The sequence below is a fragment of the Corvus moneduloides genome, chromosome 21, assembly GCF_009650955.1.
Source record: "Corvus moneduloides isolate bCorMon1 chromosome 21, bCorMon1.pri, whole genome shotgun sequence".
Lineage (NCBI taxonomy): Eukaryota > Metazoa > Chordata > Aves > Passeriformes > Corvidae > Corvus > Corvus moneduloides.
The window spans coordinates 3,476,706-3,617,815 of record NC_045496.1 but is presented as its reverse complement, the minus strand read 5'-3'; the positions used below and the strand labels follow the sequence as shown (position 1 = coordinate 3,617,815).

General features: G+C 49.6%; 4 protein-coding genes, 1 long non-coding RNA gene and 1 other non-coding gene across 14 annotated transcripts in view; 2 read left to right on the top strand and 4 right to left on the bottom strand.

The window, feature by feature from the left end:
• VAV2 (vav guanine nucleotide exchange factor 2) overlaps positions 1-45,210 on the bottom strand; it is a 124,768-nt gene extending 79,558 nt beyond the window's left edge. For 3 of the 8 annotated variants that reach the window (XM_032130436.1, XM_032130435.1, XM_032130441.1), the window contains exons 1-2: positions 44,534-45,208; positions 16,668-16,784 (exon numbers count right to left, since the gene is read on the bottom strand). In XM_032130436.1, the coding sequence (XP_031986327.1) occupies positions 16,668-16,784; positions 44,534-44,737 (321 nt within the window). In that variant the 5' untranslated portion in view covers positions 44,738-45,208. Of the gene's footprint in view, positions 1-16,667; positions 16,785-44,533 lie in introns of all 8 variants that reach the window. The other 5 variants (XM_032130438.1, XM_032130437.1, XM_032130434.1 and 2 more) reach the window with 4 other exon arrangements.
• A 5,006-nt stretch (positions 45,211-50,216) lies between these two features.
• BRD3OS (BRD3 opposite strand) lies at positions 50,217-52,894 on the top strand. The gene is made up of 2 exons (XM_032130422.1): positions 50,217-50,278; positions 50,517-52,894. The coding sequence occupies exon 2, from the start codon at positions 51,093-51,095 to the stop codon at positions 51,360-51,362; it is 270 nt and encodes an 89-aa protein (XP_031986313.1). The 5' UTR covers positions 50,217-50,278; positions 50,517-51,092; the 3' UTR covers positions 51,363-52,894.
• A 2,636-nt stretch (positions 52,895-55,530) lies between these two features.
• BRD3 (bromodomain containing 3) lies at positions 55,531-99,816 on the bottom strand. 2 transcript variants are annotated; one of them, XM_032130420.1, is made up of 13 exons: positions 99,745-99,816; positions 97,170-97,307; positions 74,804-75,130; positions 74,033-74,170; positions 72,958-73,105; positions 71,241-71,455; positions 69,355-69,726; positions 64,925-65,053; positions 64,364-64,555; positions 63,794-64,029; positions 62,993-63,285; positions 61,080-61,208; positions 55,531-60,515 (listed from the first exon to the last, which is right to left on the bottom strand). In XM_032130420.1, exons 3-13 carry the CDS (start codon positions 75,002-75,004, stop codon positions 60,400-60,402), a joined length of 2,169 nt encoding a protein of 722 aa, XP_031986311.1. In that variant the 5' UTR covers positions 75,005-75,130; positions 97,170-97,307; positions 99,745-99,816; the 3' UTR covers positions 55,531-60,399. The 2 variants fall into 2 exon arrangements, with proteins under 2 accessions (XP_031986311.1, XP_031986310.1); XM_032130419.1 differs by lacking the exons at positions 97,170-97,307; positions 99,745-99,816 and adding an exon at positions 91,143-91,282.
• WDR5 (WD repeat domain 5) lies at positions 99,644-111,046 on the top strand. The gene is made up of 14 exons (XM_032130421.1): positions 99,644-99,735; positions 101,300-101,490; positions 102,314-102,422; positions 103,705-103,778; positions 104,702-104,791; positions 105,366-105,455; positions 106,135-106,218; positions 107,005-107,060; positions 107,215-107,261; positions 107,412-107,487; positions 107,830-107,863; positions 108,581-108,655; positions 108,932-109,019; positions 109,935-111,046. The coding sequence occupies exons 2-14, from the start codon at positions 101,410-101,412 to the stop codon at positions 110,033-110,035; spliced, it is 1,005 nt and encodes a 334-aa protein (XP_031986312.1). The 5' UTR covers positions 99,644-99,735; positions 101,300-101,409; the 3' UTR covers positions 110,036-111,046.
• Positions 111,047-112,382: 1,336 nt separating this feature from the next.
• Positions 112,383-112,510, bottom strand: LOC116454556. Its single transcript, XR_004244138.1, has one exon. It is a non-coding gene; the product is annotated as a U6atac minor spliceosomal RNA (small nuclear RNA).
• An 8,646-nt stretch (positions 112,511-121,156) lies between these two features.
• LOC116454462 lies at positions 121,157-130,535 on the bottom strand. Its single transcript, XR_004244106.1, has 3 exons — positions 130,215-130,535; positions 124,673-124,843; positions 121,157-121,303 (listed from the first exon to the last, which is right to left on the bottom strand). It is a non-coding gene; the product is annotated as an uncharacterized LOC116454462 (long non-coding RNA).
• Between the last annotated feature and the right edge of the window lie 10,575 nt (positions 130,536-141,110).

Here is a 141,110-nt window from a genome sequence, read left to right as displayed (position 1 = left end):
GCTTTGCCTGTGAGTAATGACTTGGGACAGGGGGAAAAGAGACACCCACGCCTGGTTAATGACATGGCTGCGAGACCAGCTCGCATCTGTGATCTGTCTGCGCCGCTCCTCATCTCCCCGAGAAGTTCATACATATTTAAAAAGGCCAAGAGCTCCATTACTCCTCGCTTCTTATAATATCAGAAGATTAGGGTCCATCAGGGAGAGAAAGGCAAAGAAAGCATCACGAGGGAAACGTGGCTCAGTGATTTAAAGGAGTTTATTTTTTAGGCCAGGTGGGATGGGACATCCGGCTTGGGGTGCGTGAGGAAAAGGGATTCGGAGCAGGCACGGGGCTCAGGCTCTCTCTGTGAGGCCAGCAGGGATCTGCTCTCAATGTCCTCATTGTTCTCCCTGCAGAATCAGCCTGGAAAACTATTAATTATGAACCAGAGCTCCCTCCAACAGGGAGGAAAAGTTCTGCTGGTTTGGGTCTGCCCCAGTAGTGGAGATGGTGGGTGGCACTTTGGGGGTTTTCTGGGGGGTTCTTCCTTTTTGCTTTTGCTGACAACCACATTTTTGGGGCAGTTTTGCCTTTTTTTTTTCCTCTTAAGAGCAAAGGGGGGGGGAATTGAATTTTCAGTTAATTTGTGACTCAGAAGGGCAGGCACTGAGTTTCGGTAAGTCCCCCTGTGAGGGCAGAGCTGTAATGGCTTTGTGCTCATAGTTACCCTCCAGGAGGGCTGCACTTCCCTCTCTAACCCTGAACCCAGAGCCAGCACAAATCCCACACTCAGACTTTGATCCCACCAGGAGCATTTTATCACCGTCCCAAAGTCCGCTCAGGCACCCCAAGTCAGCTCCTGGGGGATGGAGCAGCCTCCTGGTGATGTCACAGAGCAGGATGGGCCTCAAGGATCCCTCTGGAATGGAGTCCAGTCCTTGGAAGTGGCTGTGGGGCAGGAGAGACCCACTGGGAATGCAAAACCAGCAGTGCCAAAAATCCTTCCTGAGCAGCAGCAGCACCACCACGGATTCATGGGGGTTGGGGAAATGAAATTACTGAAACACCCCACAGGTTACCAACCCTGCCAAGGTGAGCATCATTTCTGTGGAGCACAGAACCCCCAAAACCTCATGATTTGCATCTAAATTTGTGAAGGAAAAGCTCTGATCCTGCTGCCCTGGCTCCATCCTCCCCACTGCAAACCACCAGCTCTTTCCCAAGTTTTCACCCCTCATCTCCCCCCAGCCCTCAGCTCCATATCCTTGATTACCAACTCGTTTGCCTCCTATTTATGCAGGAAGCAAAAAGAAACTTCACAGCACAGAGACTAAAACATGAAAGCAATAAATATCTGGCTGTTTATATAAATCATCACATAAATATCTTGGCCGCAAATTGAATTGATTTTTTTCCCCCTGCTTTGTGCCTCACTGAGGCAATACTGATGGGGTGATGGCTTTGTGCATTACAGGAGTGGTTTTTCCCTCTCACAAGGAAATGGATGAAGAAAGTCAGCCCCAGCCACACCATGAATACAGAGCTCTTCCAAAGGCTGAAAAATCATGGAATGTTTGAGTTGGAAGGGATCTTAAAGCTCATCTCATTCCAATTCCCTGGGCAGGGATGGTTTCCACTATTCCAGTTGCTCCAAGGCCACTTGTCCATGCTCAGGTGATGCAAAGGACTCCCACATGACCAGTACCAAAGTCATCAACCCCAGTTCGTGCTGGAAACCTCATGTATAAACCTTGTTTTTGGGATTTCTGCTAGATGGGTGGATGAAAGGACAAGGCTTGAGGACAGTTTGAGGCTCATGATGCCGAAAACCAGGAAAAATAATGGCACTGTCCTGCAGGTTGGGGAGATCCTCTGTGGAGCTTCATCCTTCCAGGTGGGCACGAGGTAACAAAGGCAGCACTGCCAAAGAGCTCATCATATCCAACTTCCGAGCAAAAAGCAGGAATTAAGGCAAAGCACAACCACGGCTCCAGAGGGGCAAGCCCAGCCCCAGTGTTTCCACCCCACAGGGGGGCCCGGACATTGAATTTCTCTGTGTCAGCTCTTTTTTTAACCAGGAAAAAGCCAGCTGGAGCAGGAAGGGACAAAACCACCGAGTCTCCGTTCATTTCAAAGCTGTTCAAAAACTTATTGCTCCACACTTGTGCATCCACACGCAGCATGTGCAGCTCTTTTCTCTCTGCCACGCTCCAGCAGCTCCTGTCTCTTTAGGGGCCGGGGTCCCACCACTGCTAACAGGGATTTAATTCGCTCTCGCTAATATTTTATCCGTGGTATTAGGTCATGTTTCCCTTTCCACTTGAAAGGCATCTCCAGCTTATTGGCAGCAGTGAAATTAATAGAGAAATCATTAGAAAGCATAAGGCTGAGGCCGTGCAAATCGCACACCGCACGAGATTATTTCCAAACAATAAAATTAATTGGTGTCATCAGCCGCGAGCGGCAACGCCGGGAGAGCTCGCATTAAAAAACATGGAAGATTATTGACAGCCCCGTGCCTCCTCATACATAAAACATTTGATGGCATCATTTTATTTGATTATTTCCTATGCATGAAGGCTCTCCCCTGCACGGGGGATCGGAGCAGACAGGGAGGCGCATCTGGGACGGCGATGCCGCACCCAGGAATCGTCTGGAAGCCGGGGTGTTCGGTCCTGAGGCTCGAGGCAGAATTAAGCAGGCTGGTTTTCAGGGAAAGTGGCTTCTTTCGGACACCTGGGCCACAGGGACTTGCCTGTTGCAGGCACTTCCAAGGAGGAAATCCCACAGCGAACTACCCAGTACTGGCACAACTCATGTTCAGCTGAACCCTGAACCAAATATCCCCCCCAATCCTCCAAATTTCAGGTTTCCATCTCCCTGGGCTCTCCCATCCCACCCTGGAAACCAGACAACCAAGAGCAGAGGATTTGGAACCTGAAAGTGGAGGATTTTGGCCCTGGCTACACTATTTCTCCCTCAATATTCAAAAATTGCTGAAATTTTTGTAAACCCCACCCACCTGAGAGAGGCAGATGAGGTGTGATCATCCGAGCAAAGCAGAGTGAATACATAGTGGTCAAAAAAATTAAAACAATTAATTCCAAGTCTTGAGAAGGCATGTGTGAATGTGTTTTGTTTGGGGAGAAAAAGAATAAATAGTTGCCTCAAGTCAGGATAATATTTATCCACACACTTCACTTTGAAGTTGAGCCCTTGCTGACTTCACGTGGCACGTGCACACACTAAGTCTCCTCGAGAAGAGGCTTTTCCAAAAGCCCAGCCTTGAGCAAGGAGAAGAAAGGAAACTGTTCAAAACCAGGTACTAATGGAGAAAAATAAACCTCATCACCAGGGGAATTACCACTGGCCCTCCAAAATCCAGAAGGGGATTTAAACAGTTTTATCACAGCACCTTCTGCAGATCCTTGGAGCAACCTCTGAGCTCACAGGACTGAATTTCGTGGCAGGAAAAGCAAACTGACAAGAGCAGCACAGTTAATCTCCAAGATAAATCCCCATTCTCTTGGTTGCTGCCATAAAGAGGAATTTCTCTGCCCTGCCTTTTCTTCCTGACATCACTTGGATGCATTTCCACACTTGGCAGGAGTACCTGGGGAGCTCTGGGCAGGGAAACGGGCAGGAGCAGGGACACTGACAGGCAGCAACGTGCTGGGGCTGGTGGCAGCAGAGCCCTGGAAAACACCTCCACATCCAACAGCCCTGCAGGAAACTCCTTCCCAGTCCCACGGAGCAGGGAGTTCGTCTCCTGTCTCCAACTTATTTCTGTTTTCTGAAGCAACTCCGTGTATTTCCCTTCATTATTCCTCCAGCAGAAACCACCAGTGATGGGTGGCAGTTTCTGCCCCAGCCTGGGCACCCCAAATCCAAATTTCAGCATCCAAACTACACCTTCTTGCAGTTCTCACAGGTTTCAGCCCAGCTTTGCTCAGCACATACCCAGGGGCAGGAAATCAAAGAGCCCTACCCTCCCCCAGACAGGAGCACCACGAGGGCCACGCTGCCATCGCTCAGCTCCTTCCCTTCCCCCCTCAGATGTTTTTCTTCCCCCAAAATTCCAAGATAACCACGCACCACAGATAATCATCGGTATCAAAACCCCTCTTTCACTTCACCCTCTGCAAACAACAGGAAGGAAAAAAGTTTCCCTCTCCATATCTTGCATCTCTTATCTTTCTCTCCATGGGTCCTCCAGCAGGTTCCTCAATCCTAAAGCAGGATTCTGAATTACAGCCTGGCACCCTTAATGAACACAACTGGGTAATGTCTCTTATCTGACCTTCCTTCCAGCTGGGTCACTCGTATTTATGGTCATGCTTCATTTTTCCTTAAGTGTGCCCTTGTTACCTCATTTACTCATTTATGTTTCAGAGGAGAACAGGGTAAAATACGGATTTAATGGACCTAGAAATAGAATGGAGGAAAACCACAAGAATCTAAAGATCTGCTTGTTCTCCAGACAGCTCCCACCACCAGGAACTTGCTGTCATTAGTTTTCATCGATTCTTCCCTCTTTACAAGCCTTTCTGTGGCAAGGCAGAGCTGGAAAAGCATCTGGGAGGAGCCAAGTGCCTGGAGTCAAACAGGTTTTGGGCCATTTTACACCCTTTTAGACCAGGCTGCAAACAGAAGTGTCTGCTGCAGCTCCTGCTGAGCCTTCACACAACCCCACAGCTCCCAGCACAGAGCTCTGCTTCCAAAAACCTTTCTCCAGCATCACCTGCCAGCCCAAGGGGCTTCATCCCATTTCAGCTGCTTCCAGGTTTTCCAGCACTGCCCTCTCCCTGCATTTTGAAGGTCCCTGGCACTGTGGAAACACAAATCCCAAAGATGAGCATCCCTGGCCACAGACCATCCCTCCCCTGGTCACTCTCTCCTTCCCTCCATCCAACCTTCCCTTGCTTTTTCAGCTCTCCCCCTTACCAAGGTGAAAACTGATGAGCTGCCAGGGCAGGGGGATGAGGTGGTGCAGGTTCAGGCTCTGTTGCTCCTCTGAAGGATAACTGCTCTTCTGTGAGCCATCGAGTGAGGAGAGGCACATTAAAATCACCGACCTGTGGAATCATTTAGCTTGGAAAAGACCTCCAGGATCATCCAGCCCAACCATTAACCCAGCGCTGCCAAGCCCACCACTAAAAGAATAAGGCAGGGGATGTGCCCAGAGCTCCTGCAAGGGACAGTGAAACCCCTTTATGTCCCCAAAGCAGCTGTGGAGGTGGGAGAGGTGCCCCCAGCACATTCCCAGTGGGAGACTGAGGCTGGGGCACCCCTCTGCCAGGTCCCACAGTGGGTACGGCTGTCACCACACCACGACTGTCCCCTCCCCTGGCCACCAGTCCTTGTCCCACACAGGGCAGAGTCATGGGGATGAATTTTGGCTCCCTCTCAGAGACACTGATCCAGCAAAATCAACTAGGATCCAGCCAAATGCCTCTGTAGTCCATAATCCACCCTTCAAGGAGGGTTCCTGGGGGGTTTTATCCTAAAGGAGGAGACTTCACTGTAGCCAAAGCCACTGTGCTTCAGGCCAGCCCAGTCCTTTTTGCATCCCAAGGGAAAACCACCTCTCCATCTCATCCCTGCTCCCCTGTCCAGCTCCCAGGCTGCAAACTGAGGGGTGAGGGGAACCCAGACAGGAGCAATCTGTAATTTTCCTGCACAAGTCTGCTTAGTGGATCCACCACAAGGGCTCTGGAATCAGGACCTGGTCCAAAGCTCCCCACTCTCCACCATTATGAATAAAACCTAATTTCTGGCATTTTAATCCAAGCCTCAGTCCCGCAAACTTTGTAATTCCTCACTGACTGAGTTTTCAGCGTCATTTTTCAAGTTTTTATGCCCTTGGAAATGCAGAAAAAAGCCTGAAGCATTGCACAAGTTACTTGTGCTCCTTACTCACTTGAAAAAAAAAAAAAACAAACCAACCCTCCAGAAACAGCCCTACAGTAGTGCTGGTTTTAAAGTATCTCACTTTGAAAGCACCTAAACCACAGCCCCTGAATCCTCTGCAAGCCCATGCCCCAGCCAGGCAGCAGAAGGTCCAGAAGAGCCAGGAACTCCCTTCCTTAAGGGACAACCATGGTGAGAAGGCAAAGGATGTGACCCCAAAGAACCACCACAAAAATCCCTTTTCCCTGCAGGGTTCAGGGCTGGACATCCCCAAAACCCCCAGCCCCACAACTTTCCTACAAACCTCTTTCCTGAGCTACCACCTGAGCTTCTTCTCAGAGCTTTGCACCCACAGCTGTCCCAGCCTGTCCCAGCTTACCCCCAAAAAAACCACATCTGGCAGATCCCCAGGAGAAACAGCCCTGTGAAAACACAGCCCAGCAGGACGCCAGCAAACAAGTGTTAACCCTTTTCCCTCCCCCAAATCCCTCCTTTTCTTCTCCCTTTTCCATCTCCCGTTGGCATTTAGGATCCCCAGCCAATGGAACAACCACCGTGTCCCAGTCTGGCCGGGACGGACGGGGAAGTTGCGATTGCAGGACGGGCTGGACATTTCATCAATGCACAACTGGAATTTGCCAAGAGGCGTTTTAAGAGTCAATTCTTCACACTCCAGTAATTAGAACAATATTATGAAAGAAAAGGGCGGAGGGGGAGGGCAAGCAGCAGGGCTCTCACAGGGACTTGGCTGGAGGAGGAATGGGGCTGAGCAAACACCCAAAGTCAAGTGAGGCCCCAAGGCAAGAGTCCTTCGCAGGATCCCTGCAGGTTGGACTTCAACCAAAAGCTTCTCCACTTCCCAGCTCTCCATTTTTCCATGCAGGCATGGTTTTAAATGAAATTTCTTATTTCAAGATCAAATATGGGGCTGATGAGCCAGACCCAGCTGCCTTCTGTACCTCAAACACACCATCAAGGTCAATGGGGCTTTTCTGCTTCCAGGCCAACACATTCAAGATCCTGCTACAGACTCTCCTAGTGAGTAATAAATCTCTGAGACATCATTAAAGTCTAATCTCATTGAGCACTTAGTCCCAAAAAATCAGGTTCTCACAGAAGAGCTGTCACCCAGGTCTACAAAAATCAGAACCACCTCCCCCAAATTGTTACATCATCTGAATATGCTTAAAATTATCTCTGTTGAAACAGGATGGAACATCCCAGCTGAAAAAGGAAACAAAACCAGACAAACCCACATGCTAGTGGATCCCTCTCTAACACCTCCCTGGCCACTGAAGCATCCTCTCCAGGGAACTAGAGGGCTCTGGTTGCCCTCGAGCATCCCACACTGGAGTGCCCAGTGCAGAGCCCGCACAGCCAGCTTCACTGGGGCATTTCCAGGGGCCAGAAAACTCAGTTTTGAAGGAAAACTCACTTGCTGTGCCAGTCTGGCCTGTGTGAGGACAGCCTGGGAGCAGGGCTGGTGTGTGGGGTTCAGGACACTGCACAATGGTTACTCAGAGCTGCTGAAAGTGGGACTCAGTCAGTTCAACTCACATCTGCGGCGAGCTGTGATCTCAGCCCTGCTGCTGGAGCACAGAGATCCCTTTGATAAATCTCTCTGTACAGGGACTGCAGCACCATTTCCGCATGAAAGAAATATATTCAATTGTTTTCAATAATCTTTGCAGTCCACTGGCTCGGAAGAGCGAGTTTCTCTCTCCTGCCAGAGAGCTGCTGCACTCCATCAGGCTCAGGTACGGGCAGGGGAGCTGCTGTCTCACACCCTGGCTCTCCAAGCGCTCATTTCAATCATTCCCTCAGCACCATCTCCAGTTGTTTTGTCTCTGGTGCGTGCCCTGAGCCGTTTGTCACACGGACACCCCTGAGATCACACTGCGCTCCAAATCCTCCCACTTTAATTCTCCGTGCACTCTGAAAGGTCTGTGTAAAGCCTGTGTAAGGGGAAGAAAATATCCTTTTTTTTTTTTTTCCTTGAGAGAACTCCACAAAGCTCCACTTTTGCATCCCTCCTCTGCAGAGATGTGCGTGTTTTCAATCACATGCACGAAATCCAGAGTGTTCACCTGCATGGGAACCCCTGCCCCGTGTGGGGGTGACATCCACCCCACCTCCAAGGAATGCACAACACCAGCAGCTCTGGAGCTGTCTCCCTGCTCCCACGAGGTGTGGGATAGCAGCAGCTCTGCCACTGCTTCTCACCACTGGCTGGCATCAAAATTATGCCCAAAAAATGAAGCCTTGCCCCAGGATTAGGAAGGGAAACTCCACGAGGACACGCACGCCGCTGGCTCCACCTTCCAGCCCGTTTGCACATCGCTCCTTCCCGAGGTACTGAACCCCTTTTTAACCAAAAACTTCAGTCCCAGGCTGTGAAATCCCCACTGTCAGCCAGGGAGGTGAAATCCCCACCACAGCTCCCTCAGCCTCTCCCACACAAGCCTCACTTATCTCAAGGAACGACTGCAAACATCACTCAAGTCCATGCTGGCTCAGGAATTCCTAAAATTACAAACAAGAGAGGCCTGGAAGGAGAAATAAGAATCCCTGACAAAGGCCACAAAGTGCAATGCCACATCATTAGCTTCACGCAGGCTGCGTGGTGGCTGCTGTCCTGCTACCATGATTATGCTCTAATCCCTAATTAGCAGGAAGAAAACGATGTGGAAGAGGGGAACTCTTGCTTCCACACCATTAACACTCAGTGTAAATGAACTTTCTGCAGCAGCACCATCTGAGGCTCATTAAGTGGAGCAGCCAAGCACTGAGGGTGAGTCAGGGATGTTGTCCTGCTCCAGATGGGAAAGGATGTCCAACCATCACCTCCCTGGTTTGGAACCAGGCAAGGAAAAGCTGGAAAACAAGGGGAGATCGATATTTAAGATGTTCTTGCAGGTGTCTTGCTCATTCCAGCCTCCCCTGGGATGTTTAGAGAGAAGCTTTTCACATCAAATTGCTCCTGACCAGCCCTGGGATCCTGTGCTATCACCTGGCACCTTGTGTGCTGCACCCAGCACAGAAAGAGCATCCCAATACCCTGCAGCTCCAGGATATTCCTGGAATTTTCCACCCTTTTCACCCTCACCATCCTCTCCGCCCCCCCGTGAGTGCACCTCAATGTGCACACCCATCCTGCAGCGGGCAGGTGGGAGGAATCACAAAACCTACAGGGAGTTCTTGAAGAAATATTTTAATTTCTGAAGGAAAAAGAGGGAGAAAAAAAAAATCCCCTATCTGGAAACCCTCCAAGAACAAACAGGCAGCCCATTCTGACAGCCAGTGGAACAAAACAGTCCAAGATGGTTTTTTGTTTCCCCTTCAGCTTTCTCCCATGAGGAAGCGTGGGAGGGAGATGAGGAGCCTCCCCACCATCCCTGGTTTCTAAAGCTGTCCCTGCCTGGCACAGTCCCCACACCTTGAAGTCTCTCCAAATACAGGAGAATCAGAGGAGAATTCAGTGAGAAGTCAGGGTGCAAACAGCAAACCTCACCAAGCCCACACTCTGCTGACACAGGTTTCAACACATTTGTGTCTGCACTGCTTACTTACTGTGAACCATGAACACCTCCCTTCCAGTGAGGGACTTTCCAAGGTAAAACATGGATCTGGCAGGAGCATGGCAGGGCCCAGCCTCACCAGCCACAGCCCATCTCCATCTCCCTCAGAGCACCCGGTCCCGGGATATCCTGGGGATGGGACATGGGACACCCAGGCTCCTCCTGGCATCAGGATGTTCATGTTCAGGTGTGATATTTCACTGTATTACCTTGCACCAAGTCATCTCTGCCCCAAGAAAAATCACAATTTCCTACAGAAGCTTTTCCCCCCTCGTTTTTCTTTGCCCCATTTCACAGGGTGATGCTGTGCTCTGAGCACTGGGGATTGTGGGGTTCAGCCACTCCAGAACTTCCAGCCTGATGGTTTCACTTTTTACTAAACTGCATTTACACCCACATGTTAATCTGTTTCAAGAAATGATTATTATTATTTGCAAATAATAATTATAATTATTTTAAAACAATTATATAAAAATACATTAGATATAATAATTACATAAAAGAAATAATTATTTTGTTTACAAAAACCAAAGCGTTTGGTATTTGTAACCTTGGGACAGTCTCACCATCGCTGCTGCAAGAGGCTGAAGGTTTTAATGAAGAAAGAGAAGAGCTCATTACAGAATAAAAAAATTCCTTTTATTCCAAGAGTCCCTGAAGTGATATTAGCTGGGATGTATTTCCTTCCTCTCCCGGAGCACATGATGCTGAACAGTTCAGCTCAAGTGATGAGAGATGCACTCACAGCACCAAGGCACACAAAGCCTGGCTTTGCCTGTTGGCATCTTGCACCCATAATGATGTTCACTGTATCATTAAGCCTCAAATACCCCATGACATAATCAAGGAGGTTCAAACGAAATCAGACAATAGCCAGAAGTTGTTGGATCACCCAAAAAAAAAGCCTGGCATCTTCCCTCCCCACTTTATGGAGACACACTTGTAGCTGTTTTAACACTCAGTTTTTTGCAAAGTTAAAAAAAAAAGTCCTTCTCTCCCTGATATTGTCTAAAAGGAGAACTCAAGACAAATCATGAAGGTACAAGAAAATCAATTTCATACACATTAAGGATATGCATTTATCCATGTCCTGATCAATACTTCGGATTCCTCGCACGTTAAAGCGCTTCCATCACTGCTCGAGGCCCAACAGCAGAATTCTCCCATCAAGGCTGTGAGAGTTACAGAAGATCCTGCCCACACTTGTTTGATCTGAAACATAACACCCCGTAGTGTGACCCCTTGGAAAAATACTGGGGAAAGCAGCCAAGAAGGGGGGGGGGAAAGGCAAAACTTCCCAGAATGAACATTTTGAACATTTCTGGCTCTTTCAGTTGCGCTGAGAAGCTGCACATCTATAAACAGTCTGGAGTTTCAAGTAGGGGAGAAAGGGAGGGGGAAAAGCAGAGAATTTGCCACAACTAAAAGCTGCTCCTGCAGGGAATCTCAGAGGGCCACCAGCTGCTGGGATGTGGCATTTCCATCTGCTCCAGCGTGACCACCAGAAGGTGACACCAGGGCCACAGGTTGGTGGCTCAGCTCCCAGCTGCCCCCCTGGGCACAGCCCAGGAGTGTCACAGAGGTTCTGGCCTCAGGGTGCAGTGAAAGATTAACTGGCTTTTATCAGCAGTTTGTTGCCTAAGCAAGGTTTGAGGCTGTGGTGCTGTTTCTGAAGCCCTGAACACCCCAAAACACACCAGACCCAGCCCTTACAACACCAACTGCCCCAAGCAACTGGGAAGATCCAGTCCCTACCATGGCAATGCTCAGAGCAGGGAGAAATTACCAGGATTTGGAGCCTAAAAATGTCCATTACTGGAGGAGTGGCTGCACCACCACATCCCTCACAGCAAACATCACCCCGCGAATGGCCTTGGCACAGCACAGCCAAAGGCACTGTCTGGTTCAGGCTTGACTGGCCCAAGAAATCTGTAATCCTGTTCAGCATCGGGATTTCCTGCACACATTTGTGGTGTTCCATCTGGGAACAGCTGCTGGACACACTGCACCTGCCAGCACAGCCCCACCAATGTCCTCAGGGTGACCAGGAGCAGGAGGGTCCCTGCAGCACCCCGATTCCAAACCATGAGCTCCCAAGCCCAAATGAACCCTCAAGCTGGTAAAAAAGAGGGAAGAATAAAGCCAACCCGTGCTGCACTCATCCCAATGTCCAAATCTCCAGAACAACTCCAGCAAGGTCATCAAAACACAGGTGGCCAAACACTTGATGACGAAACATCACCCACAGCTCCTGCAATGGGGGGTTAATTATCAACCCTGCACAGTCACAGCCCTGCACAGGCACCCAGGGCTGCCTTCCCCACCCCAGAGCTGGGCATTCTCCCTCAGCCAAGAACTGCAACCCCAAAGGCTCTGGGAAAAACCCTGGCGTGGGCACAGAATGCACCCGTGGCTCCTTCTTCAGTGGGGACAAAGTGACAGCAAGCACTGGGCAGGCAAGGGGTTAAAGTGGGTTTCTTCCAGGCAATGACACACACAAAAATCTCTCTGCAAGTCAGTGACTCCACTGCTCCCTCGGGAATTTGAAAAAAAAAATACATAGAATATACACGCCCTTCTTTTGGAGAGTTCTCCTCACTTCCCTCCCCACCTGCTGCAGTGACACAGCTATCCCAGAGATGTTCCCAGCTGCCACAGGATCCCCCTGGGCACACGGCCAGTGCCACAGAGCCATCTGAGGAGCTGGCACAGCGGGCCACAACATGGGAAGCCCCATCCGGCTGCCTGGGCCTCCGGGGATTTGTCAAAATAAGGGACAGGGCTGGGATGGGACGTCCAGCGTGGCTGCCAAGTGCTGCTCGCCGCTCCCAGACACTATAGCTTCATGCACTCTGCGGTTCTTGGCTCCAGGAGGTCAGAAAAAAAACCCTAAAAGTCAAAATGGGAAAAGAGGAGCTGCTGCCACCACCAGCAGGTCACAGCTGGCCCTGGGTTTGCTGCATTACAGCAGCTGTTCATTCGAAAGCTCTGCAGTTTTCACCTACCTATATTAATTCATATAAATCTCCCCCTTCTCTCTGCCCAAACTGTGTTAAAAAGGCACCCTTAAAAATACTGCTGCAGGGCTAGTGGCTTGTACATGACGTTAGAGATGCTGGAGGGAGGAGAATTCTCAGCAGAGAAACAGAAACACCAGCCACCAACTCTCAGTTATGAATCCCCTAAATGATTCTGACAGTGCTCCCCACCCTCCTGACTGAAACCGAGCAGAAAACGGAGTTTTCTGTCTCTCTGGCAGCAGGGTGGGGTGTGACAGAAAGGGATGGGGGGGGACTGTGGCAGCTGAGCCCCTCCAGAGCTGTCCTGACCCACCCAAATGGATGGCAAGGCGGGATCCCTCACTTGGAAGATTCTCCAGCCCCGGTGCTGGGGATGGAACTAGGGACAAACAAAGCATCCAGTGAGGACAGGCTGGATCCCCCCAGAGCTCTCCAAGAGGGATCCACACCAGCCCATCAGCAGGAGGAAGGGGACACCCTTACACTAAAAAACACCCTGAATACAATTTCTTTGCATTTAGAAAGGGCACCCATCACTTCAACTCTGATTTCACTCCCACCTCCAAGGCAGCTCTTGGCACAGCCACCGGAGCGTGCCAGGCTCGCAGCCACCTCCCCACCACCCACATCCCCTCCCTGGCACTTCAGACACACGAGATCAGCCATGCCAAGCCCTGCCCCAGCTGCACACCAGCAAAATCTTGGTGGGTTTAGCTGAGAGGGAGGATTGATCCAGACCCTGCTCCAGACCCTGCTCCAGCTGTGAGGTGGGTGCAACACTCTCTCCCCAACCTCTGGACCAGAACCAGAGTGGAAAACACAACTTTAATCTCAGTACCAGCATCTCCTCCTCTTTCAGCTGACCTGTGAATCGCTTCCCTTTTTCATTTTTAGAACAGCATCGTTTTGTATCCGTGGGGCAGGGGAGGGAAGACCCTCTTCTTGCAAAAAAAAAAAGCCTTTTTCAAGCAGAGCAAGAACTTCAAAAGGAATTCAGGACGATTAAATTCACATCAGGAGGGCAGAGAGGAGCGGGAGGCCAATAAATGGCACGCTCCACAGGTTTATGAATATTTGAACTATATTTCTTTAAAAAAAATAGTACATTACTGCAAGTTATTTAAAATGAGTAACTCCTTTTAATGAACCTGGCTACCATCACGCTGACTAATAGAGTAATAAAGAGTTTAATCCATATTTATGTACATTTTATGTCATTACAGTTGGTGCCAATAAATTAGCAAGTCCAATAAGAGTTTGATTTTATACCATCACTGCTACTAAATGTGTAACAACACACAGTACACGAGCACCAGCTTTTTATTTCATTTCTTTTTTTAAGAGCCAGGCTGTACTAACAGAGACTGGGCACAGCAGCCCTGCAGAATCAGACCCTAATTAGGGATGAGGAAATATGAACTGGGGTTTTACTTCTGCATTCTGCAGCCACGGAGAAAACACTTCTGCAGATGCCACTGGTGACTTATGGAGAGCTCTGAGCCACTTTAAAGGGATCAAATTTTCAAAAATATTTAAGAGCCAATTGGTAGAAAGCAATACAACCACATTTTTTTAAAGGGGCATGGGTAGATATACAGGTACCAGCATCTGGGATCACTTCTGGAAACCTCTGTTATGAAACACAGCACGGCCCCCACCACAACAGGATTGCTTAATAACTGGACATGGGGAAAAAGAGCTGGCTGTGAGCAATTTCAACTGGCCATGAGCAACTGGAAGTGGCCTTTGGGCTCCCCTGGGGAGCTGGGAGACACTGCAGATTGCGGGGAAGGTGACGCATGCATTTGGCAGGAGCCCATTCCCAGCGTCCCACGGAGCCAGAGACGGAGCTTTCGCGCTCCAGTGGGATTTGGGCTGGAGAAGCCCACATGGTTCACGATCCCATTTCACCAGCTGTTACCCTGCTGACAGCAAAAAGTAGCTTCCCAAGCTTAAAACTCAAGGAAGAAGCAAACCCCACACGTTCCTGGACTCCAGGAGCCCCCAGGCACAGTCGCTCCAGTGGGAGGGGCTCCATCGATCCCACGGCAGCTCCTCCTTGCAGAAGCCCTGGCTCAGGAGCCAAAAGGAGTGATGGAAACATGGAAACCTCTCTCAGAATAACAGCTGGGCAAGGCAAGACTGAGGCATCTGATTTTTCATCCTTTTTTAAAGCACCAGTGGTTTTCTAACACTAAAAAAACCCCGAAGATCCAAGGCCCTTTACGCAGAGGTTGGCACCACAAAAACGCCAGTCCCCGCCTTTCTCCTCGGTAATTACCCTCCAGCCATCCCAAAAGCTGCTGGTAATTGCTGTCCCAGTGGCCTTTTGGTTTGGAGGCGAGGAATAATTATCCCAGTGGCATCCAGAGGGGAAACACCCAACACCACTCCACCAAAGCCTCCCTGCAATTAATCGCTCGGCTGTTACTGTGCTCTGTCAGAAACTCCTTCTACATGGTGTAAGTGTCTTGTACCCAAAAAAATACTATTGATCTGAGGAGTGAATAGCTCCTGGAAGAATTTTTTGTGTGTGAAGTCTGTGTTTGGCCAGTGGGGACGTGGATTTGAGACTCCTTTTGCTCTCGCCGTGACTCAAAACGGAAAAGGAGCTCTGGTCAACAGCAGATTTTTCCCTGTTTATTTGCTTTGCCACTGCTGAACACAGATCTGAGGATAATGTGGGAATGAAAGGTGGTGAAGACAATGGGATTGTTTTGACAGGCTTCCAGAGGGATTTAGGGTGGTGCAGAGCTGGACAGCTGATACCTTCACCAAGCTGATAAAAAAAAAAAGAGCTTTTTATATAGAGAGTCTGTGCTTCCCACATTTTCTATGGTTGGTTGAGGATGACGACAACATTGAAACAAGCACGATGCAGGCAATAAAGCACATTTGGGTCTCTTGGAAGTTTATGACACATTTCTTTCCCAAGTCTCCAAAAAAAACCAGATTGCCATGAGGAAAGAGGGAGTGGCCAATCACCTCCCCAGGTCACAAAGCTGAATGCACCCCCAAAAAGTGAACAGGGGGAGGGAAGAGCTGTTCCCTAAGCAGACCAGAAAGGAAATCAAACTCTGCTTGTCAGCTGATGTGCTCCAGCAGTGTTTAACACCAGGCCCTACTAACAGGCATCAGAGGCAATCTGAAACTGCACAAAGCAAGAGACAATGTGACAAGAAAGCAGCATTTTAATTAGCAGCAGTTCCTTCCCCAGCCCAAAAGGTTCCTTCTGTGCATTCATATTCCCAGAACAACAACTGCCTCCTTGTATTCCATAAATCAAAAAAAATCTCATAAAACAAGGCACTGCAATTGCACATTCCACATAATGGTCCAGAAATAAATTAGGCAATAAATATCAAATAATATATCCCCATCAGCAGTGAAAATCTACTCCTTGGATAATCAGAAGGGAAGATGCCTTCCAGCAGCTTATGTCTGGCAGCTCGAAACACGTAAAACAATACAGAGCTTTAATAAATCTTTTATCACCTTTTCTGCTGAAGAATATAGCAATTGTCCTGGGTAATGGCTTCCCTGAGCCCTTTATCCATCAGCCCTGATGCAGTTGGTGTCAAAGTCAGGGGATCAGAACAAGAGCCACTTGTCAAAACCAGGCAGAGTTATCCTTGTTCAGTGTTTGGTGCCAACTATCACCTACAGCAACACGTTTTTGGGAAGCTCAGGGCACTCATTTCACCCTGCCCTGAAACTCCCTGACCCCACAGACACTCACTGGCCACGTGACGAAAATCAGAGGTGATTTCAGCAAAGTTATTTTGCTCTGCAGAGGTGGCAGCAGATGGGGAAGGACTGTGCGAGGTGTGGACCCTGTGCAAGGTTTGATTCCAATCAAAAACACATCCTTTAGAGATTGATCCCGGAGACTTCTCAATCTAAAGCAGAAAGCCTGAAGGCTTGGTCTCCCTCCCTTGAGGACACAGCAGAACCAACCCCCAAATATACCAAATCAACCCCTAAATACACTGAGGACACAGCAGAATCCTAAACACACCACGAGCACAGGGGAACAGGATCCAGGTTAAGGATGCAGAAGCTGCTCAGAAAACCACAAAACCTTTGTATTTTCACCCAAAACCTAGAGCACAAGCCCAGGGAACAGCCCCGGTGCCAGACTCATCCCTTCCCAGGAGCTCCGGAGTTAAGCCTTACCTTTCCGAAATCCCGCACATCGAAGAGGTCGAAGGGATCAAAGAGGTCGCTGTTCCTTAACCCAAACTTGTCGTGACACACTTTTAGGAAGGTTCGGATGTTCTTCAAGCAGAGAAACTGAGGGAGAATAAAAAAGAGAAAAGGAGGGGAAAAGTGAGCGAGACAGGCACAAATTGTAACTGAGATTTACCCAGTTAGACGCAAGACAAGTTAGCAGGGACTGAGAAACTCGCACTGCAAAGCCAGGCAGGAGTTTATTTGTTGTTTCTGAGGATGTCAGGCTCTGGCTGCCCTGCGAGGGCTCCTGTGTTCTCAGCTGCACACCAGGAGCACAACGCCCCTTTGACAAACAAGTTTCTCCCAAGGTAGCGCCGCAGAAGGGCTGCAAAACTCAAGCCAGGACGTTTCCCTTTCAAGGTCAAAGGCAAAGATAAATTACAGCTGATGTTCCACAGAAGCCCAGTGTGGAACGTTTTACCATTTCCAGCATGATCCCATTTGGTTCCCTACAGAAGGGGCACGTGTTACAGCAACAGGACAAGGGGGGATGGCTTCAAACTGCCAGAGGGCAGGGTTCGATGGGATATTGGGAAGGAATTCCTGGCTGTGGGAGGCCCTGGCACAGGGTGCCCAGAGAAGCTGTGGCTGCCCCTGGATCCCTGGAATTGTCCAAGGCCAGGCTGGATGGGGCTTGGAGCAACCTGGGACAGTGGAAAGTGTCCCTGCCCAGGGGTCAAACTGGATGACCTGCAATATCCCTTCCAAACCAAACCCTTGGTTATCCAGCGTGGTCGACTGGCAGAGCAACATTAAGTTTCTCTTTTTAAAAATCCTGTCTTTGGCTATAGCAATAGAAGGTTGTTTATCCACAATCATCAGGGATTCTGAAGCCTGAGGACTCCAGAGGGTCTCACTCCAACGGTGCTGCCTGGCAGCACAGGGGCTAAAGAAGAGAGAAATAAAAATCTGCTTCTTTTTTGCAGCTGCGTCACCTACACCCCTCATCTGCTGAGCCGGCCAATGAACTTCCCTTCCTTCTGCCTCCTCACTGCAAAATCCCTTCAATTTATCACTGTATCTTTAGGCAACTCTTCACTTTTTCAGCAAATTCCTTACAAATACCTAACAAACATGTTAGAATCCTAAGGAAATCAATCCATTAAAGGGGTGGATCACCCCCATGGGATCAACAGGCAGAGGAGCCAAGCTGCCTTTGGGTGGATTTCCTTGGCCTGGTTTTGTCACACGGCACAATCTCGGCTCCCCGAGCTGTCATCAAACACACCCCATGTAAAGACACCACTTGCAAACTTCACCTAGGGTTCAAAGCAAAAGAAAATAGCTTAATTTTCTTTTAATTAAAAGCATCAAAGCAGAGTCTTTGGGGCTGTGGTATCTCCGGAGCCGTGGCCCAGGCGCAGCTCGTTATCGCTGCTTTGGGGATTAGGCACGAGGTTTCCAGCCATGAATTAGCAAAACCACCTCATTAACAACTGGCTGCTTCACCTACACAAAGCAAGAAATAACCTTTTACCCTTCTCCCCCACGCCACGGGGCCAGCGAGTGACAGCAGAGCTTCCCCAGCATGGGAGGGTGGCACAGGACAGTCCCATCGCATCAGAGCCTTCTCATGAGACAAGCTCGTGCCAGAGGCAGGAATTGCAAACAAATCTGGTCTTCTAGGGCATTCCTCTATCTCACATAAACACTGCAGTAAATGTAAGTGTCTAGGCTGTGAGGTTTTGTTGGTTTTTTTTTTTTTTTGGAATTGCTTTACAACCTCTCTTGCTGACACAGGTTATTTCATAACTTTATCTCCTGGGTCTCTGCAAGAATTTACACCCCGGGCTGTGTGTGTGCTGCTTCACTGCAGTCCCGCTGATCCCAAAGTTCCAGCATGTGCTTATTTTAAATCCTTTTTAAGCCTCCAGTTTTGAAAGTTAACAGCACAGGGTGCAGCCACAATTACACACAGCAGGATGCAAACTCCCTCTGCAGAACCGCCCTGCACGTCTGCAGCATTCCCTCCCCAGCTCCCGCTCATCCCAGCACCGAATCACACACTCAGAATCACAGAATGCTTTGGGCTGGAAGGGACATGCAGGATTATCCAGTCCCACTACTCCAGGCTGCTCCAAGCTGGCCCTGGACACTTCCAAGGATGAGGCAGCCACAGCTTCTCTGGGCACCCTGGGCCAGTGAAGGAGCCAAAGCTGATTTTGCTCATCCAATTCAGATGTGGAAACCACCTCGCCACAGCTGGTAAATGAGTAGGAGGCACCTGCCACAGTGGCAGTGCCCTCCTGCAACCCCAGGTGACATCAGCAAGGAGCCACCACACCGCCAGCCAGGCCCTGAGCGCCAGCAGGTGACAAACACCGAGGAAAAAGCATTCTATTAAATATTCTATTTAAAGAGCTGCTGAAAAAGGCCTGATGGAAAACACAACAAACACAACTAACCAGAGTCCTCCTCCACCAGCGAGGAGCTGGCAGCAGAGCAAGGCCACCACACTGCCCACAAGAAATGCCACCACTCAGGATGACAACTGCAGGGGGGTTTCACCCTCTTTGAGCACCAGAAGTCCACGTGGGGACACCCAGTGTGGGTGTTGGTGGCACAGTTCACCCCCGGCACTATTTCTGTGGCCAATCTGCAAAGTGTCATCTTGTGCTTTTGATTTTTTCTGGCATTTCAGGGTCGCTGCTGATGGGAGACGATGAATTCTTGGCTCAAGACTGTTACTCAATGGCCACATGTTAATATTAGCTCCAATTTAATATGGGCTGTGCCGAGGCCACTTTACTCACCAGTCAATCACACCTTTGGACAAGCAAATGTTTCGCAGGAGAAAAAAAGAGAGAGAAATCGATGTTCTCCATGGGGCTCATTCAGCACCTGTCAGGCCCAAAATCAATGGTGTCATTTATCTGCTTGGAGCGAGGCTGGCGCTGAGCAGGGCCCTGAGATCTCCCCTGGTGCAACACCAATTCCAAGTCGTGCCGCCACCCTCCTGTGCATCCAAAACAACCTTGGGAGCCACCAGCCATGGCTTTTGGGCACAGACACCATGCTCAGCTCTGGAAATAGACCTGAGAGCCCAGCAAATTCCATGGATGCCAACATTTCCAGGCTCCAAAACAGCCACGGCATGAGTCCTCGGGTGGGGAGAACATCCTGGGCACTGCAAAGCTCATCAGAGAGGGAAGAGGCGATTGGAACAGGGATGGGATTGTGCCAAACGGAGCGAGAAACTCGTCTGGTAAAACCAAACGCCTTGAAGCCTGATAATAGATGAGAAAAGCGTGGTCAGCTCTGCCCCAGCCCTTGGAAGGTTGTGAAGAACCAGCACTAGAGAGAGGCAGCAGAAGGTCCCCATCACCTGCGCTCAGCCAGTTTCACAAGAGCTCCATTTATTTTTAACCACTCTGCAAAGTCATACAGTGAATAAACTGCTCTAAACTCCCACTGGGAGCCCTCGGCCACCCTGCTGGCTGCACAGGGGGTGGCAACAGCCCCAAAGCCTGGGACGCACTGGGACCTCCTCAGCAGCTTCTGGGATGCTGCTTTTTAAAGAAAGTTTTCACGATTTTGTCTCTTTTACTGGATTCAGTGAGTTCAGAGACTCCTCAGACGATCACGGCGCATCCGAAGGGTTGTGCCGCTGAGTATTTTGTGCCACTCAAACTCAGAAATGCACTGGAGATGCCTTCAGGGGAAGTCAAAAAAGGGATGATTTGGCACTTGGGATAACTCCACGTTGCACAGGGACACTGGGATCCCAGCAGGGCCATGCCCAGCCACCCCACAGCAGGAAGGGCAGGTCAGATGTTTCTGCAAGTGGAAACTCCAGCTCCGGGGGTGGGAGAGGAGTCTGTGGGAAGGTGTGGGTGACTCAGCCCCTCACCCCTCCTCACACCCCGACTTCAGACCCCTCCCTGCAGTCCCCGAATGACTGGGCACCCGTGGCACCTGCGCTGCTGAGACAGGAGCCATTTCCAATGCAAATTCATCAGAAAAGAGCCAACTACTCGAGCTCCTCGTGGTGGGTTGGAAACACTCCCCAGCCCCACAGGCTTGAAGGCCACACATGCTGCTGACACCCACCAAAACTGCTTTGTTAAAGGAAAAAACACAACCATTTTGGTTGGAAAAGGCCTCTAAGATCGAGTCCAGCACTGCCGAGCTCTTCACTAAGCCACGTCCCCAAATGCCACGTCCACACCCCACTAAATCCCACTAGGGGTGGGGACTCCATCACTTTCACTGACAAAAAGCTGCAGAATGCAGCAGCAGTTGCTCAACAACCAAACTGGGATCCCAGGTGGGGTCTGGAGGAGCCTCAAAGCAGCCTCTGCTCCTTACACCTGCGATGGCAAAAGGGAGGGACGTGCAAGGCTTGGGAATCTCCAGGAGACTTTTTAAAAAATGCCATAAAGCACAAGAAAAGGAAAGAAATGAGGAGGATGATTTTGCCTGGAAGGGCAGGAACATCCAGCAGCTCACAGCATTTTGGAAAGGTCCTTTTGGAGAGGGGCTGGGGCTGTGGGGGGAGCACACAGTGGCACACGGGGTGACCGGGCACGCGGCCACGCGCTGAGCGTGGCCAAAGCCGTGGGCTTGGAATGTGTCCTGCAGCGTGCAAGGAATGCTGCAGCTCTGCTGGGGGAGATAACCCCACTGATGAATGACGAAAAGGACTTTCTTTAGCACTTCCTGGCTGTGATGTCAGATTTCCTCTTATCTCACTGCCGGCACCGCTCGAAAGCACCGAAAGCACCGGGCGAGAAGTGAGTCCTCAACGGGGAGCTGGGAGCAGCTGCTGATCACAGGCTCTGCAAACGGGCAAGAGAGGCTCTCTCCTTGGGAAAACACATCGTTTACAACGGGAAAACAGGTGCCCCATGGCACAAACCTCTGCAGAAAGCCAAAGGATGCATCTCTGAGCCACGGCGGCGAGTCCCCCTGTGCTACTCTGACATTGCAAAGGGGCATCGAAACTCCCTTGGCTTCCTCCAACATCAGGAGTGGGGAGAAAGTCCAAGAGCATCCAGTGGGAGCTGCAGGGCTGCAGCATCATATGGCAGGGGTTGGGATGAGGTGGTCTTTAAAGTCCCTTCAAACCCAAACCATTCTCTGATCTACAACTGAAAATCACGACCTGTATCTGATCTCTCCAAATGACTCTGCCTCATCCAGCTCCCCTCCACATCAAGGGCTCACCAGGACAGTTTTGGGACCAGCAATGAGTCAAAAGCACCAGAGGAGCTCGTATTACCGCCCCCAGCAGCACCAAATCTCCTGTGCCTTTGTTCCTCCCGGCTTTGTTCCTCCCCAGCTTCGCCCCATTGTCTCTGGTGCAGAGACAGCACAAAACCTCTCTGCAGAGAATTCCCCTCCACATTTGGATTCAAGTCGCAGCTCATCAATTACTTCAGATGGACAGATTAAATTTCAGGTTGTTTGGACAGCAGATTTATCTATTGAGAAGTGAAGAATGAAATTATTTCTCAAACAGTTTAGCACTATTATTCCCACCCCCCCCTCCTTCCAAAGCCATTCTCATTGCTGAGCACTCCAGGGCTGGGCAAATTCCACTTAGGAAGGCTGATTAATGAGCCTGAAACACTGATGAGGGCTGACCTCTCCACAGCTTCTCCCTCTCACATCCATTCACAAGCACGATTTATCCCTAGGAAAGCACCTCAGGGAAAGCAACCGTGTATTTTAGCAAACACCCACAGCTGGGCACTGGGAAGACTGGGGAAAACAAAACCTACAGCAAGCAAAGGTCCTTCCCAGGGAGGAGAATCAGCCAGAGCTCCGGGGGGATGCAAAACGCCTGCACAAGCTCACCAGAAGCTTCCACCTTGCTCAAGAGAAGCACACAGGCATCCAGCAGCAGACCAGGACAGGCTGCCAAGCCCTGCTCTGGTCCTCACACCTTCGCTCATCATCGCCCTGGCACGGCTCAAAGGGACAAAGATCCCCCAGTTACCCCATAGGAACTTCCCATCACGGCCTGTGGGCTCTCAAAGGGAAGAGGTCTCTCAGTAAACAGTATTAAACTCATCAACTGGAAACCAGAATGTACAAAGAATTGTGAAAATAATTTAAAACTACAAAATAAAATTAAGAAAAACAACAAAGAGAGGCTCTGGAGTAACCTGTTAAATACCCAGAGGTCCCAAACCTCAGCCCCAGAGGCAGAGGACGCTCTGAATGGGCTGCTGTCACCCTGCCAAGCCCAGCGCTCCAGGAGCTCATCCTATTTTATCCAAGGGAGGTTTTCCTGACTCCTGAACTCCTCCTGAGGACTGCCAGGTTCGTTTCCTCCATTAAATATGGAAAAAAAATGAAAAAAAAAGGGCTGTAAGTGTGGCTAAACCCCCATCAGGCAGCTGACGAGTCCAAGATAACTCAGGGCTGGAGGAGGGGTCAAGGATCCGGTGACATCCGTGAGCCTGGAGGAGGGAAAAGACGTCACAGGCAAGCCCAGATGTTTGTGTGCTCTGAGGAGAACTCCCACCAGCAGTGATGACCTCCCCAAAGCCCAAAACCACTCCCTGGTGGCAGGAGAGGCTCTGAGAGCCCGTGCCAGGAGCCAGCAGATCCCACATTCCCGGGGGAGCGCTGGGCTCCGTCCGTCTGTCCATCCAGGGGTCACCCCACGGCACGCGGGGGCTCTAAATGAGAGGAAGGAAGCTGCAACTTCCCGAAGAAAACGCTGGACCTGCTGCTGCTGACAGTACTTCCCTCCTTTGTGGAGCCCTCCCGGGCCTGCAAACGCTGGGAAAGCCGGAATTGTCGAGGTCTTAAGGCTTTAACTGCAATGCCTGGGAGCGTTTCACCCATGGCGCTTCCAAGGGCTGAAATTCCCCCAACCACCCCAAATCCGGCGGGTCCAACAGGTTGAGCACTGCTGCAACCCCCAGCCACAGGTCTGAGGTGTGTGGAACCCAAACCCTTCTCACTGAGGTTTTAGAAAACCCTGGTCAAAGCCCTGCGTCGCTGATCGTATGCAGAGGTCGATTTTTTAGGGTGTCCCTGAGAGATCTGCAGAGCCAATCCTGGGAACAGCAAGAACTTCTGGCAAAATCAGGTGGGCACAAGCCCTCTCTGACAGCCCTGGTCTGGCAGCAGCTCCTGGGGGACGGATGGCAAGGCAGGGAGCAGAGGTTTTGCATCCCTGAGCGTGGGAGGAGCGCCAAGGGTCACCAGCCTGCTCCAGAGGAGAGACCCAGAAACTTCCAAGGTTCATCAGTACCACAGCAAATCCATCCAAGGTGGTTCTTTTGGGCTTTCTCACGGAATCCAGGAATCTCAGACTCCTGCATCCCAGATCTGGGTGTCTCCACAGCACACTGACAAATCCAGGCTGGGCTTTCCTGAGCAATCGGATCCGAGGCTGCAGAAAGCCTGGGAGCAGGAGAGCTCGGAGGCATTGCTCAATCTGCCCACATGTGGCACCCTGAATGGAGATTTCCCTTCCACACTCCTCAAACCCAGCCTTTCTCTCTTCTTGCTGGAAGAAATGCAGCTCCCTCAGGGGAGCTCAGTTAAAATAGGAGGGGGAAAAAGAAAAAAATGAAAAAAGAGATGTCGTAGCTCATACTGTTGTTGTGAAGTCCTAACTGAGGATCACACTTCACTCTGAAAACACAACCGCAGATAAGAGATGGGATATGTGAAAAATAAATCCCGATGAGAGGATTTTATTCTCAATCAAGAAATGAGATAACTCCGTGCGTGGGAAGGCTCCTGCAAAGAAAACTCAAAACATTTTGGCCAAGCCAAAGCTTTGAGACAGGACTTGACCTGAACCATGACAATCAAATTATAACAGACCACTCAGCTGCTCTTGAGGAAAAGGAGGAATTGCGTAAGCCCAGATAGAGTTACACTGCAGTGCTGCACTTCCAGGGAACTTTCCAGGCAGGCATTGTCCTCCTGCTCCTCAGGCTGGCGCAGCGAATGGAACCGTGATGAACTTCTGACAGGGCAGCGATGAGAAAAGCTCTGGTGCAGCTCTGAGATGAGTCAATAGCAGCCAAGTCAGCAAATCGAGCCCTGTCACGTCAGGCATTCAGGGCAGGCAGCAGCCTGCAAGCCTGGGCTCATTCGAGACATTCACACAACTCATTTTTGTCTCCTGAAAACCAAGCTGCCCCGTGAAAGTGCTGAAGAGCCAAGCTCTGAAATGTCTGTGAACCACAGAGTGGGACTGGAGGGTGCCTGCAACAGGAGACCCCATTGTCATTCATGCAAAATTGTCAAAACAGTTAAATAATAACCAAATGTGTAAGGTGAATTAAAAACCTTTGTATCAGTTACAGAGGAGCCCCATCTGAGCAGATTTTAAGTACTGGATGTGTTCAAGGCCAGGTTGGATGGGGCTTGGAGCAACCTGGTCTAGAGGAAGGCGTCCCTGCCCATGGCAGGGGCTGGAATCCGATGAGCTTTAAGATCCCTTCCATAAAATCTGCGATTTTATGATCCCCAAACACCCCTGAGCTGGCATTAGACAGAGGCACATCCTCACTGCAGGGCACACTGCAGCCCCACTGCAGACTCTGCTTTCTTAAAACATCCCCAAAATCTGATTTTAGAAATTCTGCCACCAGACCAACAGCGTGGAATCTTCCAGCATCCCAAAGGCTTTTCTGGGAAGAGCTTGTATGGCTGCCATGGCATTATTCATCCGTTGTGGGGAAATGCAATTTTTCTGCACACAGTCACGCTGAGGGGTGACTCCCTTCCAATTAGCCTCGCTTCACTTTCACAAAGCCTCCACAACTACAAATAGTGTGTTGTTTTCCTCACTGCAAGCAGTGCCAGGGTACCTGCCAGGAGGCAGAACAAACAAACTCCTGCCACATCCATCCCACAGAGCACAAGCAGGGCATCGCCCACAGGGAAATCACCACTGCAAAGCAAACACTCAGCCAGGAAAAACATTTGTAATGCCAAGTTTTTTACCTTTTAAATGGGTGGTGGAGGAAATAAAAGCCTGGGAAAACCTGCAGATGTCTGTTGTGGTGAGATTTGCAGGGCCTTGTCCCACCACACAAGACGTGGAGGGAACAGTTCAGCTCCCAGATCACCGGAGCAGCCAAAGCTGGAGCTGGCAGAGGAGTTCTGCAGCCCAGGAGATGGAAACAACCCGCTCCCAGTGACAGGCACTGGGCTGTGTGACACCTCCTGGACTGCTGCCCAGGCTGCCAGCCACCCCCAGAGCCCTGCTGAAAACCAGGCCAGTGGGTTTGGAGAGAAACAGCCCCGAAATGTCACCCCAGGGGCCAGGATGGCGTTTCTAGAAGCAGACAACAAACATGCAGAACATTCTCTTAATGGCACCAGGTAATGATGCTGAAAGACACCCCCCAGCTCCTGCCTAGAGAAGGAATTAAAACCACAACACTTCTCACATGCTGGAGAACTGCTGCAGACCTGCACATGAAATCAAGCTGCATTTTCATGAGATTGAGCCCAAAATGTGCTTTTTAACAGGTCCCTGGATGCTCGTGGCTCCACACCAGGGCTCTGCGCTGCCATCAGCTCCTCAGGGCAGAGATGGGGCTGGCTCGAACAGCTCAGCACCTTCTTCACCCCAAAAAGCAGCAGAAATGGGGTCGTGGGGTGCCCCTGGGCCAACCAAGCTGTGCATTGCTCCCCCAGAATGAAAAACTCTCCCGTATCCCAGCACCCACAAGCCAGACCTCGCTTGGGGAGGGAGCAACCACTGCCCAGCAGCTCCTCTGAGCCTCCTGCGTGATGGGCAAGAGTTGAGCACCAATCTCCAGCTCTGGGCAGTAGCAGGAGCTGAAGCAGAGGCTGGCAGAGCTGGGGAAAGCAGGCGGGGGTGCCTGGGGACCGAGGATGGACAGGCAGCCCCGGGGTCGCTCAGGGCTTCTTCCTCTCCTCAGCTTTAAATAATGAATGTTTCTGTTGCATTTCAGTCTTGGGAAGAACCAGTGCTGGGAACAGACAGTGGGAGCTGGGCAACAGGAAGGGTTTTTGGGAATGCCCACAGTTTAACTGAGGCTGGGATGAACCCCCTGCATGGCACCTTCCTGCCAGGAACAGGAAAATGTCAGAGTTTCACACGATAAACCCACAACTGGGTGCTCAGAACTCCCCTGGCAGCAGGAGAAGCCCCCCATGAGTCTCCAGCAGACTCCAGAACGCTTCAGACCATGTCCCAAAATCCCACTTGTCCAAATACATCAGCCCCAAATCCATTCCTGTGCACCAGGAAAGGAAAACCCACCCACAAACCCAGACACGAACACTCATTTTTCTTCCTCCCTAAAGCACTTGTGCTGCCCTGGGCAATTTGCATTCAGGGTATCAGTTCCTCTCCCTTTCAGCACTGCAAGGAAATTAATTAACTGAAGAGTAACTGTAAGTATCACAAAGCTTGGGAGGCCAAAACAGGAAATCTGAAGGTTAACCATCACATTTGATGTAGGCACGAGATAAAAATCAGACTGAACTTTGATCAGAGGTTGCTTGGTTGGGGTTTTTTTTAAAGATTAGAGGCTGTTATTTCATCAGTAAGATTTCAATTAAACATTTTCAGCCCTCGTGGAGGAAAGAGAGAGGTTTAATTCCTTACTAGAGAGTATCAAGCATCATTGCAATCACTCTGCCACTTCGGTGAAAGCCAGGTGAAAAGCACAAGAGCCATCACTCCTTGATCCTGGCACGGTATTTTAAAGGAAACCCTAATTCTGGCAAGGATGCTGTGAGCCCCAGCAGGGGCAGGGCTGTCCCAACCTGCTCCACGAGTGGTTCTGCCCACGGAGCCTCCCCCTGCAGGTGCCCAGCACAGCTCAATTATCCCAATTCGCGCCACAGGAAGAAAACAGGCAGCAAAAAGGAAATCACTTCCCATTTCGAGTTATTTTTGCAAGGCGGAATTTAACGAGAGACTCTGGCCAGAATTGAGTCTGGTTCTGTGAAGTTTCCTGAAGCATCGAGAGATTTGTTATCACGATGAATTAAAGATCTTTCTGCAGTGGGCAGTGCTTCAGTTTTGGCCACAGACTCCAAGCCTGCCTGGATTTGGGCACAACCCCATCCCTGACCTCCCCTGAATTAAACCAAGGGGAGCTCCATTTCTGACCCAATTTATTTCAATCTCTCCTTGAGGATGTGACTATTTTACCGTACCTGGAAGATTTTTCCCTCCCTTCCCAAGCTCCAAAAGTTGAATTTATTGCCACAGCAATGCAGAACAGTTCCTGCTCTGCGTGATGAAAACAGGCTACAGAAAATTAATCTACTGGCTACTTAATTTGTAAAGCTGCTTAAAAAGGTCAGGTCCCCAGCTCATAAAAACCACCACTGAGAACAGATCCCAGCGATTACAGGAAACAAGGCTCTGGATATTTCTATAAATTAATACTTGGGAAGGATAACAAGATAACAGGACCCTCTAATTTAACACCCACATCCCATTCCTGGCAGCTCCTAGCACTCATTTATTATAGCAACGCATCAGGGGTGCACCCAAAGCTGGCACCTGGGGCTAGAGGGGGTTAGAAATCCTCCCAAAATCTCCTGGATGCTTTGACTGAACCGTTTCCAGATCTGGTTTCAGATTTCTATAAGGCAAGTCTTCCTTTCTGAGCCAGTCTAACAGGGGCTAAACACACACAACCAGAGAAATATTTTTTGTATTTTTTTATCCTTTTTTTATTTTTTACCTCTACTAAAAATACGGAAGAGCATTGTTTTGTATTTTGTGAGGGGGTTCTATATTTTTTCAAACAAAAAGAAATTATTAAATTATTTAATGGGAAGTAAATTGTTTAATGGGAAGTTTGGTGTGGGGATTAATCACAAGCATCAACACCCCTGTGGTTCTGCACTGATTTACACTCACCTAAGCAGGAAAACTCCACTGGAAAGTCTCCCTGAGAGACAATGGGAATATCCAGGTGTCTCTGGGAGCCAACTCTGCCTCCCTCCATCCCCTGCATCGATTTGGGTCCTGTCAAACACAGCTATTTCCCCAGGACATCATTTCCTCTGGAACAACCTGCTCCGGTGCAAGGTGTCCCTGCCCAGGGCAGGAGGTTGGAACTGGAGGGGCTTTCAGGTCCCTTCCAACCCAAACCAGTCTGGGATCCCATGGAACAGGATTTAATGAGGTATTCACCAGCCAGACAGGAGCAGCTCCGCCAGACAGTGCACAAGCAAAGCTGACTGTTAATTGGAATATCTCAAATAAACTCTGGTACCAGGGTAATTGCATTTGCAGAGCGTTAGGGAAGGTTGGGTTGCTTTTGCTGTGCCGGGCTAATTAATTTGGTACAATTTGAGGATGCAGATAAGGCCCCAGGGACATGTTGGGCTGGACCATTAATGCTGTATTTCAGCCAGAGGGGTGAAGAGGGGAACTGGCAGCAGCATCTGATTCCTTCTCGGCTGCTCCACTCCATCTCCTTCCAAAGCCACCCACTCTGCTGGAGTGGGCTGAGAACTGTCTGGACAGGAAAGGACAATATTTGGAGCTTAATGGGAGAGGATCAATAAGTCTAAACAGGCAGCAGCCCTAAAGGAGCTCACTGACCCACGAATTAAAGTGACTTTATTGACACAGTTAAGACCGAATCAACACGCAGTCAAACGCAGACTCTTCATTTCCCCTTTTTTTCTGGCAGCATCCCTACTCTAATTTCCCAAGTACCACCCAACTGAAGTTAATTTTTAGTACAGCTGCATGTATGACTTCCTCCTGCTTTAAATTATCCCTTCTCTTAGCAACTGCCTCCACCAACACATACACAGTGCAGAACTCGGGCAGGGATTTTTTGAGCACAGAATTAAGGTGCGAGAACAAGCACGGAGGTTTTCGTCAGACTTTTGTACACTCAGCCCCAAGCAGGAGTTATTAAAAACTCTGCCTTAGGAGCCAGCACGATGCATTTAAAAAGCCATACAGCAAGCATTAAGGCAGGTCTGGCTCCTGTGGAAATGGCTGTGGCACGCATTAGGCTGAGCTGTTAGGAAGAAATTGCTCCTCTGCATAATGCAAGGGAGACCACGCAAAGAGGGAGAATGAAGGCTCCACGGTCTTTTACAGGGCTATAAACAGCCAGGGAAATAAAACATCTCTCCTAAGGTGTAGCTTCCAATGCAAAAAGCTCTTATTCAAAGCGGTGCTGCCTGCAGCTCCGTGGGGGAAAGGCTTTCCAGCTGCTGAGTGCCTTGGGGAGGGGAGCAGAAATAACATGTCATGTAAAGTCATCGTGAGCCGTCACTTCTGCTTACGCTCACCGAGCAGATGGAGGGTTCTCCTGGAGCACACTCCACCAGGAACAGCATTCCCTGGCCAGGGCTCCAGCAGTGACCAACATCTGTCTGATGGACCTCTGGCAAAGGGCTCCCATCCCGGGAGAGGGTGAGGGAGCCAAGGCACTGCGCAGCCTCTGCTGCTGGGATGGATAATGGAGCTTTCCAGGGAACAGAGCCTTTCCACCTCTGGGTTTGGGACCTGAAGGCACAGGTAGAGCACCTCAGGGCAGCCTGTGGTGGCTCTTCCCAGATCCCACATCACTGGGTGTGTGCTAAGGGGCACAGACAGGCCCCAGGGACAGCTGACCCTGCAGTGAGCCTGGCCCTGCACACCCCGGGAGGTGCTCACGCTTCTGATCTGTCATTCCCCAGCTTGGCAGAAGGGACCAAAGGGGTTTCATTGAGGTTTTGATCCTCCTTCACTTCCAAATACCTCCTTCAACCCCAGGAAGCTTTCTTCACATTGCACTGAATAATCCAGGGAACATGCAGTAAAAGTGATGCAACGATCTGCAAAGCAACTGCGGCTCCAGTTTTGGTTTCCAGCCGTGTCAGCTCTTCCCTGGTATCGAGGGAAGATACTCAGACACTCAACTTTTGAACTTTTGTCCCTCCTCCAGCACATGGAATGAGCTCCCAGCTGCTCCGTGCCCAGCCAGAGTCTGGTCAACCACAGATCTGAATCCTCAGGGAAGGACTCCACGGTTACACAATCACCAGGATGGAATCCTCCTTCCCCACCTCCCCAGCCCACGTCAGGCAGATCCCACAACCTGAGAGCAGCACTGCTCCCATTTAGCCCAAGCTCCCAGGAAAGCAGCAGAGGTCCCTCTGGTCAGCATCCAGGCAGGAGGGACAGTCACAGCACCTGCAAATTGCTGGGGTTACCTTGGACCACTTCATTCCTTACCCAGCCCATTTCCCCTACAAGAAGCTCCAAGGTCTCACACCAAACCAGCCCCAAATCTGCTCCCAAACCCTTTGGAGGGTTTGGAAATCCAGCTCAGCTCCCTTCCAGCAGCCACAACCTCCTCCCCAGCTGCCAGCTCTCTTCAGGCTGGGCTTTGGGAGCGCCCACTGGGAAGCGTGGAGAAGGGACAGCATCCATGGAATGGTGTGGAGCAACAGTGGGACTGTCCCACAGCTCTCCCCAAGCTTCCTGGAGCTGGAAGAGGATCCTTAGCAGCACCCAGGCCTAGCCCAGGAGGAGGAAGAGGAGGAGGAGAGGAGGAACACACACTTCTGTCCCCTTCCCTTCACGCAGCGACACACAAACTGCACAGCTATAACCCAGCAACTGAGTCCTTTCTGACAAAAACAAATACTTGATTACAAAATCCAGCCCAGCTGCGTCTCCCCTCAGGCCCCAGGAAGGCAGAGGGACAACAAATCACTCTGCCCAGTGGTTCTGCTGAGGCAGAATGAGATCTCGGTGCTCTGCATTCCCAGATTATCTGGATAACCTTTGCCCAGGATCAGGGCCTCTGTTTGCAAAGGGCCTGGTACCAAGTGGAGCTTGGACCTGGGAATCTACGAGTAATGCAAAAAGAATCCAAAAAGCAGTGCAAATAACCCAAAGCAGTGCAAATAACCCAAAGCAGTGCAAACAGCAACATCTAAGGGGCTTTTTTGAGTATTCACATCCACTGCTAAAGGAGATTCCTAAAGAACCAGGGTGTGGAAGCAGCCCACAGCACCCTCCCCACAGCTGGTTTCTTACAGTTGCCTTAAACCCATTTAACTGTAAAAATCCAGCACTTGTTGGGTTTTTTTTCCCAGAGATAGCAGGAATAACGATGCCAAAACACCCAGGGACAGCGTGTGGAGCCCCAGGCTGGGCATCAGCTCCATCAGCCCCGTTATCCTGGGATCCCAGGGAGCAAAACATGAGGATGTCTGAGCTGAGGAGAGCAGGGTGGGAGGCTGAAGATCCATTTCAGTTGAAATGTCAAACCCCAAAGACCTGAGCCAGCTCCGGGCGGGATGATCAGCCAGTGCCAAGAGGATTTTTGTCCAATTTTTGAACAAAACCCTCAGTGGGTGGAGGAAGGAGAAGCTCCACGTTGATCCTTCAGCTCTCAAAGCCTGGCTGCTGACGTGCCAAAGACAAACCCAAGCAGTTATTAAGGCACCTTGAGCACAGACAGGTTAAACATCTCTTTTTGTGTGCGGGTTCCTGCCGTGCTCGGTGGGAGCAGCTCCTCCTGCCTCAGCAGCACCAGCACCGGGTAATGACAGCCCTGCTCGGCCGAATAACGGGTTTGTAGGGAGCCAGGTGCCTCATCTGTGCCACACAGGATCCTCACGCCATAACACTGCTGTTAGAAGAGCTGCCTCTCAAAGAAAAACCCAAATCAGAGCAGAAAAAAACCTGGGTTTTTTTTTTTTTCAGATTTTCCTGTGAAGAAACCCTGCAAAACCTGGTGGCTACAGGGGGTTATTCCTTCCCTCCCCCCTGGCTCAGGGGGTTGAAAATCCATGCACACACAGAGCCCCATCTTTGGAAGGTTCCTCTCTGCCCCTCTAGATTTATGAGGCTGCTTTCTACCTCTTGAAGTTTTACTCTCACTCCTTTCATTCCCATCCAGTTAAATCAGGTGTTTAAGATCATTTTTCTCCCCACATAAACCAGGTAATTCAGTTCACTCAGTTCTTGCTGGTGGAGCCCAAAGCTCAACGTGGGTTGGTTTCAGTTTAATTTTTTTTATCATTTTACAAGGAGGGGAATTCAGGATATCACCAGTCATCATTCTGGGTTTATAAATTTTAAAACCTGGGCATTTTAAATTCGCTTTCAAGTCTGCGAGGCTTCAGAGAACGTTTCAATCACGTTCTTCTGCGTCTCCCCAAAGCAATGAAAGCAGCGCCTGTTTGTCTGCCTCCCCTCAAGGAAAAATGAAACTGCCTCGTCACAGGACCCCAGGAAAAACACCAGGGGAGGAAGAGTCATAGAAATATTTAACCTCAGTGCTGGTGGTGCAGAGCTGTGGGTCAGACATGTGGCCAGGGCGAGCAGCATCCTGATCCCTGAGGGTGATGAGGGATGGAGAGGGACCAGAGCACAGGGAACACATCCTGGAAGTGCCAACACAAACCAGCAGCTCCTGGTGACCACAGCAAGAGCCAAAGGGCAAGAAAAAGAGACTTTTATGAGCACAATGTGCAGGGATGCCACCCACGGGATCAGGTCGCCGGGCAAGCAGAGTTATTTCAGGGATATTAAATATTCCCCCACACACAGCCAGCCCAGCCCCACGCAGGCAGGAGGACTCATCAGGCAGATTGAACCTTCAAAAAGAGCCTAAAGCCAGCAAAAAGTGCTCTTGGCTGTGGGTGAAATGACGAAACAAAGGACACTCAAACACACATCAGAGCCCCACATGCCAGCCCCGTCCTTTCCCACTGCAAAGGAACAGATTTTGCCCACGGTGCCAAAATTACCAGGAACTATGAAAACGCAGTGAGGCTTCATCTTCCGTCAATAAATTCATTTATTTTTCTATAGAGGCTCTCCCCCACCCTGGCAGCTGTATGCTAATTCCCCCTCAGCACTGCTTTATTATCACTTGGAACAGATGTTGCAGCCACTCCAAAATCTGGAGGTTACAAAAACTATTAACCTAAGCTGGGCGCTCGGCTGAGCCTGGGAGGGGGTGAGGAGGAGGGAACAGCTCAGCCCTGTCCTTCTGCCACTGGTTCCAGCCAGGCTTTGCTCTCCCTGCTCCACCTCAGCATCCACAGCAACGATGGGATCCAAAACTAATTGACAAAAACACCCCCAAATCTCGTAAAACAAATACGGAGAGATCAAGGGAGATGCTGTGATTTGCAGACTTGCTCCAAAATCCTGGGGAAATTAGCTACAAGATCCCCTTGGGTTTTCAGCTGGGCACAAATGTGGATGCAATCAGCTATTTGGGGGTTTTTTTGGAGGTGTCTCTGTTGGGGGGGGGGGAGGGGGGGGGTGTGTGCAAACAAAGTCATTCCAACCACAGATAAATCCAACTGCGAAAGGTTTAGCATTCCCCATGGAGTTGCTTTCTCCAGAGCAGCCCAGTGTGACTCCTGGAGTAATTAATGCCAGAATCTATTTATGACCTTTGAATAAATTGTTCTTTTCTGAAGGGAAAGCTGTTAAACACGTTAGCAAATATAATTAAGCGGGAAGGGGGGGGGGTGATGACAAAAATCTGGAATTAAATCTCTCCTAATTAGAAATGCTTCTTGCAACAACCTGGCTGAAACCCCACTCCCAGGCAGATACTGGAGCTTCATTAAAGCCTCCTCATTACCCTTCCCGAGATAACCAAGCTATCAATACAAGGAAAATTCACTTCTAACTTTTGTCACCTCTAAGAAAAAAATATTTAGGTGTTCTCCATGTGGGGACGTGCAGCTGAGCACGCCGAGGGTGGAAAATGCAGGGAGGGAGAAGCAAAAGGTTTGTCTGACCTCTCACCCTCTCACCAGAGGAACAGGTTTGGCAGCTCAGGATATCTGGCCACGTTTTCTGCATCTCAGGTGAAGTTCTCACCAGTGAGACACTGATTGCATCATGCTCGAAGTGGCCAAAGCTGCGGGGAGCGGCAGCAATTAAAGCTGGAAAATCCTTTGGAAGTGTCCTCACTCCATCAGTGTGAGCATCCCTGTCCCTGGAGAACCCAAAATCGATGAATGAGGAAGGGTTAAAGCGAGGTAACAAATCTGTGATGCCACCCAGGAGCTTGCCCTCAGCACTGTGACCTGGAAACCCACTCAGGGATGATTCACATCTGGCAGGATTCTAGATTGAACTTGAAATGATTTCAGAAAACCCTTCAGCCATGGGGAGGGATGGGCAGGGATACCTGCCTGGGAATGTCCACTCCCAGCACAGACCAGTGTGGACAGGTCAGCAAAGGTCACATTTCATGTCCTGCAACTTCACCCTGAAAAATCCACCTTTTTAGAGGGAGCCCCACACTTCCAGCCTTCCTCCTGGGATGGTTCCTGCTGGGCTGGCTCCACGCTCCCAATCCCTTGGCAATCCTTAGGCCTATTTTGCACCTTGAAAACTTAAAATTTTGCACCAGGAGCAGCCACCCCACTGGTCCTGCAGGCATCACCCCAGAGCTGGAAGCTGCCTCAGCACCACAATAATGTCCTGTCCCCAAAATACAGAGCTCTGCCATCACCTGGGCTCTGCCCAGCACCAGCTCATCTGGTGCCAGGCACCAGAATAAAGCCATTTACACCCTGCAGATGCAGCATCTGCTGCCAGAGGGGCACTGAAGGGAGCCCCAGTTCAGCCACCCAGGGCCACGCTGTGCTGAACAGCTGCTGCTCCAGCAGCAATTCCCAGAAAACAGCCCCAAACCCTTCAGCAGCAGCAGGAAAATAAAGATCTAGAAGCTGGTCTATAAAGGGGAAAAAAAAATCATAAACTCTTCTGCTGGGTTTGCTAGGAAAATTCTGGTTTATTTTCTGTTTAAAGCCTCAATTCTCCCACAGCTATGGGAGGAAAAGCCTTGTCTCCTTCTTTTTTTGTCTCCTCCCCTCTCCAAGACTCACCAGTGATTTTCTTGGAAGATCACTCACATGAGAAAGTGCTTCCCATAAACACAAAGGCTCTCCATGTGCACACAAGCCTGTCCCAATGCTGTGCACATTTCCTGTCCTGGGGCCATGCCACTCAGCCTGGGATTTCCAGGGCTTAACACACTCCAGCTCTTAAAGAAATACAATTTTATTTATATATAAATATATTCCTCTCTTTCACACACCTACCTCTATCCCATATTTTATATATAAAACATATTTACACCGTCACAGATCCATCTCCCATTCTCGCTGCTTCTACCACAAAGCCCAACCTCTCAGGAGCACGGCTCTGCTTTAGGAAAATCCTGCATCCCCCAATGAACCTGAGAGCTCCAGGAGCATTCCAAGCACCTGACAGACCCAGAGGAGCCAAACAACTCATCCTGGAGAGCAGAACCAGCGGGTGCAGCACATCCCCCTGCGGGGCAGGTGCTCGGTGAGGACCCGGTGACAGATCCTGCCATGGGGTTTTCCCACAGGGATGGAGGAGCACATCCCTGCTGCCACAGCTTTGCCACGGAGCACAGGGAGCTCCCAGCCTGGCTGGACATTTGTTTTCCAGGCGCTGAGTGCCCCCGAGTTGCGCGGATTTCACAGCTAATTCTGTGTTCACGGCGCTGAACACAAATCACTCCTCCCCTTCGCCGGCCACAAACCTCCTCTGTTCCCTCCTCGGCCCTCTTCAAATACCAGATGTTCCATTTAGCTGTAAACCACTATAAAGCACAACAAAAGATATGAATGCTGTAAAAGGGCCAATTTACTCCCCCCTCTCCATCAGCATTAAGGCATTGAATGCTGGGAGAGAGAAAGAGTAAATTTCCTTTATGGGAACCTTTTAACCTTCCCCATCTCCTCATTTACTAAATCCTGGTGGTTTGGGGGCCAAAGCAAGGCCTCAGTGGGGGCAGGCACAGGGAGCTGCTCATGGAGCACCAAGGGACACCCCAGAGAGGCACGAACCCCTCCCAACCTCCCCACTCCCATCACATCCAAAGGGAGCTGGCAGCATCTCCCTGTGCCAAACCACCTTCATCACCTGGAGCACGGTCTGGGAGAGGGCACTGCACAAGATGGGAGATGCTTCCCAGGTCCAGCAAGCCCGGAAAATCCAATCCTGAGAAGCCAAGAGGGCAACAGAGTGAATAAAATCTGATTTACTGGTGGGTCTGTACCACGGGCAACGCCACAGAGTCCATTGACTGCAGAGTTCACCAGACCCACGAGGAGCAAGTCAGGATGTGAGTCAGGCTGGTGGCTTTCCAAGGAGGCAAAGGAGGATCTTCCAGCTGAATCCTGGCTGTCCAGACAGGGCAGGCCCACGGGTTACAAAACAGGAATAGATTCCACATCACCTCCTCCAAGCAACGGGTGTTGGGCAGAAGAGGGATGAGGGGCAGGCACATCCTTTGTCCTGTGACAGGAAGGGCTGGCATCAGGGTGAAACAACTGCTTGGGGAACTTCAGAAAAGGGATCCAAAAACTGTCCAAGGAAGATCCAAAGAGGTGTCCAAAAACTTGTTCTGCAGGACTTGTGAGACAAGGCTGGGAAATCTGATTGCTCTGCAGTGACCTCCCTGAGGATAACTGATTTTTGTTCAGTCTCCACAGACCAGTAAATTGATCCATCAACACCTGAATTTTTACAATTCCTTCTACTTTTGGCAGAGCACAAACACCCTCTGACACAGGAGGAGGGGACTGAGTCCAAACACCCATCACAGCTGTAAACCCTAAAAAACCCCTTCAGGTTAGGGCACCTTGGCTAAACCTTACTGTTAACATAGACTGGACTCCAGGGCTGGGCTAGGCCAGAATGGGATCACAGTCAAACACTCCCAGAAGCACAAAATCCCCATGTATTTGGAATTAGCAGCTCATAGCCACAGGGCTCAGCAGCTGCAAAGTCACAAACCCCTGGTCTGAGACACCTGGAGAGCAGCAGGGATTTGGTCTATACAAAGTTCTGTACCCTGTTTGCAGCCTCCACCTGCCCCAAACAGAGCCCAGCCCTGCCTGACCATCCCCCAGACACCTGGGAGGCTCCAGAGGGTGGAGGGCAGGGAATGCTTGACCAGAGTTGTATCAGAGGGTGAAGCACAGCCCTGAGCTGCAACCAAGGAAAACACAAAGCAGGGAGGAAAAGTCGCTTTTATTAGGAACAGACCTTTCTCCAGGGGAGATACAAAAGTAATTTCATCAACGCCGAGTTTGAAGTTGTCAAAGGCAGACTTGGACGAAATTACCCTGAGAAGGAAGGTCCTTCCCCTCCTGTAAAAGGAGCATCGAGGTTCAGAATCAGCAGGACACATGGCAGGGCTGGCAGGTGAACCTGGGGGGCCACTCGTGGGTAACACAGGAGTCACCCTGTGCCTGAATTCCAGCCCTGGAGCTCATCCTGACAGGAGAGCTGAGGGTGACACTGCAGGCTGGCAGCAGGGACAGTGCCTGTGGCCAGCACTCACCAAGGAGCCCCAGGGGTGTCAGGATGCTGCAGGGACAGCTGGGCAGACAGATGGACTCAGCATTAACAGGACGGGGTCACCCTGATGGGCACTGAGCAAGCCTTGGGGTGGGAGCAGAGCTCTGGGAAGCTGGAGGAGCAGACACAAGATCGTTTTAGGATCACTGGATGTCCAAAGGAAAAAACTGATGTTGAGAGTGGTGTGAGGAAATAATTTTTTTTTTTTTTAGAAAGCTGCTGCACAGCTCAAAGAAGGTGGATCCATGCTTTAAAAATCAAGGACAATCTTCAGCTCCCAGAGGCGTGGCCAAGCTCACTGCATTTACCAAGCTCACTGCATTTGCCAAGCTCCACCATCCCTCCATCACCCCAACACAGGCACCTCATAGCCCTGCACCCAACTCATTCACACTGCACCCTAAATCAGTGGCATCCTGATCTCCCAGCCCAGCTCTGCCCCAAAAAGGCCCGGTCCAGGCTGCTGGGATTTTTGGGATGAGCACATTTGATCCGTTTCTCAATACAGCTTGAGGGGAGTCAAATGGAGAAGGGAAACAGCTCAAACACTGGGAAAAGGCTTTGTCTCTTTAAGAAACGACAAAGAAATGGATCAAAAATTTGCCCTCGGGTCAGTCTGAAGCAACATTTCTGTCCCTGCCAAAAATCAGGTCCCTTCTGGGTCCAGAGGAGCTGAAGAAAAAGTCTGGGGCTCCCACACCCACAAGTGGGGGGTGGTGATGGTGGGTCCTATCCCACCAGGCTGAGGTGGGGATGCTCAGCCCTCCCTCACAACCCACCCCACATTCCCTAATTCCCTGATTCCTCACCCAACAGCCCCCTCAGACCCAGCCACAGCAGCTGGGCATCGCCAGGGCCACTGCCACAAATCCTCCTGTTCCTGCCTGCAGGGACCCAGCACCGAGGCACCCCCTGCTCCTGGCGGGGCACCCAGATCACCACCGAGCAGCAAGGACCAGCCAAACATTTTTTACAGCTCATCAACAGGCTGCTGGGACAGGAGGCAGCTTCCAAGCCCGGTCCCAGCTTGAAAACCCACCAAAGCGCCTTTTTTTTGTTTGTTTGTTTGCTTTGGCCTTGTGCTTTTAAAGGCATCTTTTCATTCAAGAGCCCAGTTGCTGGTAGGTGTTTAATGCAGGTATTTAACTCTCATCAATCATTCAAGGGGTGAGGGGGGAAAAAAAAAACCCCCAACGTTTTCACTGCTTTTCATGCTGCTTGGCACAGCCCACAGCATCCATCCAACACTTTCCACCTTCTCCTGCCCCACTAGAATACTTATGAGCCTTCAGCTGCACGTTCAGTTGGATCCTGCACCCTCAGACAGCCACAAAAAGGGTCCACCCTCTGGCTAACACAAGGTTTTAGGGTTCTGCTTGACATGCAGGAGGCACCCAGTGGGGCTGGGCAGGAAGAGTGGGAGCAGCTCCTGTTTTGCAAGGAGCTCCCGAGCCTGGCTGAGCACACAGAGCACCTTTTTTCCCCTTTGTGAGGCTCAGCACATCCAAACGGGAAGTCAGTGAGACACAGTAAACAGGGATATGTAATGAGGCCATTTTTTTACAGCCCTTTTTTTGGAACAGAACTCAGTTTCAAGAAGCAGAGAGTAAATAAAAAGCTGGAGGACCTGAGCAGGGTAAATCAGAGTGGCTACGCAGACCTTGCTCAAAGAACCCAGGCAGCTCCGATGACACTGAATTAAATTTAACTACTATCGTGACACGTGGAAGCAATTACAAGCACTGGAGCTATAAAGCCTTCAAGTGGCACATTAAAAACCCCAAAGCCTTGTGAATAATTACCTGCACCAAACACTCCAGCATGCCCTCATCTCCCCCACACCTGGGGGAGGCCCCAAACCACCTGCTCCCAGCTGTCACAGCACCTACATCACCAATAAACAGGGTTTTGATAGCAAATGAGTGCCACCTTCGAGGAAAAACAACAGGCACGGAGCCACCTGACAGCTCAGCCAGGCGTGGGGCGGTGCAGCCATCAATCCTGGCAGTCAGTTGTCTGCGTGGCTCCTTGGTAAGAGCAAAGCAGAGCAGTGGGCAGCCCAGCTGTCGCTCCAATGACATTTGCTGCGTCTCATCAGCCTCCAGAGCCCCAGCCGAACCTCCAGGCACTGCAGAGCGGGGTGGATTCCCTCTGGAGAGACGTGGAGATGCTTCAAAATGAGAAGCCTTAACGAGCTGCCCATTGCTGCTGACTTGGAGTCTGTGCACACGCAGACACTTAAAAGCTGTGGCTGCTTCACTTCCAGAATCCAGCGGGTTCTGGAGCAGGGAAAATATAAAGATGTTTAGCAGTGTCCAGATCAGCCTTAGAGGAGGGCTGGAAACAATGTGGTATCCATGGGAGTCTTGATGTTCAATCACATCTCAACAGCTTTGTGTAGGCACCAATTTCCACCTCTCAATACACCGAGGAACATTGGGATTGCAGCAGGTGCCCAGACAACCAGGACAGGGCAATGGGGCAGGATTTGGAGGGTTATTGCTTCTTCCTCCCCTTGAATTAACCCATTTTCCTTCAGCTGCAGAGATTGGGAGCAGAAATGCCCTTCACAACATCCCCACAAGGCTGAGCTCAGACACCAGGGGACTGAACCACCAGAGGAAGGACAGGGACCTGGAACTCTGCAAGGAGCTCCCAGATCCTCCAGTTTTCCTGGATAATTCCTGATCAACCCCACCCACTTGCAAAGGTGTCTGGAAGGATTAATTTTATCTAAGACAAACGCCAAAAAAAAAAAAAAGAAAGGAAAAGGAAAACCTCACAGAACACACACCACCAAACATCAACCTCGCCCAAACATGCAGGTGTTTTGTTGCACGTATTTTTTATGCTGAAACACATGTGGAGAGTCATTTAATTTGTATTTGACCAGAGACTTAACAAAATTAAGATTCAAACCTAATTACTGATGAAAATGCAAAGCTCAAAGATCTCCATCTCCCTCACCAGAGCAGCTGTACCACAAAATGACAGAGGACTGGAATTAGGAAGGGGAATGGGGAGAGGAGTGAGGTTCTGGGGCAGGGGGGGGGACAGGGAATGCAAACCAGAGGGCTCCTACCTCTGTTCCCACGTGCAAATTCAAATGTCCTTTGCATCACACTCTCCCAGCTGGCTGGAAAATCACCCTGAATGACACCCCCAAAAATCCAACCACAATAACACAATAATGATCAATAACCACTGAGGGCAATCGCCTTCATGCCACTTCCCAACTCTCCAGAAACAGCCCCAACAGCAAAAGCAACGAGCAGAACTGAAGTTTTACTCCAGGCTCATTGAAACTGGCCTCACATCCACGCACTCTCAGAAGAGAGCTGGGGTTCAAGATTGTTTTTCCTGTTTATTTTGTTGGCCACTCTGGAAGTTCAGTAGCTTTGGGTCATCCCATCCTCCCAGGCACCACCAAACACCAGATTTGGGTCTCTGGAACTGAACATGAAAACGAAGCAAACGTCAGACTGCAACCTAACGGGGTGATTTGCCTCGTTTATTTAATTAAGCATCACGTATTAAACTACTGCTGTGTGGCCAGTCTGGCCTCTCTACTGAACAAGCACAGGGAGGTTTTATGAGGCTGGGGAAGCTTTTAGGAGGACAGGGACACCAGTTCATCTCTCCACAGCAGGAGCACCAGTCCCTGCAGCCTCCCTGCGCTGCCAGCGCTCCCACCTCGCCTCGCAGCACACCTCCAACAGCTGCAAGGAAGAACAAATCAGCATGGAAAGGGATTCAAAAAATAACACACCAGTGTCTGGATCTTAAAGCTCTTCTCTGCAGAGATGTGATTTCACCTCTGGCCTTTGAAACGCTGCTCACCTTGGGCAAAAATGTGTTTATTAAAATTACACACCTGCACAGCCCCACTTAATTCGGCAGGAAAGGTGGATGACAGAGTGTTACTGGGTGTTTCAAGTCTAGCACAAGTGTCTTGTCCCCTGGCACTTCACCTGATTAATAACAAAATAAGCTCTGCAGTGAGGCAGACAGCTGGTTAGCCAGTCCAGCCAGCCAGGCAAAATGTGCATTTATCATCAAAAACAACCTCTGAAGTTCCTCGGCGTGCTCTGTCTTGCACATCCCTACCCCGTGTCTGAGCACATCACAGCTGGGTGACAGAGATGGATTCCTGCATTATCCCTCTGAAATCCGGCCTGGAGACACAGAACTGCTCACCCAGAGCCACAGCAGGGCTGGGGCATCCCAGGGGTGTTTGTCCCCTCTGTGGCTGGGCTCAGCCCCTTCCTCCCCTCTCACCTCACCTGGCTGCCAGTGCAGTAGAAGGTGCCTTTAACCACCATGGGAAGAAGCCAGATTCCCAAATCTAGGCATTGCCAGAGAAGCACCAAACACATCACGTATAAAGGCTCACTCCAGAGTGGTCTGGGTCCCATCCTGGCTGAGGACAAGCATCAGCTGAGCCTCATCAGAGCATCCACTCCCACACCAGGTGATGCTCTGCACGTCCTTCGGGCTCAGCCTTGTGCTGGTCCCCTCTAATGACCTGGTTTTCAGACAGAGAGCCACCAAACCCATCCCAATCAGTCCCCTCACACATCTCCTAAAGCTGTGAAAGCAGCCGGGTGGTGAAAGCAGAAAGCAGTTTTATTAAAGACAGCAGCGCTGTAAACTCTCCCCTCCAACCAGCAACACCTGCCTCGGCAAGGGCAGCAAGAGCCTCCTCTCCAAAACACCCCTGGGATCCTCCCTGATCACAGGTGCCACAGAACCAGAGCTGAGGTTGGAAAAGCCCTCTAAGATCGAGTCCAACTGATAACCCAGCACTGCCAAATCTGCCTCTAAACCACATCCCCAAGTGCCACATCTTTAAACCCATTCTCAACTCCCCACAGGGCAAATACCCCACCAAAATTAGCTTGGTAGGATTGCAGTATTTCCTTACCAAAAAAAAAAAAAAAAAAAAAAAAAAAAAAAAAAAAAAATCAAACAACCCCAAAACACAGTGTGCCATTCTCAGCACGTTCTAGGAAAGCTCCAGCCCTCCCCGTGCACAGCTCCTGCACGGCAGTTTATATTTGGAAACATCAGCGGAAAACAGTTTGATCAGTTCATAGCCTGGAAAGCCAAGAGGAAATCTCGCAGCATTGTTCCACCCTGGGCAGAGGCATCAGGACGTGTTGTTATTTACTCTGGGCCAGCACTCGGCCTGGTTTCACCACGGGGCTGGGGATTCCCATTCCGGTGTTTTGTAGGGTCAAGGACATCCTCATAGCAAAGCGCCCTTTGCTCCCCAAAGAGGGGCTCCACGTTTGGGAGCTCCTGGCTGTCCTCAACCACAGCAGCCACCCCAGCACACCTGGTTGTGCCTCGCTGGGTGACAAACAGCTCGAAAAAGCCATTGTCCTGGAACGAAACTTCGGTGGAAAAAGGGAAAGGGACTTGCTGGACGAGCAGCGTGCTCGCACAGCACAGGAACAGAGCTCATGTGGGCACTGGAGGTTATTTATCTCTGAAGGCTTCAGCGAAGTTAAACAGAGAAAAGTTTCCCTTCAGTTCCACCACTAGAACCTGTTGTTGTTCAAAAATAAAAGCCCACACTCTAAAGCGAGCTTGTCAACACAGAGGCTGCCGGCGGGCAGGGCACAAACCCCATTTAGCTTGTTTCTAATCGATTTCACTTCCCGATTCCCATGCAAATACCTGCAGCTCAGCTTGCAAAAACATCAGCAGCGCATTTAGACCCAAAACAACCTGAGCTGATTTTACTTCTTTTTTTTTTTTTTTTTTTCCGTTTGTCTAAGCCTCCTTCCACCAAACCAACCAGAAACTGGAAACACTTCCAAGGATGGAGTCCTTTTAAAGTACCCAAAGGGGAGAGCCACGATGAGAGCAGGGCACAGGACAGGGCAGGGGAGCCGGGGTGCAACTGGGGTCCCTGAGCCGAGCCCCCCATCACCCCCCGCCCCAGAGCAGCTGCGGGGATGCAGCACCAGGGCTCGGGCACGGCTTCGCTCCCTGCCCAGCCGGGCTTGGGGCAGGCTCGCAGAGCATCAGAGTTCGGGTGTTTTCATAAATTTATTCATTTATTTTGCTTTGAGTCTTCCCAGCCAAAGTTTTGTCCCGGCGCCCGCTCCTCCCGCACATCTCAGACGAACCAGCGCCTCCATAAAAGCCCCGAACAATCCCATCTCCTGCTCTCAGCCCTGTTATTTGCTTTTGTTTCGCCACGACTGTAAACACAAGGGGGATGTTTCCCTCCTTCCTGGGGTGTTCTCTCCCCGCCCCGGAGCTTTTCCCGTGCGGCCGCGGCTCCCCCGGCGCTGGACCGGCGAGAAACCGGGGGATCAAGCCTGGGAGGGGCTGCCGGGCATCCGGGGGGGCTGAAACAGAGGGTCTCCCACTCATCCCATCCCCTCATCCCACCAAGTTTTGCGAGAGCAACAGCCGCATCCAGGCACGGGCGTGCTCCTGGAGGTTCCCCACGCAGCCACCCCTCCATCCATCGCTGCCCTCCTACCTGGGACATCTGCGGCCTGAAGTTGATGTCCTTGAGGTCGATGGAGCCGGGGGAGAGGTTGTGGAGCAGCTGGCACAGCAGCACCCCGTCCCGCAGCGCCTGCGCCAGGTCGAAGACCACCGCCGATGGCCAGACCACCCGGTGGTTCGGGGGCAAAACTTTGCAGTCGATGAGCCAGCGGCCGCACTGCCGCCACTCCTCCATGGCCGCGCTCTGCTCGCTCGCCCGGCCTTCCTCTTCCTCCTCCTCCTCCTCCTGCCAGCGCTCAGGGGCCGCGGGCAGCTGCCCGAGGGGCCGCTCTGCTCGGCGCCTCCGCGCTACCGCCCCGCTCCATCGCCGCCCGCCGCCCCCGAGAGCATCGCTCCGCGCCGGGGCTCCGAGCAGGAGGAGGAGGAGGAAGAGGAGGAGGAGGAGGAAGGAGGGCGGCGCGGAGTTTTCCGGCGGAGGGCTGCCCCTGCCCCCGCTGCGGCCCCACCGCCTCGGCCGGGGTTAGGCGCGCCGCATCCTCCGGGAACAAAGCGGCGGACGGACGGACGGACGGACGGACGGACGGACGGACACCGGGTACGGCGGGGCCACCCCCGCGCAACTCTGTCGCCCTACCCCACGGGAACGTGTGCCGCCGAGGGACCCCACCTGCGCGGCCGAGCCAGGGAGCCGCCGTGGGTGCGAGTTTTCTCCCCGCCCCGGGCAGCGGGAGCAGCCCCCGGCCCGCCCCCGGTCCGCCCCGCCGCCCCTTTGTCTGCGGGAGCCCGGGGGCGGGGGGTGCTTCGTGATGCCTTGGCTCGGAGCCCGCTTCCCCCCCCCTTTATATTTTTCCTTTGCCCCTCCCCATTTTTATTTTTCCTCCTTTTTTTTTTTTTTCCCTTCCTTTTCCCCCCTCCCTTGTCGTATCCCTCCCTCCCGCCGCTGCCGCTCCTCTCCCTGTTCCGGTAAAGCCGTCCGGAGCCCCGGTGCTGCTTCGCTGTCCCCGCTGGCAGAGCTTCCCCCGCACTTTGTGGGGTCCCCCCGCCCCAGGGCTCCCCCTGGCCCCGCTGCCCCCGGCCCCAGCCCTGCGGGCAGCGGCAGGAGCGGTGCCGGGGCTCCTCCGCCTCCCCCCACACACACAGACCCCGCTTTGTCTGACCGCTCGCTGCCACTCGTCATCCCGTGTTTGGGTTGCAAATACTGCAGGGGAGATGTTTAACCCAAACAAGCGATCGCGTTCCTTGACTTTCAAACGGGAGGACAACTCCTATAATTAATTACCAGTGTATTTATTAAAAACCTCAACTCTCACGCATTAACTCCTTGGCAGCAAACTCTTGAAAAATCTCTAATTTTCACCGGTGGCTTCCATCCAAATCAGCGCGGCTTAGAACAGCCTCTTTTCAAATCTGTTCTGAGTTTTCTTCCGAGATCCTCTCCCCAGAGTTTGCCGATTAATTTCCAGCCCGCCTTTCCAGATAGCCAAAACCGGAAGCCGGGACTGGGACGAAGGGAAGCTATTAACCTGGATGTCAAACAAATGCAACACTAATCTCTTCCAAATGGAGCCGAGCGGAGATAAAGGAGAAGGAGCAACTCTACAGCCATGAGCCTTCATTTTCAATCTAGGAAGGAGGATCTCTCCGAAGAACAGAAAATAATTGTTTAATACTCCAAGGAAGTTTGGGGTTTTTTTTTTAAAGAAGAAATGCTTTCATGCCGAGGTGCTGGCTGTCCACAGCTCAGCCCGGCTGTGCCCCTGGGCCAGGGCAGGGTACGAACAGTGCGATCCAAGAGGGAGCAGCATCCACACGCTCCTGTCTCACCATCAGAGCTACGCCCTGCCCCGGGTGAATCCAGATCTCAGCCCACACTCCCCATACCCCGAGGAGGTGCTTTCTCAGAGTGATTTTCTCGATCTTTTAGTTCTTCACGAAGCGTTTCTGCCCTCCAACAGCACCCATAGGCAGGAATCACGAGGCTACTGAAGGTGGTGGAGTCGTGCCAGGGATAATTTTGGTTGACTCAGTACCAGCCTGCCGTGTGAGGTCAGGTCTGTAGGTAGACGACAACAGAGGAGTTTATTATATGTGCATAATTAAAGCTGCGAGCCACAGCCTGGCTTTTTTACTGAGTAATAAAAAGCGTTCTTGGCCCCTGGACACTTGGGAACAATCCCTGCAGCTGCAGAGCCAGGCTCTGCGTGGGAGGTGTTGGAGCAAGTACTCTCCTCGCCTACCTCTGCAGCAACCCAAAGGGCTGATGGCAGAAGTATTTCTGAGAGCAGGAAAAATCAAAACAACCAAAACCTGTGCAGCCAGGCTCGGGAAGAGCTTGACTCCAGCACACGCTGGTGAGCTGTGAGCTCCAGATTGTACAAACTGTCCTGCAAGAGGATGGAGGGGTGTGGAGAGGACTCAGATGCTGTTTTCAGGATGGACCTAAAGCTAAAAGGGACCTTGAATACATTAAAGAGGTTGGATTTTGTGCTGGAGCTGGTGCTCCCCTCTCCTGCCTCTTGGCACTGCTGGGAATGGCACCCAGGGAATGACGGGCACCCAGGGAATGACGGGCACCCAGGGAATGACAGCCAGCCAGGGAATGACAGGGAATGACAGCCGGGCAGGGCAGAGGCTGACACCACCCTCTGCTGGGGACCCAGCGTGGAGCTTCTCTCCGCTCGCAGACTTTGCTCCGTGTGCTTTTGTTTGAGTTCCTTGCAGGAGAGAAGCCCGAGAGGTGGCTGGATGCACCGAGAAGATGCTGCCAGAGGGAACATTGTGCTTTTTCAGCCCCAAATGTCTCAGGGTGTACAGACGAGGAGCCTGGCAGGCAGCGGGTCCCAATGCAGAGGGGGTGTGAGGGGGACCTGGCTGGTGAAGTGGTGGCAGTTTGGGAACGTAACAGAGCAGGGTGGGGACATCCCAGTCCAGCGTGGAATAGGGAAAACTAGTGGAAGGAGGGGAGGAGGGAAAGAGAGAATGAAGGAAGGTGAGAAGGAAGAAAATTAAATGCACTAACATGTGTGAGGACACCATACCTTACACATCAACCCAAACATACCTGAGATGTGGCCACGTTTCCCAGTAATGTGCATTTTCTGCAATGCGTGGTGTCACTCCTGGGAGAAGAGCTGACTCCCCGCGTGCACAGAAGCAGCCACGGGGCAGCCCCTCTGAAAATATCCCTTAAACAGCAGAGCCACACCGCCAGGAAATCCTCTTTTTCCCAGCCAGCCAGTGTCTGTGGATTGCCATTGCCACCTTCTGGATTAGTCCAAGCGTGCACCAGCCTGTCCCGGAGCCGTGCTGGCTGCCAGGGGACACAGACGTGTCTCCAGCCGGAGCCAGGGTCCCCAGAGCAGGAGCCGGCCCGGCTGCTGGCACGGCAGCTGTCACACAGCCTACGTGCCATTTGCAACACACCCTTAGATTTTGTGATCTCCTTTCACCAACTATTTTAGGAAAGCTGTGCGAGCCCCAGCTCGGCAAACCCGCTGCTCGATTATCAGCGAGGGGGAAATCACAGGGCCACCAAAGAGTTCAGCTACAGGGTACAGACAAGAATCCTCTGTCTGGCTCATCACACACCTGCTCCACCTGCCCCCTGCCACACTCCCTGCAATTATCCTCCTGCTAAGGGCCTGCAGTGCTGCCAGCACAGCTCGTGTCCCTGCCCTTCCCGCAGGAGCCACCTCCTGGAGCTGCCCACGGAGGTGACTGCCTGTCACCATGGGAAGGAGCAGGAAAATTAACCTGGCACAGCTCAGTGCAAGGCAGAAGGGATGAACTGGATTCTCCTCTTGTGCTGGAGCAACGAGAGCGTTCAGCCACGGGTGCTCTTTGTTTAGCCTGAGAGTACAACTCCACTGGAAAAGGACTCTGACCCCAGGCACTTCCCTGGGCGTTTCTCTGTGGAACAGCCTCATTTTGGGATGCCCCAGCTGTGCTGAATACCAGCAACCACCAGTTAACAGCTCCCAATGCCATCACTGCGCTGCTGGGACACCCTCACTGATTAAGGATCCTCCACCGGGCTCCATCCCAACCGGTTTCCCATCAAAATCACACAGACACAGCGTTCACAGCCCCAGGAACTGGGCAAGGGGAAAAGCGCCCAGCCCCTCACTGCAGCCATGGCACAGCAGAGGAACAGCCTGAGGCAGCTCAGGGACAGCAAAGCAGAGATTTCCTCGGAGGAAGGAGGAGAGGAACAAACCATTGACTGAGTAGCACCTGGATTTCACCTGATCCATTCCACTGCTGCTGCCTCCATGGTTTATTTGGGAAGGGTCCTGTTGGCAGGTAACTCAGGGACTCACAGCGAAGGGTCGAGTGGAGGGGTCAGAGCAGTTGGAGCTCGGCAGATTCCAACCCTTCTCCTTGCCCCACCTCGGCAGTGCACCCACCCCCTTCCCAACTTCTGTTACTTTGGTGATAACAGAGCCAGTAATTTTACAGAAAATACCAAGACAACCTTAAAAAAACCCCTAAATCTTGTTCATTGAAGGATTTTGCACTTTGTTCCATGACTGGGTCAGGGCTGGCTTCTCTGCACTAGCAGGAAGCAGATTAAGCAGCAGTCAGGATATTTCTGACAATAAACAGTTTAATAGTGTGGTCATTCCTCTTTTTTTTTCCCTTTTTTTGCTTCCCTCTTCTTTGCGTTTGGCCTAAATCTCCTGGGAACAGGGAATTGCACCATGCCTTCCCTCTGACGAAGTAAACCACAGCCTCTTGTTTGTGTCCGTGAGGGCCGAGCGGAACAACGGGAGCAGCGCCTGGGGCAGCTCTGCTCGGATAAGTGCATCGGGTCCTTCGCGGGAGATTAGATGGCGCTGCCTTCACAGGAGATAAGAAGATTGAGAGCTTAAATTTAGCATCATCAGGAAAAGAATAAGCCCTGCAGCTCTCTTCAAAACATATTTCGTACTGTGCTGGCCGGAGGACAGGCGGGATAAGGAGAGGCGCCGGGGTAGAGAGAGATGGCGAGCGGAGGTCAAGGAGGGGCTGCTCGGTCACGCTCCTGTCCCACGCAGAGCACGGTGACGGTGGCATGAGGCTGGCAGCACACAGGGGTGTCCCCTGCCTGTCCTCACCCCATGGATGGGCGGTCACTGGGGAGCCCAAAGGGGCACAAAGGGTCCCTGCACCCCCCCATCACACACGGCTGCCCCCCAGTCACCCACCAAAAAGGAGAGTGGGCTGTAAATCCCAGGGCTGGGACCCCCCAGCACCTCTGGCAGCCAGGACAGCCCCTCTCCCAAGGACAGCACTTGGGGGCACTCCCCCAGTTCAGCGCCAGTGCTCCCAGTATGGGCTCCCAGTATGGGCTCCTTTAAAACACTCCGCACATCCAGTGCTGGGGGGCACCCGTGGGACCCTCGTACCCACTGGGGGGGCTTCAATGCCATAGTCCGGACCCATAAATCCACCTTGGGGAGCCCCGCTGCCATGCCCGGACCCACTCACCCCACTCGGGGTGACCCCACTGCCGTAGTCCAGACCTGCGCATCCGAAGTGGGGAGCCCAGTATCGTGCCCCATATCCACGCACCCACTCGGGGAGCCCCACTGCTCCCACATACCCGGACCCACGCACACACTCGAGGTCCCCCCCGCCGTGTCCCATCCCCTCGGCCCCGCCGCTGCCGCCCTCCCCCGGTGCCCCCGCCCCGGCTGTGGCTCCTCCCGAGCGCATCACGGCGGGCGGAGCCTCCGCGGCCGCTCCGCCGAGCCCAGCGGCGCCGGGGCCGGGCCGGGCCGGGCAGCGCAGCACGGTGGGGCCTGGGCAGCGGGCGGGGGGCGCGGGGGACCCTCGGGGGAAGGCGTGGGGAGGGCGGTGTGGGACCCCCGCGCGGGGCGCGCAGGGCCGGGGGGTGCGGGGCGGCCGCGGACGGGGCGCGGTGCCGCTGGAAGGGCGCTGGGGGCGGGCGGGAGGGGAGGCACGGAAAGGGAGGCTGGCAGGGCGGGGATCCCCGCTGCCAGCCCGTGGGGTGACCCCGCTGTGTCCCGCAGGTGCCGTCGGGAGGTGCCGGGGGCCCCCCAGCTCGGGTACCACAGCAGGGCCGAGCAGCATCTTCTCCTGCATCCCTGAGCACGTGACGTGCCGGGCTCCCGGCCATCGGCGGGGGAGAGGCCATGCACGGGCCTGGGCACCGCTGACCTCTGAGCTCTGACCTCCCCACGGCTTCGGGATCCGTTCTGCAGGGAATAGAGCTCATCCCGACCCGCTCAGCCTGTCCTGCCTGGCTGCAGAGCCGCCGCCGCTCGCACCTCTGGAGATGCTTCATGGACTGTCGACAAACAGCACGTGTGGGCCCTTCGCAGCATGAAACACGCAGCGGTGTCACCACTGGATAAGCTCTCCGAAGTCCTGGCGTGGTTTTTAAGCAAGGCCAGGCTGCCTGCTGTGATTTTGGGGCCTTGCTCCCTCTCCTGAGTGGTGCCAGCAGCTCGTGGATCCCAAGAGCCATCCCCTGGGATGTTCTGCCTTGAGCTCCAAGCAGCAGCCATCGACCTGGACCCAGCCAGCGGGGTTCATTTCGGAGCTGTTGGGAAGGAGCTCCTGTTTGTGGAGCTCTCCTCGGGCAGATGACTGACACGGTGATGAACGGGAGGGTGCCCCTGCCCGAGAAAGCCTTGTCCGAGGGCTATGCCCGGCTGAGGTACAGGGACACCTCCCTGCTCATCTGGCAGCAGCAGCAGCAGAAACTGGAGTCAGCTCCCCCCAACACCTACCTGAGCCGCAGCAGGAGCATGTGGTACTCGCAGTACGGCAATGAAGCCATCCTGGTGCGGGACAAAAACAAGCTGGATGTCTCCAGGGACACGGGGCAGTCCAAGTTTTGTGCTATTATGTAATTTCCCATAGGAACCCACATGTGGAGAGGAAGCATCGAGCTGGGGGAGGTGGGTGTGCACCATCCTCTCACAGCCCTGCGGAGGAAGCAGCGTTTCCAGGAGAGGCCGGGAAGGCTGAAGTTTGATTGTTTCTGTTTGAGTTTGCTGTTTATAGACTCACATTCTGCATGTCACTGAGTGTGTACAACAACCCCAGTCTCGCTGGGGAGCTCCCAAGCCTGTTGCTGCCCGGCATCTTGGCAGGGGCCGTGCTGGGCCATGTGTTGCTTGTAAGTGGCTCGTGTGCCCTGAGAAACACCCGCTGGCACTTGGGCACCATCCCCAGCCACCCTTACTGGCCAGTCCTGGTGCTTTTCCAGAGCTCTGGGAATGCTGGTGGGACAGAGGTGAGCACAGATCCGTTCCCATCGAGGCTGTGGTCTTAGGAAGTTCATCTCTAAACCCACCTGGCCATTACTTGTTCTGTTTGCTCTGTCTCCCTTTGGTCTCTTCCAGCCCAGGAATGGAGTGGTTTATTGTGGGAATAGGGAGAGAATGTGTTCAGGATTTAATCAGAGCCTTCCAAACACCTGGTAGGAGAGGTGTGCTGGAGTTTCATGCAAAGCAAAGGGCCCTCTCTGATCCCACAGTGTGGGATCGTGGAAATAACAGGAGTTCTGGAGTCAGGGGAGCTGACTCCTTTCATGCAGATCCCTGGCCCAGCTTCAGGAGCAGATCCCCCCAGGGAACAACCAGAAAGGGAGGGACAGGCCCAGGAAAGCAAGGAAGAAACTCCTGTAAATACTCACGATGTCCTAAGGGACATGAGGAAACTCCTACGCAGCACAGACCCACTCCAGAGGTGGGTTACAGAAGGAGAGAGGCCACTGGAGTTTGCTTTGCACTCAAGTTTTAATGCATGCAGTAGCTTGGAGGGGTTTAACTTCTAGTTCAGGTTGGATTGTAGGTTTGGTGCATGTATTTTAAAAGTTGTGTCTGGGATTGTTTCGATGAACTGAAGGGTTTTAGGAGGGAGAAGCATGGCCCTGCTTGGGCACAGAGGCTGCTGCTTTCAGGTTTAAGTTTCTGCTGAATCCTGACTTGCTCAAGGCAAGATCACACTGAGAAACTCAGCCCAGCAAGCACCTGAATTTTGTTAAAAACAAAATTGCCACTTCCAGGGGTGTGAATTACATGCCCAGGGTTCAGCATGAAAGTTCTTCATCAGGGTTCTGCCCTTTCTGTCCTGCCTAGGACATGTGTCCAACCCAGCAGTGCCTGGGCACAGCTTAACTCCAGGCAAATCAGTATTTGATGTCAGCTTCAGGATGGATTATTTACCTGCCTATTATCAGGCACAGTCATTACTTCTATTTATCTAAAACCTCCTTTGCATTTTTCAAGCACTTTATTTATTTATTTTTTGTTTTGTTTTTAAATACAGTAAAGAATCTCTTCCACCTCTCCCGTGCAGGTGAAACACTACAACAAACACACAGACACTCAACCTTGCTGAATCCATGCACTGAGCAGAACACACCTGTTCTAGAGTGAAATCGTAGAGGTTTGGTGTACTCAGCCCTGCTCCGTAGCCCTGCAAACAGTAGGCAGCTCGTTGTTTTTTAAAAGCACTATTTCTGCATGTGTTGGTGTTTGATACCTTGTGTGTGTGCCCATAGATTTAAACCTACTGCTGGACCTCGCTGCTTTGCAGACCCGTGCATTGCTCTGCACACAAATAACCCTCTTGGTTTTGTCAGGAGTAGCTCTGGAAGAGAAATATTCCAGTGAATAAATGTTTTTCAACCGGGTGCAAGCGTTCAATGAGATTCACAAACCCAGCGAGGCTCGGCGAGGTGCCGGGGGAGCAGTGCCAGGGATGTGTGACCCACCTGGGCCTCCAGTTCTTGGCTGAGTGAACAGGAGATTATTTGCTCAAGCAGGCAGGAGGCTGGGCCCAGAGCTCCCCTGGGAACTGCAGGTGGAGTCACCTGGAGAAGCAGGAGAGGTGGGTTCCAGGCCAGCCCTGGGGAGCATGTGAACTCTGGGAGTTTGAGGAACAGCACATCCCCCAAACCAGCTGTTCATTTTCTTTTCTTATAGAAAAAGAAATGCAACACTTACTTTCTTTTTCATTTCAGTGAGGAAGATGCTTATTTTGGGTATCATCAGTCTCTTTTTGTTAATGTGGCTGGTAAACCAAAATCGAGTTATTTTGCAGAGTGTTAATTGGACTATACAAGACTAAACCCGTAAGAATGTGCATAAATTCTTCCAGGATGGAGGCTGGATGTGACAGTACAGGAAGAAGAGGATGAGTTGTCCTTCCATCTCCATGAATGTGACTGTAGTTTTCCATTTCTGTGTGCCACTGGTCACAGCAGGGTTGGGGAGTGGCTGCTGTGGCCGTTTCTGTGAGCCAGTTGTGTGGTGGTGATGCACTTGTTTCAAACACTGTTGTAGCCTCTTTGATAAAGTGCATTAAAATGATTTGAATGCAGCTTTGTGAGCGGCTGGTTTTCCCCTGCATGCCCACGGCTCTGGCACAGGTGACAGCTTTTGGCATTCCCCACCTGCGAGGGAGGAATTCCCTCAGTTACTGGTGGGGCTCCCAAGCCCCAGACCCTGGACCAGGAGCTGCAGGGGAGGCTTCTCCAGCTCCCCAAGGCCAGCAGCTCTGAAGTCTCAGCAGTGCATTCAGGGTGAGGAAAGCCTCTGGATGTCACACTGAATCAGGGAATCAAGGCTGGAAAAGACCTTGGAGATTGTCACATCCAGCCTGTGACCAATCCTCCCACCTTGTCACCAGCCCAGAGCTCTGAGTGCCACCTCCAGGGATGGGGACTCCAAACCTCCCTGGGCAGCCCCTGCCAAGGCCTGGCAACCCTTTCCCCTTGAAGGAATTTCTCCTGATGTCCAACCTGAACCTCACCTGGTGCAGCTTGAGGCTGTTCCCTCTTGTCCTGTCACTGGTTGCCCAGGAGAGGCCAAACCCCACCTCACATCCTTGTTTTAGGCAGCTGTAGAGAGCAAGGTCTTCCCTGAGCCTCCTTTTCCTCCAGGCTGAGTCCCCTCAGCTGCTCCTCATAAAACAGGCTCTCCAGACCCTTTTCTTCCCTTCTCTGGACTCATTCCAGCCCCTCACTGTCCATCTTGCAGTGAGGGGCCCAGACCTGGCCCCAGGATTCAAGGCATGACCAGTGAGAGCTGAACCTCAATCATGTCCTGCCTGTCCTCAACCCCTTCCCAGCCTGCAAGGAACAGCTCTGCTTGCCACCCCTAGAAATAACTCACCTGTAAATGCTACAGAAACATCCTCAGCTGCCTCACAGGAGGTTGTTCAGAGGACAGGTTGAACAAACAGCCCCTGTGGGAGTGTCCCTGATACAAGAGCAGAGTGAAACAGGTTTGCTGAAACCTTGGAGATGCTGGCTTGGAAAGGCAGTGAGCAGGAACAGGGTTAGAGAAAGATTAACCACCCTGGGGCAGCCTGGCTGTGGTAACCCCACCTTGCACACAAACCAAACAGCAAAACCAACCGCAAGCCTCTCCAGTGACCAAAATAGATCCTGGCCCCACACAGCAATGCTGGGACTCTACTGGGACTGGGCCCAGCTGCTCCAGCCCCCCCTTTTCAAGCTGTGCCTTCCAGGTCACCCTGAGCTCACAGAGCCAGCCCTGGCTGCTGCAGCAGGTGACAAAGTCCCTCTGCTTCCTGCAGGTCCTGGTGGCTTCAGAGAAGCCAGTGGCAAACCTGGGGGAAGTTTGATCTCCTTTCAGCCCAACTTACCTCAGCCAGGAGCAATTCTCACAGAACTTTAAGACCCTGCAGACTGTAGGATCCTGGGAGGAGTCCAAGCGCTTCCTTGGCTGCCCTGGGATACGGGAACAGCTGAACTCCCCTCACCAAAAAAAGGGGGATTTAAAGTAAAGCAGTTTTATTCCAGGTACTCAGCTGTGATTCAGACACCCCGGCGCTGCCCCCACTCTGAGGGCAGTGAGCCCCTGAGTGTGGCACTCCACAAAACTTACAAAATGACCTCAAAATTATCCCACAGGACTCGTGTGGCACCAGGACTCAATAGATTTTTGTTTGGCTCCTGGCACTGCTCAGTGCAGGTTTGGACTGGGACGAGTGCCACACCTGGAAAAGATCAGGAGAGGGGAAAATACGGGATCAAACTGCACACACAAAACAATTTTTCTTTTTATTATGAAAACAAAACGAATGCCCCAGGACCAGGGTCCGTGATTACCAGTAACATCAAAGATTACTTTCTAACTCTTTTTTTTTTTTTTTTAAGTCTGTTTTGTTTGAGGCCAGCAATTTGCAATAAACAAGCTAAACTACTTACATTGACTCTTTTGAATAACTGACATTTACAGGAATATACTAGAAATGGCACTAAAAAGTTTTAAGAAAAAGAGTTACGGTAAATTTGCATGCACATCATACAGAAAAGTAACAATTTCTTTTTTTTTCTTTAAATATTAAAAAAAAACCCCAAAATAACAAAACAAAAATACAACAACAAATCTTTCTGGATTGGTTATGCCAGTATCAGGGCTGTGTTCTAAGTGGCCTGTGTCAAATCCTAGCTGGTGGTTTAATTTATTTTTTAAAAATGACATTTTAAAAAGATATGTAAATACCATTTTCTTTACAAAATGCAGCTCGAGCAAGATAATGCTGCTGTGTAAGGAATCCTAAATTTCTCTTTAGTGATGCAGAGCCTGCCCACAGTTAGCCCTAGTGGTAACTGCTCAGGGTTGAGAAGAGACTGAGAATTTAAAATTCAGTACTAAAAAGGTTGTGGTTTGTCTTTGTCATGCCCCGATCCCTGCCCCTCAGCTTCAACCCCAGCTTTAAAAAAAAACATCATTCCTTTCAAAACAAGGAAAAAAAAATTAAAAACTGGTCTAAAAGTCCCCAAAGCAGAGAAAGAACTAGATCAGGTAACTGCAGTCTGCTTCTACCACATGGAGAACAGGGAAGAGACCTCAGGGGGAACTCGGCTGTGCATTTCCACACACACAGTGCTGGGTGTGTTTGGGGGATCACCACCCTCCCAGCAGTGCCACAGTCCTGAAACATCACTCCTACAGTTACAAACCCTGGGGGTAGGCAAGGTTCAAACCACATCAGTACAAAAATTGCAGTGATTTTTGTGTGTAGACGACACATTTGGTGTGCAGAGAGCTGTTGGAGCCGAGAGATTCCTTCGGTCGATGGGTCAGGGCCTGAGCCCCCAGGATGGGGATCTCCCTCTGGTCCCACTGAGCCACGAGACAGGCTGAGTTTACAATCAGAGAAAAAGTTCACAAAGTTTTTAAAAGGTGCAGTAATGCTGGTTGATTGAGAAAGGTCTGGTCAGATATTTTGTTAAAACAGGAATTCGTCCGAAAAAGCAGTTTCAATAAAACTCTGTGTGTGTGCATACATATGAAATCATACTGATTTCAGTAAAGTTTCCCCTGGAAAACAAAGTTAAACTTTGTTCATTCAAGAAAAATTCTACCATAAAAATTTTTTTTTCCTTTTTTTTTTTTTTTTTTTTTAATTCTTAAGTTTAAAAATGTTCTTTCAAACGTTGTGTGTTTGATCGTTTCAAAGTTATTTCGTGACATCTGGACTGACGTGTCATGCAATAAAACCCAGTTAAATAAATGCTCTGTTGGTTCAGTTCCCAACTCATTTAGGGCTGCTGCTACTTACTCTGGACTGGAAACATCTCTCCTGGAGAAACCTGGGTTGTACAAGAGGCACCCCCATGGACATGGTGGGGATAAGGAGCACTACGAACGATCTGAGAATGGAAAAGTGTAAGGACAACGTTTGGAAGTGAAGAGTCATCAATGGATTCCCTGGGTCATGCCAAAATGGATTTCTCCTTGCTCCATTTTGTTGGGAACACCTCACTTCCCATGAAAAGTTTCCCAGTAAGTGGAAGCCCAAGTTGCAGCTGGTGGATCAAAGCTGTGCAGGTGGTTCTTCCCATTCCGTGGTGGCCTTGGCAGGTTGTTTTCCTTGAAAATCCCCAGGCTGGGATGGTTTTCCAGCTCAAACAGGGATCCTCCTCCAGCGCTGAGCCGGTCTCAGGCCGGGCCTTTTCCCATCACTTCACACATGGTTCTCAACCCTCTGGCTCCAACTGATTTTGGTGGGACAGCCCCGTGGCTCCTTGAGGGATGTCTGTGTGTTCCAGGGGTTGTTCCTGACATCAGAGGACGGTGACAGAGCCGCATTCCCAGTTTTTTTGTGGCAGTGATGCTGTTGCCTCCGACGCCAGCTCCGGTTTGTCCCCACCACAGAAGCCGCCACCACAGCTCAGGGTCAAGCATGCAGGAAAAGGTCCCAGGAAGGGAAAACTGGGAGTTTGTTTATCCAAATGCCGTGGCAGTGAATTGGTTGCAATTATTCATTAAAATATTCCTTGGTTTTGATCGTTTGAGTCGCAGGCAACAGGAGAAACACAGGTGAAACCCAACCCCGTTAAAAAGAAACCCAAGCTCTTAATTAGGTGAATATTACATTTCCTCAAAGTAAATTCTGAAAATATATTACCAGGGATCTGTCTGGGGGAAGGATTTATAAGGGCAGAACTTAAAAAAAAAATATCAGAACTGAACTCCATTGTTAATGGGAAAGAAAAATCATGAATTTCAGTAAAAACATTTTTCTTTCAAATGCTCTGGGAAACAATCTCTGGTCACCAGCAGATTTTGAGAGGCAGATGCCCAAGTATCCAGCAAATCACCCTTGGCTGCTGGGCAGTGGGTGACTGGCACTGAGCATGGATGCAGCTGGAAGTGCAAACCTTGGAATGCTAAAACAGGCAGTGATTCCCAGATTCCCAGCACATGGACATCCACCAGAGCCCACAGCCCAGCACAGCATCTCCTGTCCCAGCTCCTGGAGGCTGAGTGTGCAAAGGAAATCTTGTGCTGGCCTTGAGGGTGCTCCAGGGCCACTCACCTGTGGGGAAAATAAAATCTGGAGCAATTTGCACCGCTGGGAGAGCACAGGAAGGTGAATTTTAGGGCTACCCCACAGGAGAGAGGCAGCCTTAGGGGCTGGTGCTGGAGAAGGAAAGGCAGAATTTTCTGTCAAACTCTGTATATTTTTTTTCTTTACAATAAAAAGAATTTACAATAAAACTTCTGCCCCTCTGATTACAAATGTTGTATCTTTATAGAACTGGTGTTTTCCTAACATTGGATTAGAAAAGGATAAAACCCCCATTGTTCCACAAAAAAAAAAAAAGGGGGGGGGGGAGGAAGACCACCGAGAAAATAAAATTGTATCAAAATTGTATGTCTCCAAAATCTGTACAAAATGGGGAAAAAAGGGGACTAGGGTGAAAAGAAGAGGGAAAAAGTATATAAAAATGAACAGACCAAACATGTCAGAGCACCAGACACACAAGAGACTGGACTGTAGCACCTGTAGGTATAAAGTCCAAGGTATATAAATAAATTCATGGATTTTTATTTGCTTTGTTGTTGTTTGTTTGTTTGTTTTAAATCTGGTTCAAACCTCATTAAAAGTCTGCCTGTCTGCTGGCCTGCAGAACCCCAGCTTGGCTTTTGTTAGGTTTTATTACCTTTTAAATGACTGATGGTGTTTAATAAATAAAGTCATGGTATATACATGAAATTAGGGACACTGAAACCAGGGTGTATTGCAGCAGTGCAGGTCAAAAAAATAGCAAGCTTTAAAAAATTAGCTTTTTTTTTTTTCTTCTTCTCCCTCCCCTCTTTTTCCTTTTCATTGAGGTAAAACATTTCAGTGCCTGGAACCTGCACCCTGCCTGACACAGGAGGAGCATCCCCTGTCGAGGAGCTCACTACCAGAACGATGAGGAGAAGGGAGAAAAACAAAGCAAACTCAAAAGCAAGAAGCCCGAACGCACACAAAATCCCTCTCTCCACTTCCCCTGCCAGCTCAGCCTCAGCTGGAGCTCAAGTGCTGCTTTATTTTAAGCCCAGACTGAAGTGTTTGTCATGAAGAAAATCCCGAAGTTGTGCCCAGTAATGGACACATGACTTGTCCTGCTCACTGCAGGGATCACTCCAGGCTCCAGCTGACAACTTCCAGCCAAAAAACTCCTTTCAATTCCATGAAAACTTTCATAGAGAGCGTCCATTTCCTGGAAATTATCTATTTAATGTTAAAAATACCATTCCCAAGAAACTTGAGTGTGTCCCTTGCTCCCTTCTTCCCAATGAATCCCCAGGAAAAGTGAAGCTTTTGAGTGGAAAACCAAGAAATGCAACCACTTCTATTGCTCGTGTGCTTAAAAGTTAAATTCATGCTTCAAGACCTTCCTGAACAGGTGCCTATGCTTCTACCAAGATTTAAAAAAAAAAGCATGTTAGCAATCCACAGTACATGAGAATTTTTTTGGATTTTTTTGTTGTTGTTTTTATGTAAAAAGATGATAGCATCTGACATTTTCATCACACTGTAGACTTGGAGATTAAGAATACTAGTGCTAATAACAAATACACCAACTAGTTCAAAAGCTAACATCTTTCAGATACAGTACCATTTTACAGAGATTTCTTTAAAAAAAGATGGTTTTTACCTTGTGTGAGCCAGGCAGGCTTATTAAAAGAGAATATTCTGGGGAGAGGGAAAGGGCTGGGAGGGAAATGTACTACAAACCTTGCAGAATTTTCTATTTATCTCCTGCTAAGAGCTCAAAGTTCTTCCATTTTCGACCAATTTTCTCCAGATAAAATGTAAATTTTAGAGACTTTATGCAAAGGGAACTATTTGTCATAAAGTCTAGTCACACACACACACTCAAAGATCTTTGACCTATTAAAAGAGAGCCCCTCCCCCCCCACCAACAACAAAAAAAAAAAAAAATGGAAGAGACCTTTTGTAACACTGAGTTAAAAAATAAAATAAAAAACAAGTCAGAGAAAGAGAGAGGGGATAAAACCTGACCACCGTGGCCCGAGAGCAGGGGTTTAAGGAGGGGAAGGGACACTGCAGAGCATGGGGAGGGAGGGGGTGTCCCTTTGGGGTTTGTGTCCGAGTGTCCCCAGCTCATTCCGAGTCGCTGCTGTCCGAGCTGGAGCCGCTGGAGCTGCTGCTCCCGGACTCGGAGGAGCTGCTGCTGCTGAGCCGGGAAGGGCCTCCAGAGGGAGTGGAGCCGGATTTCTCTGCAGGGGAACAAAGCAGGGATGTGGTTACTTGCAAGGAACTGAAACACAGAAGGGTTGCCCACAGCCTTCGTTCCCAATTTGACCCGCAGGGTGACAGGGCTCCTTCGACTGCCAGTGACCATGGAAGTGTGGGATCCACACAGGAGCTCTGCTGTGGGGCAGTGTCCATCTCTGAGCACAGCAAAACCCCCTTGGGAAAGCTGGCAGCAGCTTTGTTTGCTCTGAGGGAACCTTCTGGAGCATCTTGAGCTACGTGGGGGTTTGGGATTTTTGTGACCCCACGTGTGTTAGATGCTCTGTGGTGTGGGCTGCACACCAGGCTAACACAGGGAAGATCCTCCTCCCTCTGAAGGAGGAATTGCCTCCAACACAGCTCCCATTTGCCACCCAGCAGTTTCCACCTGGACATGGACCAAAGCAGTCCCACACAGTAGCTCAGTGCCCAGCAGGAACCCTCTGAGGGTTCCTGTCACAGAACCAAACCCAAGGCAGAGGTTTTGACCCTATGACAAAGTCTGCCCACTTTTGGATACTGTTTTCACATAAAACCAAAGCCATTACCTTTCTTTGCAGGCTTCTTGTTGTTGTTTAGCTGCCCACTGACATCCTGTAACCGTTTTTCTAGTTCTTTCTTCTTTTCCTGAGCTAACTCTTCTTTTGACTTTGCTGCTTGCTTTTTGCCACTGGCAGCTGTGGAGGAGGAAGGCAGAGTTTCTGAAAGTGCAGGGATGCTGGGAAAAAGAGTGGACATCACTATTTTACAGGGCATGTACATCTGTGTGCACACTCTGCAGTGACACTGCCAAGATCCAGTGCTCACACAGCAACTACACATCCCAGAGAGAAGGCAACACCTGAAGTTGCCTTGCTCATCAAATCACCACCATCCTGTAACATGCAATTTTTTTTAAGAGAGATCTTCTGGAAAGTATTTTAGAAGATAGAAATATCCATGTAATAACCTTGCCATTACAGGTTACTTACCAGCCAGTTATATGGTCAATAATTACAGATTTGCAATTACAGAATTGTTACATGGGTTTTCTGCCCTGTAAAATAAAGTGTCCCATTAAAGGTTGTCAGGAGTAAAGCAGCTGCCATTAAAACTTCTGATCCCCTCACACAAGAATCTACTGCGGTTTATGTTGCTCTAAACAGAAAACAAAACAGAGGCAAATTAAAACCCAACTGAAGCAAAGGCTGGCAGACAACAGGAATGTAACTGCACCAGGATGGAAAGGGTGAGAAGTACCAGCAACACTCCTACTGCCAAGGAAAGGAAATATTCCTCCAAAGGAGGAGTAATTGAACACAGGTGTTGGCCAGGATTGGAAGCACAAAACAGGAGCCAGATATTTTGCCTGATCCAGCAAGGAAATACCTACATTTCTGTGAGCTGTTTTAAAGCAATGATTTAAAAAAAATAAAACCGAAAAAAGAAAAGTAAAGTGCAATCCTAAGAGGGAACACCCAGCACAAGAGCCCAGCCTGACTCAGGCATGCCAGGTTCACAGGGTGGATATCTGAGGTTATCTGTGTTACTCTACACTTTGGTTCCAAAATTAAAGGATGCTTTCTGTTCCTAAGCACTCTGGAAAGTCCTTTCCTGAGATATTCCAACAGTGAAGGATTCAGGGAGGGGAAAAAAAATAAATCAAAGCAAAAAGAAAGGTGAAAGTCTGTATTTTGCTTAGGCCTTCCTGAAAATCCTGTGGGGAAGGAACGGAGGTGGCGTACGAAAGCAGGGAGTAGCTTTTGTGTCAATCTTAAAAGCAAAACTCCCTTAACCAAGAGAGCCAGGAGCATTTCAGGTAGGTGATCCTCTTGCTGTCCAGATGGAGCTAAACTCCCAAGGAGCTGCAAGAATTTGCTTTGTGGACAAGGCACGAAGTGTGTCCCACACCGAACCACACACTCAGCAGCAGACTGACATTCATCCTCTGATCTGACAGAGGGTGAGGGCAACGTGGTGACCAGGCCATGCAGGATGAACAGTTTTGGGGTGAATAAACAGCTCAGACACACCCAGAATCCACAGGTAACCTTGTGCAAATCATTTATTGCCTTGGTGGTTTGGATCCCAACCACGTTTTTTTGTTTCCTTCCTAATTAGATGCTAAACTATTCAGGATAAGAAACTGATCCTTCCAGATGTGGGCACATAACACCTGACACAATGAGACTGAAACCTTTACAGGGCCTTCCAGAGCCTGGGTAAGTAACAAAGGCATCCCACAGGTCTTGCAGAGGAGCACATTGACTCTCCAGGTCTCTGCAGCAGGACACCATGGGAAGAAAGAACAGAGAAAAAATAGAAAGTTTCTGTACATTTCCTTGGGAGAAAAGAATCTCTAAAAATTCCTGTCATCACATAGCCAACAGGTGGGTAAGAGAACCTCAATACACATGCCCTGACTCCACAGCTGAGCCCCAGAGCTGCTGGGGGGAACACGTGCCCCGGGAGGGTAACTTACAAAATGGTTTCCTTTGTTTTTTCTGTAAACAAGATTTCACGTATCTCTCCAGTTCTCGTAACGTTGTGGGCTTCAAGGTTTCAAAATCTATTTCAATCTCGTCGGGATTGGAGTCTCTGAGGGAAGGCTCCCGGGACTGGATGATGTGAACCACCCTGCCCAGCTTCTCCCCGGGCAGGCGGTTGATGTCCAGGCTGAGCTGTCGTTTCTCATCATAAGTCATGGGCAGCCCTTCCTCCTCCTCATCCGAGTCGTAGGTTGCAGATGCCTGCTTGCCTCCTTTCTTGGGCTGCCTGGGGAGGTTGTCAAGCATGAAAACATTCATGGGGACACAGCAATGAATTCTTTTTTTCCCCCCAACTCCCTTGTAACAAACATCCCCATGCTCTTGGCTTTGAAGCTCTCGTCAGATGGCTGGAACAGCATCACAAGTGCTGAAAAAGTTCAGCAGCCTGAGATCAGCTGTTGTGTTCCTGTTATATTTTAGCCCTGTGAAGTGTGACAACAAGCCCAAGAAGCAGCAGGGGGGCAGCTATGAAATGGCACATTCTTGGTGGCTGCACAAAAGGCAGCCCCCAAAACCTTATCTGAGAGCAATCAGGCAGGGATTCAAAGAGCTGGACACTGAAAACATGATGGTTGCACTGCCAGCTCCAAGTTGAAGACTCCCTGGAGCTGTCTGGGAATGGGAACAGTATTCAGCAGCAAATTAACTACTACTGAGCTTCCCCAGGAATTAAGGACAAGGCTGGAAGCCCCTGGCTGTCCCCTCAAGGCACCTTGTGGAAGGCTGGCTCTCACCTGTTAGCTGTGGTTGTGCTGTTTGCTTTCTTAGCTGGGGCTTTCTTCTGTTGCGTTTGTTTTGGTGGTTGAGCCACCTTGGGTTTCTTCTCCTCCTCGGCTTTTACTTTGTGCTTTTCCTTTTCCTTCTCTTTATCTTTCTTTTTCTTCTCTTTCTCCTTCTTCTCTTTTTTTTTCTTTGGTTTGTTCACTGGCGCTTGGGACAGTGCAGCCAGCTGCTCGTGGACGGCTTTCAGCTGGGGGGAAACAGGGGAAAATCCATCAAGGCAAGGTAACTGATGCCTCCACAAATCCTTCCCTCTACATCCCAAGGTGTAAGTATATCCTAAAGTCAAAAATCAATCATATTTTGGGATCCCAGAAGGAAGTAGAAAGCATCAGCACTGAGAAAAACAATCTTGAGGGAAATTACCATTAGATTAAACACACACTGATGGCACAGCTGAATGCTTTTCCCCTTTAGCAGGGAGTGTTTCCCTGCATCCCAGCCTAGGTGGGATTTTTCAGGACACAATTCCTGCTGCTGTGCTCTGTCTAATGCACGGGGACACAGCTGGGATGGGGCAGTACCTGCTCCTGGAGCTCGGCCAGCCGAGTCGCCCGCTCCTCCTCAGAGTCGGAGCTGTCGGAGTCGGAGGAGCTCTCCTCGCTGCTGTGGCTGCTCTCTGTGCTTTTGCTCACCACTGGGGCTGTTGGGGGAGGTGGAGGGGGGGCCTCTGCAGGCTCATCGGGCATTTTTGCAAACCTCATCTCAAAGACATCCTGCAAAAAAGGAGGAAAAAAATGGGTGACCAAAGGAGCCTCGGCCGCAAACAGCTCACTCTGGTCTCTTAAATACATCAGGGGCAGGGTCTTTGTGCACTACAAGTAAATAATAATATACAGAATATCTGGAAAGCCCGAGAAAATTCCCCCTTGACTTTAACAGCAAGGATTATAGTATTTTAGGAGCTGAACATGGCATTGGGCCCACGGCATGTGAAGAGCACAACAGTCCTGCAGAGAGCACGAGGCTCCTGCCAAGGGCTGAAGGAGTCTCCCTTGTTGGTGCCAAGAGCAGATCCGCACCCGGATCTCACCTTGTACCTGAACTAAACACACTCTGGAAGATGCATTTGCCAACACCTTTACCTGGAGCTTCCTGGCCATGGCCACCACCTCGTGGTCTGGAGGATTGTACTTGTAACAATTAGAGAACATTAACCGAATATCTGCTGCAAAACCTTGTGCATCCTGGTATTCCCGACTGTCCATTTTTTTCTGCAAACAAACAAGCCAAAGGGAAAGGGGGGAAAAAAAAAAGCCATAAGCAAAAGGCATTTGTAGCAACTGCATGGAGGACATGTGAACCTCAGAGACAGGACAGCCTCAAAAATCCCATCTAGGAGAATGGAAGTTTGATTAGGGTTATTGGTTCCTAAATAACATTAGAGTTCCTACTTTGTAAAACAGGCAAATAAATGCCAGGCAACCAAAGAAGTTGATATTTCATAGCAGTTTAAACACTAAGATTCTAAATTGAACTTGTTTTCTAAGTAGTAAAATATAAATCTGTCAGGGTCCACATTCTACCAGAAAACGTTGAAAAATCATTAGAAAAATCATTTAGAAAAATGGATCAGGAGCTAATAGAAACAAGGGTCGTGGTTTGAAAGGGCAAGACTCAACAAGCCAGTTACAATTACAGCAGTACCTTAAGTGTGTATTTCTACAAATGCTTGGATATATTTGCCTTGTAAATCTGAAAGGGCAGAAAAGATCATGAAAATCTGACTTGCTGCTAACAGGGGGCAGGAGGTTTGCTCAGCAATTCCTACAGCAAAATAGGCATTTACAGTTAAACTACAACTCCCACTCTCAATTTAGAAGTCCAACTGATAGAAATGGATACAGAATTCACCCTTTATGAACCTACTCATAATGTTATTTCCTAGAGTAGTGAGAATAAATATCAAATATTTGTACCTTGCTCCTTTCTCTTATTTTTCAGCTCTCACTTCCATCCATTTCTTTTGCTGTTTGGGACTGAATGATTTGGGTTTAGAGAGCAGTTTATAGCATTCCCAGCACTTAATTGATTTTATGCATATATTACTACTATGTATAAAACCTTAGCTCCAATTACTCCTGCTGAAAGGAAAGAGAAGCTAACACTACATTTCATTTGCATTTAAAAGACCTGGGTTTAAAGAAATTCTCTATTTGCCAAGTGCTTACAGGCCTCCCTTTTGTGTGTCTTGGGCACCTGTATCCCCAGAGAAGAGAAGGGTTGACTGGCAGACAGGCAGGGGACATGATGGGGACAGACACCCCCCATCCCAGCAGCAGTCAGGGATGCTCAGGGTCTGTCACCCACCCCTAACACCAGCAAAATTCCCCTTTGTTCATGGAACTACAGAAATCTCACAGCTGTGATAGACCTTGGAACTGTCTTGAAACACTGCAATGACTCCTGGAGCTGTTTGTGTTGTGAAAAGGGCAGAATTTCACCTCCAGGGACACAGCTTCTGAGGGACCTGATGCAGGGTGGTGATGTCCCTGCAGCCTTGCTCCCTGCTGTGCTGCAGACAGACATCTGTCAAACTTTTTGTCAGGAGACAGTCTGGGAGCCACAGCACAAAGGCAGAAAGGGAAATAGGTTTTGGTGCTCCTGTCTGAAAAGCCTCTCAGGCCAATGCCAAAGCAAAACATATGTTGAAACCAAAGGGCCCGTTTATTTTAAAATACATCTTACTGCATGAAAGGCCTTTTTATATTTGTTTGGCATACTCAGGGCCTGATTACTGCCTATGAAATACATTCCAATGTCTGAGGCTTTGCTTTTCATCCAAACTCAACAGTTTTCTAGCCCAACAGTTTTAATCCGCGGATTTTTGTTTTGTTTTCTTATAAAGAATAATTAGCTTAACAAAAGAAAGAAAAGCACTTTAAATCGGTGGGCTGGAATATCTTTGGTTACAAATACACTTAGACATATCCAGCTGCTTTAAAAAAAAAAGTGATTACATTTACAACTGCAAATCAGGAGTCAGACAGGTGGGGCTGGCAGAGGTGCAGGCAGGCCAGCTCGCCCATCCTCTGTCCCACACACAGCATTTACCCACAGCAATCTCATTTTCCCCCTCAATCAATTGTTTAATCATCTTTAATGTTCAGAAATTTGTTTCCTCATGTCTAACGTGCCTCCAGCTCTAAGGTGAGTCTTTTCTTTGCCTCCTCTCTGGGCAGGACACAAAGAATGTTCCTCACTTTTAAGACCCTGGACTCAGCTGCTCTGAAACTACAGCAGTTCACTGCAGGAAAATTAAGGGGTGAGCACAGTTACATCCCTGGAGGAAGTGCTTTATTCCAAAAGCAACCACCTTGTGGAAATCCTTTTGTACAGCAAGGCCTGTTGCTTGCTCACCACAGAGTAAAACAAAGGCAGAGACATCCATGTCACTGCTGGGACCTGGCAGCCAGAGGATGGAGCAGGAGAAGAGGTGCTCCAGGTTCCCCCAAGTCCTGCCTCCCCAGCACCACAGAGTGGGACAGGGATGTTCTGCACGTGGTCCCTGCCTGCCTGGGGACAGGGCAGCAGCAGCTCCAGCCTCAGTGCATCCCACTCCTCACAGGGAATTACAGCTGCTGCCTCCCTCTCTCCTCATACTTCCATCCTTTCCTACTCCAAGCAGTTCTGCTCTTTCCCTCTCTGTGATAAAGAGAACTGAGGTGGAGATGAACTCACAGATCCTGTCCCTTCAGCTGTTCCCACTCTCAGTCCTAGCTCCAGCACAAAATTCCAGCACATCCCTTTGCTCCCGGCTGCAACAAGCTCAGTTACAGCCCCTCCGTCTCACCTGCCCCAGGCACAGTCACAACAGCCAACCTGCCTCCTCCACCACACACAGAGAAAACAACCTCCAAATCCTCCTGGAGACACCTCTGCCAGGGAAAAAATGCTCCTGGATGTGAAGGATATTCTCAGAGGAAAATAAAACCTAACATAGCAACAGAAGCAAAGAGACAGGATGTGTTATAGCTGCAGCAATGCCTGTGTTTTACTTTCTCACACAATCCCTCCCTGGTTAGTTTGGAGGCCATTAGTTGTGCTGCTTTATCACAGCCATTGTCACTTGGGCAGAATTAAATCTAAAAACCTTTCAGAGCCACAGAGGAAGTCCCTGACGCTGGAAAATGACACTGCCTGCAAATGGCAGGTTTCTGTTCCACGCAGTGAACATATTATGGGCTGCATCTCTGAGAAGTCACACTACGATCTACAGGCCAAGAGCAATGACAATAAAACACTCCATAAAAAACCAATACCAGACAGCACTTCAAACAGCTTTATTAAGAAAAATACTACCACGTGGAATGAGAAACCCAGAGTCTTTAGGTGTAAAAGACTCCACTGGGTTTGCCATCAACCTGTCTCCAATTTTCTGCCCTGCACTAGTCAGGTGAAGAGGGAGGATATCACCTGCACTTGCCTGAAAAGGGCAGAGGTGTACAATTTTAAAAGAATGAAGTGAGGACTATAAAGAGATTTAAGTATGAAGGAGTCACCAACCCAAGAAATCACAGCTTTGCACTTAGATTTTTCAGAACACAGCACAAGGATCTCTTGCAATAAGAAATCACCTAAGCACAGATGGAAATACCAGCCTTGAGAGGGACAGGATTTCACTCTCTCCATCTCTAATCTTCCTGCAGTCACCTGGGACTTCATCTAGCAGGCTGCAGATATCTCTGGAGACCCACAGCATCCCTGGGATGGATGCATGGCACATCAGAGTGCAACATGCTACTCCCAGGTACCACATAGGATCTTGCCAAGGAATATGACAGGAATCACAACCACAGCTGCCCTTTTGTCACCCGGGTATTCAGACAACCCCAGGCACTGGCTCAGCTGGCAGTAAAACCCTTCTGGAAATGCCAGTGAAAGCCAGCAACATCTTCACCTCCTGCACATCACATCTCCCCTCCACCAACACAGATTCGAGTGCCTGGCTCACAAGCAGAAGATGGGAACTACAAAGACATGGCTTTGCTTCACGGAGGGATTCAGCAAACCTCCAAACCAACTGGGAAAAACAAGAATACTGGACCATACAAAGCTAAACTCTTGAGAAGCTAAGCATGAACCACAAAACCATCATACATCTCCCTGAGTACCATCACATTCCAGCTGGAATTACTCAGTGTAAGCCTATCTGCCACCGCCACCAAGTAGGTAGGCAGCAGCTTCTGGAAATGGGATATTATCAACTGAATCCTGTGAAATAAAGCACCTCTTCAGAGTGCAACAGAGTGCCAAGAACACCAGTTAAACAGCTGGACTACCCACAGAGAGGAGAGGATGCCATTGTACATCTGCTTTGCAGGGCAGAAAAAAAAAGCTGCCCCAGGTTATGGCAAAAAAAGGAAGAGGGGACGGAAACAAAACATAAAAATATCCACTTGATATCCAAAAAGGTTCAGTTTCCACCCTTTCCCCTTCCCCCTCCCCCAGAAGGAGCCAGTCCTCTGCAACCAGAGGGACCCCCAGCAAAAAGAGGTGGTAAATGAGGACGTACTTTCACAGTACTGAGATCCATGGGGTGCTTGATAATATCATGATAGTCATGTAATTCCAAGGCCTCAGCATCCACGGGCTTGTAAAAGGGCCATGCATAGGCTGCGTGCTTCTTGGAGAGCATCTCCTTGAGGATGCTGTCACAGTACTTGAGGTGCTCAGAGAGTTTGCCCTTCTTCCCTGCGTGCTGTGGGACCTCTCCATCTTCCAGGTCTTTCTTTGGTGGTTTGATGGGGCGGCCACCGCTCTCCCTGCGCGCGATGATTTTGGCCTGTTTGGGGTCCGAGAGGGGCGTGGGGGACTCGCTCCTGCTGGCAGTGATGGCAGAGGTGGTGGGGGTGGTGGTGTCTGCTTTCCGCTTCACTCCCTTTTTCTGAAACAGCAGAGGGACAGGCTCTGTGAGTGCGTGCCCAGTTCTCAGCCAGCAGAAACCCTAGCACAGCTCATCCTTAGTTTTGCCTGACCTCTGACAGAAAAAAACCCCACTTATTTTACCGGGATAAATGGGATTTGTGACTAGAGGCTCCAACACACAATGGCTACAATGCTGCACGTCACCTGAGCCACAGTAAGCAACCATTTGCACGTCTCCAACCCATGCCCAACCATGCTGCAAAATGTGTTATTTCCCTGAGAGGGAAGCCAGGACTCTTACCTCGTGTTTGCCAAGGGAAAGGAGGGCGCCCAGTCGATTACTGCAGCTCAGCTGATGCATCGGGACTGAGCAAGTGTCAGTAACTTAACCACATGGCTGAGTCCCCAGTGGCAGGATCAGGCTATAAGTTCTGAACCAAAGCATATTAATCACCAAAGACCCGTGAGCCCTCACTCCCCTGTATTTAGTGGGTGTGCAAAGGTAGATTTTGCCTTAAGCAAACAAACCCTCTCACATAAATTCAAGCTGTGACTGTCCAGTCAGCTCGCTCGTGCTCCTTATTTCTCTGGAGAGGGAGACAGGGGGAAAAAGTTCCTTAGAGAAATCTAAGGGAAATCTTAAGTAAATGCCAAGCAGAATTAATTTTGCACTGTGTATTTGGCAAACTCACTTCTGGGTTCATCCTTGAGTTTTAAAATGAAATTGATTCTCGGAAGCAAGTTATTTGGACAGAAACTGAAACATGAGACAGGTTTCTGAGCCTCGAGGACAGCTTAGCTGCAAGATCTGACTCACGATTTCTCTAGCAATTCTCAAACAATTGGGTTAAAAAGCAAAACAATTCTGTGCCTCTGCTGGTCCAAGCAAACTCACAACCAATACTGTTGTAGTTAATTCCACAGTTTAGATTTTTAAAAAAACCAGCTTTCTCTGAGCTTTGCTTTCATCATTTTTAAAGCAATACACAGCTTGCTAAGAAAATTTCAATTATTTAGGTAGCATTTCCATTTACCCATAAACTAACATAATAAACAGCAAAACATCAGTGACAACTCCCAAAAGATTACTCAGTAAGGAAGACAGAACTAATGCACCCAAAACCTGCAGGCAACATCAGTCTCCTCCAACTGGAGTGACAGGCTTGTCTTGAACTGGTTTAAAGCAGAGAGGAACATTCCTAATGCTGGAGCCTCAAAACCTTAAAGGAACAGCCCCAGTAAAATCAGCTGTCAGAGAGGGAAGAGATGCTTTGAGCTATTTGGTGTAAAATGGGGGGAATTCCAACAGCCCCAGAGTAGCAGCACAGGGGAACGCTACAAAAGGAGAGGTTGGAACTGAGCTGAAGCAAACACAGGTGACATCACCTCATCTGGAGTGTGTGAAAACCGGCAAAATTGTTCTCAACCCTCTCCAACTCCACAGCCAGCGACGAAAGCAGGAACGCGCGGAGCCAGCAGTGAGGGCTGGCAGCCCAGCCCCGCTCAGCAGAGGAAGGGGCTGCCCGGATTTACCTTGACGACCGGGGGCGTGGGAGGCACCACGGGCATGATCGGAGCGGCGGGCGGCGGCGGGGCGGCGGCGGCAGGGGCGGCGACAGGCGGGACGGTCGCGGTGATGGTTGGCACGGGGGTGGCAGCGATGACGGGCGTCTGAGACACGGCTGGAGGGACGTTCTGGAACGGGGCCGGCGGGGACACGGAAGACACGGCCACGGCTTGCTGCGCTCCTTTCAAACGAGAGGGGAAAGGCGCTGGTGGTTAGAGCTGGGAGCGAGCTGGGAGCAAACTGATGCTGAAGGGCTCCCAGGCCAGGGCCACGGGGAGAGCACAAAGGACACGGTGTGATTTGCTCGGTGCTGTTACCCAGGGTGCAACAAAAATGAGGAATCTCTGATCTAAGTCCTTGCACCACGAGTTTAGGTCAGCCACATGCAAAATAATTCCAGGTTTTCACGTGGAGTGTGTGTTGCTCTGGGACAGTCTTCACCTCTCTGATGCTCCCAGAGCTGCACTGAGCTCAGCAAAAGAGCAGGAGCTCAAGGAGATGGGACAGTGGAAGGTGTTCATACCATGCAAATGGCAACAACCACTGCCCTAAGGCACCTGAACACCCAGGAGTCCAAAGCACTCCAGATTTGCCACAAGTGCAAAGGGGGGATTCTTGGGGTTGTCCTGTTCAGGGACAGGAGTTGGGCTCAATGATTCCTGTGGGTCCCTTCCAACTCCATATTTTATGATTCTGTGACTCTCAGTAGAGCTTAAGTCTCCTGATGGCCTCAATGTCTGTGATGCTACACCTGCACTGCTAGAAACCTGCCTACTGGTGTAACATTAAAGGGAGACAAACCTACTACCCAATAACCAGAGCAGCAGTCCTTTTTCTATGTTTTATCAAAGGATGTTGAAAAGATACATCATTATTAATTTCTCTGAGCTTGGATAGAGTTATAGCCCCATTTAGCACCTGAAATGTGGGAAAACAGAGGAACAATTGACTTTCCCAGAGCAACAATCAGACCTTGTTTAGAGAAAAAAAAACAACCCTGCAATCATTTAACTCAGCCCACACAAGCTCCTTTATGAACTGTTTTAGCATACTTGGACATTTTAGTCCTAAATCCATTTACAATCAGTTCTAGGTAAGCTGAACTAAACTTAGTTTCCACTGATATGCAATGGTCTACATAGCCTTTTGCAATGGCTTAATAAATCCTTTAATTCTATGATGTTGTAACCATGCATGCAAAAGAAAAGTATACAGGGTTTAGGGGATTAGCAAAATTTGAGTCCAAGTCTCTGCTGTGTCAGATTTCTGCCAGGACCCAGGGTGAGCTGTATAAACCCGAATCTGTAAAGACTTTCCATGCCATGGTCTGGCACTGGCAGCAAACTGGCATTTCTGACTACCTTGTCTTTTCTTGCCTTGGTTTCTTCTTTGCATAGAGAAGCAACAGCACTGCCCTCCCTCACTGAAGTGCTGCATGGATGGGCAAGGCACAGACGGCAAGATCTGTGTGGCAAATGCAGAGTGGCCTTGAGACAGACGAGCCCTGAAACCCTGAGTGAACATCACCCAGGCATCTCACACCTTCCTCCTCACGGCTTTAACTGTGAGACCACGCTCTCCCTTCCCAGCCTCTTCACCATCTGAAAAGTCCAGCAGCTTGGAAGGTGGGTCAGGCCTCGGGAACAGCTCCCAACATTCCCTGTCCCTGGATGGGGTCCGTACCTGCGCTCTGTGTGCCCGCTGAGGGTTTGCGACCTTTGCCTTTAGGAACTGGGGGTAGCAATTCCACCTCCTCCTGAGGCATCTGGGCAACCTTCTGCAGAAATATCTTCTCCAGGGCTTGGGCCATGAGAACAATGTCATCTGTGGGCTGCACAAAGAAGAATATGAGCCTTTGTTGTATCATTCATGTATCTGAAGCAGCAAGGTTGAAGATCAGGCTTAGAAAACACTGATGCCCTTCAAATAAATTATGATATTCAAACTCTGACAATAAACAGATTAGCTCTTCTCCCTCCCTGCTTGCCACTCTCCTGCTCTAGCATGCAATTATTACAGCTCCTAAGTGTGCTGCATCCAGAGAATTATCAGGACTTCGGTAGGAGCCTGATAAACCAGCATCCTGTGCAGCAGTGTGGAAGCAGCAAACTGGAACGGATGAGCTGTCCTTCCCTGCTTGCCAGCAGGTCTAAGGGAAGAGTCTAAACACACATTCTGTGGCTCAAACTAATTAATTAGTTTATTTCAGCTGTTCTCCAGTCAGGGTCAGTGATGACAAACAACCCAACAAAACAGCAAACAAGCCAAACCCAAAATACTAATAGTAGTAGTAATAATAATAATAAGCAATCTAAATGTGTGTAAGTATGAACATATATATGGACACAGAGTCAAAGGACAGAGTTATGATTCCTGAACTCCTTTCTGCTGCTAACAGATACTATTTAGTGCCAGACAGTAACACACAGCACCAAAGCACCTCCAAACACCTGCAGAGCACTGCATAAAGTACAGCTCGTCCCAGAGAACTCCTAACTGAAAATAAAAGGAGTAAAAACTTGCTGCATAACCCCAGAACAGAAATCTACCTATAATTAAAAGGCATATTTGCCATTTTAACTAGTCTGGGGGAAGAAAGAGGCAGCACAAAGACAGCTTTGTGCATTTCAAGTAACATGGCTGCAATTAGTGGCATTTCAAATTCTTGCAAGGAGGGCCCGGAGCCGACCCCGTTCAAAACCTGCACAGTAACAGGGGTAGGGGGGTCTTTTCTAAAGCCTTTTCTGGTCTTTTTTACCTTGTTATAAATGTAACAGTTTGTAAACATGGTGTTGAAATCCTGCATACATTCACTGGCACTCCAGTAATAGTTGTGTTCCAGACGCTTCTTGATCGTCCCCATGTCCATGGGGTTTTTTATTATTTTGTGATAATCCTGTTGGAAAAAAAGGAAAGATGTTACATCTCCTGAGTCACATCTCCCTCTAATGTGATTTTGTTCACGTCTCCCTCTAATCCCTGCTTTCTCCTCATCCCCCCTCCTAAAAAACACCACCAAAATTTTGTGGAAATTGTAAATGTAAAAATATATATTAATTTGTTTTCTAATTTGTAACTTTTTAGTCTTACCATTATTATGAACCTGACTCCAAAGCACACAACCTTCATGCTGGGAATCAGCATTTCTGCCTCCCTTTTTAAAAAGCTGCCTCTGGCACTTACAGAAGTTTACCAGAGCTGGCTAAAACTGTGCTCAAAGTTTCAGTCTCTTATTTTAAGAGCATTTAGGCCTTTAAAAGGTTTCCACCTGTTAACCCAGTTTCTCCCTGGGCTGGTCTGGAGCACCTGCAGAGGCTGTGATTAGTCTGGGGATGCTGCAGGGCTGTGCAGTGTCATTTTCTTGTTCTGGATTAGAGAACTAAAGCTTCTCTTACTGCACATGAAGCCACTGGCTGAGCCCAACACCATCCCAGGCACCAATATTTCCACTCTAAGCAATCCCAAAAACTGATCCCAAAACCACAAAGCTTCCTAGGAAGGCACCACTGAGAAGGTGACAGGTACGTACCGGCAAATTCAGTTTAATTGCATCAACAGGCTGGTAGAAAGGCCAAGCAAACTGATGCTTCCACAAGGTCTTCACCACAACATTTTGCATATATTGCAGTTGGTTGGTCTTCCGGCCAGGTTTATTGGGATTAGTCACCTCCGGAGGCGGCGGATTCACAGGGCCCTGAGGAGCCTGGATCGCTGACGTGACCGTCGACATCTTCCTGCTCGGGCTCTCACTCGCTGTCACTGCAGCAGCAACGGGGAGGTGTTCTCTCTTCCTTTATGCTCCCTGAATGGGACTGACATCCCATTTCCAGGGTGCAACCATACAACCTAGAGCAAACTGGAGAGAGAGAGAGAGAGAGAGAGAGAGAGAGAAAGAGAGAGAGAGAGAATAGGGTGTAAATATGGATTTTTGAAGCAGGCAGATTGAGACACTTCTTCTATGGACAGTACTCAAACTCAGGCTCTTTACCCCATGGGCTGCATGCCTGAAACACAGTTTATCTTGATGGGCACAGTTCAAGACCTGAGAGACAGTGGAACAGCAATTCCCAAATTCAAAGCCTGCAGAGAGATGGCAAACTTCATGGGATTAGTTCTTGCCTTAGCTGGCTCAGAGAGCATCTTCATGTCAAGAAAACACTCAGGGCAACCTAAGAATATGGTCAGGGAATACAGTTAAGATGTAATGCAGACTTCCATGAACGCACTGATGCAAGCTGCTAAATCCATAGCTTCCAGCTCCATGTAAACTGAACTGCATTGTCTCGAGACCCATGCTGCCTGGCACTGAGTCAGCTCACAAGGCTCTGCTCTGGTGCAATGGGTAGTCTGAAATCCCATAACGAAGAGCAGACGACAGCTGCCAGAGGACCTCGATCCAGGGAAATGCAAGAAGGGGCAGAGGAAGATGCTGTGAACTGCTGTGAGTGAAAGGTGTCACCACAAACAGCCTAACTTGAAGTGATCTGCGCTTTGAATCTCATAAATGTCTTATTCTGCCTCTTACTGCATGCACCTGAGTGGTTTTGAGCCCAGTTTTGTACCACGGTTTTGAGATCCAGGCTCAAATAATAACTGGTGTTATACCCATGACCTGGTTCAGAGAGTGCTGTCATGTTCTCTTTCAAAGGCACATTTGAAACAGAGGAGAATACATAAATTGCATTATTGTATTCTGGTTTTCCCCTGCAAACTGCAGAGGTAAAAATAGCCCAGTATCACTGTGCCTTGTGTAGCATATGGTAAACAGCTTTGCTATGTCATCTTCCATAAACATTGGATATTTCAACTCACATCAGGACTGCAGCTACTCTTCTCACGGCAAACAGACCACAATCACTTTCTAGAGGCAAATTATTTCAAATACGCTTAGAAAGCCATACAAATACTCTGACATATGCTTCTTGGTTGAACAGAGAAACACAAACAAGGACAGAAGCTACAGCAATACAGGAAGAAAAAAGCAGAGAGACATCCTAGGAAAAACTCAAAAACCTCTGCTTTGATACAGCCCTAATCATCTCTACTGAATATCTGGACTAAATATAGAACATCAACTTACCCTGTGAGCTGCTGATTAGATGAAGGCAAAAAGTAAACACATACCTAACTTGGGGAAATTTTACCAAAATAGCTATGCACAAACAAATAGATCTGCAGCGTAGAGGGAGGGAACTGTTAAAAACCTAACCCAGACCCCTGTGTGAATACATGTGATTATTTGTGCAAGTCCAGTTATGATGGTGCCACCATTTGTTCACAACACCCACTATACTCCAAGGATGTAGAAAAATGACTGCAGGACTCTCTTGTGCCACGGATTTAAGTATAGATCCAAAACCAGGCTTCTGGTCCCTGTTCTTTGATAACTCAGGAGCCCAGCTTAGTTCAAAAAGGATGGTCTCTCATCTGATCATGCTGCTGGTGACAGGCAGGGTGATCACCAAGCAGACAAAAGAGCCGCTGGCATCCTCTAGACAAGGGATTTCGAAACTAGAATGTTACTTGGGATTTCAGATTTGGAAGACACTGGGGAAGCATTTTCTCCTGGTGTTCCATCAAGTCAAAGCAGCAGCAGAAATATTGCAAAATTCAATCTTCAGATCAAGGGGGATAAATAGACAAAGAATTAAAAACAACAACAAAAAGATAATTAGGAAGTTTCACTCAGTCTCCTTCTGGGGAGCTCCCTGCATGGATTCAGGTTTCTGAGCAACATCCATCATCCCAGAGCCTGCAATGCTGGCTGCAGGCCCCCGGTGACCACCACTGAAGCATTTTGTTCGTTGTCTTCTTGATTAACAAACTGAATCCAGTGCAAGGATTGAGGGGAAATAAAACACCCACAGAGAACAATTCCTACTGCTAGTGAGCATTTGGGTCACAAGTTTGAAACTATGCAGTATAACTTAAGTCTTCCCTTTAAATAACCTGAGGCTAAATATGATTCTCTTTTCATTTGAATTTTCTGATGTCCTACCTCTCAAACTCCAATTTGATAAGGATTTTTAATTAATTTGTATTAAATCCCAGAACTGTAATTCAACAAACCACAGATCCATAGCTCCTACCTCTCTCAGACTTTCTCCCTGACCTTAGCCAAGGCTTTCAGAATCTTCACCCCACAGCTCCTCATCTGTGCCATGGAGATAGTGGGAGCTCTTTTCTGTCCCCACCCAGCAGAGGAAACTCTCTGGGACAGGCACTGCCTCTCCACAAGGCCATTCTGATCCTTGAGCTTAAACAAGGCTTGTACAGTCTACATAAATGATGGAACAGTCATCAGTGACACAACTCAGAAAGGATTTTAATTAAGAACATTACCAAAAGAAGGAAGGGCAGAACCATGACAGCCAACTTGGTCAGTTCCTTGCTCCTCTTTAATTTCCATGCTCCACCTCCCTGGTTTTTACACCCAAAAGTGGCTACAAACCTCCCAGCAGCACTGGCATTGAACTGCTGGATCCTGCAGAAGACAGAAATAGCTACCTGGACTGTCTGGCAGCACTGGAAGTACTGTCCTGCCATAAATAAAGCTTTCATGTGCCTGTGCCTCACTGCACCTTTAACTCTTGGTCCAGCAGCTTCCTCACCCTTTGCTGGGGAAGCTGCTTTGATACTGGATCACTTTGTAATCTTCAAAACTAAAAATTTGTTTCTACAGCCATTCCTTTACCTTTAAAGATTCAAAATGGTATCATTTTTAAGAATGTAAAAAGCAGGATTACGAGGAATCTGGAAGATGAGGGTGAAAATGCTTTGAAAATGTCCAAAAGGCAATGACTTTGAATCAAAGATAAATTAATGCCTGAGAAATCTATTCCATGTGAGACATCATTTATTGAGGTAAGTGAGGGCCCTGACCATCTGACATCCCAAATTGCCAGACAAATCATCCAAGAGGACACTTTAGTAGATCCACAGACAAAAAACAAGCAAGCTTCTACAAATTGTCCCATAACTACAGGCAGAACTGAACTACACAGCTCTTGTCTAAGCTCTCCAGCACCTACCAAAACTGCACTGGTATCAATAAATATTTCAACTATTAGGGACAGTGACCCAGGACATCACTGTTCGAGGTACTGTACTAGCCTGGAGCAAAGACTACCAAAACCAGACATCGTGTGCACCTTCCAGTGAGGGGCTAAGGTGAGACTTCTCTTAGCCCTGCAGTAGTAACTTCTTAAATTTTAATTTTTAAATCACCACTTATCCTGTTCCTCAGGCCTGTAATGTTCAAGTAGCAGGAGCTGTTCTTGATTTCTCTGTCTGCACAAGTAGTTTTGATATTGCAAATTTAAAATACACCCTTAAGTGCTGTCATATATGAAGAGCGAACACTTCTCGTTCTTATTTAGTCTGAGATAGTAATTAAAAGCAAAACCCAAAACCTCAAAGAAACCTTGCTTCTCTGGAGTTTAAGCCCTTTTGTGCTAAGTCGCAACCTCAGTGTGGCAAACCAGGCATCGAAAAATCCAGCTAGATTGGATGAATTCTTTTTTTAAAAACTTTTCTTCCATTGAGTCTCTCGCATGGGGTCAGTCAGTGGAGAGACAGTTGGCACGGAGAAAACATGTAAATAATTCCCTGCACTAGCAGGATAACATTTTACTGTCTGCAGCGGTGGGGACTATTTTAAAAGCAGCTCTGAAGCCCCATGAAGCGTGCAGGGTGCCAGCACTCCTGCTGCTCCAGCCAACGGCTCTGCCACTTCCTTTGGCAGTGCCCAACATTTAACGGATGCTTTGCTCCCGTGCAGGACCCGATGGTGTTTGTTTTGATTGCAAAGTTACAGCAAGCTTTATGTCAGCCTGGCAGTCCAACAACTCCTTGGTTTTTCCCCCCCCCGGTAGAGTATTTCTGCGTGGTTACTTGGACACTGATCAAAATCTGGCACAATTCCAGCCCAGCCAGAAACAGCCACATAAATCTTCCCATCAGGGAAAATTATCATGTCTGAGAGATGTTCCTTGACCTCGTTGTTATCTGCACGTTATTATTTACATTACAGTAGCACACAGAGGCTGGGCACAGACCAAGGTCCCTTGGTACTTCACCCTCTGCACACACAAAGCCCTGTTCCTTCCTCCAAGGGCTGCTGCTCTCAACTCACACTTTACACCACGGTGAGGTGACTTGCCCAGAGCCACCCAGTCAGCAGCCGGACCCAAAATTTGACAGCTGGGCAGTCAGAGCAGTGTCCTCCAAGCTGCTGCTCCAAGCATTGCTTCCCCACATCGGCTCCTTGCAGCCTCCAAAGCAGATTCTCAGTCTGTTTTTTCCCAACAGTTGGAATTTTGGTCAGAGGAGCAGCCCAACCTTGGTTGTCTTGCTCAGGCTCTCTCTGCAGGAGAGGTTTAGCACTACTAAACCTCCATACAACCTCCAAGTCAGATAAGGTTATTAATGAGAGTTGTACCCATTTCATTCTATGGCTGTGGAAAGTAAGGGCTACACCAGCACTCCTCTAGTCTCCTCAGAAGGAAATAAACCTGGTGGATGCCTCCTTTTCCTCCCTTTCCCTTCCCAGCCCCACACAGAAACAACTTCAGGCAGCTCTCAGTACCTACTAACATGTCAGCAGGGATGTTGTCTTTAAACTCAAGGGATGTGCAATTTGAGAGCAAGACTTGAGGCAGACGAGTTGCTTTATCAGCCAGCCCTGGCCTGACAGACAGACACACTACACACAATCTGCCACCCCCTCAAGACACCAGGATGAGGCATTTACACTCGGCTTCACTGCAGGAGCTGGGAATTTGGCTTGTGGTGCCCCTATGGCACACTGCAGCACTCTGAAAGTCCATTCAGCCATCCTTGCTGTCTCCCAAATCATTAATTCCACACATCAGAGATTTGCTTTTCATGCATATTATTTTGAGCACCGCCCTAATAACATCCTGAGACTGGGAGATGCAACTGTGTCCTGAGCTCACCTCTGCATGAGGGAGGGGAAAAGATCACAGCAGATTAAGTCAGTTCCTTGGCTTTTGACTTGGTTGGTTTAATGCTCATCAGATTATGCAGATGACTTTCCCACCCTTGGTCTCTCCTTGGCTATTATAAGAGCAGGTGTTTCCTCAGTAAGGAGCCTGTGGGTTCCTAACCAGTAGGTAGGAATCAGCCAGGAGTAACTGGTAATTTCAAGGGTCTTCAGTTTTGATGCCTACTCAGTGCTCCCTGCAAATCACGCTGCTGTAAGATCTCTGACAAGCTGACTTCAAACCCAGAAGTACCCGAAAGTCACTTTAATAAAAGCACTGGAGACTTATGAACACTTAGGCACCTCAAATAAAGTGATGGACTTTCTGATAATCAGAAGCCAGAGTATTTTCTCTCCTCCAAGTCACCAATGCCACAGGAAGCACCTTCTGATCAAGTCTGAGCAGGAATTTAGCTGCATGTCACACAGAACTCAAATGGGGCTTGACTGCTTTCTAAAGGCTGCAGTTTCAAGTGCAGGGAGTGATGTTTCTCACTAAACCAAGTTCATTTTCATAGCTTCGAATTTGGTTTTAAAAACAGTTTTAAGAATCTCAGTAATGAATTAGGCACGGTTGACCTTTCTTTGCATTGGGGAGGACAGAATGACCTCTGGACATCTCTTCCAGGCCTGCTTTTTGTGGTCCCCTGGAAACATGGAGGCAGCAAATTTCAACTCAGACTATGTTGGTTTTGTACAAGCTCCTGAGTTACAGAGTTTTGTTAAAAAGGCTACAGGAGGAAGGAGAAGTGAGTGGGTACAGAGCTTGCTCTGTGTTGGATTCCTGACTGAAGGAATTTATCCAGCTTTGAGACCTGACTCCACAGTAAGGTCTGGACTGAGATAAGCTGAACTGCACTTGCAAAAAATCAGCCAGGAGGTACTTCAGCAAATTAACTGGGTGGCCTATCATGAAAAAGTTAACAAATGCTTAGCTGTAATAAATAAGATCTATGAACAGGTTCCAGAGTACTTGGAGCAGCTGGTGGCTTGCACATCCAAATCAACAGGATGGGAATGAGTAGGTGCTTTACAGGAAAATGCTCGTGGTTGTGCCTCTCACAAGATACACAAATTACACCTTTATGGCAATAGAAAAAAAATTGTTGGGCTTTTACATAAGAAAGATTTGGCATAGCAAGTGAAGTGTTTGGGATAACCACATGTCTGGGCAGACTCTGCTCATGCCATTTTTCCCCAGAGGGGCAAGGTGGAGATGCAATGGAATTACCTTGTGTGACCCACAGGGCTGAACCCACAACACCTAATGGGGGGCAGAGCCAGGGAGAAACCAGACACCCAAAAGTTACACGGAAAAGATCCTGCTTCAGAGCAGATTCCCTCTCTTATCCAGTGCACTGCACACTTATTTGGCAACTTCTACCATTTGTAGGGGTGGCTGCAGTCCCCCAAAAGCCCACGTGCAGCAGCAGCCCTGCAGCCTGGGACATCAGGCAAAAAGGAAGTGCTGGGAAGGTGCTGGCACATGGCCACATACCATCCACACTCTCAACATGTCAGGAGCAGGATGGGGGGGCAGGAGAGCTCGGGGAGGCAGGAACTTGGCTGAGGGCACTCTGGAAGTACAGAACAAACCACAACACAGCCAGCAGCCCAGTCCTCTGGGATTGAGGAACCACTTCAAGCCTGATCCTGCAAAGTGCTCAGCAACTTTCCCCTCTCAATAAGCTGCAAGGTCTCTGTGGCTCAGCACCTCACCACAGAGGGTTTTGCAGACTTATCACCTGCAAGGTACAACTAATTGGTCAATCAAGATAAACCTCTTTCTAAGGAAGATTTAAGCACAGAGAGGAACAAACTTAAGCTCGCCACACTTTGTGGTTTCTCTGAGTCAATTCCTTTTCCAGCTGCCTGTTATAGAGAGGTAAAATGACAATGGAGGTTCAGTGCTGCATATCTGGGGCTGGAGATTCTTGTCAGACTGATCAGACATGTGGGTGCTGACACTGTCTCAGTTTCAACAGCTGTGAGAGCTGGGGGAGGTCAGTGCCACCCAGCCCTGGAGAAGCATCCTCTCCCTGCAGCAATGCTGCAGAATGGGATCCTAGCCAGAGAAATCCCACTGCACAAGGGCAAGGGGTGCAGGAGCATGGAGATTCTGTTCTCTTCCATCACGTTTCCTAAAACGGCACAAAAAGAAATCACAACCTAATCAAGAAGAGGAATCTCCATGTTTACAGGAAAGTTGGCCAAGGAGGGGAAAAAAAGTTTGGTGATCCCAAATTTAAGCCTTGCTGATGGACATGGCAAAAGACTCCACAGACTCAGTCACAACTTCTGTAGGCTGGGCAATTCTGCAAATTCAGAACTGGCACAAATGCTGTCTGCTGGATGCCTTCTTTGTTATTCCACCTCTCTGTGTTTCTGGAATTACTATCGCTTTAAGCTTCACAGAAGGACCAAATCTACTGCTCCACCTCTACTCACGCCTGTTTTCGCATTCAAATCCATACTCCAAGAACAACCAGAACTACAAATCCATTTCTTTGCTTTGGTTTGAACCACTGTCACCCTTTCTAAGCATCCTTCATGTCAGCATCACCAACTGCTCTGAAAGCGGGAGACAAACTGTGTGACAAGCTGATGTTCCTTCAGCCTGAACTTGCTTGTAACAGATCTCAGGGGCAGGGAATCTCTGAATTCCTGCTTGCCCAGCCATCACACAATGGAGCTGCCACAGCACATGGAGCAAAAGCAGAAAATCTCACTTGCTGAGAGCTGTTGAGAAGAAACCACCCAGCTAAAAGTGCAGGAGCAACAGGTCCATCCCGGACACTCCACCCCAGTGACAAGCAGCAGGCTGAGGCTGTTAATCATTTTAGTACTGGATGATAATGCTGAATAGTCTTAACCTGATACCCAGTGGCTTCAGCAGAAGTCAGCCTGGGGCTGGTTCTGCTTGTATTCCTTCAGGAAACAAAATTGGTGGATAGAAACAGATATAAACACTACTGAGCAGATAAACTGCAAGAGGAAACAGGCAGCTAACCGACACCCTCTGGGAGAAAGCAAAACAGAAACAAAGTCAGGAAAAGAAAGGAGGGATGAAGGGAGTGAGGAGACAGAAGTGAAAGCTCCTTATTTTGTGCAGTTTGAAAATGTGATTCACCACAGGCTGCTGTTAAATGCTGGATCACACCCAGTCTGCTTTTCTGAACTACAGCCTAAAGCACCATAACCCATCTCCTTTGAGGCTCTGTCTCCCGATTTCCCATGTTTCTCCTATTCCTTCTCCAAAGCATGATTTGTCCAACAAGTGACACTCCTGACAATTCATCCTGTGACTCCAGCAAACACTTTTGCCAATTTCAGGTCAACACACCGTATTTCAGTTAAATTATTAAAAAACAACCAAGCTAACTGAAATAAGAACAAAACCCCCCCCACACTCTGGCCCTGACCCAAGTTTCAGCCAATACGTGCACAGCAGCAGCATTTAGGTACACCCAGTAATGCAAAACGTGGCAACACCCACACAGGGTCCAGAACTCCTAATGGGATTATTGTACATCTACACCCTCGTTTTCTGCTTTTTAAAGGATGTGATCTGCACAGTTAAACATTTGTGTCCTGAAAAAGTCAGCCCTTCCCCTTTTTAATCAGCATACAGTGCTCTGTATACTTTTACAGCATAAGGAAAACCCTCAAACTCGCTCTGTTTGATTCAGCATACAGTGAATAAATGGCACAGAGCCTTTCCACAACAGGTTTTGTCACGATTGTTTCTTTTTCTGCACTTTGATTTCCAAAAAGAGAGATTATTGGACACAAAGCTTTTTGAAGAAAAGGCTAAAAAAAGGAAAGAAAAAACCACAAGAGCTCAAACTACTTCCCTGCTGGGCAGAGCATCTCCGAGCGCTTGCTGTACCTGCACAGAATTACAAAAACCCCTGCTACAAACCAGCCTGCTGACAGTTCTCACACCCCAGGCTGCAGGCTTGTTATGCCCCACTTGGAAAACGGGGATATCAGTATTTCCACTGCCATCTGCAATTGAAGTCATTAGCCTTTTCCCACACATTTATAGACTAACTCCTTCTCAGTATTACAGGGGCCCCAAATTTTAAAAAAAGAAAAAAAAAAAAGAAGCAAGAGCACAAAGGAACCTGTATTTACAGGATGTTCAAATACCAACACCAGGGTTTCTGGAAACAACTTCTTTACTAAGCACAACACTCCTTGTCATTGGAAGAAAGTGCAAAGCTAAAACTGCCATCTGCTTTATCCCTCTGCCCACACTGCAGCGCTCTTTAAACATATTTCTAAAAGATAAACCACAACACCCAAAAAGTCCTAACACCTGTTAGGGAGGGGGGTTTAGATACAGTCAAATTCCACTTCCAGCTGAGTTTAAGAGGCTACATGAACAGGAAGATTACCTCCTCTTAATGAAACTAAGTACAGAAAGTACTCTGAGCAAAGTATAAAATACAGAGCCCTTGCAAATAGCACTTAATTCCTCTGTATTACCTATTTAAAGGGTTGTTTCCTGCTCTGTGTAGCTAATAACCTACACTGCAATTCTCCCTTACACCACCAGTTCTGCAAGGCCATATATCAGCATTATTAATATGATTTACAAGTGCTACAGATGTTCTCCTTAGGGGCAGCTCCATGCAAACATTGACAGACTTCTAATAAACAGACCCAGATCCGTCTGTTAACTTGTTTGAAGCATTTCACTGTACAGAGCAGAACCAAAGTGATTCATTAGAGAAAATATCTTCATCAGCAACCTACCTTGGCACAGTTCTTGTGCTCCAACGCTTTCTCCTACTTAACTTTTAGATTTGTTTTTATGTATTTAAATTACTAAAGTTACTATTTTGAAAACTGATTAATTTCAGGACAAAAAGCATTACAAGGGTAGTAAAAATGGATGAGCTGCCACTGGTTTAAATCATGCTCTGGGTTTACAAATTCAGCACTGCACCTTTCCCATGCAAAGTCCACCCAAAATCGATACATGACAATAAAGTCAGTTTAAGGGGTTGAAGGATGAAATGAAAGGGATTGAATTACCATGACATAAATATACTGCTTGTTAGCTGAGCCACAGTAACATTAGACCTGCTAATGGGGCAGAGTAAGAGCCCCCACACACCACGGGAATTATTGCAGCTTTGCAGGCAGAGCAGTCACTTGTTACACCAGTCACCCTCCCATTTAAGACCACCACTCATCCCCTGTGCACACTCCCACCAGCTCGGCTTTATCTGTTTCCAAACCAATTGAAGTGCCCTGTGTTTGAACAAGCACATTGTCCCTGAACAACTCCGTGTGTTAACTGAAAGCAAACACAGCCACACAAGTACAAAAGGCTCTATGGGGTCTACTACTTCCGATGAAAAGTGATTTTGCTAAGGTTGGGTAGATCCATAAACTTGCTCAGCTTTGCAAGGAAGTTCCAGGTCAGCTGAGGTGTGAACAAACTGTGATAGTTAAGCTGCTGTTGCTCCCTCAGACAGCATCAAAGCAGTTTCCACTCTCCAAGTTTGTGAGTTTGAATTAAATCCCCGAACGGTCTTCGAGAAAGGGGAAAAATTTGGATCTTAAAATCTATCACCCCTCCCTATGCAGGGAAGGGAGGCTGCTGATTCAGGAGAAGGGGGAAAGGTGCTCCCTACTGCCTCAGACACCCAGGGACCAGTGCTGAGGGCAGATGGACAGGCTCCTGACAGGAGGAGCTCAGCCTCCCCAGCACAGCTCCTGCTGAGAGCACCCACAGCTTAGAGCACACAAGCCCTAAGCTGCTCAGAGCTCCTGCATATGGATGAAGTTCAAGTCAAAGGAAATATGACCACGACAGGGTGGACACAAGTATCCCAATTGATTCCCATGTGGCTTGTTCCAGCCCAGGAAAGGAACACACTTTCAGCACACTGGCTGATCCATAACACTCCCACTCAGGCAAGCGCTTGCTCCAGGGAAAAGTGGGAGGAAAATTCCCTCTTTCTTCACTGAAGAGCTGCACTTCAACATTATGTCACAGACCCTGAAGAGAACTGTAGCAGGAACAGAAAAGCTGCAAAAAGCAATGCTCTCCAGGAAGGAACAGCAAAAAGCAATGCTTTCCAGGAAGGAACAGCAAAAAGCAATGCTCTCCAGGAAGGAACAGCATTCTCCACTAAACGCAGACAATTCTTACACACACACGTGCTCAGATTATCACTTTCCCCCACAGCTCACAGCACAACGAGGTTCCTAAACCAGCCTTGGTAAGCAAAAAGGCAGCTACATCCTACAGCCCCTCCCAGCAAAAAGCTCTGGACTGCAAACTCTGCACTTGCTTATAGCCAAACCAATGGACCAGGAGAGTTTTAGAAAACAGATTTATCTCAGCATGGCCATATCGATGGGTTCTGAGAAAGGGAGATCTCCAAAGAAGCACCCTCTGTGATGTTACACAAGGATAAGCTGAGCAGTTGAAAAGACAAAATACCAGAAGGAAAAACGTACATTTTCTTCAATACAAGTAGGGTTTGGTTATAACAGGAGAGTCAGCCACAATAAAGAACATCTCTGCCTGTACATCTGTGTCAGTGCATGCTCTGCATGGATGGCAGTGCAGCTGTGTCAGGAAAAGTTCTCCAAGTGTAAACTTCTAGAGTGGAGCAGCAATCCTTTCCTGTCCCTGCCTCTCTCTCTTTAAAGGAAAGACAGGAGCAAACAGGATCATTCCCAAAGCAGACCGGTGTCAAACACACCTGAGTCTAAATCTCATAGTCTGACAGTAAATGGGATCAGCGCAGACTGGGAAATTTGTTCCAGACTGGTCCCTCAAGCACAGAAATTTCACCTCAGATTGTCTTTGGTGGTAGAGAGGAGAGAGCCCTGCTCCCAGGAAAGAAGAAAAAAGACCTCCTCTGACCAGGTTATCCATGCTGCTGAACTACTTCCAAATATGACAACATCTGCTGAAAAGAGACCAAGGCCTGAAAAGGTACATAAGGAATCCAAAACAGAGGTGAGTAGTTTCTTCAGTCAGTATCTTATCAAGAATGGGAAAAGGACTACTAGCAAACACAGCACATTACAGAGAATTTCTGCACTGCTCTCCAGAAGAATTTACATCCTTCCAACACTGGCTTTAGCAACAAGTGGGTTAAGGAGTTAGGCTGCCCCACACAAAGTTGTTCACCTCCAACAAGCACTAATGACTGATAAAACAACCCCGATGTCACAGTAAGATTGTATGGAATAGAAAAGCTCGAGATGCACAGATCCTTCCAAAATGTCCTGACAGCTCACTGAGCAGCACAGCATACAATGCCTCCCTCCCAACTCCCAGAAATCTGCTGCTCACAACGGTGTTCTGGGCTATTACGGAAGAATAATGTAGCAAATTGAAATGAAACAAAACAAACCCCCAAAAAACCAACACCACATCCAACAAAACAAAACATATGGCTCATGGTAACGATTGGGAAACCCACTGTGGATTAATGAATTTTGCAAATTAGCAAAGAAAGAGCAACCAGGATTAAAGAGAAACAATCAACAACGCTGAGATGCAAAACACTCTTTGTTCATTTATTTAGCAAAGTGTAGTTCTGCCTGTGCTGAAAGCACCTGATAGCTTACCAAAGGAGACACAGTAATATATTTTGTAAAAGTAATTAAGCCTTTGAAATATGAGACCTCAGTACATCACTCAGCTGCTGCCGAGGAGAGGGATTTGACTCCCGAGTTGTTTGTGCTGTCAACAAGAGCGATCAGGCTCCCAGATTACTCCCGGGAGGAGGAGGGAGATTCTAGGAGTGCAGCAGGGCTTGGCTGGAAACCCACACCCCACTGCACAAGTGCCTCCCCTCGAAGTGAAAAGGTAAACATTAAACAGCATCGTTCGGAACTTGCACCAAGTAAAAGACATTCCTGGGAAAACTCTGGGAAGCCCCAGCCTTCCCCAGGGGAAACTGCTCTGTGTGTGTGCACTGCCTTCAGCCTCACAGGGAGAGACCCTCAGGTCAGGCAGGCTGGACCCCTGGCCTGCAAGTGAGGTTTGAGGATACCAAAACCCCCATTAGACTCACTCCGTTTTAAGAGATGAGTTTTAAACACACAGTTCTTAACTCGGCAAAGAGGCCTTTTGCAAGATTATTAAGAACTGTGATTTAAGTCATTGTACCCAGCAGAGCAAAGAAACAACCAGCTACCAAGCCCACAGAAACACTTGCATTTGCAGACACTGACTAATAACAAAATCAGCCTTCTTTAAAGACACATAGTGCAAGGACAAGGCTGCCCAGCACGCTTGCTGAGCTGGAACATCAGACTTCAACATGCTTTTCCTCTAAATACTTTTTAAACGACAAGAACTAAAGTTTTTGTAAGCACTTTGGTGCTTAAATGACACCAGTTTTATTTCCAGAAGCCTAGCTTTTATTTGAAGATAACAGACCTAACACTCCAGAGACAGTTTTGAAAACAACCCTCAGACACTTCACATTGCACGTGCATTCTTTCTCAATTTAAACTCTGCATGCACAGGTCACTACAACTGAAAAGTCTTTCACTGGAATAGCTACTGTCTCAGCACTGAAGAGACAATATTGCAATCAAGCTTATGTGGAACACTGTGTAAGACTGTTACCCCCTGCCCAAACCCTTTATTAAACATTGTCTCAAAACACTAAATAAGCATGAGTGAGTATTTTTATCCAGTGCAGACTAAAGAGAAAGAAATACACAAACTTAGCATTTATTCTTTCCAAAAAGGAAGGCTTTGAGGTCTGGAGTTACTCTGTTTCAGCAGGAGCCTCCCAGGGTATTATTAAAAAAACTCCCCAAACTTCAGTCCTAAAAAAGTGAGCCACCCAGCAGTCTGCCAGTGCTGTGATCTGCAGATCAGGAGGCAGGACCTGCATTCACAGAACACTCAAGCAGTTGGGGAGTTGTAAGCAATACAGATCATGGCTTTTTTTTGCTTGTAAAGCAACCAAACTGCTTTGGGGACTTCTTGTTTGTTTTGATCGATGCATATTTATTCTGCACTTGTCACCCAGATCCTGCAGCACATATGGTAGGCACCAAGTCCCCTCTAATACCTTGGCTTAGCACTGTGTGAACTAAAGACATCAGTTTCAGCTTTAAAACTAAACTTCCAGTTTTATTTGACCCCCCCCAGCACACTCACGTACACTGTACACGTTAAAAATATTAACAAGCATATTAAAAACATGCTTCTCTATTCCCAGCAAGGAACAGCAGGTGTGCTTTGCTAATTATGCCAACTCCTAACCTGCTATTATTTACCAGTGTCAGGGAACTTAAGATGTAAAAAAAACCAAAACAAAACAAAAAGCCCAAAACCTACATATAAAAGCTTGAAATATTAGTGAAGCCATCATATTTGCTCATCCAAACAAGTTTATTTTAGTAACTTTGGACTCCTGAAGAAATCAACAGAAAGGAACATCCATGCTCTGGGACTGTCGCAGAATATTTATCCCGAGCCTTACAGAATGCATTCTCCACGTTGTCAAAAGCCAATTCCGGAGGAAAACACGTTCTGAATTAACACCCTGCAAGATCCAACCATGTAAAGACGCACACAGACCCGCGACCCGAACACTACAGCTTTGTTTGAAAGTGAAACCAAGCAGGCTACAAATAATGCTCTATCCCCAGCGCCCAGGGAGGTGCCAAACCCAAACAAGAAGTATAAACGGAGGAGAAGGACGGCTGAGTTTTGAAGTTTTACTTTTATTATCGGTAGCATTATTTATAGCGTGACACTTCTATATATAAATCTGCGGATCTGCGTTTCTTTTTACACCTAGAAAGCATATCAAGTTTAGGCAGCGAACCCTTGGGTTTCCATTTATTTGCAAAAGTTTGGTAAACACCGGATATTTACACGAGCGGAGCAGCTGGGTACACACACACATACACAAATAAATGCATGCGGACACGGACAACACGCGAAACGCGCACTTTCCAGCCCATCATCCGCTGCCTGCTCAGACCTTTTTCCAGCTCCCAAGCCAGCGGCGGGGCCGGGGAAATGGCCGGAGCAGGCGGGCGCTGGCCCAGGGCTGGGGCCGCCGCCGGGCTCCGCTCCGCGCCCCGCACCCGAGCGCGGCCGCGACAAACGCGGAGCCGGGGACCCGCGCACGGCCGGCACCGGGGGCTGGAGGCTGCCTAGTCCTCCCGCTTCCTCCGCGCTATTTTTTTAAATTTTCTTTTTTTTTTTTCCCCCTCTTGCCTCCCTCTTTTTTTCTTTCTTTTTTCCTTGTTTTCAAGAGCGCCTTGTAGCCCTCCTTTTCCTCGCCCCTAATTTTCCCCTTCAAAAGATGGCGGGCAGAGAGAGCGAGGGAAAGCGAGCGAGAGAGGGGGAAGCAGAAGAAAAACAAAAAAAAAAAAAAAAAAAAGAAGAGAAGAGAAAGAAAGAAAGCCCGTCCTGCGTTGGGGCGCGGGGCTCGGCGGGGCCGCGGCTGCGCCCGGCCGGGGCGTCTTCGGGCGCTCGGCGAGAAGGGGAGGGGGGAGCAGAAGATGGAGAAGAAGCGGCAGAAGAAGAAGAAGAAGAAAAGGGTGGGCAGGAGCGGCCGGGAGGAAATCAATGGCCAGGCTGCAGCCAGCCCCGCCGCGCTTTGTTACAATTGTGGCGGCGCACAAAGGCTGCGGGGCCGCGGGGAGCGACGCGGGGCTCTCGCAACAAGAAGGAGCAGAAGAAGAGAGGAGGGAAAAAAAAAATAAAAAAAATCAGCATTGGCCTTTCCCAAGTGGGTTTTGCTTTCCTCCCCCTTCTTCCCCGGCCCCCCTCCCTCCAGAAACCATGACCCAGTGCTAGCAATGCACGCCCAAGCATCTAACAAAAAAAGGGAAAGATTAAATAGATTACTTTGCCCCGGCAGCTCCAGCAACGTTTGCCTTATAGTCCCTCCAGTTGCTCTTCTTTTTATCCTCGGCAAGGCAGTATAATAGATGCGCTACAGCGCCCGAGCGCTCATGCGCCGGGGCGCAAGGCCATGTGGGCAGCGTAGTCCCGGGCCGAGCCGGGGGAGAAGCGGCGGCCGCAGCCCGCACTACAAGTCCCAGAAGCCGGCGGGTCCCCCCCGGCCCCCCGCGCCCTCCCCGGAGCGGCGGGCAGGGGACGGGAACGGCAGGGGTGATGCCCCGGTCAGCGGGCGGCGGGGCCGCCCAACGCGGTGTCCCCGGCGGGGGAAACGCCTGGCGGGGCTCGGGGCGGGGGAGCCGCGACGAGGAGCCGCGCGGAGGTGGCGGCTGGCGGGTGTCCCCCGGGCAGACATGGCCGGGGAAAATCCCGGCTTCCCCCTTCCGTCCGCGTCGCGCCTCCGCGGCTCCCAAGGTACGACCAGAGCCTGAAAAGTGCGGCTGGAAACGCGCGTGGGAGCCACGCGGGGACACGCGTGCTGCGGGAGGCCGAGCTGGAAATCACAACTGCTCTCGCCCCCTTTTTTTTGTGTGTGTGTTTTTTTTTAAATCGCGGTTTGCATTGGGTAATGCGCTCTCGCATTTATTACGCAACAACTAATACGAGCTGCAATAAAAATAGCCCGCCGCCGATGCATGCTGGAGTAGTGAGCGGCCAAAAAAAGTCCGTCAAGAAAACCCACAGCCCGATGTAGTTTGCACTGGTTGGTGCATTTCATAACATTGTCAACTGCTGAAAACAACAGAAATTAATCTAATGTACACAATAGAAACAATGTGAATTTTACCAGCACACCACCATAAAAGCATCAACAAACATCAGCACTGTTACAAACACTTCCAAGTAACAGACCCACACAGCCCATGCCCTGAAGCAAATCCACAGCTGCAAACAGAAGTTAAAAGAAAAAATTGTTATAAGCCAAAGAATGATTGAATTGCTGCAGAAAAAAAAAAAAAAATAGAACTATTGGAAAATAAATGAGGGGAATATTTGAGTGCCAATGTGGAATAAAGCAGAATGAGGGGATTTCTCTGTGGACATGTGTGCCAGCAGAGGCTGCCACGCTGCTGGTTCAGACAGCCACATGCTGATGCCAATTAATAAGTCAGTTTATTATAACCATAAGGTGAAAGCAATTTTACTAAAAGACCTTATTTCCAGAAGATTAGCTTCAGAAAAACACGACCAATGGGACTGAAATTTCTCCAGAGGTATGATATAATCAGAAAGGTTATACAGGCTTGAAAGAATTCCACTTAGCCATGCTTGCAGCTGCCTCAGGATGGAACCAAAGTTGTGCACGTGCCTTAACCAAACCCTCCCAAAAAATTGCTTTTTGGCACTCAACTTCAAGGCTTGTTGCAAATTCAGGAACCAGAAACTCGCTCACAACCACTCTTGGATACATTTGCTAAGGCAGCATTTGATGTATCTGCATCAACACCCAAACCCCACTCTAGGTCACAGTGTACGAGACTTAGGCTTCCTTCCTGCAAGCTGACCCTTTTGACTTGACCATCAGGTAGCCCAAAGTCACCTCCCCACCCTCCACACGGTCTCTGCAGGAGCACCATGTGTTCACTGCAGGAGCACAAAACAGGTAAGCAGTAAGAAAAAAGAAAATTCTAGGAATTCTTGAGAATCACCACACTTCATGAGCTGGTGCTCACCAATCTGATTGCCACACAGAGAGGAAATCCTTTTGAAACACCACCTGAACTCTGCCCTGCCCACAAGCAGCCTGAACACCAGATACCAGGGAGCAGGGGGAAAGGACTGGATTTTGAGCACTTTTTACCATTGTTCTACTCTAAGCCCATTTTCAAGGCAATCTACAAGACCACACATGTATCAAAGCATTCAAGAGCTGAAGAGAACCAGGGCAGTTCTTCTGACTGAACTGTTCTGCTCCAGGATGTGCCTGATCCACATGGATAACCAGAGTAGGAATTCCTAAATGCCATAACATACACAGACACCAAATCATGAGCATGACCAAAGAGCCCCTAAATGAAAACTGCTACAGCTCTAGGCATGGGGGCTGGGAAAAGTTGGCAGCTGAAGCTTTCCAAGGGAGGGGGCAGGGAGAAATGGGCTGAGTATTCATTGTGAGTACTTGGAAAAATGGACTCCATGCACTCCAAAGACTCCTTTTCAGCTAAATCATAATCTGAAGGCTCAGGTTTTAAAAGCATTTATATTTTAGTTTAAGACAAACTCCTGCAACAACAAAAAAAAATGTTGACTGCAACGTGAGACTTGGCAGAGCCACAAGGAACTGAACAGGGGTCTCCTAATGCAAAGTGTTCAGCAACCCCAGCAGCCGGCACAGAGCACAACAGCAGAGCAGAGAGAAATTAGGGAGTGCAGGCAAAAAGGCAGAGACAAGAGAAGCCAGAGAGCAGAAACTCTGTGAGAGCAAAAAAACTCTCCAAGCTAGCAGGGCACTCACCTCACAGTGAACGTGCAACAGCTCAATATTGGAGCTTGAGCCTCACTGCAAATCCACTTTCAGGAGCACCATGATGAAGGGTGCATCAAAACTGCAACCCAAAAGCCGTCTCCAATTACACCTTACCCTGCCGTATCTCACCCAGGGTGGGTGTAAGAGAGTTTCATCCCAAATTGTCACATTCATTATGCAGCAGGCTGAGCAGGCATAACAATTCACGTGGGAAACTGTCCCCAGAGATTTCACCACTATCAGCTTTTAACCTGGAATGCACCAGTCACTCACACACCTACCTGTAGGTCTGCAGATTATGCTTGAAGAACCCCACTGCATCCTTCAAGGGATTAAGAAAGAAAACATATTTTGGGATCCCTAAAGCCTTCTTTATGCAAGGCAGTGAGTTTAGATAATGGTTTAGCCAAACAGGCAGAGGCTGACTCAGTTTGAATAAGCCCCTTAGGAGGTACAGTGAAATCAAATCAGAACAATTTAAGCTCAAGTTACCAAAGCCAAAGTAAAAGCACTTCAACCGAGGAAAAGAGAGTCATAATCTTTAAATTAAATTCTGAACTGATTTTGTCACACGGTTTCATACACAAGATGTAACAGGCTGCCTCTTCTGAGACACCTTAACACCAGCTTTTCCATAAAATGCAAAACTACGGCAGTAGCTCTTTACTTCCTCCTGCTCCCCAAGCTCAGAGGAGCATTTGGGATTCACCTAAAGCTTCTCAATTGGCCTCTGTGGTCTTTTATGCTGCACCTCCAGTTACCCAATTAGTGCCTTGTTAACGAACACCTGCCATGTATTTATTCCTGGCTGTTGCAGTACTTTTAACCTGTAATGCCCAGTGGTACCTACAACCTTCTCGGAAGCTTTGTGCCCAGGCTTCAACAAGAAAAATGTTATTTATGCAAAACCAGAGTGGTTTTCAGGGCTGTTAAACACTGGGACTTTTTGCCTCTCTGTTTTTGGAGTGTTGATTGTTTTGAAAACAAGAGGGGATGGAAGCACAAAAGGAGATACTTGTCTGTGTGGGACAGATGAGTTTTGGGAGGGTGGGCCACACTCAGTGCCTTGTGTGACTGCACCCAGCAGTATTTGGCAGGAATCAGGGACTGCTGGGAGCACCAATTTTTCTGATCTTTGCAATAGGTTCTTCCTGCAAGCTTCTGATTTTCACCTGTGCCTGTTCCACCATCAAAACCACAGTTCCCCACTGCAAGGGGAGATTATATGACTCGGATCACTTCAGTGTCAGGCAGAAGGGTGTTGAACAAAAGGGGATAAATGCTCTTATTACAACAGAGAGTCATCTTTTCCAATGATCTTCTTCAGTGTAGTGGCAGGATTTCCTCAACTGAGTAAGTGTTATTCGGTAAGTTAAGGATGACAGGATTAGGGCAGAGGTTTGAAACAATAATTGCAGTTTGTTTTTCTGTAGTACCTTTCATCTGTGGAATTCACAACAATTCAATAATCCTCCTAACAGCTTTTGTAGGTAAGGAAATATTATGACTCCTGTTTTTCACCTGAGGAAGCTGAGAGGGAATATGATGATGCAGAGAATCGTGGGCAGAGGGAGAATTGGGACTCAGCTCTTCTGACTCATTCTTTGTAGTTCTGAGAGCCTGGACACACCAGTTGGTGAGGCCACCCTGGCTCCGCGCTCCCGGGAATCTGTCAGCGGCTGCAGGGCTTTTGGATCTTCAGTGTTCACTCTTCATCTGGAAAAGGGTGAGCAGAGCCCCCAGACTGGGAAGCCAGGGGCCAGGATGTCTACAAGCCCCAAAAGGCACAGCACTGTGCTGTTTGAAGGGAAGACAGGAAAGAATTGAGCAACCCAAGACCTAAAGGATCTTGTAAGTGTTCATCTGCAAAGAGGAGTTTTCATTATGATCTGAATGGTGGTCTGGAGACAGCCAACATCCAGTGGAGGGTCCAGGGTGGATTTAAATAAAGTTCTTCCAGACTGGAAGTTCTCCAACCAGGGAAGCAGAGATGAAGGACTTCTACTGCAATGGACAGGAAGGGCATGAAGAGCCCACAAAATATTCTGTCTGACCATGATGTGTCTTACTAGGAGGGAGCAAGAAGCTTTACTTGGAGGAGCTGGAGACTGGGATACAGTGGGCTAAGATTTATATGTATGGAAAGAGGCAGAGCAAAGGCCTAAACTGTTGTGAGAGAGAAGAAAAGGGCATGACCACAGATTTGGGAATCAAAAAGAAACTGCCCAGCCAACATAGCTACGTTGGCCATAGTTAAAAATGTTCCTTTGGAAATTACCTCTGTGTGAATGGTTTTGTTGGACATTCAGTTATTGTGGAGACCCAGCACCTGCTGTGAACACAGTGGTTTGCACAGGTAAGCAAGGCAGTGAATAGTGTGTGCTACTGAGCTGGCAGTTTAAACCAACAGACACTGGAACATGCCAGACCTCAGCTGGCCAAGGGCCGAAAGGATTCCTCTGTGTTTCCTTACTTTTCCTCCTGCCCCCTCACAAAGACTGCAGAGAATGGCATAGAGATCCCCTAACCAAATAGTAACACTTTCAAACATCTTGATCTGTAAATGACAATGAGTAATAAATAGATTTCCCTAAAACTATTTCAGGGGTGTGAGTGAATTGTATTAAATTGTCCATTCACTGTGGTTGCAGCCAAAGAACAAAGCTCCTGATTCACAGAAGTGCTGAGAACCTGCTGCTCCAGTTGAAGTGGCTGGGAGAGGCAGGCTGTCATCACGTCTGGCAGTCAGAGCGTGTGTGACTCAGGCTGGGGCTCTCAAATCAGCAGCCTCTACGCATTAACTTGGCTGGGACTGGCACTGGGGGGGGAATTTGTGCTGAATGATGCCTCATAGCACACTGCAGGACTCCAGCCCTGTGAGAAGTCTGACCTGCTCTTCAAAATCATGTTTCTTAACAGATCTTTACTAAAAGGGGTTTGATACATACAGTGTTCAATGATCTTACATTGAAATGAGTTCTTCAACTTCCATAGGCTCCTCTTGCCTAGACGAAGTGTTTGTACAGATCCCTCCCAGGGCAGGATGATTCCAATCCTACCTGCTCTCCACTGGGCTAAGATTTCCTAGCTTTAAATGAACAAATGTTGGCAATGATGCAAGCAAGGCTCAGAGTGTAGTGGGGGAGGTAGAAATATCATCCTGGAAAAGGTTCAGTGTTTGTTTTTAAATCCCAGAAGAAACATATGAATGTGATGTATCTGGGATTTAGAGAAAAAAAACCCACAACAGCATGTTAGGAACCACCCAGAAACAGCTCTGTGTCAGGGATCAGCTGCTCTTTAGAAGCCTAAAAGATGCAGCAGGTCTCTCCTGAGTCCTTCCTCCCTGTCTCTGGAGCAGAGTGTAACACACAGCAAGTCTGTTCTGCACTTCCTCTGTCTGCTGAGGGGCCCAAGCAAATAAAAATGCGAGCTGAGATTGCAAATTGTGCCAAAATATAAACATGGGCTCACACAGCTTGTAAGCTCCGTGTCTGATTACTCACCACTACAAGCTGGTTTGCAACAGGCAGGTCTAAAGAGCAGGTCCAGTGTGTAGTGAAGTTCCTGGGAGCTTTTCCACAAACAATAATGTCCTTTGGATCAGCTCTGCAGCACTGGGTTAGCTCTGGCCTCGGTGCAACCTGTGACAAAATCACACGTGGTGGTCACAGCAGGAGCCACGGCTTCAGCTCCTGACACCCTGAAAGCCACCCAAAGGGACCCCAGTAGCACTGAGAGCAGCCACTTCCTTCCAATCTGAGCCACACAGGGGCTTTCCTTTCCCTTTCATCATCATGGGAAGCTGCTCTCCCACAAACACCTCAGACAGGTGTCTTTTCCAGTGCACTTGGCACGTCCCCAAGTTCAGACTGTTTGGAACCAAAGGGAATGAAAGATTCTGTGAGGGAGAAGCCTGCCAAGCCCCACGCTTTTCCAGAGAGGCAGTTTGGACAGATGTCACATCCTGCTGATCCCAGCTGTGGAAGCCTGGCCGGGGGAGCAAGAAAGACCCTCGCAGATGATTCGTAACCATCAAGTGAAATTTTATCCAAATTTTTCTCTGGGGATGTTCTGCAGTCCCAAAGAAATGTCCCTGCTTGTGCTGTCTCTGAAAGCTCCATGCTGTCAAAAACCCAGCCTGGCACGGAATCAGGTACTTGGCCAAAAGGAGTTTATCATACTTTAAACTAGTTTAAAAAAAATCCAGGACACTTAGAAGCTAAGGGGTTGTTTAGGATTACACTTAATTTGTAGTCAAGGCTACATTTTTCAGGTTCCAGGATTCAGATTAGATAAGCATTTTCATACATGCACATATATGTATTTTCTACATAGATAAATAAATGTATATGTATTTTCTACATATATAGAAAAATACTGGGCAAAAATTCCCAAAGCAGACACTGAGAGGCAAAATATGAACTTATCTCCGACATGAAAGAAACAAAAACACCCTGCCACGAGAAAGTTCTATAAATAGCATTAAACTGCTGATTTGTGTTCTCCCATTTTATTTCATATTCATTTTTTAAAAGACTGAAAACTTTCACCCAAAACCATTTGGAAGAATCAGCACCAGAGACTTGACTGGATTTGTTCCCTAATATTGCTCTGGTGACTGTGCAGCTCTTCTAACTGTGTTTTACCTCCCTTAGTTTAGAAGGCAGGGCTAATTCTCCAGATTTCTGCTGCAGGATTCCAGGCTGGAGGAGAAGGGCCTTGGCTTTACTATACCACAGGTTTTTTTCATCTTTTCCTTTCTCAACTGCCACTAGAATTTTTGGAAGTGAAACATCTTCCTGTGTTAAAGGGCCAGTAAATGACACACGTCTCCTTTTCTTCCCTCTTAACTGAAAGCAGACTGCAACGTGTGGGTTCAGAAATAACTCACTGCTCTCCAGAAAAGTGCTTAAACACATGTTTAACTGTAACGGGGCTGCTTGGCCTTAATGAATTAAACACTTTCCTGAGTCAGGGCTTTTTGTGTGACCATACACTGAGAAATCCACCTCGCCTCAGATACCCTCTCACCCAGGCAAGGATTACGGTGTTAAATGGCCCAAACAAAAGCATTCGAGAGTCACAGAATCACTTAAGTTGGAAAAGACCTCCAGGATCATCGAGTCCAACCTTTGATAGATCATCACTTTGTCAATTAAACCATGGCACTGAGTGCCACATGCAGTCGCTCCTTGAACACCCCCAGGGATGGGGACTCTGCCACCTCCCAGGACAGCTCCAATGTTTAGCGTTTCCTCCTGTTCTAAAGTTTACCACCACTTTCCATGAAGAAACTCCCCCTGATGTCCAGCCTGAACCTCCCCTGGAGCAGCTTGAGGATGACTCCTCACGCCCTGTCACTACCTGCCTGGGAGAAGAGCCTGACCCCCCACCTTATCGGCATTAATATGGATATTACAGACATTGCACAGACATTATTATAAACATTATTATAGCTATTACTGCCTTGTGAATTGGCCTGCTCTCCTCACAGCCGCTTTTATCGGTGTGCATCCAAGGGGGTCAGTTGCAGACGCAGCCCAACGACACCTAACCCCCTCCAGCCGGGCTCAACGGCCCCCGAACGGCGGGAGCAGCGCCGTGGCCACCCGATCCCGGTCCGTATGTGCCCGCTTCCCACACGGGAATGTCACACCGGCACGGGCAGGGCGCTTCCCGCAGCGAGCGGGGAACAGCAGCGGGCGCTGGGGGGGAAGCACAGAAAGCACAGGAAGGAGGGAAAAGAGACAAGAAAAGGAAGAGAAGGAAGGGAGGGAAAAGAGGGAGGGGAGGGAAGGGGCGGGCACGACGCCACGGGGACGGGCTCCGCCCGTGCGCGCATTCGCGCCGCTCTTTTGGCTCTCGGGCCGCGCCGTAGCGCTCCCGGGAGAGAGCGGCATTGTGCGGCCTCCGGCCCGCTCCGCGCAGGCGCCGTCCCGCATTCCCCGCCTGGCGGACCCGGACCCGCCGCCGCCGCCGCCGCGTCCCCCCCCTCCCCTCCCGCGGCCGCGCTCCTCCCTCGCCGCGGAGGAGGCGGCGGCCGCCCCCCTTCCCCATCCCCGTCCCCCGGTAAGTCACCGAGAGCGAGGCGGCGGCTCCTCTTCCGTCTCCTCCTCGTCTCCCGCACCGCCCGGGGCTCTCCCGCAGCGCCGTTGCCCGCGCGCGGCGCCGCCGCCGCCGCCTCCCCTCAGGCAGCGCGCGCGGAGCCCGCCCGCTCCCCCTCAGCCCCGGGCCCCTCCGCGCGCGCCCAGCGCGGCCCCCGCCCTCTCCCCCAACCCCCCCCCAACCGCGTGGGGACCCCTCACTTCACACCCCCCACTCCCCAAATTCGGGGTTCGCACGGGGAGCTCCCCCCCAGCCCCACCCCCACATTCCAGAGCGAGGGGAGGGCCGGGGGGCTGTTATCGGTACCGCGTGCGTGCAGGCAGGGGATGCGCTGGGAGCCCCCCGGGCATGGAGCCCCCCGGCTCCGGGACCGATGCTGCGAGGTTTGGCAGCGCGCTGCGTGCTCGCCCGAGTTCCCAGACGAGTTCCAGATGAAAAGGAGCAGGATCGGCGTTAGGAAAGTTTATTTTCTTGTGGTGGCCCCCAGGTTGCCCGGGGAGGGCGTGGAGTGTCCCTGCGTGGAGATGGTCAGGAACAGTCTGGATGCGATCCTGTGCCATGTGCTCTGGGATGAGCCTGCTGGAGCAGATGAGCCGCTGTGCTCCCTTCCAGCCTGGCCCATTCTGGGATCTCCCCACACCGAGCACAGCCGGCAGGCAACTGGTAGCGCCCTGCTCTGCACCCTCTGGGAAGGAGATGCTTGGAATGCCAGTGGATCCTGAGAGCGATCGCTCTCGTTCCCGAATGTGCTGCCACCAGCAAAAGGAGCTGCGATGTGGCAAATGCAGTTAGAAGGCAAATCCTGACATTGTGAGCTGGGGGTGATTCTGTTCCTGAGCTGAAGTGTGGCTGAGCTGCAGTGGAGATTTGTTCCCTCTGCAGCATCAGCCCCGATTACAGAATCCTGGCACTGCACTCCATCAGGTCTTGTTACGGAAAGCGAGTCTGATCCAAGAGAGAGGCTGATCCAAGGCTGCTGCCAGTCAGGGGGAAGTCTCGGGTGGAGTAGGGTATGGTTTGATGCTCAGACCTTTCAGCAGGGAAATATGACACCAAAATATTTGCATTCTGAGGTGAAAGGAATCTAGTCAGGTCTTAAGCTTTGCAAATGCCGGTTATTTTTTGCATTCTTTATGATATTGTATTCTCTACCTTAGTAAATTAAAATAGAAAGGCCTTGGACTGTTCCTTCTGTCTTCCATACAAACTGCTGCATTTACCCTGTACTAAGTACTTGTTAGAAGTGTTTTGGGGTCTGTGATATGAAAACCCTGCCACACCTCAAAGCTATTGTGCTGTATTTCTGTTTGGAAAAAGCTTTCCAAGAAGTGATCAAAGGCCGTGGCTTGAGTTCTTGGTCTTGTACATAAGTAGGTCTGAAGGCCTAAAATACTGCTGTATTGCTCAACAGATAATAAATAGGGGTTTTCATACTGGTTTCTGGCAACCTGCACTTCGACCAATCTCACTTTTGTGCATGCTGAGAATCTTTTTGACAGCTAATGAGAGTATTTTGTTTTTCTTCCAGGTTTTCCTTTCAGCGCGGTTCTCCTCTCGGTGGCAAGAGCTGCCTTTTGAAGCAGCACATTCATTCTCTCCTTCAAGCACCCATAAGTCTCATTTGCCAGCTCCAGAACCATGGCAACAGAAGAAAAGAAGCCAGATGCAGAATCCACCAAAACACAATCTACTCCTTCCTCCTCGACCAATCAGAGCAAGGTGTGTGTGGGGCTCCAAAAAAATATCCCTGTAAAAACACCTGGAACTACCTCAACACTGAGCAGCCAGGCCAGAATCAGGGATTTGGATTCTCCTGCAGATTAAGATCTTTTCCATGTGTCTGCTTCTGCTGGTGTCTTATGCTGAGGGTTTTATGGGAAAAGGGGATGGAGTGCAGGCTCTGCTGTAATGCTAAGGGGTTTGGGGAAGTTCTCACTAGTGGAATACTTCTTGTCATTTTGAGCATGACAAAGGCTGGCTGTTTGTATCCTTGGAATGCCTGGAGGTGGCTGGAGAATTGCTGAATCTGTAGTTGTGGAGTGGGGAAACAATTATTCAGGTTCTTTAAAGCCTGAAGGTGTTCAAAGGAGGTATTATTGTCTAACCATGAAGCTTTTTCAAAGAGTGGAAAAGGGCAGAAGTGGGATTTTAGGGGCATGGAGGAATTGGTCCGTGGTTTAATTCATGATCAGGGCAAAAATGCAAACACTTAAAAGCACTGCACAGATCAATATGGAGAGTGTTACTTGGAAGTGCCAGGCACTTTGTGGCTGGGCTGTTGGATTATTCTCACCTGTTTGTTACTGCCTTGGATGAAATTCATCTCAAGGGTGACTTGGTGTTGTGCTTGAAACAGTCAGGCCCCAGACTGAAAGGTTGTTTGGTTGGTTTGGGTGTTTTTTGGAGGGGACTGGGAATGTGAACGCTGGAATCTTCGTTAGGGTGAACACCCATGTGGTCCATTCCTCTGTACTGATCAGAGCTGGCCACTGAGGTACTAAATTTGGAATTTAACTCATTTATATGTATTTTTTTCTTACAGCCTGCCCCAGTAAAGCCAAACTATGCTCTCAAGTTCACGTTAGCAGGACACACAAAGGCAGTGTCATCAGTCAAGTTTAGTCCTAACGGAGAGTGGCTTGCCAGCTCCTGTAAGTATTGCTTGCTTTTATCTCATTTCAAACACAAATGTGGGCCTTGCAGAAGGGCCTGTCTGCAGTGCTACCTCCATCAGGGACAGGAGGGGTGTCACGTCACAGTTTTTCTTAAAAGAGTGATACCAAAGCTGTCACTGTTTGAGATAATTTAATTTCTGTTACTTTGAGTACTGGGTCTTTGCATTGCCAGGAGAACCCTCACCTGTTCAGCTTTCTTTACTGAGCAAATGGGCAAAAACCAATGCAGGGTTCTTTCCTTGTGCTTTTCTGTATCACTAACAGCTTAAGCTTGTAAATTAAACTTTGTGTACAGTATCTGCAGGCCAAACTTTCCTCTGGGAAATGCGGAAAGTGCTCCTGGGCTGCAGAGTTGGACACACAGGGCTGGCCAGTGCTCTGTGCTGTGTGTCTGTGGTGGTTGGCAGTCAGAGGCTTTGATTACTCCAGTGAAGTGCAGAAGGTTGTTATAGATAATGTTTCACTTCTTGCTCTCTTAAGTGATAGAGCAAGTCCCCTTCCTGCCAGCTTTGGTATTTCATAAGAGTTTTTTTGATCTTCAGCACTTCCTGACAGCTTTGCCTTGAAAATGTGTTTCTGTGACTGTCAGTGATCCAGGGAGGATCCACGGTGTAAGGAAAGGCCAGTTGGAAACTGTTGACTGTGATGGTGATGGCCACTGGAACATCTTCCAGACGTGGGAATTAACTTGGGGCTTAACTGCAAACAGACTCAATAGGATCAGTGTGCTGTGCCTTATAAATGGTTACAGTGTCCCCATCAGAGTCCCCCTCCCCTCTCCCCTGAACATGTTTTCCAAACTCTGTATCTGGCAAACGCCAACTTTTTTCTCTGGCTTGTTTTGCAAGTTACCATGGATAATATGTTTGGGTTTCTGCAGGCATTCATTCAGTCCAGCTTGTGGTGTAATTATTGTTCTTTTTGGGGCAAAAGCCTTTCAAGCATTCCCGTGGACCAGCACTACTTTTACAACTAGCAATCTAAAACAAAAGTAGAAACCCAAGTTGTCATGAGAGAAACTAAAGCTGCTGGAGTCTCTCTGCATTCCAGGCAGCTTATGTAACCTCAGCTGCTGCAGAGTGCTGTGTAGGAAGCTGTTCTTCACCAGTTCCATATCACCTTCTTCCCTGAGGTCTGCCTGGGGAGGGAGAACTGCCCAGGGTCTGCAGGGACACAGTGAACTTATTTCCTTCCACCTGGAAGGGACAGCTCTGCTAGTGCTGTTAATTAATCTCTGAACTGGCACATTCTTTTCCAGCTGCTGACAAACTCATTAAAATTTGGGGAGCGTATGATGGCAAGTTTGAGAAAACAATATCTGGTCATAAGCTGGTAAGTACCAGGTGATTACTGTGGGAATTTACCTGGGAAGAATTTTGCTTTCTTTTTCCTAATTCAGAAATTTTCATTCTTGGTTAGTTTTACTTGTGCTGAAGGTTTGTTCTTCAGTCTTACTTTGTAGTTTTTTGTTTATACAGCCCAGTGCAACAGCCTGGAATTGCTGGAGTAATATTGGGGCAGGCTGGGAATATGGGTGGAGTGCAAGCTGATGATGGAGCACCTGCATTCCCACTGCCCAGCCAGCTTGCTGTGTCCCTGCATTTCAGGAGAACCCACCTCAGACACAGGGCAGAACATTCTTGGGTGAAAATCCCTATGAATTCTGACACTGTATCCTGTTCCATCTTTCCTTTGTATAAGGAACAAAACACTTGCCTTTTAAGGAAATTAAATTTTTCTTGTGGGTTTGCCTACATAAACACAACACTTACTCATTCTGCAAAGTTCTAAAGAAAACAAAAGACTCCCAAGCCCTTTGGTTTTCTTTTTTTTTAAAGTTTCTTCCGTGCTGAAGTTTCATGAGCAAAAATGAAGGTTTATCAAAAGAAAAGCCACTGGAATATCCTCCAGCCTCTGGGGACTTGGACTGTAAAGAGCAGCCATTTGTCATGAAGAAAAGCCACTTACTCAGATTAATTTATTAACATTCTATTTAGGAATTCTAACAGAGGGGTTTGGTGGCCACAGTAAGAACTGTGTGAACAAGCTGCTGTTCTCAGAGTCTGTGGCTCAGCTTAAAATGAACACGTGCCAGATGAGCTCTTAGCCCAGCGAAATCATTGAATTCCTGACTCTCAGTGCTGAATTTTCATTCAAGCTTCAGCTGGGAATGTAATCTGCAGTCTGGGTTTTCCACTTTTCTGTGTGGCTGAACAAACAGAGCTGAGAAGAGAATTGTTTTCCTTTTGTTTTAGGGGATCTCTGATGTTGCTTGGTCATCAGATTCCAACCTCCTTGTCTCTGCCTCCGATGATAAAACTCTCAAAATATGGGATGTAAGCTCGGTAAGGGCAGGAATTATTATTTATTTACCTTCCTTTTCTCCTATATTGGCTTCTTGTTCCTGCTTCGTGTTCCTGCTTATAACAAGCTGGTGAATGGGCTATGAGGATGAATGAATTGTGCTGTCTGCTCTTGGAAAGAGTGGAATGTTTGTGGGTACCACGAGGAGCCTGTTTAGTGCTCTGAGAGAGCACTAAAGCCTGATGATGGAGATAGAACCACAGCAAAAAGCCTCTCACATGAAACCTTTTTGTACCATAGCCACACTTATTTCTGCTTTTTCCCCCTTTCTCTGATGACAGAGAGGACTGGATAATTTTGGTTGAGTTTTGATTAGGGGTATTAAATTGTTTGGGTCCTCCTGAGCTGCCCAAACAGTTTGCACCTTGTCTGCAATCATGAGAAATGTTTCTTTCTTTCCTGTTTTGTTGCAGCTGGCCCTCTGCCCATCTGAATCTGGGGTTAGAGATGGTTTCTTTCTGTGCTGCACAGTGATTAACCTTAATGTGGTCTCTCTGGATGCTTTTATGGTGCTGGGTGATGCTGTGTATTTAACTCTGCTGAATTTTATTTCAGGGTAAGTGCTTAAAGACATTGAAAGGGCACAGTAACTACGTTTTCTGCTGCAATTTCAACCCTCAGTCAAACCTCATCGTTTCTGGCTCGGTGAGTGATTTTATGTTTTTTTTTCCTTTGTGGGAAGCAAGCACTGCACACTCTGTCACTCGTCACTAAAGGGACAGACAGGTTCTTTAGGGATCCTTGGCAGAATGATGATGGCATTAAATCATGGTTACAATTACAGCTTTATTTTCTTAACAGATTATTATGATTAGTGTAGCATGCTAATTTATGATTAGAGTGACACAGAATTTCTGCAAGCAGGATTGATGTAGTACAATTTATAAGTAGTGAATACAGAATTCATAATACAACTTATGGTTTCTAATCACCTGGATTCTGACTTACCTAAAGGATGACTTCTAATCACCTCTCCCTCTGCAGATTGGGTCAGATCATGGTTTGAAAACAGTATTAAATGAAAGAATATGAATCACACAGTCTGTTTCAATTGTGTTTTCCCTCACAAACACAGCTTGTAGTCAGGTGAGCTGTGCATCACCCCTGCTGTGCTTGCTTGGGGAAAAGCCCTTAATCCATCCTCAGCGTGCAGGTGTCCTACACGGAGACAAGGAATTCAGGGAGGTGTTCCCAGACTGCTGGTTGTGTCTTGGGCTTTCTGACCCAGCTGGGACAAGGCTCATGCTGTAGCCAAGCTATACCACCCTGAATGCCTCAAACAGGTGCTTCACCAAACCCCCTTGTGCCTCTTTTCCCTCTCCAGTTTGATGAAAGCGTGAGGATATGGGATGTGAAAACAGGGAAGTGCCTCAAGACGTTGCCTGCTCACTCTGACCCAGTTTCAGCTGTAAGTCCCTCCTGATCAGTGAACACTAAAAGGCTTGTTTTGTTTAGCAGAGCTCCTCTCCTGTCCCTGTTGAGGAGAGGGTTTGTGCTCTGTTACCAAACCAGCCTTACACAGCGTCCAGGCTGCGCTGTGGTTGTTGCTGGTTTGCTCAGTGGGAATGAAATGAGTGGTGCTTTCTCTAAGATCAGTGTGGGTTTTGGTCCTGGGTGTAGATGTGAATAGAGCAGAGGTGTGCCAGTCATGCCTGAGTGTCATTCTGGGACACAGATTTGTGGCACTTGATGCTCAGAGAGCAATCAGTGTTTCCCTTGTTTTAAATCTCATTTAATAGGAGAAACGAGCTTGGAATACGCCAATATCCATTGGGATTAAGGAAAACCAGAAGGTGTTTAACTCTTAATGTCTTTAAAATGAAGAACACTGAGAAAAATCTGAGCCTCATGAGCTGTGGCTGTTCTAACATGGTTGTTCTGCCGTGTGTAATAGATATTTCACACTTAATGTCTCTTAATAGTAATAATTCTTTAAAATAGCAGAAAAATGACCTTAAAACATAAAAGGGGCTATATGAGAGGTTCTATTCCATGCCCTTACAATAATAAGGTTCTGTCCCAGGTTTGATACTGCTAATGCTGTCTGAACAGTGTCTGTGTGGTGATGTGTCCTTGGCTTCTGAAGAAACTTGTATTCCACATCAGAAGTGGAAAATAAGGAGCTTAAACATTTGAACTTTATGAGCATCCGTAAAGTTATTAGTTTTGATAATTAATATCAATATTATTGCAGGTGCATTTTAATCGTGATGGATCCCTGATAGTGTCAAGTAGCTATGATGGACTCTGGTAAGTGGTTATTTCTTGTCTGCATCACTCTTCACACCTTTTGCATTCTAAAAATACTTTTTTTTTTTAAAAAAAAAAACCTTGTATTTGTAATGTTAAAATGGTAACAAACACTTCAAACCCAATAATAATGATTTTTGTGTGCTTTTAACAGTCGAATCTGGGATACAGCATCAGGCCAGTGCTTGAAAACACTGATTGGTAAGCAGAAACTCTTCTTGTCTGGGCTCTATTTTTCAAACAGATACTTTGTGTTTCAGTGAAACTGTTAAAAACGAATGTGAAAAGAAATGCTGTCAGTGAGACAACAGAGCTGTGCGCTTTGTAACACTGCTTTTAATTTTGCTGTAGATGATGATAACCCTCCTGTGTCTTTTGTGAAGTTCTCACCAAACGGCAAATACATATTAGCTGCAACTTTGGACAAGTAAGTATTAAAAAAAAAGGAGAAAGCCACACAGAATTTAAATTTGGAGTATCAGATGATGCTTTATTTTGCTCTTTGGCTGCCATAGTAATGATAATACATGACTTCATATATAGTGTATTTTATGGAGGAGAATATGAATGGCATGGCAGTAAAATTGATACTTTGGGGTTAACTAACCCTGCATTCCAAAGCCAGGCTAAAATGATCCATGTAGATTTTTGGAACTCTGGTATGGAGAAACTTTTTTTCTGCTGCTAGGAACTTTTCAGATGGAAAAAAAAAAAACCACCAAAACACCCACCCAAGAACTAAAATCTTTGTTTTTCTTTTGTTTTCCAGCACTCTTAAACTTTGGGACTACAGCAAAGGAAAAGTAATTAATTCTCTCTCTCTCTCTATGTAGACTTAACTAAGCTTTAAGAAAACTTGGATTTTACATGTGATTTTTAAACTTAACCTATGAGTACTACAGAAAAAAAAAGTGTTAATAGCCCTTTAGTGGAGAGGACAAACTTTTAGCAGGGCCTGTTGAAACAGGACAAGGGGTAATGGTTTTAAAATAAAAGAGGGTGGATTCAGATTAGAAAGTTTCCTGTGAAGGTGGGGAGGCCCTGGCACAGGGTGCCCAGAGAAGCTGTGGCTGCCCCTGGGTCCCTGGAAGTGTCCAAGGCCAGGTTGGATGGGGCTTGGAGCAGCCTGGGACAGTGGGAGGTGTCCCTGCCCATGGCAGACCTTCAAAGGTTCCTTCAAACTGAAACCATTCTGTGATTCTCTGACTAAAAATCTCTTTGAAAAGAAAAAAAATGAGAATACTTGCCTTCTGCATAGCCCTGAGACATCAAGTACAGCAATATTTCTGCATTTTTCTCTTCATGAGCAATAAATTGCCTTTGATCTCTTTCACTGTTGTAATGGGACAAATGCAGGGCTTTGTTTTGTGTTCTAGGGCAGAGCTGCCCTCTGCATGCTCCAGATCAGTTGGCAGGGTGGGAAACACAGGCAGATATGTTTAGTCTTTTCTTCCCAGAGAGTTTGTCCTTGACTGAGAAAACTCCCTCCCAGCTGCATTCATGTGGCTCTTCCCTTGCAGTGCCTGAAGACGTACACAGGACACAAAAATGAGAAGTACTGCATATTTGCCAATTTCTCTGTCACTGGTGGAAAGGTTGGTGTTGATTTGATTATTTCTTTTTACTAATGTGCAGTTTTCACTGCTTCTCTCTGTAGATAAAAAGAAGATTTTGGGGCTGGAAACCTCCTTTGGTGGGTGCTGGTTCACAGGTTTCTCTGTCTCTAGGTGGGCCCACTGTCCCATTGCAGATTTCCTGACTTTTCCTCCTCCCTCCTTTCCCATGATAACAATGAAATGTTTATTGAGAAATAGCACTTGGATATGGCTCAGAAAGATTCAGATAATTGTGTTTTCTCTCTGCCCCTCCAGTGGATCGTGTCTGGTTCAGAAGACAACCTGGTTTATATTTGGAACCTTCAGACAAAAGAGATTGTACAGAAACTACAAGGACACACAGGTGAGGGAAGGATCTTGTTTTTATTGAAGTAATATCCCTCATATCAGGCTAAGTGAGGGCTTAGCCTGAGTATTTTCTCTCTGATATTCAGTTTTGACTGTCAGACCCATAAAGCCTTGACTGGCTGAAGCTTAATTGAACCCTGGGAGTTCGCTCCTTTTCATGAAGGGTGTTTATGGGCACTGAAAATGTTTTATTCTCCAGCAGTGAGAACTTTGACATCAGCTTACAAAGGAGATTTGCTTGAGCACAGAACTGGTCAAGATATCTAAGTGTCTCATAACATCAGTGACTTTGAATGGTCTGTTAACACCTTCCAGAGCTCAGCTCCAAAGGATAAGCATTGATGTGGACTGGAAACGTCTGTACATGTGCCTGGCCTTGAGCCATGAGCTGTCACCTGATGGGTACTTCAGTCTGAGTCCTGTAAAAGAGCAGAGTTTTAGCTGAAATCTCGGCGTGCTCAGTCCTTTGCATTGGGCTGCATCCAGTGATTTGGGCTGGATTCCAGTGATTTGGAGTGTAAGGAGGGCAGTGGCAGCAGGGTTTCATTTTCAAGCTCTGAAGATGAAATGTTACCTAAGAATTGTTGGAAGCATGACAAAAAAACTGACCTGGGTTTTGATTCAGCCATGTCTGACATGATCTGATAAAAGTAAGAACTTGAATCTAGAGAATTCCCACATTTTGGAACTTGTCAAGCACTTTCCTCCTACCCTCAATTCTTTCCTGCTTGTATTTCCTCTCACAGAGGAGCAACAGTTGTAAGATATTTACAAATAACAAGTTTAATTCTGCTGCAGGGAAATAATAACTTGGCTTTGCTGTTTTAAAACACAGTTGCTAATTTTCAGGCATGCCTGCTATGAACCAGATTTAAATAATTCTATTTTTCTATCCTTTCTTTTTGCTCAGATGTTGTCATCTCCACAGCCTGTCACCCAACAGAAAACATCATCGCGTCAGCGGCACTAGAAAACGACAAAACAATTAAACTGTGGAAGAGTGACTGTTAAACGTTCAAGGATTGCTTTAGAGACTGTCAGGAAAAACAAAATAAAATGTTTTTAAAAAAATTATTAAAAAAAAAAACACCCATAAATCCAGTTTGGCAGGAAACCTGAAGAATATTTGATGAAGTGGTTTCTGTTAGTCGTGGCCCAAAGAAAACGTCTTAGCTCTGCTAGAGCCGGGCAACGTGGTGGGAAAAAAAAAAAAGATGCAGTGTCTCCTTTTCTTGCCTAATGTTTTGGCAGACAAATGGATGATTCTGACGTCGGGTCAGAAGTCTTGGACACCCCAAAGATACTGTATTTTCTGATGGCATTGCTTCTGGGCACTGTTGCTGCTTAAGGAAGAGCTGCCAGTCTACTTTGTACCAGTAAGTTAAGTCACAAGCCTAGAGATGTGTGGAATTTTTTTAAATATGTCTAATTTTTTTTTTTTTTAATTTTTAAATTTTTTTTTCCAGAATGTAGGTTCTAGTCTCTTGGGAAGTTTCTGTATTGTTTTAAATAGGAGTACTGCATCTTTAAGGGTGCTTCATTTTAAACACTCAGCTCAAACTTTGTGACCAAATAAAAACCATGCAGTTCCAGATTTCCCTCTTCCTGCCCCTGACTTGACTCCTGTGGTGGAATCTCTTTACCTTCTGTATAGTTGCTTACCTCTTGTTACGTGTGTTTAATAGATGCTGTTCTAGAGCAAAGTTACAGTTCTTCTGTTAACCATTAAAATGAATCCTGCTTGTAGTTGTTCTCAGCATATTTTAATTTTTTTTTTTTTTTGCCTCTTCTGGTTCTAAAGCCAACTCACAGAACACTGTAAAGTTATTTCAATGTAAAAAGAAACGAACCCAGACTTTTTGTATCTTGGCAATCCATGGTATGAAGCTGTATTGCAAATGGCATGACTCTGTATCTATCTCAGCATTGGTATTTCTTTCCCTTTTTGTCATATCCATGTGGTATTTACACATCCAGAAAAAATACCATGTGCCATAATAAAAAGGTGGGATTTTATGTGTATGTTTGTGGTTACGAGTGTGCTCATGTGGAGTGTCCGTGTCCATGGAAGCTTCCCTTAAAAATATTTTTAGGGGGAAATGTTTTCTGTAGCAGCTCCATCCAGTGAGGGAGGATGAGGAGCAGCAGTGTGGAGAAAAAGAGGAACACGAGTCCACATTTATTTCATGAAGGTAAAAGGATCGAGCTGAAGGTGTCCTCAGCAGAGACAACATTGCTACACCCCCTCCCAGAGAGCTTTAGCCTTGCAGGATGGGCAGGGGTCCAGGATTTACCTTGTGCCAGTTAAGAAATGCAAGTTTTATTGCACCCACAGGGTTCTGCTGCAAGGGGATGTTTTGCTCCTGGTGAAGCAAAACCCATTTTTTTGATATTGACCTCGTGTGCTTGGTAATAACAGAAAATCAATTACAGTCCAGACCTCTGGAGTGCTGCTCTGAGGCTGCCTTGCTTTGAAACCCTTGGAGAAAAAGAGCTGCAAGATACAAGGCATAGGTTTTCTTTTTAAAATATAAAAATAGAGTTCGTGTTGAGCTGCTAAAATGGCTATTAATAATATCACTGCCTTTGGAGGTTTTTCATTACCCCCAGGAAGGGACACTGCGTCTAGACTTGGTGTCACTGCTAAAATGATCAACTCATGATTTTTTGCAGTCTTGAAGGCCGGTGAAACTCTTCAATGCAAGATGGGGCTGTGCTGCTTTACAGCATGGAGAAGCTGGAATTTTATTCCAGCAAAGCATTTTAATATTGATTCAGAAATACTTCCTGGCATAGTGCTTCTCTCGTCCCTGCGTGTGAGTGGCTTTGCTGGCGCAGCTGTGCTGTCTCTCCCTGCCCTCTGAGCCACAGAGCTGTGGAGAAGAGAGATCAATTTTCTGCTATCACGAAATCTCTTGAACGCAGATAGAAAACCCCTAATGTAAAGGATCTGCTGTAAAGCTGCTCTTCATAAAGGTTGTGTTTAAATCCTTAATATCCCACCTGGGATTAATGCTGCGGCCTATTGGCATGAGCTCTACTTAGCTCTAATTCTGTGCAGCCTGGCATGGCTGTGGTGGTTTCAGGGCCAGGATTAACTCAAGCACAGGTCTGAAAACGAGGATTGTGCACTGGCTGGACGGGCTGGAGTAGGGGAGGTGTAACTTTATGTTAGGTGCGGGCTGAGAGGGGCTGGGGTGCGTTATAGCGTTCTGAGGAATGCCGAGTTATTGCTCTGGGGCTCTGGTGCACCACCAACTTTTAGGCTGAGGCAAAAGGCGAGCTGGGTGACTGAAACAGAGGGTGCTGCTTTTTTTGTTAGGGGTCTCCCGCAAAGAAAACTAGAGGGGAATAAAGGAAAAAAACATGGTTAGATGCCACGAAGTAGGTGGCAGTGCCTTAACCGTATGTGTGTTGTATAGGCCACTAGTGCCTCTTCCATCCTTATCAAGGGGAGTGCTAACCTTCTCTCCTTTCATACAACACAAATTAGGAACCGCGGTCCAGGCTATTTAAACCTCCACTAACCTACATCTTTCAGAATAGCGTGAGGCAACTTTTCTTCCCATCTTTCTCCTTAATTTGACATTCCTTCCTAATCCCCATAGAATAACTTTTACACTAAGTCTAGATTCCCCTAGAACTCCTAAAAATCTCGATAAAATAGCATAAACGCGCGTTTTCCACTACCCTTTTAATGTATTCATCACTCTCAGCCAATCAGCGCTCAGAAGGCGGAGCTTCTTCTCCTGCCCCGTGACGAGCGGGGTACGGTTTTACTTTGGCCTCGCTGATGGCGGCGGGCGCGCAGGGGTTCGCCGGTTCGAGTCCCGCTCCCGGCGGGGCGGTGCCGCTGGGATGAGCTCACCGCGATGCGCGGCGGACCCGCGGGACGTGCGCAGGGGATTGAGCCGTCCCGCCGGTATCCCGCGGGGATTGAGCCGTCCCACCGGGTATCCCGCGGGGTTTGAGCCGTCCCGCCGGTATCCCGCGGGGATTGAGCCGTCCCGCCGGTATCCCGCGGGGATTGAGCCGTCCCACCGGGTATCCCGCGGGGTTTGAGCCGTCCCGCCGGTATCCCGCGGGGATTGAGCCGTCCCGCCGGTATCCCGCGGGGATTGAGCCGTCCCACCGGGTATCCCGCGGGATTGAGCCGTCCCACCGGGTATCCCGCGGGATTGAGCCGTCCCGCCGGGTATCCCGCGGGGATTGAGCCGTCCCACCGGGTATCCCGCGGGGTTTGAGCCGTCCCGCCGGTATCCCGCGGGATTGAGCCGTCCCGCCGGTATCCCGCGGGGTTTGAGCCGTCCCGCCGGGTATCCCGCGGGATTGAGGAGTCCTGCCGGGTATCCCGCGGGTTTCAGCGGGAGCAGGAGTGCACCGCGGGATGTGCTGGCGGAATCTCCCGCAAGCGGAGCAGCGGGGGAGGAGGGAGCCCATTCCCGACGCGTTCCTGCTACCCCGGAGCTCGCAAATCGCTCCGAGTTTCATCAGAGCTAATGACGAGTTACAAGATGTGGGAACAGTGGAAGAGGTTGGGTGGGTTTTTTTCCCTTTTCTTAAAGCCTTTCTCTTCGGCATCCCAAGCGGGTAAAACCAAACATCTCGCTAAATCAGCACTGCAACGCCTCAAACCTGCCGGGGGAGCTGATGTTCCCACCGGGATTACCCTCCCAGCATCCCGCCGCAGGTCCCACCGATGCCACCACAAGGCATCGCTCCATCCCTCGACCCCTGCGACTCTCCCAGACCTTCCCGCTGGATTCCCGGAGGGAAGGACCAGGCGGTGCCGCGTGTGGCTGGCGGAGGAGCAGCTTTTTCGGATGAGGCTGCGGATCCAGGTGCAGCGCCCAGGGGTTTGTGTGGCCCCGGCCCCGCCAGATGTGCACATCTGCTTTATCACAGACTCACAGAACAGCTTGGGGTGGAAGGGACCTTACAGCTCATCCCATTCCAACCCCCTGCCATGGGCAGGGACGCCTTCCACGATCCCAGGTTGCTCCAAGCCCTGTCCAACCTGGCCTTGGACACTGCCAGGGATGCTGCATCACTGCCACAGAGCCCAGGCTGCTCCTGGATGCCCCTTCCAGATAACTGATGAGTTTATTAAGGGATTAAAAGTTAGTTTCCCCTCCTTATTGAATGCTCTGATTTATGCATGCGTTTAAATCAATCCCATTTCCTGCCTTTTATCCCTTCTCCCCCAGGCTTTCAGGCTTTACTGTGTCAGACGTTTGCTACAATCACATTGTTTCGAGGCAAGCGAGACGCCATGGGTGGTTTAAGGGATTTGAATCCTTGAGCTGCATTACTTGGGCACTTCTCCCAGGTGCCAACTGCCCCTCCTGAGCTGTAGCTGCCCCTCCTTCCAGCAGCTAGTGCTGCCTCCCGGTGAAATATGAACCAGCATCCCTGCTAATGAAGATGCTGTTGGAGATCAGGTACAAACGTGCCTGGCTGGGAGCTCTGTCTGGCACAGGAGGTGCCTGGTGGGCTGGGGTGCCCAGGGTGGAGGATTTCAGGTGCTGCTAGCAGGCAGTTGCTGGATGAGCCACATAAGCAGCTTATTTTGTCATTTTAATTTTTTAATCCTGTGCATTCGGTTGCGCTCTCTTATTAGTAAGCATTAGCTCTCCAAGTCCCATTAGCTGCACTGAGAGCTGGGGCTTTGCTTGTGGGGACAGCGCTGGAGGAGCCAACAGGGGGTGGGGAGGCCTCATCCTGCAGCTGGTGACATCTGTGGTGTCCCATGTGGCTGTGGGTCTGACCCTGGCCCTGTAGAGCCATCACTGCTCAGTCCTTTCCTCTGCTGTCCCCCTGTCCCCTTCCCAACCTCTTGGCAGCCCCAGCTCCCTCCAGAGCTGATCCAAGCCCGGGGCTGGCTCTGTTTGGTCTCTCCCTGCGTTATTAAGGCAACTATTTTCTCGTGTGTAAATACACAGATTACATTCAAACCCTCTTCCCTCTCCTTCAGGTTTTCCCCTTAACCCCAGGGCCATCCCCAGAGCTGTACTTTGTTAGAGGATCTCAAGTCTCAGATTTAAAATTAGTTGACTGCTTCTCTTTAATAAAATTATTCCTGCCCTCTTTAAATAGCACAATATGTCACAGAAAGCCGGTGGGTCCGTTCATGAAGATGAGGCAGCTCAGAGAGGAAAAAGAGACGGGGGGAAAAAAAAAAGTAAAACCATACATCTCCCCAAACCCCTTCTGCCTAATCCAACTGAATTAGAGGATTTCGAAGTGGATTTAAAACTAAATCTTGATTAGGGAGAATTTCTCTCCAAGAGCTGCTGCACGGTGGTATTAATGGGAAGTGATCGTGGACAGAGGAAATAGGACAGAAATAACCGAGGGTAGCACATACGCACTCAGGTCTGTGCATGAACTGAAAGAGTCGGGGAATTTCTCCAGAGGAAAAGGGAGAAATTAAGCATTGACATAAGGAGCCTGGGTGCCAGGGGCTGGCTGGGCAAGCGGGGAGCAGCCAGATCCCTGCTGCACCGACGGCACCTCCCTGAATCTCGCTGGAAGGGCTTCCAGGTGAGAAGGACGCGCCGAGGACAAGGACGGCCGGGGTGAAGAGCCGGGAGGAGAGGAGGTCCCAGCCCGCTCCCCCAGAGCCCCGTGTCCACCCTGTGAGCTCTGGGTGACCCCAGAAGCTGCTCCCCATGCTCTGCGGACACATGCCCGGAGGTGCCCATGGGATCCTGTCTCTGCTGACCGTGGTGTTTGTCCTGCCAGAGGGTAAGTGCTGCTCTCCCCGGGGTGCGGGTGTGCCTTGGAGTCGCGGTTTGCATCCTCCTTAAACCCGGGTTGCTCAGGTGTGGTTTAGCCTCGGGATGAATTTGGGGGCTCTCCCGCCCCAAGCCATGGAGCTGTGTGCTGGTGGTTTTAGGATGGAGGTAATGTCACCGTGTTTTGTACAAAAGGGCAGTGCACCAGGATTTGGAATCCCCTGGGCTCCTCTTCCCTGATTTGGCTGGGGCAGGGACTCCTATAGCTGTGCCTGGCTGTGTGGGGGTGCTCATCCCCCCCAAAAACCCCATGAGAACACAGGAGGGCTCGGGAAGGGCTCTGGGTCAGTGTTCAGATGTGAGGAAAGGTAATGGCAGCAACCTGGTTAATCAACAGAGGTTGCCTTAACCTCCACAACAGAGGTGGATGCTGTAAATTAATATCCTTTGAAGGCTTTTTTTAGGTTTTTTAAGAAACCTGAGAAATGGCTTAATTCCCATTGTGGCAATTTTCAGACACAGTCGCTGACCCCGGAGGGAGAGGCTGAGCTGCCCCCAGTGCAAAGCCCTGGGGACACACTGAGGCCGCCGGCCCGCGGTCACAGGCACGGTGGCTCTCGGTGCTCTGAAGGAGGATTTCCCTTCTGTTTCTGTGCTGCTTTGCCTTCCTGATAGACCCTGTGATAACATCAGGACTGCATCCAGGGGAGAAAACCAAACCACGCTGATAAACCCATCCCTCAGGAGCAAACACAGACACAGCTAAACTGGAGAAATTTGGTGAAAAAAGGAAAAGCTGTTGTTGAGCGCGACCGAGAGCCCTGACTCGGTGGTGTCTGTGGTTGTGAGGTTTCACCTACTCTTTACACCCCCTGTTTCAAAGCTCCCTTGTTCCCACAGTTTGATCCCAGCTCAAGTCTCCGGCTAATCTCTGATTTCGCACTGACCTCTAGCGGGAGATGAGTCTGTATTTTTGGGCCCACTGGGTAAACAAGTGACGGGCAGCTCCGGGCTCTGGCTTAATGCGTCTTGGCAAGGCAGGGAGCGCTGCGAAGCCGTCGGTAGAGAGTAGCTCGGAACGAGTTGAAGTCTTTTCCCCCCTGGAAAAATCCAGCCGTGTTTCTCCTCGTTCTTGTTTAGTGTCTGGACTCCAGTGCTATGGCTGCAACATCGTGGTTGGCACCAAAAACGTGGACATGGGGTGCTCCAACCCCGAGGTGATCACCTGCTCCCAGTCCCACCAGGGCTTCAAGCACCGGTTCTGCATTAAAACAGAGAGCGGTGAGTCCGCCCCTGGGCCCGGGGGTGCAGGGGCTGCTCGAGCCTCTGTTCACCCCCAAACCCAACCTTGCAGCCCCCGAGCAGGGCCTGTCCCCTGTGCCAGGCTGTCACAGCACCCCCTCCACCCTGCTCGTCCCCCTGACGTCCCGCCCTGTGCTTGCTTTGCAGTGGTCCTGGGCATCCTGCTGACCAGCGGCTGTGCCACCTCCCGCCACTGCCAGCAGCAGGAGCTGCCGGGGGTCCGCATCCACTGCTGCGATACCGACCTGTGCAACAACTCCCCCAGAGCCCCCCGGCCGCCCCCCGGCCACCTCCTGCTGCCCTGCGTCCTCGCCGCCCTGCTCCTCTCCTGAGCCCCCCGGGCCGGGGGGATGCGGGATCCTCGTGGGATGGGTGCTGGCAGCAGGGGTGCCCCCATCGCTGCTCCTGCGGGTGGGCAGGACGCGCTGCTCTCCCCCCTCCTCAATAAAAGGTGCCCAACGCTGTGCCCTGGGAAGGTCTCGGTGATGCCCGGCGGCAGCGCTGCAGCCCGGGGAGGACGGGGATGCTCCGCGGGGCTGGGGATACCCGCAGCAGCCCTGGGCAGGGGGAACACAGAGCCGGGAGGTCTGCCCACGTCCCCGCGGGGATCGGGAGCGCGGCCGAGCCCCTCTCTTCCCACGAGAGGGCATCCGCGACCCTCGCTCCGCATCGCGGCCGCTGCGGGGGCTTCGCGGTTCAGTGATGGAGCACCCGCGCAGGGCAGCATCCCCGGCGCTGGGATGGGCGCTGGGCTGGGGGACAGAGGCCCGCGTGAAACCAGCGGGTTTTTTCCGACATTTTCCCCAGCAGAAGAGGCCAAACGGGAGCTTTAACAGGAAAAATCCCATCCCGTGAGGATCGGAGCCCCGGTGGCTGCTCCAAGGTCATCGCGGGGGTTTGCGGCAGAGCTGGGAATTAAACGCATCTGTCTCAAGAGCCAGCCCTGTGCTTTTATCACCAGAGAAACAGCATAAACCTCGCTGTGAGAAAAGGATGAAATATTTTTATTCCATTCTTTTTTTTTTTCTTCAGATGAAAAAAATAATAATGCAAAAGATCTTTTCCATGCAAAACATCAGCTTTTGATGACATTTCTCAGATGTGTGTCAGAAAACAAGCCAAAACTCTACTAAAAATATTATCTGAGGCACCTTCCCAACAGAAGCATCTTGGGACTGATACAAAACAAGTTCAGATGCTGAAGATTCAAAATAAAAGGAAATCAGAAAACAAATCCCGTAAGAAAAACGACAAGAGCAGCAACACTACCCAATCCCCCCTCTTTCCCCTTAAAATGTTCCCTATGATTTTCGGGGGAGCAGGAAACGTTTCCTTGGCAGCTGGAGTTATTCTGGCTACTGGTTATTTATCTGCCTGTGCTGAGCTCTCGCAAAACCTCCCCGCATCAGCCCTCTCCAGTGTAAATTCCCATTGATCTGCCGAGGATCGGGATGGGGCAGAGCTGGTGGCTGGAGGATAGGGATGGGCAGAGCTGGTGGCTGGAGGATGGGGATGGGGCAGAGCTGGTGGCTGGAGGATGGGGATGGGGCAGAGCTGATGGCCGGGGGTGCTGCTGTGGCAGCTTTGCCACCCAGCAGCGTTTTTGGGGAGAAGCGAGGGGCGAGGAGCTGCCGTGGTGCCTCCATCGCTCCATCCCGGTCCCCTCCCCTCGGTTCCCGGGGCGGGCGATGCTGCTGGCCCCGCTCTGCCCCCCTCGCCCGGCCCGAGCCATCCATCTTACACCGTGTAAGAGGCCTGTTGCAATTAAGTAGGCTGAAGTGCTCCTGAACTCTTTAACCTTTGCCCTGGGATTGCTCCTTTTGCCCCGGGGCTGTGGATCAGCTCCATTGCACTCTCCAAACAGCGCCTGCTACTTAGCTGACATTTCTTTCTCCTGCTGGATCCTATTAGCACCCTGAGGTTGAAAATGCTACTTTGGAGTGTTGTAAGGAATGTGATTTATACTGGAAAGTAGCGGCAATCTATCTTTCCCTATACACACAGCACACATGGGGCTGGAGAGCTAAATCCACATCGCCTGAGCAAAGAGCGCCCGGGATAATTGGGGAGGAGGCTTCAGCCAGGGAGAGGAGCCTGGGAGGGATGGCACTGGGGCCAGGGGATCTGGAACTTGGGGCAGGCAATGGGGCTGTGCAGGAAACCTGCTGCCCAGTGGGATCCCAGTCCCGCACCAGTGCAAACTGGTGCTGAACCCTCCCGGTTTCCAAGCAAGGACTGGGAGCTGCCTGTGCTGTTTTCAAAGGTTCTGGTTGGGGGATCCATCGTGTCCTTCCTCACCATCGATCCTGTGATTCCTGAGCAGAACTCGCACTGGTTTGCCTGCGTGTGAGTCCGTATCGCGGATAACACAATCTGCATTGGAAGCAGATGGAAATAAGAATTGAATGGAGCCTGAAGGAGGGCTGATTAGCCTTTATCAGATATGACACAGTAAGCACCGAGGCTCCTTGCTGGAACACCGGGTTAAAATCTCCTCAGTGTCAAATTCCATCCTCCCTAAGCAAAGAGACACTTTCCATAGTGTTTGTGTGAATCTTCTGGATAAGCCCTGGAGACTGAAACCATCTCAGCTTCATCTGGGCATTAAAAGTCCCACCCACATGTTTAAAAAAAGCCCCAAACCCAGAAACGCAAAAGCTGACATTTACTCTAAAATGTCTTTTTCTTCCTGCATGGCTGCGTGGATCCCGTGTGAGCCGCTGCCTCCTCCTCACCGGAGCGGGGCCGGAGGCATCTCCTGGGCATTCCCACCTTCAGCCCCGCTGGAAGCTGAGGGATTATTTTGCACACGCAAAAGTGTGTGCACGAGCATGCACACAGACACCAGCACAGTATTTTCTGGGAGGAAAACCGACTAAAGAAAAAGAAAAAAAACCCCCAGCCCTAAGCAGCCTCTGTGTCAAAAGCCCTTTTATAAAAGCCTCAGTAGCTGAAGAATTGCCATTGTTTCAGTCTCCAGTGAGTGCTAGTCTTAAAATATTTCCAGCTCAGAGCAGGCTTTGACATTCTGCCCAGACCCAGGAGAGGGAACAAACATGAGTTCAGAAATGTTTCTACAAGGCGCAGATCCTTCTTCTTTTGGGAGAGTCACGTTCAACATCTCGCATCCTGTGGCGATGTCCCCCCAAAGTGGGGGAGACACCACAAAACACCCCTGGAAGCAGGGAGGGGGGAACTTCTCAGGGGCTCGCTGGTTTTCACACCACTTTTACTCAGCCTTTCCCTCCTGAGCAGCAAAACCCATTTTTTCCCCCCAGAACTACGGCATTCCAGGCTGCTCTTCCTGCCTGGATGCCGATGGCTGTGCAGACCTAACTCCCCATCCCGCTGGATGCCAGCAGATGGTCCAAAAGCACGGGCTGTGGAGACTCTGGAAATCAAAGCAGCCAGAAAGTTTGCAGTGATATTCATCCCCCTTCAGCCTTTTTTTGTTCACCAGTGATGCTGCGAGTGACAGAGTGAGGATTAGGATGGAGGAAGCTCTCAAAGCTTCACTATTTCCATCTCTGTGGAAGGGCAGGAAAAGGATGGACTGTGGCAAATGGAACCATGGAACGGTGTAGGTTAGAAGGGACCTTAAAGATCACCTCAGTCCAACCCCCCTGCCATGGGCACTTGCTCCATGTGGTGGCAGTGGGGACAAGGACTTGTTGGGGGGTCACAGCACAGCCCCTGGGCCAGTTTATCCCCAGTTTTTCATGGTTTATCCCCAGTTTTTCATGGTTTATCCCCCTTGCCCTTTCCATCACGTAAAATAAGGAGAGGAGCTGAGCTAAACGTTGCTACACTTCTTGCAAAAAACTTCTTGGCATAAAAATGCAGAAAGCTGCCAGAGGTTTGGAGGCAATTGGGAATTATGTGGATGCGCTGGGGTCTGCTTGAAGCTGGTTCCAAGAGGCTGAATGCTCCAGAGAGCAGGAGTCAACCTGAGCTTATCTCAGCTCCGAGCACTCCTGACGTTGGATAAAGGGCAGTGTTTACCCAAGAACAATGTGGGGTTAAAATTTAGTAAGTCCTTGTGCAACTCCTCATGGAGAGGCAGCAAGGACAAATAAACATCTCTCAAACACAGTCAGTACTCAGGCTCAGTGTTTAATTCATCCTCCGGAAATGCATCTTGTTTATAGCCATTCATTGCAGGGGCTTGCAACAGCAGGGGTCTGATCCACTCCAAATTTCAGGAGAAATAATATGATCCTCGTTTTGCTCTTGTTTGTTCCTAGGAGAGAACACAAGGTCAAATCTTCAAGTCATACAAAGTTTGCTCTGAACCACTTGAGTGTTTCTGGTTTTTTTTCAGAAAGTTTTTCCTCTGCTCTCTCTCCCTTTCCATGCCTCCCTCTCCTTCCAGCTTCCCAGCCCAGGAGGAGCCCAAGGTGCCAGAGGATTTGGGTTTCCTCCGTGGGTGATGAAGGCTTCTAGAAGGAATTAAGGCTGGGTGGCCAACAACCAGCAGCTCCCAAGGCTGAAGGCTGGGATGTCTCTTATCTACTGCACCCCCACGGAGACAAGAGGGGAGCAACCGCACGTGGGAAACCCCCCTCCCTCCTCCCAGGGGATGCTGCAATGAGAAATCCCCTTCTCTGGGAGCTGGTCCAGGCCCATGCATTTCACAAGGCTGAGAGGGAGCAGTGCCAGCTTTATTGACAGAAACCCGTGAATTGGGTCATGTTGCCCGTTCCCCCTCCCAGCACGGAGCTCTCCTCGTGCACAGACACCCAGGGAGCGCTGTGCTCCGGGGGATGCTCCGGTGCAGGAGCTGGACACAGGCTGGCTGTGCTCAAATGAGCCCTGAGCCCCCGGGTAATGCTCTTCTCCTCTAGGATGAGAGCCAAAGCTGCCCTGTGCCAAGGGCTGGGCATGGAGGGGGTGGAATGGAGGGAGAAGGGGGGATCCTCATTCAGTTTAATAACTCCGTGGCGGTGTCAGAGCCAGTGATGTGCCTGACCTACATAGAGCCCCGAGCCCTCCGAGCATGATCGATCCATTGGCAGCAGAGAAATCACAGTGTGGGGGAGGATCTGCCTCCCTGCATCCAGCCGGGATCTCCCCTGGGACAGCACCAGGGCTGTGCTGGGTGAAGCCACACGGCAGCAGCTTCTCCTCCGATGCTGGGCACCATGTGCATCTCACAGCATCCCTCTCTGGTACCCTCCACGCTCAACAGCCCTGGCACAGAGCAACCTGCCCCTTGGACACCTATTTTGGGATGTTCTCCTTCTTTTGTGCTGCTGGGAGGGAGAGGTGTTGTGTTGTGCGTGCCCCTGGGACACCTCTGAGTGATGCACACAAGGCTTTGGCTGCTAAGAAGTCACAAGGTGCCCTCCTTGGCTCAGCAGCTGCATTCACATCTCCTGATGGAGCCTGCTAATGGATCACCAGAGGATTTGAGTGTCCTCCTCCCTCCCAGGTGTCTGGTTTCTCCAGCCTGGAATCACACCCTGAAGCCTTTTCCTTCGGCTCGGTGGTTTGAGCATCTCACACCCCGGGGCCGCTCTCGCTGACCTCCCAGCTTCTGCTGCCAAGGATGGATGTTCCTGGCGTAATTTGCTCTTTGTTATCCTTCAGAGGGGCGATTGGGAGGATGGCAGGAATGGAAAGGAAAGACGCTGTGGTGCCAGGTGATATTTCCCCCCCGCAAATCCCGAAATTCTCATTAAGAAACAGCCAGGCGAGGCATAAAAATACCATCTTAGGACACAGTGGGCCTAATCCTGCAGCCTGCCTCGCCCCAAGCGCCCCTCCCCTGCCTGCTGGCGGCTTTAGCCAGCGAGTCTTGGTCTGGGGGAGGATGGATGAACAGCCAGAGTGAGAGACTGCGGCGTGGGCAGCAGCGTGGAGGAGGATGGAGAGAGGTGTGTGACGTGCAGGACAGCGTGTCCTCGCAGTGGGTAACTCTTCTGGGGACAAAAGCCGGGTCTTCTGGGTGTCAGTGTCACGTCCCTCCCCTCAGGTTGTGTCTTTGTTAGCGCTGCCTCCGCGGAGCAGCGGAGCCGCTCTGCCACAGCAATTACCGAGCTCGTTAAACGCAGCAAACCAAACTCTGCGCGGAACGAGGGAAAGGAAAGCGAGTTAAAAGGTGGGCAGAGCCTGGCATCGCCTCCTCCCGGCGGCCGAGCGGTGCCCCGCGGAAAGCACCGAGCCAAGTTTCGGTTTTACACGGCAGGAATGAATCACGGAGCCGGCGAACACCCAACTGCTCGGGGAGAAAGGGAGCGCTCCCCGGCCGGGCACCGGGCTGCTAATTAGCAAATAAAGGCTAATCCAATCAATTAAGTGCTCAGCCTGGAGAGGAGGGCACGCCTTTGCTGGAATGGGGACAGAGTGGGGCTGGGGCCGCTCTGGCTGTCGGGGTCTCTGCCGCAGGATGCTCCTGGGAAAACCCAGCTCTCCCAGGGAACAATCCTCCTCTCTGGTTAATTGGGATGCAGGGAGTTAGGAGCGGGATGGATGCTCAGCATGTCCCGTGTCCCCGAGGTGTGCTGGGCTCTCTAGGGGGATGCTGGGGGTCGTTCTGTGAGGCAGAGAGGTTTCTGTGCCCTGAGTGCATGAGCGGGCTCCATCCCTTCTCCAGCCATCCCTTCAGGGATGGAGGAGCTGCAGCCCATCCAGGCTGGGCCCTATCCTCAGCCCAGGCCACCCTCCGAGGCACCCCAGTGTCACCACAGCGGGTGAGCAGTGGCCACAGCACCCTGGGGACAGTCAGTGAGCGAGGCAGAGGCAGAGGCAAACGGCAGGAATCACTGACTCCTTCCAGCCTGGCAAACTCAGCCTCGGGAGAGCAGCAAAAGGAAATTAAAAGCTGACTCAGTGATGGCAAGCAGGGATCTCCCAGGGCTTATCAGCAGCCAGGGTGGCTCCCCAGTAGAGCCCAGGGCTGGGGGACCTGGCTGAGGGTCCTAAACCTGTGCTGACCCCATGCCAGCCCTACTTTGTCTGCACAGCTCGGTCCTGTCCCGGCAGACCCCTGACACGAGGCTTTTCCTGAACATTCCCTCCTGCCTCCCCTCTGATTTCGGCACCATTAAAATGTTTTCCACCACCACCTCTCTCAATTACATGTTTTTAAAAAGTCATTAAAGAGAATTCCCCATGAAATTATTTTGATTTCCCGCCCCTCTGTCTCCTTCCAAACTAATGAGATTAATTGAAAACTACAAACATTTTCCAAAGGCCCAAGGCAAACGCGATGGCAAGCACATGTAACTCTTCCCAAGGATTGCATCCACCCTCCCTCCTGCTTTCCAGCTCGGAGCATCCCTCCCGACACGGGGCTGCATTTTGCAGTCTCAGAAGGTGCTCAGGTTTGGAAACCTTTGATATTTTTTCCCCCCTCCTTTGAGGAAGGAAAAAGAAAGTGCCTGAGGAATGAGAGCTGTCAGAGGCAATAATGTGAGATCTCACTTGTGGCTGGCAGGCAGAGGGGGGGTTCTAAGGGGGGTTTTTCCTCTCTGGCGTGTGGTGTTAACTGGGGAACTTCAAACAGGGACATGGGGAGGAATTTAGGAAAGTTTTACTGCTTTCTCTTAGCCTCCAGGTAGGAAAAGAAAAATGAAGTCTTCTAAACCCAATAACCTGCAAAGCAAACCTGACAATTGCCCTGTTCTCCTCCCAGGTGTTTGTCTGCTCGTGGTGTTTGATTCCTCCCATCCTGGGTTAATCAATAGGACAAATCTCTGGTGTCGCTCCTCTCCTGGCCCCCACGGGCTCCTCCAGGACTGATGACAGCAAACAGCCCTTCAGAGGGGGCTGAAACTCTCTGAATAAAGATAAATAAAGGGAACAACACGGGAGAGTTTTTACTGTGGGGTGGAGCAACCTCTCAGCATCACCTCCCCTGAGGTGCTGCTTTAAACAGGGTGAAAGAAAACCTTAAAAAAACACCAGTAAAGCCCCAAACCCTGCAGAATTCCATGGGATCACACACCTAAAGACACATGGCAGTGAGGGAGATGGTGACAATGGTTTTGGAATTGGAGCAAACATTTATTAGCACGGAACTCCCCCATCCCCAAGGCCCAGTTTGTGCAAACACAGGGCACTGAGGAGGGCAGGGTAATTAAGGTGAAAATTGGGTTTGCTCCTGTGCCATGAGGATTTTAGCCTCACTCACCATGGAATCATGGAATTTGGGACGGAAGGGACCTTAAAGGTGGGCAGGGACACCTTCTGCTAGATCAGGTTTCTCCAAGCCCCATCCAGCCTGGCCTTGGACACTTCCAGGGGCTCAGAGGTACTTCCAACCCCTCTCCTCTCAGGCTGGATTTCCACGGCACCACAGGGAAGATGCTGTGAGATGCCCATGGAGGTGAATCACCCCCTCAGAAGGGGGACTGGAGGGTGCCCAGGAGAGCAAAGAGCCTCACAGCAGCGCGGTGCCGGCACCAGCGGGGGTCCAGGGCGGCCGAGGGACAACCAGCACAAGAGCCTGGCCAAAAATGACTGCGGTGGATCCCATCCCCAGCACCCTCTGACAAGTTAGAAACCTCCAGTTTATTAAAGATACATTCCTGCCCTAATAAAAGACGCGTTGTCTGGTGGCGGGGAGGCTGCAGGATGTTATGGTTGGAATGTTCCTCGGCCTTTGTGTAATTAAGAGCCCCACCAGCTGTGGATCTGCAAGGAGCTGGTTTTTCCCCCTGCCCTAGACAGGCAGAGTTGATGTTTTCTGTGATCTCTATGATGTCACCAGCTTCCCTTTGATGTGTGCAAGCGAGGGACCTCCGAGGCTCATATTTGTCTGAGCACTGCTTGTGAGATGACCCAGTAGGACGGAGGCAAGATTAATTGCTGGAGAGAAGAGGCTGATCCCTGTGTCCCTGTATCCATATTCATTAGTGCATAAGGGCTGTGGTGAGCCAAAGGCACAAATAATAATAACAGGATGAAGTCACTTCCATGAAGTTTTCAATAATGGGGCAAAAGGATGGAATTTTTTCCCTGGCTCACATGGGGAGAATGGAGACACAGAGCAGTGAAAGGTTTGCCTTGACAGAATAGCACAGGATGTCCCACGAGGGGCGTGTGGGGAGCTGGACCCTGAGCAGATCCCTGCTGGTCCCTCCTCTGTGCTGTGCCACCCGAGTAACACAACCAAACCACGGATTTGCAGCGGTTTCCTCATGCAAATCCTTCTCTTGGACTGGTTGGGGACAAGTGACACTGCAGGGGTGGCCAGGGGCAGCAGTGGAGCAGCCCTTGGGGTTTGTGGGACATGGATGAACTGGGATCTGCTGAGTCTTCGGCCTCCACAGCACAAACCAACCTCCCAAAACCACTGGAAAACATTTTGTTCCTATTTTTTTTCTGACAGCCTCGCTCCCACCACCACATTCCATGCTTGACACTAAAGGTTCTCCCATGGCACAGCTCAGGTGCTCCCTGGGGTCTCCTGGTCCCTCTCTAATGATCTGGATTTTCCAGGGACAGAAAGAGCCAGAGGCTGAATCCTGATTGAATGCCCATTATAATGAAAGAAATGGATATATTTTAATGCAACCCCTCAGCTGTGTCACCTTGGGGGTCCATGGGGGCAGCTGGAGCCCATCCTTCCACCCAGGCTTGGAAAATCGTTCCACTGGTGGCTGCTGAGGTGTTATCCTGGGTTAGATAGAAAACAGCCCCATGACATCAGAGAGGGCCCAGCACAGGCTGTAGGAACAGTGTGTCCCCACCACTCCCACCCTGGCTGCTTGCTGGGACAAATACGTGTCCCAAACCTCCCCAGGAACGGGTATTTCTGCAGGTATATATCCTGCAAGCAGCCCAGAACTGGATTGAGATAAGGTGGCTGCTGGGAGGATGTGGAAATGCCTGTCAGGCCTACAAACCTGCAGGGCAAATTAAGCAATCGTGTTCCCAGGACATACATAAAAATAAGTAAAAAACACTATTAATCCATAGCAACAAAAGGAGATGGCATGGCAACAGCAGCAACTGCTGCAAAACAAAACAGCAACGAGAGGAGGGGAGAGGAGGGGAGAGAGAAAATCAGCCCTGCTCTGGATTTTGGGGGTTTTTAAGGTCAGGGGAGATGTTGCATCCCGGGTGGGCGAGTCAGAGCACAGTCTGGGTGCTGGTGCCAGGCTGGCTGCGTGGTCCTGCCCCCATCCGTGCACAGCTCTGCTCCAGTCCCAGGGTGCTGGAGCACCCAGGGGTGCCTGCTGTGCCCACCAGAGCTGGGAAGGGGCTGCAGGGAGGCAGTGCCGTGAGGAGGTGGTGGCTGTGCTTAGGGCAGGGGGGCTCTCTGGGGGTCCCTGAGCCTCTGCTCAGGCTGAGAAAGGTCCCAGATCCTGAGGGTTGGCAGCAGAGCAGGGCAGGGAGCTGAAGATACCAAATCCAATTTGTTGTGCTTTTTGTTTTTTTTTTTTCTTTCTAAATTAAACCAAAGCATCAACAGCAGCTCTTAATTACCTCACCAAGATGAGCTGCTCATGGCACTGCAGAGGAAAAAGAGCCTTTTACTCCTTAGCACTGAAGTTCTGTGGACTTGCTGCCCCTCAGGGGCAGCTGCTGAGCTCCCACCCCTCAAAATGAAGCTTTCAGCTCTCTTGAGGGCAACATCCCTCCAGGAAACAAAACTGGGCTAAACTCAGCATCAAAACATGGCTCCATCCCTGTTTTGAACCCAGGCAGAGCTCTGCTGTGGCTGCGTGGGAAGAGCGTGATGGAAATAAGCCCTAATGGGTGTTAATTTGGAGTGGGAAGTTTGTGAGTCAGGCGGGGGTGCAGGGGAGGAGTGGGCAGGAACCACGATGCCGAGCAGTGCTGAGCTCCTGCTGCCTGCTGAGAGAGGTTTTTCTGTGCTCCTGGCAGGGCTGGGCAGGCTGGGAGCACCCCGGTGGGGCGAGGAGGGTTTGGAAGGAGAAAGGGAGCTGCTGGGAGAAAGGATTGCATCCAGGCAGCTTGGCTGGATCAGAACCCACGCTCAGGGGATGGTTGTTAAAGGAGATTTTCCATGCTGTGAGAGCCAAAGCAAACACGGTGAAACTTAATTAAATGCCTGCCTGCTAAAATAATAATTTTCTTATGAATTGAGGAAGGTAAAATACAATGAGAGATGGACCTGATAAAGGAACCACGATTCTCCAGCGTGCCTGGCAGGAGCACAGGGGTAAAGAGCACAATAAAGCAGGTTTGTTGGTGGGGAAGGTCCTCCACTTTTCCCTCATGTGTGGGATGCTCTCCAGGGCTGTGCCAGCTGCTGAAGCCCTCACAGACTGCCTGTCTCCATCCCAAACCGTGGACACCCAATCCAGCACTGCCTGACAGCTCCAGGAATGGTGGTGTCTGAATTACCAAAATATTAATGCTTGTCTAGAGGAAGGAGAAGGAAGAAGGGGGGGAGAAAAATCTCTGAATGGCTGGAATTTTCATTCTGTTCTTGCTGGTGCTGGGGAGAGGGGAGGAACCTCCTGTGGGGGGGCCCAGGGCCACTTCTGCACGCTGAGAACTTGCTCGGTGTGGCTTTGGACAGGAAAAAAATGTCAGCTGGAAGAAAGCCCTTCCAAGTAAGTAGGGACTGGTAATATCATCATCATCCAGACAGCCCAGGAGAATCATTTCAGGAGGCAAAGCTGGGGGAAAAAAAAAATAAAAAAGAGGTCTTGAACCGTGCACCTGCAGGATGGGCTGCCCCCAAGCACGAGGAGTGAGTGCAGTGTGTGCTCCTGCTCCCAGGTCTGCAAGCTGCAGACACAGAGGCCAGACTGAGATTCCTTCTGAAAGTGTCTCTCTGAATGTTATTTCCATTTAGAAAGGAAAAAAACCCCTTGGGATGGAGGGATGGATTTAATCTTTAAAGGGCTGCAGGTCTGCTGCCTCTGCTCCCCCGAGCCCAGGGTGTTCAGCATCTCCAGGACCTCAGAAAGAGAAGCTTTCCAGCCCTCCCTGGTCTGTGATAGGACTAATAAAATGTAGCAAAATGAGGAGGATAAGAAGAAATTTTGAGTTTTTCCTCCATTTTTGGTGGTTGGCTTCAACACAGCACTGCTGGCTCCAGCCAGTGCATTTGGCTTCTTGGGCTTGACTCAGGGTTTGTGGGTTCAGTACTTTTATATACCTCAAACCCATAGGGGAAGGGTTAGGCCAAAGCCCTGTTTTTTCATGATTTCAATAAATATGATTGTCTCCAAAAAGTTCCGTTTTCCTGCCTACTCCAAATTCAGATATTCCTTCTCTCTCCATAAAAAAAAGCCAAACCCAGGGACTGAAGGACTGGATTTGGACCCTACTTCATCTGGCATTGACTCCTGTGGATATGCTGAGCATTACTTCACAGCTGAAATTAAAGAAATAAACCCACTAATAAAATAAACTAATAACTTTCCCCCTCTTTGTCTTTCTCTGGGAATCAGGAATGGCTCAGCCTGTACAATAATTATACTGTAAGCATTACAAAAAAAAAGTTCTTGACTCCTGCCATTCCCAGCCCTTCCCACCAAAGTGCGGGGGGGGGGGGAACCTTGGCAATAAATTAAAACCAGTTTTATTTACCTTGAACTACTCAGCCAAGAATGCACATTATTTAGGGACTGGAATAAAAAGCCATTCACTCTAGTTCAATTGGCCATTTAGTTCAATTTGTGTGTGTTACTGCAGGTAATTACTATGGTAATAATGTACTGTAATCTGTGCTGATTTGGAACTTGTCCTGTTTCTGTATTAATAATAAGTGCCATATATGTACTAATTACCAGTTTGTTACCATGGTTATTTGCGTAGATGCCATGTTAATGATACCCTGGAAACATAAAGCAATCACATTTTTGAATTAAATCTTTGTGGTCTCTTTAGTGCTAAAAGCCCAATTCACATAAAATAATGATGAAGAAAATGAGCTCATCGGGGCTGCCTCGCCAGCGAGCTGATTAGCCGAGCTGCATAAATATATGGCTTTGCCATACTGAAAAATTAGAGCCTCCAAAACATTTTCCACGGTTGCTAAGTAACTCCCCAAAGATGACATCACTTACAGGAACATGCGGTGCCAGATCTGTCATGCACACGTATTTATAGAGCACTCGGAGCGCGCCCGGCCCCGGCGCTGCCAGAGGTGTCAGGGGCTGGCTCCCAGCCAGGGCCAGGGGGCAAAGAAATGGGCATCTCCCTCCTTTCCCCCCCAGACTCACCCACACGCAGCCCTGGCTCCGTGGAGGCAATCCAGAGGCATCTGTTTTTCGGGATTATTTAAAGCCAGAAGGGACCCGTGCGATCCCTGCTCGACAATAATTTCACACTGCGAGGCCTGCGCTGGCTCGTGTCTCTTCTCCTCTTCAAATTGAGCTGAGCAGCACATTTAGGGGGATGATTTGTTGGGAATGTGGACTGGGAAGGACAGGCTACTGCTGCTTCCCAGGCTGAGGGAACCTACTGCGTGTCACTGGGTGCTGGGCAGACATCTCCAGGTTTTCCGTGGGATGATGACCAGCAGTTATCCCTGCAGCCTCCCATCCCACTCTTCCTGCCAATGGCCTGCTATTCCCGCACAGCAGCCACCTCGCTGGCCGTGCTGGATCCACATCACAATTAAAAATAGTTCCCTGGCAACAAAACCATTCCCTTTTCCCTGACCGTAGAGTAAACAATGGGTCCTTCCTACCCTGGAATTAATGGCGATCCTTTAACCAGATGACACTGGGAAAAGGGCTGGGGAAAGCTGGAGCAGGGCAGCTGGGGGGCCCTGCAGACAGCAAGGAAGAAGGCAGGGAAATCTATAGGTCCCAACCCTGTAGTAAAGCCTGATCCCTGCTGCTGTGGGTGAAGCCTGGTGGATCTGGAGCTGTTGCAGATCCATTGGGAAGCAGCAAGACCCAGAGCTGCAGGAGAGAGTGGGGTTTGGGCACCTCAGATCAGCCGCAGGATGGGGCTGGGAGTCTCCTCTCTCACTGGCAGGAGAAGAGCAAGAAGGTGGGAAAGAGCATCCTGGTGAGTCTGCCTGAGGGCAGCCCCTGTTCTGTACCGTGTGTGCCTGGGAGGACAAACAAGCTCTGGAATCCTGGCCAAAAGCCCTGGGAAAATCACAATATCCATTTGTGAAATTTCCTGCCCCTCAGCAGGTCAGGGATGGGCTGGCTGAGGCATCCACTGGAGGGTGCCCAGAGCTTTCACCCGTCAAGGAACCACTGGCTCAGAGCTGTTGTTGTCCTCCCGTTATCCTCTGTTTTCCTCCCTCTGCTTTGGCCCGAGGCCATCCCAGCGTTTCCCTCCCTGCTCCTGCAGAACCCAGTCCCACAGCGGATGCCATGTCACTTGAAAAGCTACTTAGTGCTCTTTATTATCTGGTCATTATTTTTCCACTGAAGTCTGAGATAAGCAAAGCATAAATCAAACCAGAACAGGAGCCACTTGGAGCAGGTAAAGCATGGAAAAGATTTTAATCAGTGATTCTGGGCAAGAAAAGCAAAAAGAGGGAGAGGGAGGGAGGAAAGGGGAGGGGGGAGAAACAAAGAAAGGGAAAGAAACACCACTTGTTGTTTGTGGGATGAAGACAAATGTTTCCAAAGCCACATTTTCCACATGACGCCCAGTAAAAGCTCTCGGTTTGATTATTAATCACAGGGCAGCCTCCATCCATCACTCCATCCCTCCGTGCCTCCCGAGCTGTTTGATGTGCCACCCTCCGCCCTCCCCTCCCACAGCCCCCGCACTGGGCAGCTGTGACAGGGGACAGCAAAGCCCGGGAAGTTGTTCCAATAAAGAAAATGCCATCAAATAAATAGAGGAGGAAATAAATAAGAGACTATCAGGGAAGCTGCTGCCGTGCTGGTTGGATCCCTCTGCCTCTCGAGACTTCTGGAGAGCTGCTGACACTGGGAGCGTCTTCTGAAATGGATGGACTTTGCCTCTTGCCTCATACATCTGTTTAACGACCTCTCCTCGCAGGCACTTGACATGTGATTTATGGGATATAAATTTTACCTCTTTGCTCGGGTGTCGCAATCCCCGCGTTCCGCAAGGTGAGAGCACCTCGCCCCGCCGGGATGCCGGGCTGGCTCCCTCGGCTTCCTGCTCGCCGAACTTTCTTCCTCGGGCCCTTCCTTTAAAAAGCAAAATAAAAAAACCCCAAACAACAACCCCTCCCCCCCCCCCCAAAAAAATCCAACCCCTCTAACAGACCTTAAAAAATGTGTTTTTTCCTCTCTGAAAGAAAACTGCTGCTGACACAGCGTTCAAGGCTGGCAGTGCTTTTCAAAAAAAAGCAAACAGCAGCATCCCAGCTGATTTCCTGTAAATAATAATAATAAATACATATATAAATAAATAAGTCCTTAATTCTTTTACTGGCATCTGTAGCCTCTAATTCATAAATTCATCAGGACTTTCCCAGGATGTCAGTTTTGGCAAATGAGCCCTGAGTTGCTTCATGCTAATGGAGCGGTGGGCTGCCTGACCTCAGGAAATAGAGAGGCCAAACATGAAAAAACAGAGCCGGGTTCAAGGCTGGGGCTGTGAACCCCAGATTTGAGGGTGAGGTCGGCAAAGGGTCAGGGAAGCATTGTGTGCAGCGCGAGGGAGAAACGCTGGTTTCTATTTAAAGCCTTTCATGCCGCTGCCAGAGCCCTCTCGGCATTGTGTGCGGGAGCAGCCCGGCGATTGAGAAATGCGCCTTGGAGATCCTGACTGCAGGAATGGGGAAAGATTGGAAACAGCCACACTCACGTGTTGCGAGCCAAACCCTCCCCTACCTTGGGAAGAAAGGGAGGGCGAGATCTGCCTGGCTCTTTTCAGCGGCTAACGCAGATGGATTTGCTTTGGCATTTAAGGGTGATGGATGTGCCAGGTACTATTCATTAGGAATGATTTGTTGGGGCCAGCGTAGCTCGCCTGCCCATTAGGACGCATTTACTTCGCAGGTTAGTAATGATGGGTGCTCTTAATAGTTCCTAAGTATCGGAGGGCATTAAAAAGCCCTGGAAGAGAAGGCTATCAATATTTACAGCTTCAATTTGTTGGGGGAGGAAACCGGAGCGTGTGCCTGGAAGGGGTGTCCGCCCCAGTCCCTGCTCCCAGAGGTGGGTATTGGCATGAAGAAGGCTGAGGCAAGCTCTGAATGCGGTTGTGCTTTGCCCCCAGTGCATCCCAGTGATGCGGCAGTGGCAGCTTGTTTGGCTCCTTCTGGGGGAAACTGAGGCCCAACTCCAAATTTGGGTGCACAGACCCAGCGGCAGAGCCTGGCAGCCCCAGGTGAGCCACAGTCCTGTTGGGTTTGCCTCTCCATCAGCACCACGGGCCATGATCAGAGCAGGCAGAAGGTCGTTCACTGAGGGATGATTACGGCTAATACATCCCAATTCCCTTCCCTTGCCCTCCCCCCCCCGGCACGGCGCGGGCTTGGCTCAGAGTGAGATCCCGTTAACAGCCCTCAGCCGATGGGCAGCCATTTACTTAAGCCCCGATTTTTCATTAAAATAGCACATATGGCTATCAAGCATCGCAAGGTCACGGGACTGCATTGTCTCAGCTTAATATGATGCCATTAAGGCTGGACCATTACGTCCCCGATACAGCACGTTCAGCAGCGCAAGATCAAGCATTGGGCAAGACTGCAATTTCCTCCTGTCCTCCTGCTATGATCTTATCAAAGCCTGACTGATCTCCACGTACCAAATCGCGCTGGAGAGCATTAAATATCGTGAAAGGCCCCGTTTCCAGCAGCCCGTGGGGAGGGTGGGTCACAGTCCAGCTCCCTTTGTGTTACACCATCCCTCTTCTGCAGGGGAGTCAGGATGGGGTGGCTCAAGCATCCAGGCTGAGAAATCAGTGTGAGTTCATATTTTATCTTTACCATTGGTGTTGGGTTTTATTTTGAAGCCTGACCTCTTAATCAAGCCCACGTGAGTCTGAGTCTGATTTTGCTGCCCTCACGGCCACGGTGCTGGCCTGGGACCCTCGTCACGGTGGCCATTCCTGCTCTGTGTAACCTTCAGCAGCCCTCTCATTTCTCTCTCAGATAACTAGACAAGAATAATTCCTTTCTTCCAGCTTTTATCTTCCTGTCTGAGCTACAGGTGCCTGCATGGAGTCCCTTTATTTTACCGCGCCGAGTTTCTGGCCCAGCAAGGCCCTGCTCTCCGTACTCGACGAGATGCAGGAAGGCTGGAGAACAATTATGGAAGAGAAGCAGAGGTAGGAAAAGGCAGACTGGAAGCTGTCTGGTGGCTTTATTAAGCCATGCAAAGAGGTGGCACTCAGTGACTCCCTGGCACTGGCACGAGGTGTGTACGTGTGCCCGGGTGGGAGGTTTCGTGCTGAGATGAAAGCGTGTAAATAAAGGCAGGTTTGCGTGAGCAGCAGCCCTGCCAAAGAGGAAAATCTCTCACAAGATCTCCACCAGAAGGGTTTGCAGAGCAAACAGAAGTGTTGTTTCATCTCAAAGGATGCCAAGCCCCACCGAGATGTGAGGAAGGAATGGCAAGGACCCCATGGAAGGAACACGATGGCTTTTTCCAGCACACACTGAGCAGCCGCAGCCGTGCCGGGTCAGTGAGGCTGGGCAGGGACCAGAGGGCCCCACTGGGAAGGGGTTTCCTTGCAAAGCAGACTCACCAACTCCCCAAAAATGAACAGAGATACAAAAGCCAAGCTCCTCTGCCATCATTTGAGCCAGAACAGCTTGAAAGATAATGAGCTAATTGAGCAGTGGAGGCCATCTCCCCACAGCTATGTGTCAGCTCCTGTTACCCGCTCCAGAACGCTCGCTGAGAATACACAGACCCTCTCTGGAGGTATTGATCATTTATTTTCCAGGCCCTGTGCTGCCCCTTCCCCTGGGCAGGCAGGGATGGAGGCTGAGGGTGGCCGTGCCGGGCTCCCCCCGCAGACAGCCCGTCAGCTGCAATTGTTTTCTAGTGAAAATAGATGTTGGGTATCGATCCCTCTCCTCCCGTGGAGTCCGGGGACCTTCTCCTTAGTTACTCTAATAAAACACAACTAATTAAATTTGTGCCTTGCTTTTTCAATATTGCATTATCCTAATTACTAATTAAGGGAGACCACGTGTAAGGGGTAGGCATTATTCCCTGCAAAAGATCCCCCTAATGGCCTAAATGACATCTCGGGGAAGGAGGAAATCTTTTAGCAAAGGCCAAGACTGAGGCTTGGGAAGGGATCCCTGGGGGCAACTTAACGAGAGGCTCTTTAACCCTTCAGTTGCTGCCCTGGAATGTGCTGAATCATGGATTAGCTGGGAAAACGCCAGTGCAAAGCTGTCCTGCATGTGGCAGGCAGGGAAAAGGGAAAATTGGGGTGGAATTGAAAGGAATGGGGGCATCTCTGCACGGAAAGCACGTCAGGGGAGAGTTGAGGAAGCGGCTTTTCAAGAGGAGTGCGTTGCCCACTCCCACACGTCCTCCCACGCAGCCTGGCGTGGACATTCTGGCCGTCCGGCCCGTCCGGGGACATACCAGAGCTGGGGCTTGGCAGGGAGGAACGAGGCCTTTCAAGCCTGTACTCGACATCCTGCTCTTGTCAGGGCTGTGCCAGAAGGGCTTTGTTATGTTCCAAGTGGCAATCAAACACACAACATCACAGACAGCGTTCTTTGGGGGACTACTGCCAGTGGGGAAATCTCACTGCTCTGCACTTCAGGAGCCCCCAGTGGCTCCAGGTAATGGAGCACTGGGACTTGTGACACCAAATTAAAGCCAGGCTTAAACCAGACTGCTGGCAGAGCAGACTAAGCCGGCCTCTACACAAAGATCTTTGAATAAATCCCAAACTTCCTTTAACACGCCCCAGGGCCTGAAGCCTGTGGCGGGCTCGCTGACCCCCTCCCTGCTGGAGCACCCTCGGTTGGAGTTCACCAACATTTTCATTTCGTTTTCTGTGTGAGCCGCCGCTCACGCTCCGGCTGTTCTGGCTCCGTAAGTCACCGGCTCATTTCTCACACGGCTCTTTTTAGAAACATATTTCCCCCCTTAAATACACGGCTTGGAAGTGTGAGCTGAGATTCATGCTGAAAGAAATTGGGGAAGAATAGCAAATAGGTACTTGTTGGAGGGAAAAAAAAATATCATACTTCGGGCATTGTAGAGAGTTTCACAATGCTGGGACTCAGGAAGAGCAGCTCTGCCACAGATTTTGGCGTTCACTGGAGCTTCCCAGGGCAGCAATGATCCTTCACCTTTGGGATGAAGCTTTCAGGTCTTCACTCAGGAGGAGTCACCAGCATTTGACATCTGGAGAAGCTGAGGCACCAAAACGGGGACTGTTCCAGGTCAAGCACCTTTCAAACCCTCCCTATTTCCCTTTCCGTGGTGGTTTGCATGCTGCTTTTTGTAGCACTGCTACAGACAAAAATTGGCCAAGGAATCATTAATGGAAATTTCAGAAGACTCCAAACAATATCAATGTCTATGATTTGGCATCCTGTTGGTTTCCATTCTGCCCACAAGTTAAACTGATCACGGCTCTGTTTTGGCTTATTTTATCTCTCCCTTCTGCGGAGTGATTGAAATCTTAATAATCAAGGATAATACCGACGCCAAAGTTTTAAGCAATAAACATATAAACAGAATGAAGAGAAGCAGAATGCTCACGTCTCTCAACAGTGCAAATGGTTCAGTTTTATTTTGCTGTAGCAGATGTTAAGTTTCCAATAATAAAATAAAATAAAAAATCTAAGGGAGACATTTAGCAAAGTATAGCTTTACACTCCAGAGTTATCACTCCAATTTCAACTGGGACCATAAAGTTTTATGAGCTATTAAATTGCCCTAAACCTCCTTTAACACACCAGCTCTAATGTTGGAGATTAACCATTTAGAAAAAGGAGGTTACCTTGGCTGAGATCGGGCCATTTTCCTGCACTCTGCTTCAGTCAATAACACTTTGCTGTGGCAGAGCCATTTGCTGGGTGTGTGGTTGGTAATTAGCCCGCATGCCCTGCAGGTAATGCAGCTGCAGGAGCTCCCATCCCTCCCACGGCGCCAGGAGCATCCGCGGGACCGGGATGGATGCTCAGGGGGCAGAGGGAACATCTCAGCTCCTTGGCTGGCGGCAGGATTGCTTCCCCCATCCCCTCACCCATTCAATAGGGATGCTCATGGTTTCTTCTTCCTCCATTTCACAGAATCTCAGACTCGTTTGGGTTGGAGGGAGTTTAAACCTCATCCAGTCCCACCCCCTGCCATGGGCAGGGACACCTTCCACTGTCCCAGGTTGCTCCAAGCCCTCTCCAACCTGGCCTGGAACACTTCCAGGGACAGGACAGCCACAGCTTCTCTGGGCACCCTGTGCCAGGGCCTCCCTACCCTCAAAGGGAATAATTTCTTCCTAATGTCCCATTTAACCCTGCCCTCCTTGTCAAAAGTCTCTCTCCAGGCTTCTTGTAAGCCCCCGCTAGGTACTGCAAGGTGCTCACGAAGCCTTCTCTTCTCCAGGCCGAACAATCTCCAGTTTCTTTTTTGTTTGGGTGACAAATCCATCTGAACATGGCCTTTGACTGTGTTTTATTACTTTGCAGAAGAGACCTTTGATCCTGGCTTGAATGCCCTGGATGTTGCAGTGAAACTTCCTGACCCAGGAAAAGGTTAACAGCAACTTCCATTTGCACTTGCAGAGCTCTTTCCAGAGAGGGGACTTAAAAACCCTCCGGCCACATCCACAGTATCACAATGCCCTCCAGAAGCCCAGGCTTGTTTGACTGATTTTTAAACAGGCACAAACGCAGGAGCAGAGGTGGCCTGGATCCATGGGATGATCCTCAGCCTGTCAAAGGAGACCTGTGGGGCTTTGCCACCTCCAATCTGCCAAATCACCACCCTTCACCCCCTGCTGAACTGGGCTGTGACCCTCAGGGCACCAAACCTCTGGCCAGGTCATCATTTTGCGTGTAAGGTAGTCCAGCTGCCTGGCCACATCTGGAAACATCTGTCTTGAGAGACCTGAGCAGCGTGGGGCTGTCTCACGCTGATGACTTGCAGGGATCTGGCGTTTCTCCTAAAATTCCTGCTGTAGCTCCTCTTCTGCCATAAGTTCTGGAAAGTGTCTCCTGCTTGGCTGCCTTGGAGCCCTGCTGAGGGCTGGGGTGCAGGGGAGGGCCCTGACATTAAATCAGAGAATCACAGAAATCACAGAATGCTTTGGGTTGGGAGGGACCTTCAAGATCAAGTTCCAGCACATTTCCACCTTTCCCTGGTGTTCCCTTGAACCTTTTGGGACCACGTGGGAAGCCCTCAGCAGAAGAAGTGGGAGCTGCTCCCCAGGAATGAACGGTGACCACAGAGCCCAGAGAAGAGCCAGGCTGGACCCTCACAGCTTGGGGTTAATGTGCACAGAGCCAGGGGACAGAGAGGCGCTGGGAGAGGGTGGCTCCTTCCCGGGAGGAGTTTGGAAAGAAAGGGTAACCCCTGCTCTATTTTTGAAAGAAATGTCTCAGAGGCCTTCTCCTGCATCCTGCAAAGGCCACTGCCAGCGATCTGCAGCAGCACGGGGGGGCTTGGCAGCCCGCAGGGGTGGGAAATGCCTCCTCCCAAAAGCCTGATTCCCATTTCCCCCGAGATAAGATCTGCAAAGACTCGTTTTTCCCCCTAAATTTTTTTGAAGGCATTTCCTATTTGGAGCCTTTATGGGTGGTTTCCCCTGGCTGAGGGCTGAGCAGTCACCTCCCCAAGCCAGGCAGGGTGGCTTCCCCACGCACACACTGCCCTGAAGAACCTTGGGGAGATGCTTCAAAGCCTCTGGTACCTGTGAGAAGAGCGAGCCAGACCCCACCATCAGCCTCCTACATTACAGCACAGCCCACATTCCAGGTGTGACTCCTCTGGAGAGCCTTTGCTTTCTTCCCAACCATCTGCTGTGGTTAAAGTCCTACCTGGGACTTAAATTCATGTACAAGTTGGTGCAACAACCCAGCATGTTCTGGGGGGCGGGAGGAGGTTGTCCAACTTTGATCGTTCCTGGCACTTTGAGGACATGGTTCACCAGGTCTGCGCTCACTGCAGCCTTTTTCTTCTTGATTCAAAAGATGCATTTTGCTGTCTGAGGTGCCTCAGACATCAGCAGAAACTGCATTAAGAACAGCAGAATTTTCCATTTGAGTTCTCTTTAACTGCATTATAGTGCCATGAAGTTAAACATTACATAGGTACATAAATAGGGTTGGGCTCGATGATCTTAAAGGTCTTTTCCAACCTAAATGATTCTGTGATTCAATCCAGCAAGCCCCAGGCTTCAGAAAGGCTCTGACTAAGCCAATCTTCAGTGCTACAGCTGTGTCCCATGTCCTGTATGACAGAAAAACAAGGTTTAACTGATGTCAGCTTGGAGAATAATAGGGCAGTCCATCTAAAATTAGCTGGAGGTCGAAACTTTTCAAGCCATCCCTTCTTCTGCAACTGGGGAAGAAATCCCTCAGCTGCAGCACCCTGCTTTGCTGTGGATATTTCAGTTGAGCAACTTTGAAGGCTGAGTCAGAGAGATTTCCTAACACCTCTTCCCTGCCCGCACTCCCCAGATAGCAAACACCAGCTCTGGGAGACAGAAAAACACTGTTCTCACTCATCCCAACTGGAGCTGGCCAGCCTGGAGTCACATGGATGTTCAGTGGTTCCCTTCCCATGGGCTGCGATTTTTCTCTCTGCAATTTTAATTACCCTCAACTATCACTGGGATGAGGGACAGCCTAAAAATGCTGCATATCCTAATAGTGCTTGAGCTCTCTGTTTTCTTCTTCCAAACCCCCCTCTCTTGGGTTGAAGCAGCCCTGGAAGAGCAGCCTCACTCTTTACTGGTCCCTACAAGAGCATCTTCCTGGGAAGTAAGGCCCAGCTGGAGCAGGAGTGGTCTCAGGTGGCAGCCACAATGTCCCAGCTTGCTCTGCTGGGGGCTCCTGCCCCCACACTCTGTGTTGTCCTCACTCTTGGTCAGAGGGAGTAGCAGACCCAACACCCCACAAGGTGCTTTGTTACGAAACCTTCATAGTTAAATTAATGAAAGGAAATGCAAAGTCCTCTCCAAACCAGAGGCTGGGCAGCATTTCCAGCCCATTCATCTGCCTGCTCCAGCTCCTCTGCTTCCCTCCTGCTGTACGTAGATGGAGAATGCAAATAGCATGGTGAGAGATGTGACCTTTTGGCTGAATGTCACCAAGTCCTGCAGCTCTGGGAGTGTTTGCACTCAGTCGTTAGCTTTAGCCTCTCCAGTTATTTATACATATCCCCGTAAAACTCCATGGGATGACTCAAGGATGGCTTTGACCTTGGTTGTGCTGGTGGTTTGATGGGCTGCAGTCCCTAAATGTTGTGTACCTAACAGCGGTGTTGGCCTTTTAGTTTAGTAACCCCCAGCATGGACGTGGGTCTGCTATGGCCCTGGAAATGCCATTGTTCAAGGGTTGGGAAAACCAGCCCCAGGCTGAGATTAGACCTCCAGCAATGGAGTCCTCTAAACTCCTCGCATGATATTTGGTGTTGGAAACCTAAAATCTAAGGGATTGAGCTTGAAATTCTTGAGGAATGTTTTAATTAATTGTGGAATTATAGAATCACAGAATGGTTTGGTTTGGGAGGGACTTTAATGTTTCTCCAGTTCTAACACCGTGGGCAGGGACACCTTCCACTGTCCCAGGCTGCTCCAAGCCTCATCCAACCTGGCCTCAGACAATTCCAGGGATCCAAGGGCAGCCACAGCTTCTCTGGGCACCCTGTGCCAGGGCCTCCCCACCCTCACAGGGAACAATTTCTTCCCAATATCCCATCGAACCCTGCTCTCTTTCAATTTAAAGGCATTATTTTCCAGTTTAATCCCATTAATTGATGAACCAACTTCAAAGGCACCCCACAGCATCCCTGTGAGTCCGTGATGAACTGGGAATGACCACACCACCTGCTGCCAATGTTGCTCCAGAGTGACAAATGTCAGAAACTAAGCCCAAAATGCATCTTTGATGGCGCTGGAGGAAACCTTGTCCACATTGCCCATACCTGCAGGAACCTCGGTGCTCCCCCAGCCCTCGTCTCGCTGGGAGGGGGTTCTCAGGCTGAGTTGGTCTCAAACTATTCTCTCTGTGAGGATTTCATGCTGTT

What these genes read in the sequence shown, in the direction of transcription:
- WDR5 (XM_032130421.1), top strand. Translation starts at nt 101,410, where the DNA reads ATGGCAACAGAAGAAAAGAAGCCAGATGCAGAATCCACCAAAACACAA. An exon ending in ACCTCATCGTTTCTGGCTCG is followed by an intron (nt 105,456 to 106,134) that starts GTGAGTGATTTT and finishes TTCCCTCTCCAG; the next exon opens with TTTGATGAAAGCGTGAGGAT. An exon ending in TCTCTGTCACTGGTGGAAAG is followed by an intron (nt 108,656 to 108,931) that starts GTTGGTGTTGAT and finishes CTGCCCCTCCAG; the next exon opens with TGGATCGTGTCTGGTTCAGA.
- BRD3 (XM_032130420.1), bottom strand. Translation starts at nt 75,004, where the DNA reads ATGTCGACGGTCACGTCAGCGATCCAGGCTCCTCAGGGCCCTGTGAAT. An exon ending in ACTGTTACATTTATAACAAG is followed by an intron (nt 73,106 to 74,032) that starts GTAAAAAAGACC and finishes TTCTTTGTGCAG; the next exon opens with CCCACAGATGACATTGTTCT. An exon ending in AGCACAACCACAGCTAACAG is followed by an intron (nt 63,286 to 63,793) that starts GTGAGAGCCAGC and finishes CAACCTCCCCAG; the next exon opens with GCAGCCCAAGAAAGGAGGCA.
- BRD3OS (XM_032130422.1), top strand. Translation starts at nt 51,093, where the DNA reads ATGACTGACACGGTGATGAACGGGAGGGTGCCCCTGCCCGAGAAAGCC.